The 143,338-nt window shown below is 47.9% G+C and overlaps 3 protein-coding genes, 1 long non-coding RNA gene and 1 pseudogene across 10 annotated transcripts; 3 read left to right on the top strand and 2 right to left on the bottom strand.

Moving 5' to 3' along the window:
* The first annotated feature begins 26,311 nt into the window (after nt 1–26,311).
* Gprc5c (G protein-coupled receptor, class C, group 5, member C) lies at nt 26,312–50,385 on the top strand. Of its 7 annotated transcripts, none has more exons than XM_087570895.1 (5): nt 26,312–26,498; nt 41,118–42,197; nt 44,694–44,788; nt 46,524–46,673; nt 48,319–50,383. In XM_087570895.1, exons 1-5 carry the CDS (start codon nt 26,441–26,443, stop codon nt 48,349–48,351), a joined length of 1,416 nt encoding a protein of 471 aa, XP_087427021.1. In that variant the 5' UTR covers nt 26,312–26,440; the 3' UTR covers nt 48,352–50,383.
* An 8,764-nt stretch (nt 50,386–59,149) lies between these two features.
* LOC148003172 (uncharacterized) lies at nt 59,150–69,298 on the bottom strand. Its single transcript, XR_015632250.1, has 3 exons — nt 68,690–69,298; nt 59,842–60,831; nt 59,150–59,645 (listed from the first exon to the last, which is right to left on the bottom strand). It is a non-coding gene; the product is annotated as an uncharacterized LOC148003172 (long non-coding RNA).
* A 2,159-nt stretch (nt 69,299–71,457) lies between these two features.
* Nucleotides 71,458–84,084, top strand: Cd300a (Cd300a molecule). Its single transcript, NM_001205348.1, is given in 7 exon segments — nt 71,458–71,836; nt 74,993–75,334; nt 76,224–76,344; nt 79,995–80,092; nt 81,915–81,952; nt 82,325–82,432; nt 83,666–84,084. Coding segments are annotated over 7 exon segments (936 nt in total). The 5' UTR covers nt 71,458–71,769; the 3' UTR covers nt 83,828–84,084.
* Nucleotides 84,085–106,222: 22,138 nt separating this feature from the next.
* Cd300lb (CD300 molecule-like family member b) lies at nt 106,223–116,635 on the bottom strand. The gene is given in 4 exon segments (NM_001167664.1): nt 106,223–106,417; nt 107,394–107,481; nt 110,484–110,813; nt 116,568–116,635. Coding segments are annotated over 4 exon segments (627 nt in total). The 5' UTR covers nt 116,608–116,635; the 3' UTR covers nt 106,223–106,248.
* A 9,992-nt stretch (nt 116,636–126,627) lies between these two features.
* Nucleotides 126,628–127,047, top strand: LOC148003173 (NADH dehydrogenase [ubiquinone] 1 beta subcomplex subunit 4 pseudogene; annotated as a pseudogene).
* The last annotated feature ends 16,291 nt before the right edge of the window (nt 127,048–143,338 follow it).

The raw sequence follows: 143,338 nt of genomic DNA on the forward strand, positions 1-143,338 counted from the left end.
CTGCCTTAGAAGGAAGGAGGGTCCAGTAGACGGCAGGACCAGGAGTGTCCTCTGAGGTCAGCATGCTTTAGTTCACCTTGAGCCTATTTCTGAGGGAGTGCAGTCTCTATGAGGTTTTGAGAGGGGGCGTTGTGATGGTTTGCATATGCTTGGCCCAGGGAATGGCACTATCAGAAGGTGTGGCCTTGTTGGAGGAAGTGTGTCACTGTGGGATGGGCTTGGAGACCCTCCTCCTAGCAGGATGCTCAGTCTGTTCCTGGCTTCCTTCGGGTGAAGATGTAGAACTCTCAGCTCCTCCTGCACCATGCCTGCCTGGATGCTGCCATGTTCCTGCCTTGATGACAATGGACTGAACCTCTGAACCTGTAAACCAGCCCCAACTAAATGTTGTCCTTTATAAAACTTGCACTGATCATGGTGTCTGTTCACAACAATAAAACTCTAACTGAGACAGGCGTGCAGAAGAAAGGGACAGTTCCCCTCTGTTCCCAGATAGCCCCTGTATATGGCATAGGCTGAGGCCGGGCCATCTGCGCCCCAGGTAGGTAGCTCTTCAGACAGAAAACAAAAGCCACTTTTGCTTTCAGGAACACCATCCTAGCTCTGGAGCAATGGTCCAGAGCTTAAGAGTGCTTGGTGTTCTCCCAGGGGACCTGGTTTGAGTCCCAACACTTACATGACAACTTATAATCATCGGAAACTTCGGTTCCAGGGCATTTGACCTCCTCTTCTGGCCTCCAGGAACACACAAGGCAAGCATTCCTACCTGCAGGCAAAACACTCAGACACAAAAAATAAACAAATCTTTATATAGGGTAGTTGTTTGTGTGGGCCTAATGTAACCACAGGAAGTCATTAGCAGCTGAGAATTAGCAGCCCTTCAGGAAGCCCTAAGCACAACAGAGATTCTGTACCTTAAGTGTGAACTTCTCAGAACCCTGTCTGATTACTTCAGCCCACAGTCAACATAGAAACAGGAACCTCAGTTCTCCCATCCCAAGGAACTAAATGTCAATGCCCAAGAGATCTTGAAAGGGGTCTAGGTCAAAGCTCAGCCAAACCGACACCTTGACCAACCCCTGGGGACACCCTAAGGATCCCGTGGAACCTGCTGAAGACTCAGATTCTTTTTTTCTTTCAAAGGCTTGTTATTAACATGTGTACATCTACACATACGGGACTTTGGGTGCCCTCAGCGTCCAGAAGAAGGTGTTGAATTTTCTGGAGTGACAGACCGTTGAGAACCACCAGATGTAGGTGCTGGGAATCAAACGGGTCCCCTCTGAAAGAACAACAAAGGCTCATAACTGCTAAGCCAGCTCTTTGCCTCCAGAAATCCTCAAGGAAAACAAATTCCTTTCTATTCCCGCAGGACTTTCTAGTTGAAGGTCCAGGCCCCTTTCTCCACACTCAGAAGGGGGCTGGGATACAGCTCAAAGATAAAGCTCTTGCTTAGTACCTGTGAGGCTCCATGCTCCAGGCTCCGACTCCCAGATAAACCCAAGGAAACAAAATTACAATCAGACCGCAACATATCTCAGCATGAGCTGCTTTTTCTTGGCCCCATGATGACATGTGGCAGAAATGGCTAACTATCTACCACAAGCCCCACTCTTCTCTGAGAGTCCTTACTAAAAGCAAAACTGCATTCCCAACGACCCTTGTCACTGGAGACAGTCACATGACAGGTTCCCATCAATAGACTCAGAGCAGAAGCAAGCACAGACACTCTGGGCCAAGGCCTTAGGAAGGAAGCATCTTCCTCCTAGCTCCTCTTTTGCCAGTTGTGGATGAAAAGATCCTGGGTCCCTCTGTCACAGTGGGGGGCGGGGTCATCACCTATCTGTTCTGTCATGGAAGAAAAACATTTAATTGAACTTGTATTTTATTTTTATGTGTTCGGGTGTTTTGTTAGCATGCACGTGCTTGGTACTCCCAGAGGTCAGGAGAGGACACTGGATCCCCTAGAACTGTAATGGGGTAGGTTTGGGAAACTGAACCCAGGTCCTCTAGAAGAACAGTCAGTGCTCTTACCTGCTGAGCCACCAGAAATAAGTTCTAAGGTACCTGAACTCTCAGTCCTCCATGGTCTCTCTCTCTCTCTCTCTCTCTCTCTCTCTCTCTCTCTCTCTCTCTCTCTCTCTCTGTCAAGATTTATTTATTTATTTATTTATTTATTTATTTATTTATTTATTATAAGTACACTCAGACACACCACGGGAAGACATCAGATCCCATTACAGATGGTTGGAAGCCACCATGTGGTTGCTGGGATTTGAACTCGGAACCTCTGGAAGAGCAGTCAGTGCTCTTAACCACTAAGCCATCTCTCCAGCCCGTGGTGGGCTCTTTAGGATTTTTCTTTAGCATGCCCTTCCTAAGACACATTTCCTCTGAGTGGCTTTCAACTACATCAAGCCACAGGAGATGCTGACAAAGCTCTCTCGGGATGCAAACCTCCAACCATCCCGGTTTTCGCTTCCCTCGCGGGTTCCATCCCCATCCTGGTTCACACCGTCTGCTTGCACTGAAGTCTGGCCCACTCAGCCAGTCTGGGCCACCATCCATCTGTTGTCGACGAGTGCCCGACTCCTCGCAAAATGCACATTTATTCCCCAAACATAGGGTTCTTTTTTTCAGCAGAGGCGGCGCGGCGATGTATTTGGGGAGGCAAACTGCTGTTCCGCACATAGCTGCTGGTTACTTTGGGAGGCAGCCAAGGATCTCTGAGCCTGAACTTCGGCTCCCCAAGCAAGAGCCCCCCAGAGGTTGGGGGCAGGGCTAGGGACGGCCGTGGTGTGTGGGAGGAGAGAAGAGAAGGTGACAGGTCTCTCAGAAAGCAATTAAGCCTTTCATGGGAACCCCAGGGGCCACTCAACTTTTTGTGCTTTTTCCCCCCAGGGAGTCGAGGGGGTGGCGGATCATCTCTGCCTGCAGTTCTAAGAAAAGTCTGCTTTAACTGTGGCTTTGGGAAGCTGGTTATAGAACGGAGCCCCACCCTGCCTGCTTCGCCGCTCCCTCCGTGGGGTACAGTGGGCCAAGCTTAGAATCGGGCCCCTTGCCACAGCGACTACCCATTCCTGGTGTCTGGCTGGCTCTGGACCTGACAGAGGGCTGGATTAACTGCCCCAGCTTCTCCGTAGAGTCAAATGCCCCAAGGGTTAGAAAGCGACGCGACCCATCCTTTAAGGGGCTCTGGCGGGCCTCTGCCTCGGCAATTTCCAGAGTAAATTTGCCGTTTGCTTGAGTCAGGAAATAACAGGCTACAGACTCCCCAGGGGCCCAGGAATGCAGCCACTGGCTCCTCCTGTCCTTTCTTGCTTTGGCAGGACTCAGCCAGATGTATGGGACAGCACGAGGGTGGAATTATGCGGGCCTGACTTGGGCTGCCCCACAGACACTGAGACCGGCTCAGAGAGCATCAGTGGATAACCAGGCTTCTCACAGGGCTGATCTGTTGTACAAAGATCTCCCCACACAGCTAGGGAGCACCTCTGTCTAACCCAGGCAACTCTGCATTCACCCTGCATAGCCTGCAGAACCGGACATGGAAAATGCATCTCCTTCGATTTCCAGGGAAGATGTTTCCTAAGTACCTCGACCTTTCATGGAGTCTCCTCGTCCTCCCCACCCATGGGCTTCTCCACCCATTCACACTGTTTTCTACCCTGCCCAGGGTATGGAATGATAAGGAATGCCAGAGTTGAAGATCTCCCCCAAACTGGTAACCTAAGTGGTTCCCAGCTTAGAAGTCGCCTGGCTCCAGGTCCCTTTTCCTCTTGGTAGTGACTCAGCAAGAAGCTCAGAGATGGAGACAAACATCTAGTCCTGCATCTTGAAGCCGGAGAAGGACATGTGGCCTCATGCTGTGTATAGGAGGTACTGGGGGGATGGAGGGACAAGCGCTAAAAAGATGTCTATTGTCATTCTGGGTCAAAGAAGTGCAAGACAACGTCATCTACGGCCCATTTTCCACAGAGAAGGTGGACAAGGACTTTTAAAAGGTTCAGCAACACATTCTGCTATTGATGACGGGGGAAGGATGCTCTCCCCTTTACTGGTGGATTGTGAACCAATTCAACTTCTGTGGGAAGCAGTTTGGCACAGTCCGCCCGATGTACACAGATTCTAGAATCGAGGTGTGGATTTCCGTGTGTGTTTGGGGACTGGGCTGGGTGGTGGCTTCTTACAAGAATGGTAAAGGTGGGCTATGTAATTCCACGAAGGAAGGCAATTGACAGACAATCAAAGGAATTAGAACTTCCAGTAGAACCAGGTTCTAGAAACTTGACGCAGGAGAGCAAACAAATGAGGTACTGGAGGAGAACCGGCTTTAGGTCCCAGGGGATGAATGAGATGAGACTCCTGCAGGGTCAAAGAAGAAGGACCCACATACTTGTCTGCCGGGAGTTGTAAGAATGTCTCTAGACGGGTACTCAAGAAACTGGCTGCATTGGTTTTTCAAGAGTCGGTATTTCCGTAACAGAGCAGATACTATTATAGCCTTAAAATGTTGAAATTGGCTGGAGAGATGGCTCAGCGGTTAAGAGCACGGACTGCTCTTCCAGAGGTCCCGAGTTCAATTCCCAGCAACCACGTGGTGGCTCACAACCATCTGTAATGGGATCTGATGCCCTCTTCTGGTGTGTCTGAAGAGAGTTACAGTGTACTCTATAAATAAAATAAATCTTTAAAAAATGCTTTCTTTTAAAAAAAAATGTTGAAATTGTAACCTGCAAGTTCCTCACCGAGGTTGGTCTCCACCACAATGTTTGTCAGAGCCACAGAGAAGTAGATTAAATGTTGAAAAACTAGTTTGATAGGCTGGGGAGAAGAGATGGCCCTGTAGGTAACGCACTTGCAGTACAAGTGTGGAGACCCTTGGACCCTCATAACTCAGCAGGCTCCTACTTGAGTGACTTTGGGCAAAGTGACTTAGGGAGCTGTGCTAGAGTCTGAATGTTATGGCTCCCCAAAGTCACACACTGAAACCTAAGCCCTGATGAGATAGTATTAAGAGGTAGAGTATTTGATTTATTTATTTTTATTTATGAGTACACTGTAGCTGTCTTCAGACACACCAGAAGAGGGCATCAGATCCCATTACAGATGGTTGGGAGCCACCATGTGGTTGCTGGGAATTGAACTCAGGACCTCTGGAAGAGCAGTCAGTGCTCTTAACCGCTGAGCCATCTCTCCAGCCACCATATTTTTTTTTTAACACAGGGTCTTATGTAATCAGGGCCTTGAACTCCAGACAGTCCTACAGCTACCCCCTGGGTGCCGGGATCAGAGGTATTCCCTCACCACCACTCTGGGCTTGAGACCTTCCTTGCACAGGGTCCCCAGCCAGCCCTGAGTGAGTAGAGAAGGAAAGAGGAATGTCAGAGTCTCGCCCTGCCTTTTCTCACCCCTATCTCAGCAACTTGAATACCCAAATATTTGTTTTGCCTGAAAGTTATACTCAAGTGGATATGGGTAACAGAGAGAAACAGGCTCAAAAGAAACAGGAACCTTCCTTCTTCTACTCCAGTAGCCAGGGTTGAACACCGAGCCCCAGGCTGTATTCCATACTTTGAAGGAGTGGGGCTGGGGCTGGATGGTAGAGCGAGCACCAGCTGTTCTTGCATAGGTCTGCTGTTCGGTCCCCAGCATCCACAGAACAGCTCACAACCATCTGTAACATTAGTTCCCGGGGACCCAGCGCCATCTTCTGGCCTTTGTGAGCACTTCATACATGTGGCACACACACACACACACACACACACACACACACACACACACACACACACACACACATACAGACAAAAACACCTATACAGGGGGCTGGAGAGATGGCTCAGTGGTTAAGAGCCCTGACTGCTCTTCCAGAGGTCCTGAGTTCAATTCCCAGCAACCATCATGGTGGCTCATAACCATCGGTAATGGGATCTGATGCCCTCTTCTGGTGCGTCTCAAACAGTGACAGTGTACTCACATATATTAAATAAACAAATTTAAAAAGAAAGAAAGAAGGGGTTGGGGATTTAGCTCAATGGTAGAGCGCTTGCCTAGGAAGCGCAAGGCCCTGGGTTCGGTCCCCAGCTCCGAAAAAAAGAACCAAAAAAAAAAAAAAAAAAGAAAGAAAGAAAGAAAGAAAGAAAGAAAGAAAGAATGAACATTTTGTTCTGTGTGTATGGTGTTTTGTGTGACAGTGTCAGGTCCCCTGGAGCTGGAGTTACAGTTGTGAGTTAGAAATGGCAATTTTTCTAGAAAAGTTTAGGAATGGCCATTCACCTGCTTCTGGTAGAGCAGGTTGTATTTTGCCCGAGGACCGTGAAAAATGCGAATTTGCTTTCTACTACATACTTGGTGTTGGTCCGTGTTCATAAAGAGGCTTGGACTAATAAACACTCTGCTAGTTTGCCATGCAAAGTTAGCATTTGGATTTTGACAGCAAGATTGGTGGCTGTCCTTTGCCGAGACCGGCAGGGTATCACTTAGTTGTTGGAAATACGCTTCTTTTCAAGTCTAGCAACTTGTCTAGAACTGCTTCTCCTGAAGACGCTGTGGAGTGAAACCTGTTTGCGATTGTCAGGTTAGAATGCAATGCCTTCAATTTCTCTGTTGAGAGGAGTCATTAAGAGGAAATAGGAACAGCTGGTTCTTTAGGGCTTGCTAGCGTCACCAGAGGTCCCACCAGAGGTCCCACCAGCTTTCTTACCCGAACTGAACCCAAAACCCTTGCCCCTTGCTACCAGTTCCTCGGTTTTGAGTCCGGGAAGACTCTTCAGCTCTGCCCAACCTTGCAAGCTGAGGACCCCCCTGGAGGTTGTCCCACTGTGTCAATGTAACAGACATAAAGTGGATTTGGTGGCACTTGCTTATAATCCCCCAATTTAGGAAGCTGAGGCAGGGGGATGGTGAGGTCAAGATTATCCTACAGATCAAGTTCAAGGCTGATCTGGGCTTTGTGAGATGCCCCTGAGAGAAGGTCTCTCTCTGGGTTTTGTACTTGTGGGGCCAGCTGATCCACTTGGGGAGATGCAAGTATTCCAGGATGGCCAATCTCGGGGACATCAGCAGCAGGCAAGGCTTGGGGTGACAGACTTGCTCCTGGTAGCTTATGCTTAGGTCTGGACAAAGAACCTGACTTCCTTGCGCCCTTTTGCTCTCTTACTGGTTGTTGGTGGTGAGGGTTTTTGTTTGTCTGTCTGGTTGGTCGGTTGGTTTTGGTTTATTTTTGCTTATAGACAGGACCTCAAACTTGTTCTATCAATATATTTTGATCCTTCTGCCTCCACTTAGTGTTTAGGTGTTCATGCAGCCCTGGGGACTCGGATCCCAGGGCTTCATGCATGCTAGGCAAGCAAGCACTTTGCACACAGAGCTGCAGCCTCGACCTCTTCTGCTTCCTTGCAAACCAGCCACTCTGTGCTCTGACCTGCTCATTGAGTTAATTATTGCCAGATGCAAATGATTAAGCAAAGGAAATTTCTGAAACAAGACTGCCCCAACCAGCGGTGTCCCTAACCTTCTAAAAGCTTCAACCCTTTATTGCAGTTCCTTGTATTATGGTGACTCCCCCCAACCATAAAATTATTTCATTGCTACTTCATAACTGTTATAAGTCGTAATGTAATTTTTTTCCCCTTCAAGATAGGGTTTATCTAGGTACAGTCCTAGCTGCCCCCGGACTCACTTCATAGACCAGGCTGGCCTCGAAGGCACAGAGCTCTGCTTGTCTCTGCCTCCTGAATGCTGGAATTAAAGGTGTGTACCACCAAGCCTGGTTATGAGTCTTAATGTAAATATCTAATATGCAGGGTATCTGATATGCAATCCCCAAAGGGGTCGGGACCCACAGGTTGAGAACTGCTGTCCCAAACGTAATGGGGAGTTCCAATAGGGAAGAAGACTGAGTTAGGGGCGCCGCTGCTTCTGCCGTTAATATGTTCTAATCGGGTTTCAAACTTTAAAACAGGTATGAATTCCTCTTATGATTTAAAAGTAGTGTAGGGCTAGGGGTGTACCTTCTGTGCCTTGTGGACTGGAGGCCCAGGGATCCATCCCCAATTCCGAAAGCAAAACATACCGGTCACCAATTTGTCAGTATTCCAGCCCTCTGAGCTCCCAGCCCTCTAAAGCTGTTCCTGACTCTTCTAAGCCCGCTTGGCTCGGGATTTATCCAACTGATTTCACAGCAGATTCCCCATGTCCTGGAAACCAGAGGGTAGCAGTGACCAGGGATGAGGACCTGGGTGGGAGGAGGAGCTGAAGCGCTCCAAGGGACTCCTTGTTGGAGAGAGGTAATGGCTCCTCTCTCCCTGCTCCTGGCCTCCCAGGTATGAGCATATGTTGTTTCCTGGCAAACTGGCCAGACCAGCCAGCAGGCCGGCCTTGTAGTGCCAGAGAGAGGGACTGGGCAGAACAGAGTACTCAGCACAGAACGCATTTTTAAAAATATATTAATAATCAATGGCTAGAGCAGTAACTCACGACGGTTCGGGGGGGTTGGGCGCCATGGCATCCTCCCCAGGAGCCAGCTGCAGTCGGGGTTCTGGGGACGTTGATGGCTCAGCAGGAGCTGCGGCCAGCCCGAGCCAGCAGCTTTCTGCACCCAAAGGCACAGCCAGAGCTGGCACACTTCACTGGGCAGAGAGGAGTGGGGCCTGGTGCCTAAGCACTTGTTTATTTGGTGATTGAAGCCAGAGGCAGGTAAGCTGGGTGCTCAGATTATCCTGTGAAGAGCGGGCCCTCCCCTTCCTCAGAACCCCTGCCAGCTCTGGAAAGCGGCAGGAGTCACGACCCACAGAGAACCTAGGACACCCCGGAAGCAAGGAAAGGGACCAAGTAAGGAGATCGCTGTTGCTCCTAAGCAGGCAATCCTGGCCAACGGTCCTTGACCAATAACAGGAGAGCGGAGAGCGGCCTCCTCCGTAGACCTTCCTCCTCTTCCTGTAGTGGGAAGAGAGGACTGGAGTGGGGGAGGGGAGCGACAGACAGCCGCTTCAACCAGGTCACACTAATACAGAGGAGATCTGGTTACAGCCGGGCTCAGTCTCAGGCGGGGCAATTCTGTGGGAAGGCTCTGCGCTCAGTTTGGGGCAGCGGTGGGAGGTAGGGAATTCCTGTGTGATGGTGCTGCCGGGAGGACAAGGGGGCACCTTGACTGCCCGAGTACTCAGTGGCAGGCTCAAGGCAGGGGTGAAGTCAGGGACACCTTGGCGGGCTCTAGTCCTGAATAAATCCTGACACCAAACCATCCTTTCCGGCGGACTGATTGTAAACAGGAATCTCTTACAGTCTTCTTTCTGCCCAGCAGAAGTCCATGCTAGAACCATGTGATGCAGAGGGCAGCCTGAAAGCCCGGCGAATGCCCTTATTCAACGTGGTCAAACTTTCTGTAAAGGGCCAGAGAGCGAGGATATTTAACTTCACAGTCATGTGATCTCCCTCCCTGCGTGTAATGTAGACCGGGAAAGCAGAGGGAGCCAATAGTCAGTAAATCCACAGGGCTGTGTGCTAAGAAAACTCTGTTAAGTTCAAATGGCCGGGGCTGGAGAGTTGGCTCCGCGGTTAAGAGTCCTTACTGGCTGCTCTTCCGGAAAAACCGGGTTCAATTCCCAGCACTCACATAGCGGCTTACAACCATCTGCCAGCCACTCCAGTTCCAGGGGATCCAACACAGACAGACAGACAGACAGACAGACAGACAGGCAAAATACCAATGCACATTAAATAAATAAAAAAAAAAAATCTTGGGCTGGAGAGATGGCTCAGTGGTTAAGAGTATTGACTGTTCTTCCAGAGGTCCTGAGTTCAAATCCCAGCAACCACATGGTGGCTCACAACCATCTGTAATGGTATCTGAAACCCTCTTCTGGTGTGTCTGAAGACAGCTACAGTGTACTTGAATATAGTAAATAAATAAATCTTTTTTAAAAAATCTTAAAAAAAAAATACCCATCCCTATGACCAACAGAATCACAAAAGCCAGGGACAGGATTTGCACTGGGCTGCACTGGGCTGCACTGGGCTGTGGGAGCCCAGAAGTTGAGAATATAATATCTCGAAAGCACAGACTACCTGATACAGAGGAACGCAGGGCTAACCTGTGGTTGTGGCTAGCATCTCCCACATACTAGGAAGGACCTTTTTTTTTTTTTTTTTTTTTTTTTTTTTTTTTTTTTTTTTTGTGGTGCTGGGAATCTTGAATCCAGGGCCTCATGCATGCTAGGCAATCATCCTACATTTGTTTTTAATTGAAATACTGCTTGGCTATTTAGTTCAGCCTGGACTCAACTCTATAACGATACACCTGCCTCAGCCTCTAGAGGGGCTGGAACTAAAGGCAAGGAATATAGGAATGCTGCCTCTGTCCTGCATCCATTTTGAGACAGGGCCTCACCCAGTAGCCCTGGCTGGGCTAGAAGTCACCATGTAGACCAGGCTGGCTCTAAACTCACAGAAATCTGCCTGCCTCTGCCTTCTGAGTGCTGGAATTAAAGGCGCTCGTACCCAGTGATATTGTCCATAAATATTTCTATTCGTTTATTTACTTCTTTGCTTTGCGCATGCATGCGGCAAACATGAGTTCGTGCAGGGCCACAGAGCATGTGCGGAGGTCAGAGGACAGCGTGCGGCCTGCAGTCGGTGCTCTTCTTTCATCGTGAGCGTCCTGGGGATTGAACTCTGATCTTCAGGCTTGGCAGCAAGTTTCTGTTCCCGGTGAACCATTTCTCTGGCCCCCCGCATTTCATTTTTTTTTCCCCAGAGCTGAGCACCGAACCCAGGGCCTTGCGCTTACTAGGCAAGTGCTCTACCACTGAGCTAAATCCCCAACCCCGGCCCCCGCATTTCATATAATACGCAGGGCCCTGCTATGAGGCAGGCAGCGGTCTTCGTTCTTACTTACAGAGGAGGACATTCAGGCTTGGGGAAGTGGCAAACACAGTTAGCAACAACCAAAGGGGAACCTCTAGTGCTGATCTAGAAGAATAGGGCAGAGTGAGGAACCTGGGCCCCTGCTGTAGACAATAGGCAAAATGGTAGCTTGCAGGGGCTGAGAGATCAGCTGTCTTTAAACCACTGTGTGCTCAGCTTGGGGAGGGGGTCCTGCTAGTCTCTCCTGGGTGGATTAGTAGGATGAATACCCAGAGGCTGTGTATAAAGTGTCACTCGGTGGTCCTCGCAGTGTTCGAAGGTTTGCCATTCCTTCTGGGAGATAAGGCCTTGTTATTTAGACCAGACTGCGGTAGTCTGAACCACCACACCCTTACTGGAATCTGGACCTTGATAAATGTAACTAAGTATCCAGATAAGATTCCAATGGAGAGATGATCTGCTCAGTGGTTAAGAGCACTCAGAGGTCCTGAGTTCAATTCCCAGCAACCACATGGTGGCTCACAACCATCTGTAATGGGATCCAATGCCCTCTTCTGGTGGGTCTGAAGACAGCAACAGTGTATTCGCATACATTAAATCAATCAATCAATCTTAAAAAAAAAAAAGATTTCGATGGACACTGGGTGTGGTGGTACACACCTATAATCCCAGCACCTGGGGGCTGAGGCCAGGTGAATCATGAGCTTGAGGCTAGCCTGCACCACACAGGGAAGACTTACCGGAAAAAAGAGTGGTTAGCCACAGAGCTTAGGCCTGCGCAGCTGTCAAACACCTCCATGGGGCTATCAACCTGGGACAACTTGGGCCCCGGGACTCTAACGCTCATTGCCTTGGGTAACCCAGCAGCCCTGAGTGACTCCAGGAAAAGGGATGTCCAGTGGTTTCTCAGTTTCAGGCAATGAAACTCGGCCTATTCCCACATCCTCCACCAAAGCCAGGGCTTCCTTGTTGCCATAACAACAGCTCTCTGATAAGCTGGCAGCTCAGGAGCCTTGGGGATGGACTGGGTGGTGCCTTGTCTCCGAAGGCTTCAGACTCTGCTTCCCTCTGGCTCTGATCCGTGGAGATAGGAAGTCCCTTCCGAAGCCTCCTTCAATGTGGACTGACGCGGGTGCCTTCCAGCAGAACGTGGCAGTGCCAACTCAAGGCACATCTGCATCTCCTTGAAGACTAACGACTTCTAGCTGTTCTTGTAGCTGGGACCTTGAGCTGCCATTTAGAAGTCTGGACTATGCTGTTGGGCAGAGGCCAGGGGGAGAAGTCCCAAGCTGGCATCTTGTCCATCCAAAGAAGTTGGGCCTTCGGATGACCGCAGCCCTACAAATACATAGGAGCCTAAGGAAGAACTGAGCCTGGCCAACTTGCACAACTGTCAGACAGAAGTAAATCAATGGGGCTGGAGTCTTAGCTCAGGTGCAGGTTATTTGCCTTGGATCGGATCCTCAGCATTAAAAAAACAAAAAACAAAACAAAACAAAACAAAACAAAAAACAAAACAAAAACAACAACAACAACAACAAAAACCCAGGCAGGCGTAGTGCTGAACACTTTGTAAAGCCAGCACTCAAGAGGCAGAGAGTATCAGGAGATCACGGTTATCTTCAACTAAATGTGGATCTGGAGGCCAAGCTGGGCTGCATAAGCATTTGTCTCACTAAATAACTAAGTATTATTGTTTAAAGGCAACTAAATCGGGGTCAGGGGCTGGGGTGGGGGTTTATTTATATTTCAATTGCGGGAACGATGGGGAAGATTTATTATCTATCTCTCTGCCATCCTTGCTCACTGATCTCTTGGGAGCAAGGAAGGAATGACATCATAGTCATGTGACTCCTTAGACATTTGACCCAGTATTGTTCTCCCTAGCTTTGTGGGCTAGCTGTGGCTACCTTGGAGAGTGGCTGGGTGGCCTTGCTCTTCCTGGGCTTCGAAGGAAGCTCATTGAAATGGACAAATATTTGTAAAGCAGCTAGCTACTCATGGCCCTCTGGGGAGTCGAAGAGGCTTACAATACTTTTTGTTTGAAGAGTATTAAACAGCTTTCAGGTACTTGTAACATGGCTCAGCTCCCTCCACCCGTGACAACCAGAACAGGGGAAAGGCAACAAAGTTGCTCTGTTACCAAGCAGGAAACCATATCACGGGCTCCACAGTCAAAGAATAGCAGGACCAGGTGGTGAGGGAACTGTTTTCGCAACATCCTAGGTATCCCCAAGCCATCCTGGAGAGCAGTTTGAGACCCGGTCAGGCCTGTTTTTTATCAGGTCGAAGGAACAGAGCAAGGAGACAAAAGCACAGATTTGGGCAGCAGTGAGTCCTGGCATCACATCCAGGACTCCAAAATGGCTCAGGGTTACTGAGCTCTTCCAGGCCTCGGTTTTCACATCTGCAAAGTGGAGGTCGTAATGGCTATTCCTGGTTGTCAACTTGACTGTATCTGGAATAAACTTCAATCCAGAATTGAAGGGCTCACCTGCGATCCAGATCTTGAGGCTGGGAGGCACAAGTTTCTGACCTGGATCACAGTGTGGAGATCTTGAGGCATAGTGGTCATGAAAAGCTTAGGCCCAGACGAAATAGTACAGGCCTTTAATTCCAGGAGACTGAGGCAAGAAGATCTCTGAGTTCAAGGTCAGCCTGGGATAAAACAGGTCCCAGATTCTAGCGTGGTGGTAAACACCTTTAATCTGGGTCATACCTTCTGCCGGAGACCTACATAAGGACAATAGAAGATAAAAGATTCACTCGCTCTTCTTACGAGGCTTGCATTTGCTTGCCAGCACATCTGTTGGAACCTACTTCTACAGAAGACCAGCTCAAACAACCAGCCTCGTGGGACTGAGCAACTACATTCTTGGACTTCCCATTCACTGCTGCCCCATTGTTGGGGAGTTGGACTAAGGACTGTCAGTCATCATAATAAATTCCCTCAATATAGAAAGACATTCCACATGTTCTCTGACTCTTAGAGAACCCTGACTAATACAGAGGTGAACTGTCAAGAGCTCTTGTGAGCCTGAGGGAAATGGCTGGCTCTGGAACTGGACTGACTGCATAGAAGAAGTGACCCTCTGCAAGGACAGAACTCACGCTGTCCATGGATCATGAAGCCGTGATCTGGAATGGGGTGGGGAGGTAGGGAGGGGACAACATGACCTAACCTGTGCTTCCCCAGCCCATTGGCACCAGAAGCTGCTCTCTGCTTCTGAATTTCCACACATAGCCAGGTAGGTAGGTGCTGCATTTGGAAAGGAGTTACTGAACACCAGAAACACGGGTCTGGCAGTGTGCCTTGGAAGGGAGCAGGAGCTCTGCTCGAGACAGAGCTTTTAGAAAACTAGTGGTTTCAGAAACACGTAGGGAGGCACGGGTCAGGGAGATGTTAGCCAGAACAGGTTACAGAGTAGGAACTATTATCCAAGGGTACCCTTTACTGTAGGATGATGTCCTGCAGCAAGGTGGGTCCAGCATAAGACGAAGCCTATCATTGGATGAGAAGGAAGGGTAGGCAGGGAAAAGTCTAGGAAGGAGAGAAGAGGAGGAGGAAAGGAAGATGGAGACAGAGGAGGAAGATGATTCCGATCCAGGTGGTCTAGGTCAATTTTTATCTTGTCTAGATGGGCGGTTTCTATCTTTATTAATTGGCAGTGGATTTATCCTGTGGATGTATTGTAGACTGGGAATTTACCATATAAATCTAATTGTTAAACTACAAGTTTCTAGAGCTTTGATTTTACCGGGCTATAGGGGAATGTGAGCAAAATTCCCAGCGGGCAGAGACACAACCTGTCTCAGTTCTGGAAGCCGTGCTAGGCTATAGAATGCCTGGGGCTAGCGTGGCATGGCGCCACGCTAGAACAGCCCAGGGAACTTGATGTGTGTGTCTGGTGTGGTAACAACCTGCCAAGGGGACAGTGTGTGAAAGTGGCTGGCAGAGGGACAGCCGGAGCTCACGGCTCCTGTCGATCTGCCTGCGCAGAATGGGAACATGTGGGAACCGGTTCTGCTGCTTTTTTTATTTTAACCGCAACACTTTCCTTAGAAATGGGGGCCATTAGAAAGGGTTGTCTAACATCTGTCGGGGTCTGGAAGTGTAGCTCAGCTGCCTAGCATGTAAGAAGCCCTTGGGTTGGAATCCTAGCATCACATAAAACAAAACAAAACAAAACAAACAAACAAACAAAAAACCTCGGGTGCTGAGCCTAAAGAGCTGGCTCGGTGGTTAAGAGCACTTGCTGCTCTTGCAGAGGACCCAAGTTTGGTACCCAGCACCCACATAGTGGCTCATAAAAACTGTAACTCAAGTTACTGTGGATCTGATGCCCTCTTCTGGATTCTGTGGGGACTGCATGCATATGGTGCGCATATACACGCAGGCAAACACACACACAAAGTCAAAATAAGTAAATCTTTTAAAAAAAGAAAGAAAGAAACCCTATTGGGTATAGTGGCACACACGTGAAGTACCAGAATTCAAGAGGTGGAGTCAGAGGGTACGGTGGCACACGCCTTTAATTCCAGCCCTCGGGAGGCAGAGTGAGTTACAGAGCAACCAGGGCTCCACAGAGAAACCCTGTGTTCAATAACCAAAAACCAAAAAAGGGGGAAAAGGAGTGGAGTAGAGGCAGTAAGATCAGAAGTTCGTTATCATTTTTGGCTGCATGTCAAGTTCAAGGCCAGCCTGGGCTACGTGAGGTCCCAGGTCCTGCTGGATATAGAGTCCTGAGAGCGAGAACAGGCCGAGAGCTGACTGCTCTTCCAAGGCCAAGAGGGGCTCTCCTGGATCAAATTTCATCACCAAAGCAGATCCAACGACAGGGAAGTTGCTGAGTCTCGGTTTGCAGGCCTGGTGAGGAAATGGCCCAGTGAGCAACTGTTTTGAAATGCAATCTGGTATTAGGGCGCAAGGGCTGTTGGGAGTAAATTTCTCCTGCTGAAAGGCCTCTGGCTGCTTTAGGGTATGCATAAAAGTGACCTTCAGCCAGCCTCAGGCCCGGGAGCCTCAGGCCTCCGTGGAAGAACTGTCCACATTCCATTCTCTTCTACATCTGAGGCTCCTGCCTGCCATTCAAGGGCAGGAAACAGTAAATGGCTGAGTGACTGATTGAGGCCAAGGTGGCAGGGTTTGGGCAGAGGCATGAAAAAAAGCTCAGCTGCAAATCACATTTGCCTCCAGGATCCCTAATAAAAACTGGATGCAAATAGCCTTGGGGTGTGCTCCCAGCTTTCCCATGACTCCTCCCAGCCAGGTATGCCTGGAAAATAGGAAGAAAGGTTACCGGGTATGGCTGTCCCTAAATTGTAATTAGGGAGTTAAATCAGTGGTTCTCAACCTTCCTAATGCTGCGACCCATTAATACAGTTCCTCACTTTGCAGTGCCTCCCCAACCATAAAGTTACTTCATTGCTTCTTCATAACTGTAATTTAACTACCGTTAGGAATCATAATGTAAATATCTGTGTTTTCTGATGGCCTTCTGAGACTCTGTGAAAGGTCTTTAGACTCCACCAAAGGGATTGAGACCCGCGGCTGGGGAACTGCTGGTGTAAACTGTCCCCAGCCCCTGGCGCCTGTCCATGGTGTGCATGTGGAGATCAGAGGATCATTTTGTGCAGTCAGTTCTGCATTTATGTCAGCTCTGGGGAATAAATTCAAGTTGTGAGGCTTTCAAAGCAATGCCCTTCCCCCCTGGTCCATGTCCCAAGCCAGGTAACAGCCTTTGATAACTAGAAAAAGGGTTTTATGAACATTTGCACTGACCCCCTGAACCCCACTCCTGCTTCCTGCCCTGCTCGTGAGTACGGGATGTGATGTCAGATGTCAGAAGGAAAAAAAAATGATAGGTGAATTCATGTCTCTCCGTACTCACGCGGTGTCAGAATTTATGAAATAAATTCAGAAACTATGTTACTTTCATTGGCTTCCATTGTTAAGGAGCTCCAGTTTGCCTAGATAGCTGGTCACTGGCAAAAAGTAGTTCTCTTATTCCAGTCTTAATTATTAACATTATATTAATTCTCATAAGCACAGTAATGATACTCATATATATAATGTGTGTGCATGCATAGGTGTGTGTGTGTATGTATGTATGTGTGTGTGTGTATGTGTGTGTGTGTGTATGTGTGTGTGTGTGTATGTGTGTGTGTGTGTGTGTGTGTGTATGTGTGTGTGTGTGTGTGTGTGTGTGTGTATTTGAGGATGCCAGTGGAGACCTTAGGAGGAGAGCATTAGATCCTCTGGAGCTGGAGTTACAGATGGTTCTGAGCCACCCAATATGGGTGCTGGAAACAGAACTCAGGTCCTCTGGAAGAGTAAGGCGTGCTCTTAACCACTAAGCCGTTTCCTCGGCCCTTAAGTTTTTTAAAATTAATTAATGAAAAATTTGGGACAGGGTCTCACTATGTATTCCCGGCTTTCCAAGAACTCTCTGCGTAGACCAAACTGGACTTAAACTTACAGACCGCCACCTGCCTCTGCCTCCCAAGAGCTGGAATTGAAGGCTTGCACAACTATGCCCAGCCTGGTATGGTTCTAACATGCCCACATGGGATGTAAGAACAGCTTGGCTCAACACAGGGCCCTATTGATTGGCTGTCAAGGCGCGTGCCCACCTGTTTCCTCACTGTGTTCCTCCCAGAGCTGCATGCCTAGTTGAAGATGACCTTCCCCAGTAGAGGAGGACCAGTTTGGGGTCAAGCTTACACAAGCAACTGCATCTTCCTGCTACAACATCTAAACACACTCTGAATAAGCCCATGCGTTCCCAATCTCCTCTGACAGGTCTGTAGAGAGAACCTTGTCTGTCTGTCTCACAGGTGGTAGCGTCTAGGTACTCAAATATGCAGCATCAACCCCACTTCTACATCTACACTAATGATGCTCTGTAAAATGAACTCACCTAGAGGAAAGCACTATATGGAGTCACGTAGCGAGTGGAGCACAGCTTGACCTCCTCCGCTCCCTTCTAGGGCCTTCCTACCGCAAACCACCAAGGCTTCTCACTTCTGGACTCTTCCCAGACAATTTTGGGGGTGACTGTGGTAAGAATTTTGGTTTCTTTAAAGACACAGAACTATTTTAAGAATTTGTTTTCGTTTTAATTCCAGGTGCGGGATATGGGGCTGCTTCAGATTGTCCACAGCAGCCAACTATGATTTTCTGTAGTTTTGCCAGCTGCAGATAGCTTTTGCAACTGTGCGACATTTGGAATTCTGGGGACTTTTCAGAGGGCACATAAATGCCAGAACCCTGAGAGAAGGGGCTGGCTGGTTGGCCAGTTTGTCAAGCAGTTGTATGTTGAGACTAAAAGAAGAAATTAGATTTTCTGATGGGTCAGATAAAACTTGCCCCAAGGAACGCCATGCTCCTAATCAGCGGGAAGCATTCTATCGATAGATATCATCATCTCCTTCCTCATCTGTACTTATTCTGCCCCCTACCAAGTTGAAAGGGCAGAGGAAGGCATGTGGAGAAGGGTAGAAGAAAAAGGAACCCACAAAGGAGCCGTAGTCAGGCTCTAGGTGAGTTTCTTATTTCTTCTAGAGACTCCTTTTCCCCACCAAAACTGTTTAATGAGATTGCCTTCCCTTCATACATATGTGTGTATGTTATATGTGTGTATATTTGTGTGTATGTGGGTGAGGGCATACTTGAACTCAGAGATGCTCCTGTCTCTGCCTCCCAGGAGCTAGGATTGAAGGCACGTAACACCACTGCTCAGTTTAAGATATATTTTAAAAATTATCCTTAATTATGTATGTGCCTGTGTGTGCTATGTGCACATGAGCGCCCTGCTCAAGGTGAGAACTGGGAAATGATCTTGTGTCCTCTGCAAGAGCAGTTTATGAGCCATCCATCCATTCTCAGAAGTCTATAGTCTTATTCACTTTGTAGACAAGGCTAGTCTTGAACCTTTGGGCACCCAGAGATCCATATGCCTATGCTTCTGGAGTGCTGGGACTAAAGTCATGTGCCACCACAGCAAGCCAAGGAAGGATGTTGTCTTGGGGTTTCATTGCTGTGAACAGACACCGTGACCAAGGAAACTCTTGTAAGGACACCATTTAATTGGGGCTGGCTTACGGGTTCAGAGGTTCAGTCCACTGTCATCATGGTGGGAGCATGGCAGTGTCCAGGCAGGGCTGGTGCAGGAGGAGCTGAGAGTTCTACACCTTCATCTGAGGGCCACTAGGAGAGGACTGGCTCCCTCATGGGTCTCATTGCCCACCCCCACAGTGACACACTTTCTCCAACAAGGCCACACCTCCTAATATTGCCACTCCCTGGGCCAAGCATATTTAAACCCCACAGATGTGTTTAACTGGGATGATGTCAGAGAACACTGGAGAGAACCTAGGGAAGGGTGAGAGGCAGGAGACCCAGCACACCAACTTTCTGTTCTTAAGAAAAGCTTTCAAAAAATGTTGATTTATCCGTTTGAGTGCATGCTCGGGCTAGGTGCATAGGTGGAGCTCAGTAGACAACTTTTGGGAATTGATCCAGGTCCTTGGCCTTGGCGAGCAACCAAGCACCTTTCTGTACCCACTGAGCCATCTCCTGGGACCAACTTCCTAATGTTTAATCATTACAGAGATAAAGAAAAGGCCTCCTTCTGGGGAGGAACAGACAAAAGTGGGCTTGGTGCTTAGGATCAGGTTGAGCGCGCACCCAGGCTCACACTCTGATGGATGGAAAGCTCACAGGGCTGACAGGGCTGGCAGAGAAACCCAAAGACCACACAACTTGCTCATCTGTAAAATGGGTGACGGCCCCTGCCTCTGGGGACCACTGTGGAGGCACGGGAGACACCGACCTAGGGAACCACCGCCTCTGGGAGTTCTGAGACCCCAAGTCGTCTTCTCATCCGCAATACTGTGAGAAAGAAGCTTCGCAAACGGAAGGAGCTGGGCCCCTCCTTGTGCAGCTTCAGAACGGATCGTGCTGCTTAACAGATTGCGCTGCTTGGCTGACTTCTCCCAGAAGGCCTCAGTTGGGAACCCCTCCTCCATTCCCCCTTCTGTTCATCTTCTGCTCATCTGCTGTAGCCCAAGGAGTGGCCAACCTGGCAGGACCCAGAGGCAGCATCTCGCTCCCTGTGTTTCGCCCGTCTTGCCTTCCTTTGCTCCCACATGCTGTCACCTATTCTTTACTTGATGTTATTCAAACAAACAAACAAACAAAAACATTTATTTACGTTTTACTATGTGTCTTAGTCAGGGTTTCTATTCCTGCACAAAACATAACCAAGAAGCAATTTGGGGAGGAAAGGGTTTATTCAGCTCACACTTCCACACTGCTGTTCATCACCAAAGGAAGTCAGGACTGGAGCTCAAGCAGGTCAGGAAGCAGGAGCTGATGCAGAGGCCATAGAGGGATGTTACTTATTGGCTTGCTTCCCCTGGCTTGCTCAGCTTGCTCTCTTATAGAACCCAAGACCACCAGCCCAGGGACGGTACCACCCACAATGGGCTGGGCCCTCCCACCCTTGATCACTAGTTGAGAAAATGCCTTACAGCTGGGTCTCATGGAGGCATTTCCTCCAGGGAGGCTCCTTTCTCTGTGATAACTCCAGCTTATGTCAAGTTGACACACAAAACCAGCCAGTATACTATGTATGAATGCCTGCCTGCCTGTGTGTATGCACATCATGTGTACACACCTGATGCTTGTGGCAGCCAGGTGAGATCATTAGAAGATCCTCTCGACTGAAGGCAACAGAAGGTCGTGAGCTGCCCTGTGGGTGCTGAGAACCGAACCTTGGACCTCTGTAAGAGCAGCCAGTGTTCTTAACCACCGAGCCACCTCTCCAGCCCTGACTTTATTTTTTAGATTGTTTTGTTTTAGACTGGGTTTCATTGAATAGTCCTGGCTGGTCTGGAACTCCCTTGTAGACCCAGCTGGCCTCGAACTCACAGAGATCTGTCCGTCTTTACTTATGGGTGCTGGGGGTTAATGGCATGTGCCACCATGCCCAGCCTTGACCTACTATTTCTTAAGGCCAGTGTGCACCTTTTGGGGGTGTGGATATCAAGCAGGCTCCCAGGGACTCGGTGGCCAAAAAGTGGCTCAGATCATGTGTTTCAAAGCAAATAACACAATCAGTTCTGAAGCTGTGTGCTTGTGTACCACCACCCCCGCCCCCGGAATAAATAAGTAAATATAAGAAGAATATTTAAAAAGCAAGGACCTGAGGTTGGGGATTTAGCTCAGTGGTAGAGCGCTTGCCTAGCAAGCGCAAAGCCCTGGGTTCGGTCCCCAGTTCCGGGAAAAAAAAAAAAAAAAGGTCCACTGGATTTAACCTGTAGGACTGCTTCAGAAGGCCCATGAATGGATTAATTTTGAAAAATAGGGCGGGTATGACAGACTAAGGGTAAAACTGGGGGGAAAGGGGAATGGGGAGGGGGAGGGCAGGGGAGGGGGAGAGAAAGACCATGGACCCGGTGAGCAACTGCAATAGAGAAAGCTGGCTGCTGAGCCAAGAGCTGAACGCAGGCCGCCCGCTCCTGCCAGGTCCCGTTTTTAGCAAGACCACAATTGCTTTTAGGACCCTCAGACCTGCCATCAGCGGTTCTGAGCTCCTATAATGTCTGAACTCTGCCTTATCATCAGCAGGGAGGAGACCAGCCTAGAAACCAAGGGAGCAGCAGTTTCACCGGCTGCCCAGCACCATCACACTCCCAGAATAGCGCGCGGGTTCCCGGCAGCCAGAGCTACACCGCAACTGGGCTTCCGGTGAAAGAGAAGCCCTGGAGCAGTGGGAACAGCTGGCCCTAGACGCAGCCCTGAAGCCAGCTGGCTGGCCCCTCCCTGCCTGGCCCAGCCTTGTCCTGCCCTGCCCTGCCCTGCTAGAAGCACCATCTTTGGGGAGTGCAGGCAAATGAGGCCTTCCTAGAGCCCCCAGGCTGTCCCCCACCACCAGACATCTGAGCCGGGTTCAGGTTCAAGAGGATTGGTGGCTTCGAATTCCAGATGGGGGCGTGGGCCGTGACTGGGACTTTTAAAAGTTTTTTGCTGGGGGTTGGGGATTTAGCTTAGTGGTAGAGCGCTTGCTATAGCAAGCGCAAGGCCCTGGGTTCGGTCCCCAGCTCCGAAAGAAAAAGAAAAAAAAAAGTTTTTTGCTAAGCTGGTGGTGAGAGGCTGAGACAGGAGGATTGCCACGAATGCGAGGCACGTCTGGACTATCGGGTGAAACCCTAGCCGACCAGCACCAATAACAACAAAATAAGGGCCTGTAGGTGTGGCTGAGCTGGCAGAGTGCTTGCTTAGCAAGCCTGGGGCCCTGGGTTCAGCCCCAAAGCACGGAATAAACCAGCTGTGGAGGAGCTCCCCGTAATCTCAACTCACAGGCAGCGGAGGCAGTAGGATCAGAAATTCAAGGTCGTCCTTGGCTACACAGCCAGTTCAAGGCCAGACTGGGTTACCTGAGACCTTGCTGTCTTAAAAACCAATCAAGCAAACACCGTAAATAAATAAGGCTCTGCTTTGTGCAGCCTGATGGCGGCGGCTGCAGAGGCTGGTGGACGGCCAAATGGCTGCAGGCTGTGTAGAGTTGAGGTGGCCACCGGGAACAAGGGCCACCAGCAGAAAATGGGAACAGGCTGTAGCTGGCTTCTGAAGGTGAACGGACAGCAGCTGGGCACACCCCGGGCTTGCTGGACAGGTGTGTTCTGCAGCCCTTGGTGGCCTCCTCAGGCCGTGAAGATCTTTCATCTACTAAACTCCCTTTGAAACTGTTAACGGAAGCCTCACTGTTAAGGCTATGCAGGAGTTAGGGTGCGGGGTACCATGCAATAGAGCAGAATCCAAAGGCTAAGAAAAGCGGTTATAACTCATGGCTGGTTTTCGCCTCCATGAATCTGTTTATAATGATATAAAACAGAGACAATAATATCTGTCTTATAGAATGCTTTCTACCTCTAATAACACCCAGCTTCTGAAATCCACTTATCATTTGGATAGCTACATGATTGTGAGCATCATTTGTGTCAAAGACAGGAACGGATTAATACTACACAGAGGAAAACTGTCACAGGTATTGTATTATCAACTAGGCTTCTTCTCCAAGCTCATCAGCCCTAGAGCCAGGGAGCCAGAGTCCTGGTTACTGGGTCCCGGTAGACTCCAAGTCCCTGCCCCCAATACTCATCCCTTTACAGAAGGTTGACAGCTTCTTACAGCCAATCAATCCAATCAATTCACCCGTAGTTAATGCCTCCGCTTAGATGTGTACCATTCTACGCCAGGGGCTGCTGGGAAGAAGAGCTTTGGAGTCTAGAATCCATTCCCAGCAGAGACTATCAGAGAACGGGGAGGCAAGATATCTATGCACAAGATATCGCTAACAATATAGTCAGGTGCAGGGAGAGATGAGGTTCAGGTACTTGAAGGGGGTCATCTCAAAAAACAACTTTAGAGTAAAGCAGGAGTAGTGGCCATGCCTGTAATCTCAGAACTCAGGAGACAGAGAAAGGCAGGAGAGTCAGGTGTTCAAGGTCGTCTTTGGTTACTTATAGAATGAGCGGCCAGCCAGGCTAAGCAAAACCCACAACCAACCAATCGAAGAAACAAACGGTAAATGATGGAAGATTCCTAGACACGTGTGCCTGCCCAGGAGGCGAACTCTGGTGTTACCAGCATTCCTGACAATTGAATCCCCAGGGCTTCAAGGCATGGGGGCGGGGCGGGGGCGGGGGCGGGCGGGAGCGGGCGGGGGCGTGGACGAACCGGGACCTTGTGGGAGGGCGGATAGTGCGCGGGATGGGGGGTGGGTGGGGGGAACAGAGATGGGGTCCCTGACAGGCTGAAAGGATGAGAGGAAGGGGAAGACATCCTAGATTGAGAACGGGGGGAGGGGGCGAGGGGGGTTGGTGGGAGCGCGCCCCAGGAAGTCCAGTGTGGGAGGCTGATTCAGGCCTCGCTGGCTGGAGTGGCGACTTCCTGTGGGGAAGAGAAAAGCTATCCCTCGAGCACAGGCCAGAGGGACAAAAGTGCAGATACAGGAATTTTGGATTTTGACTTAGTGGCCCTCGGAGCCATTATCAGCTAGGATCAGAGGCAGTGACTATCCCTCACTAGATGGGGCTCTGTGGGACTATAGCGAGGTTGTGAGCCGTGTGGTAGGTTTGGAGGGCTAGGGATCACCAAAAAATATGCCCTTGAAAGGTTCTCAGATTGAGGTGACAATAAGGTGGGGGAGCAGAACGCAGCATCGGGGGAGTGGGACACAGCCCGGCCACAGGCTACCATCTTGGTTTTTGGAAGAGCTGGGAAAGTCGATTGACTAGACTTGGATTTAGGATGCGCTAGGTCTATTGGAAGGAATGGCCAGACCCATATAAACATCTTAGAAAAACCTGTTCTTCTTTCCCTGGGGGTCGATTACTGCTGCTGAGCCACTGAGCTGTAGAGGGGCCAGTGGGAGGTTGACACGGGACAAGGGAGGCACAGGTTTCGTGGAAGGGTTCAGCGTCAGGTGACATTCCAGCAGGCTCTACCCAAAGCCTGCTTCCGGGTACAATTCCTGAGAGATTAGCCATGGGCAGCCAGCAGTGGGGAGTGAGTGGTTTTTAATTTCTTAGGATCCTGGCTTCTCGCTTCTTCGTAAAGTGGCTGCCATGGTAGGAACGCTCTCAAAATAACCCAGCTGTCTCAGTTCAGCAGGAAGCCCTGTGGGCTCAAGGGAAAAGGAGCCAACTGTATACTACACTGGGGGGGGGGGGAGTAGTGGTTAGTACAGAAACAAGGAGAGGTGAAATGCAAACTGTATACCAGTAGCTGTGGGGCACCCCCAGGCAACCCCCAGTTCCACCACACAGGGTTCCTGGCCCCACTCTCTCAGCAATGTGATGTGGTCTGCTTGCCTTTCTTTCCCTTCCTCCCCAATACCTTCTTTCTTCTTCCCTTCTTTCTTGGGGTGGGTGGATAAGGTCTCATGTAGCCCAGGCTAACCCACTATACACACACACACACACACACACACACACACACACACACACACACATATATGTGTGTGTGTGTGTGTATATATATATATATATATATATATATATATATATAGAGAGAGAGAGAGAGAGAGAGAGAGAGAGAGTGTGTGTCAAGGAAGTACACATGGTCCCTCTCCCTGTCCTTCTCCCTCTCTCTCTCCCCCTCTCCTTCTCTCTGGGATTACAGGATGCAACACCATACCGGACTTGGAAAGACTGTTTTTTTTTTTTTTTTTTTTTTATTCATTTATTATATATAAGTACACTGTAGCTGTCTTCAGATACACCAGAAGGGGGCATCGGATCTCTTTACAGATGGTTGTGAGCCACCACGTGGTTGCTGGGAATTGAACTCAGGACCTCTGGAAGAGCAGCCAGTGCTCTTAACCGCTGAGCCATCTCTCCAGCCCGGAAAGACTGTTTTTAATCCATCAGGACCCTTGCTGTCTAAGCCAGGGCTGACCTTCCCTGTCTCCCTTGTGTGATTCCACACATTGTGATCGGGGATCCCTGTGCCTGGCAGAAACTGCAGGTTCCTTCTTGGGAAGAGGTATGTAGTACATGGGCTGACTGTAACCAAAATGGGTTTCCAGGTTTCTACTCTGGGCTTCTAATAGGGAGCCCTGTCATTTGTGTTAGGCCAGGCTAATCTCCCCAGCAGGTAGAAGGGTTGCCTATTTCTCAGGAAGCTGTAAGGCTGCTGGAGCAGGACAGGTAAGGCACTACTTGTAAGGTGAGGGGGAAGGTCTGCAGTGGTTTGCATAGAATGGACGGTTCATAACCATCTGCTAAAAGTGCCTACTGTGTGTCGGGCTGTGTGTCAGATGCTAGGGCCGGAAAAGTCCTTGCTCTTTAATAAAGGTACTGTCTCATCGGGAAGACGATTTAGAAGGTTAATTAAAACGCCAGAATAAATGATAAATAAATGAATGGAGGGTGGGCTCTGGGTGAACGAGGCAACTCAGGAGGGTTCTCTCTTTTAAAAAGGAATTTCTAAGATTTATTTATTTGGTGTGTATAACCATTTCACCCACATGCATGCCTGGTCCCTGAGGAGGTCCGGGAGGCAGTTCTGCATGGGGGTGCTGGAGACTGAACCAGGGTCTTCTGCAAGAGCAACAAGTGCTCTTAAATGCTGAGCCATCTCTTGAGCCCTCTTAAGATAGTTCTTTCTCAGCCAGGTGTGGTGGTGCACGTCTTTAATCCCAGCACTTGGGAGGCAGAGGCGAGAGGCGAGAGGCAGAGAGAAATCTGAGTTCAAGGCCAGCTTGGACTCTACAGAGGGAGTTGCAGGACAGTCGGGGCTGTTACACAGGCAAACATTAAGATCGTTCTTTCTGGGGGAAATGAGGAAGGCTTCTGGAGGAAGGCTTCTGAGAGGCAGAGACATGGAGGCAGAGTGGAGTTTCTACTAGAGGTACAAAGCTTGAAGACAAAAGTCAGCACAAACCAGAGCTCAGCAGGGCACAGCCAGCAAGCCTTCCCTAGCGATGCTGAAACGAACGGGAACTGAAAGATTGCTGGAGAAGCAGCTTGATCCAGAGTGTGCTTCAGGACAATTACCTGCCTTATGGCTCAGAGGGCTGGACCATCAAAGGGGGAAGAAGAGTCTGGCCTCAGACCTGTCTGTAAGTGTGTAAGTGCCAGGCTTTTGTGTGTGTGTGTGTGTGTGTGTGTGTGTGTGTTTCTAAACATGTATTCTGGGGGTGCAGTTATCGGTCTCATTTTCCAAAACAGGAAAGTGAGGGGGTCAGAGGGATGAAATGAGTTGGCCTGTCACACAGCTATCGCAGGTGGCACTTCTAAGACTCCAGGACTGAGAGGCTCTGACACCTCAAAGATGGGCCAAGTGAATAAAGATGGAGTCGACCTACTCTTTGGCGGGAATTCAAGTGTGCAGAACGTGGGGAAGGTGAGGGAGGACAGAGCAGTGTACCTGCTAATCCTGCAACTCCAGGAAGGGGGCAGTTCCCGTAATGGGCCATTGCTGATGGTATTTTGGGGGAAAACAGAGCAGATATTGGGTTCAATCCTGGTGAGCAGCACCAGGGATCACAGATGTCCCTGCGGCTGGAGTCAGAAAGGGTCCACAGAACTTTCAGGCACTGTAGGTTACAAGCAGCAGCCCACAGCGAGGACTAACTCACCCAGGCCCCAACTCTTTCTCCCAAGACCTAAGCAGAGCACAGCAAGGGATCTCAGAGAAGCAGAGGTGGGAACCATCTGCCCAGAGGGACTTACTCTGTCCTTTGGAGGCAGATTTTGTTACAGAAGGGGGCCTGGGTGAACGGAGAAGAGCAAAGAGTTCTCAGACACTGACCTCATTCCTACTGCCAGCTGCCTCACAGGGCTAGCTGAGGCCAGGGTTCAGCCCCTGTCAGGTCAGTCCCTTTTAAATGACTCCCAGTGGGTGACCATGCACCAGATAGATACCCCTGCCTGGTGGGAAAGAGGGAGGAGACCTAGAGACCAAGGGAGCTGAAGTTTCACAGCTAAGAGTGCTGGTTTATGTGGTCTAGGGTGGTCTTGGGGTGACCTTGAGTCCCTGATCCTCCTGCCTCTACCTCCCAAGTGTTAGAGCTACAGGTGTGAGCGGTGAAGCGGGGTAAACCAGTCATAGTTTTGGAGACTGTAGGGAAGACAGGAAGAAAACTGAGGTGGTTCGCAGGGTCCTGCCACCAGTCTTAGACCCCCGCCCCCACCCCCACCCCTCTTAGCTGGCTTTTCACTGATGCCAAAAAGCCCTCAGCAGAGTTAGGTATCAGTCGCCTAGTTAATGAAAAGCAGGCAGAGGCTAGGACAACTTATTCCGCTCACTTAGGTCTAACCAGTCTGTTTGCCTTTCTAGCTAGCGTGGGCACTGCCTGCTCCATTCAAGCCTTGACACCTGAGCATTGGATCCCTAACCTTAGGTTGGGAGGTGGACTTAGGAATGGGAGCGGGTACCCCCGCAGCAGCCACCCACTGAAATAGTTCGAGCTTTGCCACATTCCCCAGACCTGACAGAAACTGCAAAGCACAGGACAGGATTCAGGGTTATAGAAAGCTTGGGCCCCACGGGCTCCCCCCCACTCCATCCCCCGCCCCCCGCCTTCCCTTAAGTAAACATTCCTCCTAGAGTCAGAAAAGAGCAGAGCAGTGTGCTAGGGGAGGAACCGGCCTAAGGTTTTATCGCTCCGGCAACTCCGGGTGATTCATTGAGTTTAGACTCCAGGTTGTCATAGACGGAGGTACGCAAACACAACGGCCAGCTGAGAAGGCACGGGTCACTAGCTCCCTGCCCTCCTCCACCTGGCTATCCCCTCGCCTGTGACCAGCTGCCTCCCCTCCCCCTCGCGGGCGCCCAGGATTGTGCAAACACGCCCTGCCGCCTGCCCTGCCACTGGCTGGCTCCGACCGCGCTCCTGGCGATCCCCCAGGCAACTGGGCGTCACGAGAACCCGCACCCTGAGACCCAACGCCCTGCCCTCCCCCGAGTCTCCAGGGCCCCTGTCAGGCCCAACAACCTCTCCCAAGCTCTTGCGACTTGTCCCCTCCGGGGATACAGCACAATCCGACCAGACCCACTCAGTGCTCCAAAGACAGCGCAACCCACTCCCGTGGGATCCCAGGTCCCCAGAGAAAGTGGCCGGAAAAAAAAATCTCTTGTTTACTGGGCCACAGAGGCCTCAGCTGGGATTCGCTTCCCTATTTCTGCGGTTTCTTTTCAGCAGATTCCTGGGGCTGGAGGAGAAAGGGTGGATTCACCCGGTAGGGATTGGGGGTGTGGTTCAAGGGAATCTGAATTCGCGGAAAGGTCTCTGGACTGCGGGAGAGGCCAGACTCGGAATCAGCAACAACGTGGCCAGGAGCGCACAGACCACAGGGATCACATTAAACACTGTACCTCGGGGAACAAAATTGAGAAGGCTAATTAGGACAGGTCACCACAGGGAACCGGAACATGGGGAGGGGAGGAGGGGAGCCCGCAATGTAAGAAACTCGGGCGTGGAGTAGTTAGGTCGACAAAGACACTGGCCAACAGTCGGCAGAGGTTCTGGACTCAGAACAGAGTTAGGGGCATGCACTGTGGCATTCCCTCGTGATCTTGGAGACTCCGCTCTCCGGGAAGGATCACGCACGAAAGAGGCGGACGCTCCGTGTGTGCTGTGTCCACGTGTGCAAGCTCGCGAGGCAAGGGGGCGCGGAAGCCGTGACAAAGACGAACTTTGTGTCTCGGTGTGTTCCTCGCTCCAGCCGGGAGCAGCGAACTGTGGTAGGGATGTGTCTCATGGGAAAGCCAGGACGAAAGTGACAAAGGTTGGGTGTCTGTTATGAGGAGACGCGCCAAGGTGGCCACCATGCGTCCGTGGGTGCGTGCGATCACTGAGGGATACAGCCTAGGGGTGTATGGGACTGCACCCGGAGCAGCTTTCGGGAGAGAAAGGCGAGTCCAGAAAGTGAGTACGCGCAAGTGTGCGCGCGCCCGCGTGTGGGGGCGTGGCAGTAAACAGCAACAACCCACTCGTCAGTTTGGCCAGAAACTCGAATCTCCCTTCTCAACCCAAAAGTGCACGGCGGCTGAGCCTGGAGGTGAGTCGGAGGGGGCAGGGCCGGCCGCGCTTTGTTACTGGTGAGGATTGCTAGTACCTGGAGCACTGCTGGCCCCGGAGGAGCGCCCCGAATGGAGGTGATGTCACGGTGATGTAGCCCGGCCCACCCTGGCCGAGAAAGGGGAGCACTGTGCCTGGGGAGGCGGGCGGGAGAGCGAGCCACTGAGCGCGCGCAGCTCAGTCGGGGGTCCGGGGGAGGCAGGCCCCGCACCTCTGCTCCGGCCTGGTCACCCCTCCCGCCGTAACGAGCTCTGGCCCTGCGCCCTGCCTTGAGTCCCTCCTACGCCCGCGGGCGCCCTGCCTGGGGCCGAAGTTGGCTCTATGCGGCGCGCTGGAGCGGGCTGGCTGCGCGTCCCAGGTAAGGGCTGCCTCCTCGGCCGGCGCTCCGCCCTTGCCATCGGCCTGCAGGAAGGGCTGGGTCCAGCTGTCTCGGAAAGGGACAGGGTCAAGGCCCCTGGTGAGAACCCAAGGGGCGGGCGACGATGCACCCACTCTGCAAGTTCGCAGAAAGTTTCCAAACCTGAGCCATCTGGGAACTTAATGGCTCGGGGAAGCCAGGTTGTGCGGCCGGAGGTGTACGGCCAGGGGTCTGAGTGCCCGAGAGATGTTGCTCTACCCACTCTAGCAGCAGGAGGACACGATCGCCTGTGACTGTAGGTTGGCGTCCTTGCCTTATTTCTTGCAGTGCCTGGGGAGGGCAGCTTTCTGTGACCAGAGGGATTAGGAACAGAGAGCCTGGCCCTCTGCTCTTTCGGTTCAGACTTTCAGGGGCGTGAGAGCGTAGACTCAGTAGCCCAGTTGGAATAGGGAGGCTCAGGATCTCTTCGCGGGAAGTTTGGAATTTCAGAGGCCTACGGCTCCTCTCCTTGTGGAAGCCTAGGTTCTGGCTCCCATCTCTTACCCACCCCTGGTTTTTCCAGAGCGCTTTCTGTTTCCACCTCGCGCCCACACGTTTACACTTACAAAGTTCTAAGTCACTTTAGACTTCACGATCTTGATCCCGAAGCACAGACACGAGAATATATAGAAGCGTGGCTTTGTGTTCCTGGAGAACCCCATCCCCCCAACAATGTCTGTTCTGTGGCTGGGAGAGAGTGCTGTTGGGGATGGGGGTGGGGCACATTCCAAAGCGGAGAGCAGACCCTTGATTGCGTGCTGGGGTATTTTGGTCTGGTGAAAGGGAGGACCGTAAACGGGCTGTGGCTCCTTCCGTGCATTAGCATCTCTCGAGGTCCGTTCTTACCGAGTTGGTTAACCAGCCCATTGCTCAGAGAGGGCCGAGACAATAGGACTTGTCCCGAGACTGAGAAAAAGAGGAAGTGGTGGATAAGAGGATGGAGGAAGGCTGTGGCCAAGTGTCCACCCGTCTTTCCTGGTCGGCTGCTGAGGGGACGCAGCTAGGGAGGAAGAAGGATGCTCTGTGGTGTCCCTGGCTGAGCCATTCCTGCATCAAATGGAGTTATGGGTAGCCATGGTCTTTGGCTTGAGTCAAGCTGTGTAGCCTTGATCCAACTAGATAACCTTCTTTCCCTCGGTGGGGTGTGTGTGTGTGTGTGTGTGTGTGTGTGTGTGTGTGTGTGTGTGTGTTCATGTGAATGCTGGTGGGAAAGATGAAGGGGATGCTCTTCTTCCCAAAAGGTGAGAAGGGGAAGGTCTGTTGCCTCACCTGTAACTGCATAAAACCGGCCAAGGCTGGTAGTCTCAGCCAACTGGCCTTCCCACGGCTCCTCTGCTCCCCCAGAAGACAGGAGGAGGGAGGGGATTTAGGAACTTGATTTCACTGACCTGAGTTGGGGGCTGGGTCAGCTTGACTCCGAGGAAAGGCTGATTAGAAATAGTTGTAGGACTGATTCTAGGGAGGTGAAGTAAAAAGCCTTTTTGCCCAGAAAATAATGGGAAGTAGAGTCTTGGCTGCAGGCTGTTAAGGCTTCTAGGGCAGGAGGCCCTGTCCCACTCCTGGCAAAGAGGGATACTGTATCCTGTGTTTGAAGGGTAGAAGATATTACAGAGGATACCAAGCCTCTTTTCAACCCCTCAAGATTTAGACCTTATAGGGGAGGTGGGTCACATGATCCAAAAGTTTAGGCCTCAAGAGCTTTAGTCTAGATGTTGGGGTGTGTGTTTGTGTGGGGGAGACTATCCACAGCAGGGGGCAGGTACACAGGGAGCTACTTAAGAGCCTTTAGGTAGAGCTTGTTGCTTGTTTTCCCTGTCCACCTTTTAGGTACCATCTTTTTTTTTTTAGATTTATTTATATATTTTATGTATATGAGTGCCCTGTAGCTGTCTTCAGACACACCAGAAGAGAGCATGGGATCCTATGACAGATGGTTGTGAGCCACCATGTGGGTGCTGAGAATTGAACTCAGGACCTCTGGAAGAGCAGTCAGTGCTCTTATCTCTCCAGCCCTTTAGCCACCATCTTAAAAGGTAGGTAGCAGGTAGCTAAAGAAAGACAGTTAAGAGCAGTGGCTGGTCTCGCAGAGCGCTGGGATTCAGTTCTCAGCACCCACGTGGTAGTTGATAACTGTTTAAAACTCCAGTTCTGGGGATGCCCTTTTCTGACCTCTTTGGGCACCAGACACATACAGACATGCAGGCAAACTCTTCGTACACATTTAAAAAAAAAAAAATCAAATGAATCTGGCTGAATATCTATCTACTCCAGGACTGAAGGATTGGTCCGAGCTCTTCTGTGATTTCTTCTCTTCATCGGTCTTCTTGTTGTTTCTGCTGGTTTTTTGGGAGCCAGGGTCTTATCATGTAGCTCTGACGGTGCTGGAACACACTATGTAGATAGGGCTGTCTGTGCTCCCTAGGTTTAAAGACATGACGCCTGGCTCTCTTCTACTGTCTTGCTCACCTCAGTGACCTCTGTCCTACACAGGGGAGAGAGTCCAGCTGAACTGTCCCAATTTTCCCGTCTTGACTGTCTCCACCCTCCCACCCCAGCACCACCACACACTTCTTTCTGTTTTCTTCAGAAGCAGACGAATGAGGCTTTTAAGGGTAGGAATGGTACATTTCCCAGGAACCCAGTTTTCCACACTGGTGGTTTGGTGACAGAGGTGAGATGTGAAGGAACAGGTCAAGGAGGAAGCTGCTCTCCTGTAGCAAAGGTAAGAGGAAATAGGACAGGATTGAACCATTCCCTAATCCTGGCCCCAGCGTCTGTGGGGATGCTGGGAACTTCACCTTCTCCCTTTTCCCTGGGGAGGGAAGCCAGGACCTTGTACTTGGACGTGCCCACAGTGTCCTACATCCCTATGACCTGGCTATTATCAGATGTGAACCTGTAGCAAGGCTTGTGACATCCTTTTCTCCTGTATCTCCCTAGTCTCCAGATCTGTGTGTGTGTTGAGGGAAGGGGGTTGCAGGACATGGTGGTGGCAAGAGTCTCTCAGATCCGACCATCATGGTGCTTCCTTCAGCCTTGGTCCTTACATGGGATGAATTTGGCTTCAATAAACAGATCGCTTTGTGCTTTTGTGAAAGCATAACCCTCTCAATGCCTCGGTCAGGTTCAGAACGGCTTGCAGCGGCTCCCCATCTCCTTGAACAAGGCCCTCGCTCCTTCCCACCACCTCTCACACAGGCGCCACCGCTTACACAGTTTTCTTGCTCAGAATTTGGGGGCCGGACTTGGGGTACTGACATCTATTATTATCATTTTCTAGCACAATTTATTTTTTTTATTAACTTACTACTACTAGCATTCTTTTTGTTTTGTATGTATGTATGTATTTATGTATGTATGTATGTATGTCCGGACACCGTATGTGTGCCTGTTTCCCAGGGAGACCAGAAGAGGATGTCATATTGTCCCCTAGAACTGGAATTACTAATGGTCGTGAGCTGCCATGTAGCTGCTGAGAATCAAACTCCGGAAGAACACCCAGTGTTCTTAACCCCTGAGCCGTCCCCCAGCATTAGCATTCTTGGTGCGTTTTTTTGATAAACACTGAATAAAACGCTTAATGTGGTGTTTTCAGATTGTATCCCGAGTCTTCCTGTATCTATCGCCACCTAGTTTTATTATTACTTCATTTATTTTTTGGCTTACTTTTTAGTTTTGAATGTGTGTGCAAGCACACATGGAGGCCAGGGGACAACTTCCAGGAGTCAGTTCCAGGTCCGGAGAATTAAACGAAGGTGGTCAGGCTAAGCCACAAGCACCTTTACCACTGAGCCATCTTGCCTGCCCGTTATTTTAATTTTTAGTAGGTTATCTCTAACCAGGTGTACTAGTCGTGAACGCCTTTAATACTAGCACCCAGGAGGCAGAGAAGAATCTCTGTAAGTTAGAGGCCAGCCTGGGCTACAGAGTGAGTTTCAGGGTAGCCAGGGCTACACAGGGAGATCCTGTGTTGAAAAATTCAGATTGTATTTATAATTATTTGACAATTTCATGCATGCAAACAGTGCATCTTCTGCAGGCACCTCTGGCGCATTCCTCTCCCTGCTTCATGTTCTTTCTCTCTTTTCCTTGTTAATCATCTACTAAGCCTGTTGGAACATTGATCTTGCTGGCTTGATCTTCTACTGGTAATAATGGCTGGAGTGAGTTCCTGGGTACAGTGGCCATTTCATGTCCAGAAGTCAGCCTTTCTCAGCATTCCTCATATCCTCTGGCTCTTGACATTCTAGAATGTTCCCTGAGTGGGCCTACCTTTTTTTTTTTTAAGATTTTATTTATTTTATGTATATGAGTACACCATCACTGTCTCCAGACACACCAGAAGAGGGCATCAGACCCATTTGCTGTGGTTGTGAGCCACCATGTGGTTGCTGGGAATTGAACTCGGACCTTTGGAAGAGCAATCAGTGCTCTCAACCGCTGAGCCGTCTCTCCAGCCCTCCACCTTAGTTTTTGAGACAGGATCTTTCCTGAACCTGGAGCTCATCAATTCAGCTAGACTGGCCGGCCAGCAAGCTCCAGCAATCCTTCTGTTTCTCCATCTCCAGAGCTGGGACTACAGGTGCATACTTTACGTGATGGTGGAGATCCACACTCAGGTCCTCACGCTTACACAGCAAGCTTACACTGACTGACGTATCTCTCCCTCATGCTAGATAGGTATACAAGTCACATCCCTAATTCCCAATAAAATACTTGAGACTAGGTCTTCTCTTGTCCCCTCTCTTCTCTCCCTCTTACTCTCTGTCTTCCTGGAGTACTTCTCATAAATAGGGCATTTATCTATCATTTTTTGTATACCTATCAATGTTAGCATCAGGCCAGCGACTGTATTTGACTATCTTTGTGTTTTCCAGAACTCTAAAAACACTTGGACCTTGTCTCCCGAGATACATAGTAAATACTGGCAGACTCAGAATAATTACCTATTCTTTATCCCTACCCATGTCCCAGTCCTGGATTGAACCCAGGCCTCTCACATAGGCTAGGTTAACGCTATACCGCCGGGTTATGTCCCAGGTCCCGATTGCTTTCACTAAACTACTGGCCCAGGGAGAATGGGGTGAGAAACCCTTCCAAGGGCCGATGCTTCTCGGTTGTTCTCAGGGTTCCATTCTAAATGTGTAGGTGCACCTTACGTTCTAACTGTTGTCTGTTCAATGAAACACTGGACGTTTAGGATCCTTGATCTTGTTACCGGTGAATTATTCTCCGGTGGCTGAGTATAACTCTTTCCCTGTTAATTCCGGTGGTCATTCTCTTCTCAGTACTTGTAAATACCGGTGACACTTTATTGTTTTACCAATATACAGTCTCGGTGCAGGGGAAGTGAACTTTCGAATTAGAAATGGAGGGCAACCAGCTCCTAAAATGGTGCTCTTAGGAAAGCAGCTACACACTTATTTAAGTGTGTTTATGATTTTAGGAGTTAAAGGTAGCTGCAGCTGAGGAAATAGAAGGCTTAAGCTACATGAATTTTTATTTTACTTATTTTTATGTGTGTGTCTGTGGGAGTTTATATACCGTGTAAGAACCGTGGAGACCAGACGCGGGCGTTAGACTAGGGTTACAGGTGATTGTGAGCTGCTGTGTGGCTGCTGGAAACCCAACCCAGGTCCTCAGTGAGAACAGAACATGCCCTTAACCACTGAACTAGCTAGCGCTCTAGTCCCCTGACCCTCGTTTTTTGAGACAGGATTTCTTGTGGCTCAGACTGATATCTGGTTTATTATGTAGCCAAGGATCTTCCTGCCCTACCCCCCAAGTGCAACAGGCGTGTGCAACCGTGATGGGCACTGAAATTTTTTCAAGGGGCCAAAGCTGGGATGGCTTAAAGTACTGTAATTCCAGCACTCTGGAGTTGAGGCAGGGGGATTGACACACATATTTGCAGCTGTTCCAGGCTATCACTTGGACTGGTTACTTTTCCAGAGGACCAGTTCTGTAACTTGAATTCCAGAGGCACTGACAGCCTCTTCTTTTTTTTTTTTTTTGGTTCTTTTTTTGGGAGCTGGGGACCGAACCCAGGGCCTTGCGCTTCCTAGACAAGCGCTCTACCACTGAGCTAAATCCCCAACCCCTATTAGGTTAATTTTATTTAAGTTTGTGCATTAGTTACTTTTTCCTGTTGTGACAAAGTAACCAACCAGAAGCTCACTTAAGGAAGGGTTGGTTTTGGCTCGAGGGGGCGGGGCTTGAGGCAGTTGGTTACATTGTATCTCCAGTCGCAGAGAGCAATGAGTGCTGTACTTGGCTCACTCTTTCCTTTCTCCTTGGAAACACCAGCCAAGGGAATGTCGCCACCCACATTTTGGGTGAGTCTTCAATTAACCTAGTCTAGATAAGCTCTCACAGCAATGTTCAGGCTTGTGTCGTTTCCTATGATTTCCTGACTTTTCATTTATCAGTTGCAGTTGGGAATTTTCTATCAAATGGATCTTGGCATTTTACCTACACAAAATTAGCCGGGAGTGGTGGCTTGAGCCTATAACCCTAGTATTTAGGATGGTTAAGGCAGGAGGATCGCTACAACTTTGAGGCCAGCCAACTCCGAATCATCATGTAGCTTAAGTAGCAAAGTCCTGCCTCAAGTTTAATAAAGAATAAATAAATAAATAAATAAATAAATAAATAGGCGTTGGAGGAGAAGGCATTTAGTAACATAGCGCCATGCCTTTGCTGGCCACTATTAGGCAGGAGAGATCTTTCTTTTATTTCTTTATTTTTTCCTCTTTTTCCTTTTCATGTATCAGTGGCTGGCCTGGAACTATCTATATAGATGAGGCTGCACTCAGACCCCCTTACCTCTTCCTCTCAACTGCTGGGACTAAAGGTGTGAGCCTCCATGCCTGCCAGCTACAACCAGTTTCTTGAACATGTAAGATGGCTTACAGAGTTTGGGGCTTTGTAATAGTCTCTTTTAGAGCCTTTAAACATTCTGTGTTAGATCTCTGTCTTTCCACGGCCAAGGCACCTTATAGAAGATAGAATTTATTGGTGTTTGCTTATAATTTCAGAGAGTTGGAGTCCATGATCCTGCATGGCAGTGGGCAGGCAGTGGGCAGTGGGCAGGCAGTGGGCAATGGGCAGGCAGGCAGTGGGCAGGCAGTGGGCAGTGGGCAGGCAGGCAGTGGGCAGGCAGTGGGCAGTGGGCAGGCAGTGGGCAATGGGCAGGCAGGCAGTGGGGAGTGGGCAGGCAGTGGGCAATGGGCAGGCAGGCAGGCAGGCAGGCGCTGGAGCAGTAGCTGAGAGCTTACTCCCTCATCTTCAAGGAGGAGGCAGAGAGATCTGACTGGGAATGCCTGGACTTTTGAAAACTTCAATCCCACCCTCAGTGACACACCTCCTTTAGCCTGACCACACTTCCTAATCTTTACCAGTTCCACCAAGAGGGAACAAACGTTTGCATATAGGTGCTTAAAGGGACCATTCTCATTCAAACCATTACGTTTCCAAGTAAATGTCGAGCTTTGAATGGAAAATTTGCGAAGTGTACCTTTTTTGGGGGATGGGTGGTGAGCGGGAAGCAGTGCTAAGGATGGAACCTAGAACGTTGTACAAGTGACAGGAAAGTGTCCCACTATTGAGCTTCTCCCTAGTCCCCCAGATTTGATCTTGAATTTCTCTTCACCCTTTACTTCACCCAGGGAAACTGTTCAGGGCAGCTAGCTTTCTTTCTCCTTTGGCACAAATCTGCAACATTCAGTATGGCTATGGTGATCAAGTGGGGTGATCTGTTACTTTTCTTCTGGTGTTAATAAAATAGGCCATTTCCTCCTTTTTACTCCAATGTCTTAACATCTTCCATTAGAGGCTAATCCCTTAGGGGTCTTGCTGTCTTTCTCCAGTTCTTTTTTTTTTTTTTTTTTTTTGGTTCTTTTTTTCGGAGCTGGGGACTGAACCTTTCTCCAGTTCTTGATGTGTGTGTGTGTGTGTGTGTTTGCTTTTGTTGTTAATTAGTTTGGTTTTTTGTTTTTTGTTTTTTTGTTTTCTGAAATGGTTTCTCTTTTTTGTTTTTTTCTGAAATGTGTACTCTTGGCTAGCCTGGAGCCACTCTGTGGACCAGGATGGCCTCAAACTCACAGATCCTCTGGTCTCTGGGATTAAAGGTGTGTACTACCATACCTGCTCTTGCTGTTTTTTGTTTTTAAAGAAACTTACTTTCATTTTGTGTGAGTCTTTTGCTTGCCTGTATGTCTGTGCACTGTAAGTATAACTGATGCTGGCAGAGGCCAGAAGAGATCAGATTCCCTGGAATGGAACTGCAGATCGATGTGAGCCACCGTGTAGGTGCTGGGAACCCAGCTGGGTACTATGAGCAGCTGTACTATTAACCTCCGAGCCATATCTACAGCCTGAATCTGCTTATGTTATTCTTTTCTTAAGATTTATTTATTTATTCTATATAAGTACACTGTTGCTGTCCTCAGACACACCAGAAGAGGGCATCGGATCCCATTACAACATGTGGTTGTTGGGAACTCAAGGACCTCTGGAAGAGCAGTCAGTGCTCTTAACCACTGAGCCATCTCTCCAGCCCTATCCTTTTCTTTAGTATTAAGGTAGACAATGAACTCTAGAGGCCGAAGAGGAAAGTTAGGAATAAAAGTGAAAAACCAAAACCAGTCTTGCTATCCTGTGCCTCTGATCTTAGCTTAGCGTACGGGAGACGGAGTCAGAGTCAGCCTGGGTCATGTAGTGAGTTCTGGGCCAGCCTGGACTACATAGCAAGACCCTGTCTTATGAGTAAACAAACAAATAAATAAACAAGAAAGGGGTACGTAAGCAGACTAAGGACAGCAAGTCAGGGAGCAGCAGCCTCTATAGTCTCTCCTTCATTTCCTGTCTCCAGGTTCCTGCCTTGGGTTCCTTTGAGGATGGATTGTAAGCCAAGTAAACCCGCTCCTCCTCAGGTTGCTTTTGGTCCTCATGTCTTTCAAAGCAACAGAAAGAACGGCTGAGAAACTAATCTTCAGTTATTTTTTCCCTAGCCGTAGGTTATTCCTGCTGTAGGTGCTAATTAAGTACTTGGGTTGACTGGAGGAACGCACGGCCTCGTGGCTGTATTAGTGAGGGTTCTCCGGAGAACAGGAGGTACAGAACGTATATATGGCTTGCAGGCTATGGTCCAGCTGGCCCAACAATGGCTGTCTACCAACAGAAGAGCCAAGGATCCAGTAGTAGTTCAGTCCTCGAGGCTGGATATCTCGCCAGGTCTTTAAGAAGTAGGCTCTAATGGACTCTCCCGTGCGAGTGAGGCAAGCAGGCAAAGAGAAAGCTTTCTTTTGTGTCCTTTCCGTAGGCTCCCAGTAGGAAGAGATGGCTCAGCGGTTAAGAGCCCTGACTGCTCTTCCAGAGGTCCTGAGTTCAAATCCCAGCAACCACATGGTGGCTCACAACCATCTGTAGTGGGATCTGGTGCCCTCTTCTGGTGTCTGAAAACAGCTACAGTGTATTCATATATAATAAATCTTAAAGAGAAAAAGACAGTAAGAATTAGAGAGAAGGGGTTGGGGATTTAGTTCAGTGGTAGAGCTCTTGCCTAGCAAGCGCAAGGCCCTGGGTTTGGTCCCCAGCTCCGAAAAAAAAGAAAAAAAAAAAAAGAATTAGAGAGAAAAGAAAAAGGTGGCTCGTCCCACTTCAAAGATTCCAATTAGAAGTGGAAAGTGAGTGTACCCACTTGATTTACTTAAGAAAAAAATTCCGGGGCTGGAGAGATGGCTCAGTGGTTAAGAGCACCGACTGCTCTTCCTGAGGTCCTGAGTTCAAATCCCAGCAATCACATGGTGGCTCACAGCCATCTGTAATGAGATCTGATGCCCTGTTCTGGTGTGTCTGAAGGCAGCTACAGTGTACTCATATACAATAAAATAAAATCTTTTAAAAAAATAAATTTATAAGATAACCCATTTATTTAAAAAAAAAAAAGAAAGAAAAAAATTCCACTTGGTGTGCTCGGGTTGGGTGACCTTCACCCTCTCAGAGATGGAATGGGGAGATGGGGGAGGAATTGTGAGAGGGGGTGACCAGGTTAGAATGTAAAGTGAATAAATAAAATTAAAAGAGGAGGAGGAGGAGGAAGGGGAGGAGGAGGAAGAAAAGGAAGAAAGGGAGGGGGGAGGAGGAAGATGAAGAAAATTTGCAGACTTTAGTTAATTCCAGATGTAGTCAGGCTGACCACCAAGAGTAACCATTACCATGACCTTCAACCTTTCTAGGACTTTGTTGACGGGCACCATAACTGACCTGAGCCCTGGAAGCCCCAAGGCAAAAAGGACGGTGCTGTGTAGTGGTGTGTTTGGCTTCTACAAGAGCTCAGAGAATATTTAAGTCCAGGTTTTGATGGCACTGAAAGTTCATTGTTATATTTCAAGGTTTATTTTTATTTTTATTGTATGTTATGGTTTATATGTGTTGTGCATGGATATACTACATGTACTATGCGTGTAGTGTGCTTGAGGACACTGGAGTCAGACCCCTGGCAATGGAAGTCACAGACTGCTGTGACTCATCATTTGTGTGCTGGGAGTCAAACGTGGGACCTCTGGAGGAACAGCCAGCGTTCCTAACCGCTCTCTCAGTCAGTTAGGACGTCTCTCCTTTCCTATGGTTAGGAATAGGGATGACAGCTGGTCGTGGTGGCTCATACCTTTAATCCCAGAACTTGGGAGGCAGAGGCAGGCAGATCTCTGTGATTTGCAGGTCAGCCTGGTCTACAGAATGAATTCCAAAGCAGCCAGGGCTGCTATTGTACAGGGAAACCTTGTTTCAAAAAAACAAAACAAGTACAGGAAAACAGGAGTAGGGATGAAAGATGGCCTCCTCTCCCTACTGAGATAAACTTTCATGACTTTTAGGTTAAGGATTCTGAAGAGCTGGAGGGGTGGCTCAGTGGTTAAGAACATTGTTAGTCTGCTAGAGGACCTATGTTCAATTCTTAGCACCCACATCATGGCTCACAACCGACTGTAACTCCAGTTTCAGGGATCCAACACCTCCTTCTGGCCTCCACAGTCACCAGGGACACGGATACTCAGACATACTTGCAACCGGAACACCCATACACATAAAATACAGTTTTTAAAATTAAGGATACATAAAATAAGGATTCTGACGCTTAGAAGAACATGTCTCCTGCTCAGTTCTTTTTCAGGATGGGGAAGGGGGATGCAGGGGATACTGTGCTCACTGATGTCTGACCTTGGAGGACTGATTTTGTCTGTTCTTCCTGTCTCCAGGGACCCAGCTGAAGCCTGGCCTAGGAGCCAGGATGGCCACCCATAAAACCTTGCTGATGTGCCTAGGACTGCCTCTCTTCTTCCCGGGAGCCTTGGCCCAGAATCATGCCCCACCTGGCTGTAGCCCAGACCTGGATCCCCTCTACTACAACCTTTGTGACCGCTCGGGGGCCTGGGGCATTGTCTTGGAGGCAGTGGCCGGGGCAGGCATCATCACGACCTTTGTGCTAACCATTATCCTTGTGGCTAGCCTCCCATTTGTGCAGGACACTAAGAAGCGGAGTCTCCTGGGGACCCAAGTGTTCTTCCTGCTGGGCACCCTGGGCCTCTTCTGCCTCGTGTTTGCCTGCGTGGTGAAGCCAGACTTCTCGACCTGTGCCTCTCGACGGTTCCTCTTTGGGGTCCTGTTTGCCATCTGCTTCTCCTGCCTGATAGCCCACACCCTCTCCCTCAACTTCCTAGCCCGGAAGAACCATGGGCCCCGAGGCTGGGTTATCTTCACTGTGGCTCTGCTTCTCACCCTTGTGGAGGTCATCATTAACACCGAGTGGTTGATTATCACCCTGGTACGGGGAGGCGGCCAGGTTAGCACCCCGGGCAATGGCAGCGCCGACTGGACCGTGACCTCTCCGTGTGCCATTGCCAACATGGACTTTGTCATGGCCCTCATTTACGTAATGCTGCTGCTGCTGGCGGCCTTCCTAGGAGCCTGGCCCACCTTGTGTGGCCGCTTTAAGCGCTGGCGGAAGCACGGGGTCTTTGTGTTGCTCACCACGGCCACCTCCATTGCCATCTGGGTGGTGTGGATTGTCATGTACACCTACGGCAATAAGCAGCACCATAGCCCCACCTGGGATGACCCCACACTGGCCATTGCGCTCGCTGCCAATGCCTGGACTTTTGTCTTCTTCTATGTCATCCCTGAGGTCTCCCAAGTGACCAAACCCAGCCCAGAACAGAGCTACCAGGGGGACATGTACCCGACCCGAGGGGTGGGCTACGAGACCATCCTGAAGGAGCAGACGGGCCAGAGCATGTTTGTGGAGAACAAGGCATTTTCTATGGATGAACCAGCCTCAGGTGCGGCAAGACGTTGTATATATCTTTGTGTGTGTGTGTGTGTGTGTGTGTGTGTGTGTGTGTGTGAGAGAGAGAGAGAGAGAGAGAGAGAGAGAGAGAGAGAGAGAGAGAAACAGACAGATAGACAGATCTCACAGAGCCTAGGCTGGTCTTGAACTCAGTATGTAGCTGAGGCTGGGTCTTGGAACTGATCCACTCTTAGTTTTTTTGTTTTTGTTTTTTTTTTTTGTCTTTTGTTTTGGGAAACAGGGTCTCTCTGTGTTTGGCTCTCAGTTGGCTGACCTAGAACCCAATCTGTTGACCGGAACTCACAGAGATCTGTGTGCCTCTGCCTCACAAGTGCTGACATTAAGGCACGCACCACCAACACCCAGTATTTCAGCTTTCTTTTCTTTTTTTTTTTAAAGATGTATTTATTTCATTTACGTGAATACACTGTTGCTGTCCTCAGACACACCAGAAGAGAGCATCAGATCCCATTACAGATGGTTGTGAGCCACTATGCAGTTGCTGGGATTTGAACTCAGGACCTCTGGAAGAGCAGTCAGTGCTCCTAACCGATGAGCCATCTCTCCAGCGCCCCCCCCCCCCCCCCGAGCTGGGGACCGAACCCAGGGCTTTGCGTTTACTAGGCAAGCGCTGCTCTACCACTGAGCTAAATACCCAACCCCCCCAGCTTTTGTTTTTTAAAATGACATTTATTTATTTATTTATTTATTTATTTATTTATTTATTTATTTAGTCAGTCTTCTCTTTCCTAACATGAGGGTTCTAGAGACTAGGCTTGGGTTGTCAGGCTTGGTGGCAGGTGCCCTTAATATGGCCGTGCCAACTTTTTTTTTAATTTACTTATTTTTTATTGGATATTTTTTATTTACATTTCAAATGTTATCCCCTTTCCGGGTTTCCCGTCCATAAACCCCCATCCCATCTCCTCTCCCCCTTCTTCTATGAGGGGGCTCCTTCACCCACCCACCCACCCACCCTGTGCCAACTTTTATCCCATGTCCTTTACTCTTGGCAGGGAGCCCTTTCTCTTTAAGAAAAATGTCTGCAATTTTCTGCTTTGAAACCCGTGTGTTTGGCAGTGGGAGAGTTCCCATGTAGCAGACCTGAGACCCCAGTTCAGTTTCCAGCACCACAGACAAAGCTCGCCATGGCCTATAGTGACCTCAGCAGCGTAGTCTTACTAGATGGAACGTTTATCGGAGACCTGGCGTGTGCGGGGCTCTGTGCTAAGACGGGGCAGCCCTCTCAGAACTGACCAGAGTTCTGCAGGACCCCAACTGTTTATGTTGATGAAGATGTGTTGGGGGGCATTAGACTCAGCCTGGTTATCCCACACTGGCTCTGGGGTCACTGACAGAAATTCAGTTAAGAGGCAATGGGCATGCTATCGTCAGATATCCTTGGGTCTTCTGTGCACACTGTGTGGCCCTCATACTTCTTGCTTTGTGGAAGGCGGTGACACATGCACAGTCTGTGATCTTGGAGATGACAGCTTTCCCCACATCGGGGTGGCTTCTGTCCCACAGAGACATTAAGACGTCATTAAGGAAGCCAGAAAGAAAGAGGACGAAGGCAGGTGCTGGGAGGTGTAGCAAACCCTGTCCCAACCCTTGCTCCTCCCTCTGTACTCCTTTGGCAGGACGGAGCGTTCTTGGTCTTTTTCTTCTCATGGAGTTATTACTTCTAGGCTTGTAAGCACTTTATTTATTTCATTTTCCACCCCCGCAGTGGAAAAATCAATACCATGGGCCGAGCACTTAGGCTGCAGGGTCCCTCAGCCCTGGAGGAGAGAGCTGAATTCTCTATCCCCGGCCTCATCAGGCTAGTTACCAGCTCTCGTCTAATACCCCAGTGGTGCCCAGCATGGGGAAACCCACACCAGTAGGTGCAGAGAGTTACAAATCTGTCTGGGTGCTTGCCAGGGGGCCCAGGTGGAGTGCCAAGGCTCCCTGGCTGGGCCTTGTGTGGCTGTACGGTGACACTGTAGCCACCCATGTTCTGGGAGGACATGGGCACAAAAAGCGATGGGGTTTCAGCTGTTTCCCCTTGCGCCTGGCAGTGGGTCTATGGTGGTAGAGATGAGAGCTGGAGGCTGGCCATTTTGGAAGGCAGCCCAAGGCCCATGTGCCTCTGGCCCTGAGGGTAGATAGGGATGTGAGGGTTGCTGACAGCATATTTTTCTGAGCTATGGGGGAGGGGGAGGGTGTGTGTGTGTGTGTGTGTGTGTGTGTGCGCGCGCGCGCGTGCGCGCGCCCATGTCTCCCAAGCAGGAAGCCATGCAGTACTTCTCTGTACATCTAAACAAAAGAACAGATGTGGGAAGGGGCACCAGGTCCACTGACTCACTTACAGGTCACCACTCCCCGGTCAGGACCCCAGGGCCCCATTTCCCTAAACCCAGAAGAGTTGCTTGGGCTGGGGGTGGGGCAAGAACAGACAGGAGATGAGTCCTGAAATCTTCAAATCTAAGCTTGTTTTTCTCTACAGCAAAGAGACCGGTGTCGCCTTACAGTGGCTACAATGGTCAGCTGCTGACCAGCGTGTACCAGCCCACCGAGATGGCCCTGATGCACAAAGGCCCGGTGAGTGGGCCCCTCAGGTTCCAGTGACCTGACTGAGAGAGCCGCAGAGCCCAGCCTCTGTTTTTGTTGTAGAGGCTGTGTAGACTGTGGCTGGGTTGAGGCATTAGGGTATGGTGAGCTTCTCCTGGGGGCATTAACCCTACCAAGCCAGGGCTCTAGCACAATGCAGTGGGATCTGTCCTGAATCACTGGCATCACCCACTGCCGGAGGCCCAGGCATGTGGCGCATACCTGTAATTCTAGCACTCAGGAGGCAGAAGCAGGAAGCTTGAGTTCAAGGGCTACAGCCTGCACCACCAGCCTGGGCCATATGATACCCCATTTCCATGCCTTGACCTTATACCTCCCCTGGGCTCTGGGAGCAGTACTCCATTAGCTAAGGGGGCTGTGGGAACAGGAAGGAGATGGAGTAGACTCCCGCTCCATATGTGGTCCTCCCCTCTGCTGGCAGTGGTTGCCAGAGAGGTCAGCGACCTGCCTTGGCAGGATTCTGGGAACAGGAAGCCAGGAGGTCAGCAGGGTGCTGTTCCCATCCGTTCCTTCCCCACCTCTCCTCTCCCGGGCTAGGAGCAGGGGATGGCTGGCCGGTGTGTCTGAGACTTCCAACCCCAGCTCTTTTTCTAGTGTGAAGCTGACCCCTGGAGCAGTTTCCATTCACACTGTGAGCTCTGTGGAGTGGGGGCCCGGCCTCCTCTCCCTGAGTTGGGAGGGAGTTGGGAGGGTGAGCTGAACTGGGCTGCTATTTCTGCTTCATTCTCACACCCCTGGCCCACAGACCGTCAGAGTGAGCTGTGATGGAGAACTTGCTGACACTGCAGACTGGGTCTGAGGTGGACGCAGTATTGTGACTTGCTGTTGGTGGGGGTGGGGGTGGGGAATCTGGACTTGGCGGGGTGGGGGTTGACATCACCTGGTGGCTTGGCTTCTATCTAGAAGGGAGTCCCAAGGCAGATCTACAGGGGACTTCAGGGCTTTCCCATCCCAGTAGTTAAACATCTGCCAGCCTATCTCAGGATGGGGCCCAGCTAGGGAGTGGGGATCAACTGGGGCTGGGGCTTTACAAACAGTCCTGACAATTTTGGTGCATTCCTGAGTTGAAGATCCCAGAACTAAGTATCCCAGACAGCCAGGGGTGGTTGGATGTTCTAGGAAGGGACATACCACCGCCAGCACCACCCTCCCCACCCCCACCCCTACCCCCATGATCCTGGGAGCTTCAGAGTTTTGGTGGTAACGTCTGTCATACATTGTGATAAGACAGGTGGGACCACCCCAGGGGTTCCTGTTCTTTCCAGGTAGAACATTTGGGGCCAGGTTTCTAGGCCAGATTTATATGAACCAGGACCTACCAGAAGGGTAGCAGGTATTATAGCGACAGTTTAGGGACTCAGGGAATAGACTTGGAGAAAGGGAGCTCCCGCGTAGTAGCAGTCAGGCAGCAGCACCTGAGGTTTTCACAAGAACCCAGGAGCAGGAACTCAGAGACAGGGTCTCCTGGGAAGCCCCGATGTGACCAGGGAGCTTCTTCCAAACCCAGAAGGCCCGTTCTCTATTTCTAGGGGTAGAGTCATCTGTTGCATTCTGCCAGCAGGGCCCTGGAGGAATGGGGGTGGAGGGGTCGAGAAGTGGGAGCTGGCAGGCCCAGCCCTGCAGGAAGCTGGGTATTTGTGCCTTTGCCCTGGCGGAACCTGGCTCCCAATACCCTGACTGTGAGACCGCCTGTTCTTCCTTCCAGTCTGAAGGTGCGTACGACGTCATCCTCCCACGGGCCACCGCCAACAGCCAGGTGATGGGCAGTGCCAACTCAACCCTGCGAGCTGAAGACATGTACATGGTCCAGAGCCACCAGGTGGCCACGCCAACGAAAGACGGCAAGATCTCTCAGGTCTTTAGAAATCCCTATGTCTGGGACTAAGGCAGCAGCTGTGGCCAGGAGGATGCGGGCCAATTTAGAGAGGGTCCTTGGGACCTGGTTCGGGTGAGGGACCACTAGGGACCCTATGTTCTGTGGCTCCCTTCCCTCCTTACTGGCTCAGGGTAGCTTATGCCTCAGGGTCAGATCCCCTGATCTGCCAATGTTTGGGTGTGTGTCCAGGAGGGCCCCTCTCACTCAGTATTTGTGGAGTCCAGGCGCTTGCCCTGTTTCATGCCAGGGCCACCTCTGGTGATCTAACTCTATCCAAATAGTGTTCTGCTTGGGATGGTGGCTGGTTCTATGCCTACACTCTCCAGTGACACCTACAAGCCTCCATGGAGCTCAGAGAGAATGCCTTGGGCTGGATCCCACTCCTCTGTGAGGAGCAAGGGTGCCTAATAAACACATTTCTGCTTTATTAACTCTTGCTTTGGGCTTGTGGTTTCTGACTGGGTTCTTACTTCCCATGACTCCTTCCTTTATCCAGTTCTTAGGGCTGATGCTCTTTGGGTTCCTGTGGTAAGGGGCTGGGGCCTCCTCAGGGCAGGGCTCTCTAGTGTGTCTGCCACCGACTATCTCAGAATGAGTATTTGGGCTCTTCAAGTCTGGGATGCAGCCCTACACCTGAAAGTGTTCCACCTGGGTCTCATCTTCCTCTGGCTATATTAAGAGACAGAATGGGGGAGGCAGACCCACCAGTGAGAGGTTCTAGGGTTAGGAGGGGGGATCCGTTCTTCTTGGCCTCTCCCACTTAGCACGGGAAGGTGAGGCAGGCTGCCATTCTGCTCCAGGTTCCGAGATCATGCTTCCCAGCCGGAGTAGGTTGGCTTGTAAGTGGGCCTGAACTGTTTATAATGACGGTTCACAAAGACAGGAGGTCGGGCCTGTCCTGGTTGGTTCAAGGGTCACAGCATCCATGTGCTTAAGATTTAGGGACCAGTGAAAGTCTCCCACAAACAGCTGGGGCTCATCTCTGTGGCCTATGGGGCTGGGGGTCTGGGTGTGGGGGAGGACAACATCAGGATAAGACAGTCTTTCCCTCCATTTCTAGAGCCAAAGTCTCAGAATGCTGTCACGTCAGGGTTATATGGGACTTTAAGGGTAGTTGTCCCAACCTCTTATAGTGAGCAAAGTGACCTAGTCTGGCCACAGAGCCTCTAGGTGGCTGGACCAAGACTGGCCAGACTGATATTCCCAGCTTTTGCCCTTGGCTCTCCCTGGGATAAGCCAGACTGGTGGCCTGGGCTCCGAGCTGCCTCTATTCCTTACGGATGGGACAATGTTCTAGTGCCAGGTCCAGGTTCTTTAAGGGGACATGAGAGCCTGCCCATCCCCGGCTTGGGAATGTTTGTCCCCGACTAGCCAGAAGCTATTTTCTGACACCAGTTGTAAGGGGAAAATAGCTTTTTGTTGTTGTTGTTGCCGTTGCTGTTGAAAGAGAGAAAAGGATTATTGGAAGAAGACTTCTCCCCAACTTCTATATTTAGATGGCATTGCTCCCTGAGGACTGACCGAGACTTTTTTTAAATTTAATTTTATTTTAGTATAATTCAGTACTTGGGCTATGAGCAGTAGACCCCTCCCTTTTGACTCTTGTTCTTTCTGGTTACTTTAGGATCAGTCCCCGAAAAATAAAACAAGATGGTAGATGCCCTCTTCCCTGGACCACACCTCATCCGGATCCCTCATTGCTCTGCATCCAGCTGAGCAGGGCCCAGCCGCTTCCCCATCTTTGTTGTCCTTGGAGCTGGGAGGGACCAGAGGCCACCAATTTGAAGCAGTGGACTGAGTGGGACCTTGGGATAGGCCTGAAGCATGTGACTGGTGCTCACATAGGGCCACATATCCCTTTGCCCATCCCAGCTTCCTGGTACCCAAGAAACTGCAGCTACCGGGAGTTGACTCCCATCTCCTGCCTTAGCACACCGCCCAGGTCACAGAGTCTGTGTCCCTATGTGGTTCTCCGGGTTATTGTCCCGCTGTGAACGTCAGTTGCGTGATGGACCCTCTTGGCCGTGTTAGTAACCTGTTGCCCCTTCCCCTACTTAGGGCCTGCTGTACCTTCTAGACTTCCAGAAGGTCACCGGCTAGGTTGGTCAGGCTGTTTCTCATGACCTGAGAGTCCCAGGTCTCAGCACCTTTGAACATGGACGGAGTCTCCTCTACCTTCAGTGGGTTGTGTCCCCTCACCAGGGCAGGACCAGTCTGCCTGTTCTGTTCTTCCCGCTGCCCATCATCATGGAGATGGCAGTAACATCTGTCCCACCTGGGGAAGCTTTTGTTGTCCAGCCCTGCCGCACAGAGAACCCACATAAGACTTGAAGAGCCGGTGGGCCACGGTGGTGCCAGGGCTTTGTACCATTTCTGTACCTCGGCTAATCCCCTCGCTGAATCTCCTCCAGTCTGCTTTTGGCTTCTGCGCCAGCTCCCAGGGTCGCTCCTGGGACAGGCGCAGATGTGGACGTCTCTGAATTACCTGGCTCTCACACATTCTGGAGGTACCTGCTTGGCTATCAGGACATAAGTGGTTGGGGTCTGGGAGTACCCTTAGGAGACAGTGGGTGGGAGTCAGGGCTGCATTCTCAGGGTGAGTTGAACCTTTCCTGCGTCCGACTGGTGGGATGGGTCCAGGACTTCAGGTTGCTTATGGAATGATGTCTACCTCAGCTTGGGCAGTGGACGCCCTTGGGACACCTAGACCTGCTCTACTGTTTTCATCATTAGAGGAGTGTCTTTGGCCTGAGGACGTGCGCCAGAGGGACCCGATGTCCACTCAGGTCAGAGAGGGCCATTTTCAGGCTTGCAAGCTGCTGACACCGGTGGCTGAGATGGTGTCATGGTACCGGACCCTGAAATTGAGATCTCCAGAGATCACCCTTCCTTCTACTCTTGGGTACCACACAGAGCCTCTTCTGGGGGCACCCCCTCCGTGTGCTAACCTGGCCCTTAGCCCAGCGCTGCTGAGCGTCAAGGTTGAGGTAAAGATGAGTGGCTTCCTCATGCTTAGTTCTCATGCTGTTCCCAGGCAGCCTGTGCCTTTGATCTTCGGGTGACAGGTTCTCACAGAGTAGGACTGTACCTGCAAATGTGACTCTTCCTGCCTTGAGCTCTTGCTGAGTGAGAATGCACAGCCTTCCACAAGGAAAGTGGGGCTCTCCATCGCACCTCACGCTGTTCTTGATCTAGAGCCCCAAGATCTGCCACAGTAAGCAAGGGACTATTTTGCTGTCTCAAGTGAGTCCTTTAGGACTCAGAAAGCTCCAGATCCCTAGGTGTGTCGCCTGTGGTGGGTGTGGCCATGTTTATAGTTCAAGTCCTGCCTACAGCTAAAGCTGAGGAGTGATGGGTTCCTGGAGGATACAGGCCTGCCAGGATTTGGGAGTGTCATGATTACCCTGCGTCTTCTAGTTCCTGTTCAGTGAAGAAGTACTTTTTTTTTTTTCTTTAAGGAGGGCTGGGGACCTCCCAATTAACAGCTCTGAATCTTACACAAGCCTTGAATGGGGAGACATCAAGTAGGTCCAGGCTTGATCTAAGCTTCTCATTTGCAGGCTACTATCCCTTAATAGATGTCACACCGACACTGTTAAATCCCGTAGTGGATGTAAAGCGAGGCTCAACCTTGTAACTGCTCAAAATTAAATGACTGCCCTTTCTTTGTGAGGGGGTTACTGCCTCTGTTCCTGTGTGTTTCTAAGTGATTGTGGAATGTCTGTTGGCCGGCCTGCCTGACCCTCTCCCCAACCCCCCATCTCTGCTAACAGCTGTTTGGTTGCAAGTAACCTCTCTCCGGTTAGAGACTTTAAGGGAGAAAACCAGGCCTCCAAAAGATGCTGAAAGATGTTCGAATTCTCGGCTGGGGACGGTGTTGCACACCTTTCTTTAATCAAGTACTTTGGAAGACAGGCAGGCAGATCTTTGTGAGTTCCAGGCTGGCCAGGAACTCACAAGTTAGAAGAAAAACAAACATTGAATTCTTAACCAGCCAAGCAGAGAGACAGACGGTTCCCACACAAGATGTAGGAGGGGTGTGGTGGGAAAGGGGACACCCTCAGATAGCTTACCCAGCTATGCCTGGCATGGTTGGGAGGCAGGGCACAGACCATTTCATCTTCACAAAATGCTTTGTTCACAGAAAGGCATGCTGGGCCAGAGATGAGCACAGCTGCCCCAGGCCTGGGGGCCCCGTCCTGGCCACACCCAGCTTGCTCTTGTGGCCCATTGTACTTGTTCGGCAGCAGCACTTCGGCTCCTCATGGAAGAAAGCAAGAAACAGAAGGGTTAGCCGGCTTGCCCGACTGTCACCACACAGACGCCAACCAACACTCTCACCAAGACCAGCACCCCCCCCCAGCTCTGCAGAGGGCACGCCAAGGTCGTGCTCAGGGGGCTGCTAAGCAGACTTCCTGTCTGCTGTCTCAGGGCTGGGTCCTTCAGGAAGCTGCAGCCCCGTTTACAGCAGCAGCATGAATTATTTAGCTCTCTGCACCAGCCAGAGAGCTCTGACCTCATCCTCCTTGGGCCCTGTGCGGCTCTGACCTCATCCTCCTAGAGGAAAGGTATCCGTTAATAGCCGGGAGTGGGGGGTGATGGGTCCCATTGGGGTGTTCGTAATGGGGCGCGGGTCTCTTTGAGACCAGCACTCTCAAAGAGATTCAGTGGGCCTTGTAGCAGGAAGTGTCCACGGAGTGAAGAGTTCTATAGCGTGTGTAGAGATCAAGGGGCAATTATGAGCTGTGGCCCTGTACAAACTCTTTTACCTTCCCCCAGTCGCATCTGTAAAACAGGAGTGACAACCTTTGGATACACAAAAGAGCACTCACACACAAAATCACACTCAAGCATAGCACTCAAGTGTGTCCTCCCTGCACTATCGGGCCTCTGGACTGGGCCATTTGCTGTCTGTCCTTGGACAGAGTGGTTGCCATAACTGGGTTGGTGCTTGGAGGTATAGGCTGGTATAGTTTGTCGGTTCTCTGATGTGTCAGGGGAAACATCTTGGTGGGTAGCCTAATTGTAGAGGAAATCCAAGTAGCCAGACTGGAGTGCAGGGACCAGACAACTGTCTCCCAAGTACCCATAGGGGCATCAAGAGGAATGACTGTAGTTCTTCTTTACAAGGAAAGACTGGCTCTGAAGAAGTTACGGAAGCTTCGACTGACTGTTCCAGAATGGCAGTCACTCTGGGCCACAGGGCACCCTCATGGCATGGGCTGCCTCTCTCTTGCTCTGTGTCAGAGTCGGGAAGACACAGCAGTCTGTGCCCGAGGTCTGCAGTAGAGCTAGCCAGATGAAAGGTCACTGCAGGGTTGTGCCTTCCACAGAGGAGCGCAGGGGGTTAGGAGGCCCCTCCTAGCCAGCTGTCTGCCCGCAGACTCGCCCAAGCCAGGGAGAGGGGGAGATGCTCCCTGGTGTGAACATAAAAAGAATTACCTTCCCAGGGCACTTGAGGGAGCAAGGGGTGGGGTCCTGGGAAGGTTCACACTGACCCCCAATCCGAAGGTTCAGAGAGGACCCTGCCAGAACTCCAGGGTTCTGGGCTCCAGCATCCTCTGCTTCCTTTTCCCACTTCAAATACCCCAACTCCCTCCTAGGCTCCTGGGGTGTGTGTTTTGGCCTGATGGGAGGTGGGCCTGGACATCTGGAGCTCAGCTGTCACTCTCCTTGTAGAGCTGCCTTCTCTCACCTATGCCTCACCCTGACACCCGCAATCAGATCCCCCTGAGTGCCTGCCAGACATCACTAGCTGCCCCTAGCTGTCTCTGTGCCTGCCCAGACCTGGGTGAGGATGGGGAGGGGGGATAGGTAGGAGTGTTGGGGTTGTTGGTAGCCCACAGTGCCCCTACCCTGCTCTGCTAGCCTCCCCTCTAGGGATCTGGTGTAGAAGTCTCTGTCCCATTCGTTCCACCAGCCCAGTATCATGTCTGTCTCAGCCTAGCTCAAGAAAGCAGGTCCCTGTCTTGGACCAGCCGGCCTGGAGAGGGAGCACCTCCGCTGTTTTGGTTGGGCTTCAGGTTCTCCTCAGCCTGGCGCTACTGATACTTGGGAACTCTGTGTGCTGGATGCTAAGTAGGACCGGGTATCGGATGCCAGGATCTCCACCAAGTCCCAGGTTGTGACAGTCAAAAATGCTTGGGGATTTGGCAAATGTTGGTTAGGATTGCCCAAACCCTTGGCCAATGTCGGGTTACAGGGGGCCTCAGCCAGCCTTACAGGGACCCTGGGAATCCACATAGTCCCAGATTTTGCTTTCTTTCTGGGCTGCTTCTCTGGGGAAGGGCAGCCTGGGAACCCCAATCTTAGCTACGGCACAGGCAACAAGTGATCAGCCTGGTTTGCTGAGTTGTCTTGGGCAAGAATGCCAGCCAGGGGAAAGTCTGTTTACTGTACACTGGATCAGGGTACCTGGGCCACCAGAAAGACCCACAGTCAGGGCCCAAGGTCAGAGGAGAGTCTGGGTAGCAGGTGCCCAGCTGTGGGTCACAGCAGGGGGCAGGCCACACTTGACTGAGCATAGCCCTCTGTCTTGTGACTCTCAGGGATAAATGGACCCAACACACACACACACACACACACACACACACACACACACACACACACACACATACATACACACACACACACACACAGACTTGTAGCCCAGACAGATTCCTTCCCAGCCCTTGCCCCAGATCCCTATAGGAGAGGCTTGCCGAGCAGGGATGGGGGCAGGATGCTATTGGTTCAGAGCTCTACCCCACATGCAAAGAACTTTTCAGGAGAAACCAATCTCAGACTTAAAGCAGAAGGTTTTAGTAGACCACTTATACCAACATCCCCAAATTCAGGGGCCCTTATTTACATACAAGGACTCTGGGTAATAAAGTTCACGGTCACATGTGTGAGGGTGGGGCTTCCAGGCCGAGGAGGGAGAGACTTTTACTGCCTTGCTGTTTCTCTACCCACACTTTCCTTTCCCCTTTCTTTCTCTATTTCCATTGTGAAAATTAACCATGCATTTGATTTCCTAATTCACTGCAGTGCCAGGGGTAGGGGGTGGGGTGGGTGTGGATGTGGGTGTGGGTGTGGGTGGAGGGATGGGCAGAATGCAAGGAAGAGTAAGGGGGTTTGGAGGGGAACAAGGGCATAAGCCCCGCCCACCCCAGTGCTAAGTTACCAGTTTTGAAAAGTTTTTATTATTATTATTATTATTATTATTATTATTATTATTATTATTTATGTGCGTATGTACCTGCTTGTGTATGAGTACGTACACGTGCACGCAGTGCCCCTGAAGGCCAGAGGCTTTGGATTCCCAGGAACTGAACTGAGATCAGAGGGAGGGGGAAATGACTGGCCCAGGGGTTAAAAGCACTGGCCGCTCCTGCAGAGGATAAAGATGGGGATGGGCCGCTGCTGTCTCAAAGATAAGGAAAGAGGAGGCTGGCTGAAGAGGTGACTCAGCAGTTAAGACTGCTCTCCTAAGGGTCTGGGTCTTAGTTACTCCAGCACCAGGTGACCCGACACCAGATCACCTCGTCTTTGCAAGTTCTGGTACATGCACGTGCCACACACACACACGCACACACACACACACACACACACACACACACACACACACACACACCTTTAAAAAAAAAACAGCTGAATGACAGAAAGCCTTTTGGTTCTTTTTTTTTTTTTTTTTTTGGAGCTGGGGACCGAACCCAGGGCCTTGCGCTTCCTAGGTAAGCGCTCTACCACTGAGCTAAATCCCCAGCCCCGACAGAAAGCCTTTATTTACAAAGGGGATCATCTTTGGGAGTGGGGCACGGGGTTCCGTTGTGGGTTAAAAAAGGGCCAGATACCCTAAGGCTATACGCTGCCCCCTCCAGACACATCCCATGTAGGTATACCCTGGATTGTTTGTTTGTTTTTGAGACAGGGTTTTATGCATCCCAAGCTGGCCTGGGGCTCATCGGGTAGCCCAGATGCAAGGATGACCTCAAAACTTCTGGTCTTTTGGCTTCCATCTCCCGAGCGCTGGGATTAGCAGTGTGTATGGACATTCCCCGCGTGTGTGGTGTCCAGGGTGGAAGCCAGGGTGTTGTGCACGCTAGGCAAGCAGTCTACAGTTAAGCTACAACCCCCAGCCCCACCTCTGGAGTTTCAAGAGATCTCTAGAAGACCTCCAGGGGACAGAGATCAAGTAGGGCAAAGGTGCAGGGGTGGGGTCTAGTACCTCTGGGTCACTTGCCTGTCACTCTTCGGTGTCAGGTAGACGGAAAGCCATAGTCGGTGACTCACCGGGTCACTGGGATCTGGGCTCTGATTTTAGCAGCAATTTTCACCTTTTAAGGGAATCTTTCCCCCCTTGTACTGGCTGGTTTTGTGTCAACTTGACACAAGCTGGAGTTATCACAGAAAAAGGAGCCTCCCTGGAGGAAATGCCTCCATGAGACCCAGCTGTAAGGCAACTAGTGGTCGAGGGGGAAGAACCCAGCCCATTGTGGGTGGTGCAGTCCCTGGGCTGGTGGTCCTGGATTCTATAAGAAAGCAAGCTGAGCAAGCCAGGGGAAGCAAGCCAGTAAGTAACATCCTTCCATGGCCTCTGCATCAGCTCCTGCTTCCTGACTGCTTGAGTTCCAGTCCTGACTTCCTTTGGTGATGAAGAACAATGTAGAAGTGTAGGCTGAATAAACCCTTTCCTCCCCAACTTGCTTCTTGGTCATGGTGTTTGTGCAGGAATAGAAGCTCTAAGACAACCCCTGTCTTTGTTTACATGTTTCCTACTACGCCACAGTCTCCCAGAAAGGAGCAATTGTTGTATTTTTATCTCTACGATCCTGATCCTGTCTTTGGACTCAGAGCCTGGCATAACAGGGGAAGCCATGAAATATTTGTTAAACAAATGAACAAGGCCTGGGTATCAAGTGCCACCTGGTGGAGACACCCAGTTTGGTGACATCTCAGATTTAGGCTAGACCAGTGAACCTGCAGGGATGTGTCCTGGTAATGCTGACGTCCAAGTGTGGGGTCAGATAGTCAAGAGAGAGAGTGAGGTTAAGGAGGGGGCTCTGCCCACTTAGAACAGGTAAAATGAGGCATCCACTGTGATCCACTGCACATACCTCTGTAAACGTGTAGGGGGGCGGTGGGGGGGGAGGAGGTGAGTTATGCACTGAAGGTATGGAGGGGGTTAGGGAGATGGCCCAGTTGGTAAAGTGCTCACTAAGCAAGTGTGAAAGCCCAGGCTCCATCCCTAAAACCCACATAAAAATGTAGGCACGGTAGCCCATCCGTGGTGGCCCAAGCCTTTAAGCTCAGGATTTGAGAGGCAAAAGCAGGCAGATCTCTATGAGTTCGAGGCCAAACTGGCCTACAGATGGGGTTCCAGGACAGCCAAGGCTACACAGAGAAACCCTGTCTCAAACAAACTAACCTACAGAGATAATCTCTTAGGCCCTATGTGAGAGCACTCACCTGTCAGTAAAGAGCCAATTGCTGAGGAGGGAAATCGGAGGCAGAAGTCCCGGTAGGAAGGAAGGATTCTGGGCTAGAAGCTTGTGGGAGGATTCACCCTGAGGACCCTAAGGAGGGCAGGTGTGTGGAATCTGAGACAAGGTAACTGGCCATGTGCCTAACACAGAATGGGCTAAGTGGGTTATTCAGTTATGAGCTAGTTAGAGAACAGGTAAAGCATTGGCCAAGGTATTTGTAAGTATATAAGAAGTCTCAGGGGCGTTATTTCAGGGAACAAAGTGGACAGGCGGAAAATCCTGAGATTACAGATGGCAAAACCCACTATGACACACACACACACACACACACACACACACACACACACACACACACACACACAAATAGCTGGGCATGGGAGGCAGAGGCAGGAGAATTCCTGGGACTCTCTGGCGAGGCATCTAATCTAAGTGGTGAGTCTCAGTTTCTGTAGAGAGGGAGAGAGAGGCTGACTCTGCTCTTCTGAAGAAGAAGAAGAGGAGGAGGAGGAGGAGATTATTGACCCCTGGCCTCCACCTGGACACACACACCAGTGCACATGCACCTGCATACACATACATGTGCATTCACACGTTCACATGCATATGGCCATATATACTTGTACGTAGCACACGTACTAAAGAGTTATACACGAAGGATAATAAAGGAGATGGCAATAACCACAAACTCTTCTGGACTAATGGTTACTATAGATTGATAGCCTTTTATAAAAGATTTATTTCATGTGAATACACTGTAGGTGTCTTCAGACACACCAGAAGAGGGCATCGGATCTCATTACAGAGGGGTTGTGGGCCACCACGTGGTTGCTGGGATTTGAACTCAGGACCTCTGGAAGAGCAGTCAGTGCTCTTAACCACTGAGCCATCTCTCCAGCCTATTATTATTATTATTATTATTATTATTATTATTATTATTATTATTATTGGAGGAAAAGCTAAGGCTCAGAGAAGTTAGTGACTCAGCCAAGGTCACACATCTTATTCAAAACGAGGTGGGATTCAAAACCTAGACTATGCTGGGTTGGTGGTGCGGGTCTTTAATCCCAGCGCTCAGGAGGAAAAGTCAGGTGCATCTATGTGTGTGTGAGACCGGCCTGGTCTACAAATTAAGTTCCAGACTAGGCAGGAATATGTAGTGAGACCTTTGTTTGGACAAACAAAAACCAAAACCCTAGGCTATGCCTTCTGTCCCTTTTCACTTTGCTGGTTTATTCGTTTTTTAGAACTAGCCTCCTGGCCCTGTTGGTAGTTCCAAGGTGTAGCTGGTACATCGGGTCTCACAACCTCAGCCTTTTTTGTCATGTGAAATCCTCCCTGTAGGGGCCCCTGCCTTCTGTGGAGAGAATTTTGGTGATCTTGTAGTGAAAGGGATCCCTGTATTAGAACTAAGAACTGAGTTCGAGGAGTCCCACCTGAAACTCCACTTACTCTTCACAGCCCCACCCACCCCGCCCACACCACAAGACCCCGCCCACACCTGCAGGCCCTGCCCCTAATGGCTATTAGGTTAGAGACTCCAGGAGCAGTTCCTAAGGTTATTTGTGTTGGGACTGGCACAAGCATAGGTGGTTTTCCTACTTTATCCCTCTCCCTCCCCCTCCCCCTCTCCCTTTCTCCTTCATTTTTTAGGTTTATTATTATGTGCATTGCTGTTTTGCCTGCACGTATGTATATCTAGGTGAGGGTGTCAGATCCTGTAAAAATGGAGTTACAGACAGTAGTGAGCTGCCGTGTAGGTGCTATGAATGGAACCCAGGTACTTTGGAAGAATAGCTACTGCTCCTAACAGCGGAGCCATCTCTCCAGTCCCCAAAACACATTCTTTGATTTGACTTTTTTTTTTTTTCAGAACTGAGGACCCAACTCAGGGCCTTGCACTTGCTAGGCAAGTGCTCTACCACTGAGCTAAATCCCCCCTCCTCTGTCCCAAAGAACCCCAAATTCTTAAGGAGTGAGTGTTCCTATAAGCTGGGGTCCTTAGGGTGTTAGGCATTGGACCCAGAACCCAGTTTATAGGGAAAGACCAAATCAAGTCTTGCCGGTGGGGGGTGGGGTGGGGAGGCAGGGCAGTGTGACCCACTTCCTTCACTTGCCTTCTCAGGCCCCCTGGGCAGATGAGCAGGTGTCCTCTGTGCTGTACCTGCTGCCCAACCCCTCCTTCCGAAGTAGTCCAGCAGGCAAGACAGCCCAATGATCTGCTCACCCCAGAGGGCTGAATCCGGCATCAGGTGGGTCTCAGAGACACTGGTCCTGATGAGGACCTGAGTAGGCTTGGTTTCACGGGTTGCTAGGCAGGGACCTGAGAGACCCCAGATTTCTCTCAGTGTCACTCAGAGAGACCTCAGTGCCCTCTGGCTACCTCCTGGCTGGCCTGTAATACGCCTCTCACGTCTCCTTCCTTAATTGCCTCTGAGGAGGACTCAGGTCCTCTTCCCAGTGTTTGATGCCTCCTGGGATCAGGCGGGAGGTTGGGGTGGAGTATGTCAGAGGCATCAGTGCTATACCCCTGAATACATCCAGCAGTTCCCATACAAAAGTCTCTGCGTTCTCAGGAGTGACCAGCAGATGGCGACAAGGACCGCTTGTGTCTCTCTGGGATCTCACCTAGGTCCAAGAAAAGCCCCTTTCCTTCACCTTCCCTTCCCTTCCCTTTTCCCTTCTCTTTCCTTCCCCCTTCCCTCGCCTCCCCTCCTCTCCTCTTCCCCTCTCCTCCCATCCCTTTCCTCCCTTCCCTTCTCAACCCTCTGATCCTCTCCCCTCCCCCCTTCCCCATCCCACCTCTCAGCCAGGGTCTCTCACTATTTAGCTCTCAGTATGTAGATCAGGTTGTCCTTGAACTCATGAGATCTACCTGTCTCTGCCTCCCCCAGTGCTGTGTGCGATCTAAGGCCTGCTTCCCCACATCTGGCAGAAGCCTCCTTTTTCTTTTTTTCTTTTTTTCCTTTTTTCCTTTTTGCTTTTTCTTTTATTCCTTCCTTCCTTCCCTTTATCCTCTTCTTCCTCTTCCTCCTCCTCCCCCTCCCCCTCTTTCTCTTCTCTTTGTTTGTGTTTTGAAAGATGTTTTCTTTGGCTGTCTTGGAACTCACTCTAGACCAAGCTGGCTTCAAACTCATGGAGATCCACCTGCCTCTGCCTCCAAGTGTTGAACTAAAGGCACACACCACTATCACCCAGCAGAAACCTCTTTTCTATTGAGCTGTGGCCCATATGGGCTCCACAACCAGTAGTCACATCCTGAATTAATTGCCACAGGTTCTGGTTCCCTTGGGAATCACATGGCTGTACTGGCTGGTCTTGTGTCAACTTGACACAAGCTGCAGTTATCACAGAGAAAGTGACTCCATGAGACCCAGCTGTAAAGCATTTTCTCAATTAGTGATCAAATGGGGAGGCCCCAGCCCATTGTGGGTGGTGCCATCCCTGGGCTGGTGGTCCTGGGTTCTATAAGAAAGCAAGCTGAGGGCTGGAGAGATGGCTCAGCGGCTAAGAGCACTGCCTGCTCCTCTAGAGGTCCTGAGTTCAAATCCCAGCAACCACATGGTGGCTCATAACCATCTGTAATGGGATCCGATATCCCTTTCTGATGTGTCTGAAGACAGTGACAGTGTATGCACATACATGAAATAAATAAAATCTTTAAAAAAAAAAAAAAAGAAAGCAAGCTGAGCAAGCCAGTAAGAAACATCCCTCCATGGCCTCTGCATCAGCTCCTGCTTCCTGACCTGCTTGAGTTCCAGTCCTGACTTCCTTTGGTGATGAACAGAAATGTGGAAGTGTAAGCTGAATAAACCCTTTCCTCCCCAACTTGCTTCTTGGTCATGACGTTTTGTGCAGGAACAGAAACTCTGACTAAGACATGTGGGAACAGATAGATCTCCCCAGGTAGTACTCACTCTATCATTTGTCTGTTTCTGGGTTTGGCCATCTGGTCTACCCCAGTCTCATTATGTTCAGGCTCAGTTCCTGTCCACTCTCCTCCTCTTCCCTGAGTCTTTAGGTCCCCACCTGGGATGGTGTTGTACCATGTAATCCTCTGCATATAACAGCGGCCATCTTCACAGCAGCCGTGACTGTTGTAGAGACTCTCCAAAGGAGGTAGTTAGCCAGCTGAGCTGGAGAGTACTTTTAGTGCCTGTGTTTGGGAAGCAGAGGCAGATGGATCTTTGAGTTTAGGGTCAATTTGATCTACATGGTGAGTTCCAGGCTGGCCAGGGCTACCTAGTGAGACAATGTCTTAAAAAAAACGAATAAAATAAGATTTAAAAAATGAACTATTAATGGCTGATGTTTCCTTATAGAAATTATGTGTGTGTGTGTGTGTGTGTGTGTGTGTGTGTGTGTGTGTGTGTAGGTCATTGGCCTTCATTTTTCATTTCCAGCCATTTGGATTTAATTCTTCCCTAATTGCATTTGGCCTGGTGGTCTCTAGAGTGTGCAGACACTGGAAGTCTAACTGAAGCAGGCAGGGGGCAGGCAGCCATGGGAAAGTCCTTTATGCTGGGAAGATCCCTTCCAGTGATGTGACTTTTTGGGGTCACAGAGGCTCCTATAAGTGACCTCTCAGCATCTCCAAGTTGGGCTTCGGTGGACTTGTGCTTCCATTGGTTGCTGGTGATCTTTACGGAGTTTGTCTCTGCCAGGGAAGTGTCCTGGAAACAGAGAGAAATGAGCCAGATGGAGGCAGACAGGCAGCAAGGGTTAGAGCCGGAAGGAGTTGGTCTCAGAGGGAAACAACCAGGCCAGCCCCAGTCAGTACTTGCCTGGGTTCCACTGAGAAGCAGCCCTTCAAGGCGGGCTGCTCTGCCTCCTGACTGGAGAATAAAGAGTCCACTGGTTCTTTCCTCGAGTTTTTTTTTTTTTTTTTTGTTTGTTTGTTTGTTTTTCAGAGCTGGGGACCGAACCCAGCACCTTGGGCTTGCTAGGCAAGCGCTCTACCACTGAGCTAAATCCCCAACCCTCCTCGAGGATTTTAATGGCTTTGGTACCTGGCTTATCCAGTTTTGTGAGAAGTACAGAAGTCCTTGTGCTCACAGATAAGTCCTAGGGGAACAAAGAATGTTAAACACACAGGGTTGACTTTTCAAAGGGAGGCATGTGTAATCTTTTTCCCGCCCAGAAGGCTGGGGCAGATGTGGTTAATAACCTTGCTACTTTTGAAGAAAGAAGTACCACACCATATCCTCTTCTTATCGAAAGCTTGTCAATCTATGGCGCCTGTCTTTATTGAAGGTGTCTGATGGAGTCAATCTAGGGAACCCATCTTTATGGAAAATGTCACATGGACTTTTCAGAGAGTTCATTGTAGCCACATCTTCCTTTATAGTACACACAGGATTGAATCAATTACCACCAGGAAAATAGTCATCATATTGTGCTGTACTTAAATATGCCTAAAGCAGACTACTTGGGATTAGACTTCTGAAGCTTGAACCAACACTAAGTCATGTCACACCTAACTACTTTTGTACTTCCTGTGGATCATTACTCTGTTGGCCATGGTGGTGGTTGTGGTGGGGTGCGCGCACGCGCGCGCACGCACACACACACACACACACACACACACACACACACACACACACACTCTGCACATCTCTGTTTCTTCCCACTCTGCAGACAGGAAAGTAACTCTCTTTGGAAACTATTCACTACTGGTCAGGGTAGGAAGGTTTCCCAAGAGGACAGCAACCTCAGAAAAGAGGAGAGCAGGATTCAGCCAGTTCAGGGAGGGCTGGGGAGTGCGTTTCTTACTTTACTTAGTTTTAAAATGTTTAGCCACGGGGTTGGAGGTGCAGCTAGGTTGGGAGAGTACTTACCCCCCATACACAAAGCTCTGTGTTGGAAGCCTAGCACCTCATAAAGCTGGACGTGGTAGTGCGCACCTAATCCCAGCACTCAGGGTGGAGGCAGGAAGATCAGAAGTTCAAGGTCGGGTTGGGGATTTAGCTCAGTGGTAGAGCGCTTGCCTAGGAAGCATAAGGCCCTGGGTTCGGTCCCCAGCTCCCGGAAAAAAAAAAAAAAGAAGTTCAAGGTCACTGATCCTTCCTGATGCCAACCAGATCAGGGGCAAGGGCTGACATGAGAGTTTGCCTTTGTCTGGTGTCGTCCCTCAGGTGAGGAAGAAGGAAGAAGTAGCTGTGGCTGCCATGATGCTGAGGCTGTGGGATGTGATAGTCATTTCCTGTGAGGTTTTCTATTTTCTGAGCCCAGGCCTCAACTACCCAGGACCGTCTCCCCACTGTGCTGCTCGGACAGCAGCTTAGGTACTGCCTGCTGCTTTCTTCCAGCCAGTCTCCCATGCTCTGTGTGGTTCATTTTCCGGGGAGTCTTGACAGGGGAATTTGAGTTAATTCGATAGAAATGAAAATTTGCAAGTTAGTCATCGGTCCCTCTGAGTTTGAGATAAACATAGGTGTATGGCTGGCTTCAAACTTCCTGTCTCAGCCTCCTGTGCTTTAGGTTTACTGGTATTTGCTATCACACCCCTCTGGTTTCCTTTGTTCTGCTCTCCAAAGACTCATGAAGTTGACAGAGTGAGGAGTAGAGCTTCTATTTTGCCTATGAGAAATCTGAGTAAGGTCCCCCTTTCCCCCTCACACAGACACAGCTCTCAACTCCACCCTTCTCTTCCCTTCAAAGATGCCCCATTGTCACAGTTGGAGGACCTACCCAGGGCAGGTGGTCCCCTCTGGCTTCTTGCCTTCAACCCATCCTATGGAGGGTGTCCTGACAACTATTCATGACTCAGAAGAGAAGTGAGGTCAGTGCTGGGTGCGGCCATTCTTTCAGGTACTGCTATCTTTGTGCATCCTAGGTTATGTGCATGTAAGGGGGGTTGATCAGTGGCTGGAGGCTGCCATCACCCTATTTCCAGGTGCACAGTGTCAGGAGCCATAATGGGAGAAGCTAATAACTAGCAGGTGATCATCCTGAGATGGCCAGCCTCGGATTGTTATATAATTTGCGACTGGTTCGTCCTTATTAAGCAAGGCTGTAAGGGATTCATTTTAGGAAAGATTCCTGCTATTAAAATGCTTTTCCTGTTGTTACTATTAGACATTAGACATCATTAAGTAACAGCACACCACTTTGGAGCAGATCTCTGCAGATCTACGAAGATGTGCTGTCTCATAGTGATGCTCTGTAGACAATTAGATGACTTCTTACTCTTAATGATGATCCTATAAGAATTCCTAAAATGATAAGTGATTATTAAGCTCTTTTATAGTGGGGCTGCTATTAAGTCTTTTTCTGTTAGTCAAATCTGCAATGAGAACTCTGCCAGTCTCCCAAGTGTCACCAGTTAATCGCTCTTAGAAGGTAACCAGACTTTCTCCAGAGGTAACCAGAGCACACTCCAAGAGGTTGTAAAACAATTAACCAAAGGTCATAAAAAGGGAACTAACAACTTATCATAGGTGTTAGGACAGAGGATAAAATATTGACTGGGTTTATCTATACAAAACTTCACCAATAACTTTGTTATGGTTTTCAACCTTCAGTGAACTGATAGAGCTGAGACAGGTGATGGATGTTTACCCAGATAATTACTCCTAATGGATATGCATGTAAACATTCTCTGTTGTGAACTTCTATTTCAACTTATGATTTGATTTTTAGCGTGAACTTGTGATGAACTTTGTAACATGTGACCATGTATTCTGAAAGATGTTTAAGTGCTGAGGACAAAGAAAAGAGTCAGGACTGAGCTGAGGAGAACCGAGCTGAGAGAGGAGCTGAGCCGAGAAGTTTTTAGACAGAACTGAACTCAAAAAGAACTTATTAGAAGTATAGGCTTAGCATTGGGAGAAAAGGCGTTGAGAGTAAGAGCATTATTGGGACATCAGAGCAGGAAGAGAAAGCAAGATTAGAAGGAGAATGCAGAGTGGAATAACTTCGAGACTTTAGGTAACATAAAATACTAAGAGAGCAATGTGCAGAATGCAGAGGGAAAGAAGAAGAAACTGCAGAGAACAGAAGGAGCACCCAGGCTTCTCCTTACTATGGGACAGAACAGGTCCTTTCTTAATAACAAGGCAGATTAATCTTATTAAACGAACAAGCTTTTTTTTTTTTCTTACAAACTTGGGTTTAATTCATTTAGCATTAAAAGGTTAGAAGCTATTTCTTTCTCTATGCAATAAAGATTGGAGTTCACTTTTCATCCAGAATGAGTGAGTTCTTTCTGCACCGGTGCTTGGTCTTTTGCTCCATATGCATATGTAAGTATGGATGTGTATGTAAGTGTGTAATTGTGAGAACGCATGCATGTGTGTGTAAGAATGTAATTGTGAGAATGCATGTAACCTGAGCCCAAGTGGTTTGAGAGAAAATGTATTAATACATATTCACGAATCTGTATATGAACTTATATAAGTTTATGCATTTTTGCCTATGTAAAAGTTTTTCCTTCTGCAAGCGCTATTCACTTCTCTTAGTTCAATAGAAGTGTATTGCTCCAAACTTCCCCCTAGCCTGACAAGCAAGAGGCATAGGGACAAAAGGGAAAAGGCTCCAGCAATTAATCCTCTACTTTTTCTCTTGCTGTTTTAGAATGAGGTGCTACGTGCCAGAGACTGCAGTTTCTGGTCTCAGAGGACACAGAAGGCCGGTCAGTTACAGTACCAGAGCATAGTGATCTAGACATAGATAAGTAAATCAGCTATAGTAACATAGTAACTTAGACTTCGATAAGCAAACTTATTATTATACAGCAACCCTAAGTTTCTTATAAAACAAAGCCCTGCCTTCCTCCAACACTCTCCCCCCCCTTGGCTGCCTCAAGAAGAACCAACAAGAAAGAAGATCCCCACTGGGGCTGGCCCCAGGCAGCACAGACCACTTAACTCTAGACCTGTGAGGAGCAAAGTGATGTTGGTGAAGTGGACAGCCTCCAGGACTTATCTGGTGACTTCTTGTATGGACGCCCTATGCCCTCACACTAAGAGCCAATTCAATCTCTCCTTGAGTTGCTTTTGTCAGAGAGAGAGAGAGAGAGAGAGAGAGAGAGAGAGAGAGAGAACACTATCCCTTAAGGATTTGGCAGCCAAGATTAATTCCCCAGAGATAGGCAGGGCAGTAGGACAAGAAAATGCCCAGAGGTCTAAAAGGGGCAGGCCAGGTCAGGTGGTTGTAGAATGGCCTTGGCCTCTGAAGGAAAACCAAAAATTCCCAGACTTCAGGCTGTCCCCAATGGAGCCCCCTTTTACCTGCTTGTCATGTGTAGCCTGTATTTTTGCCTCTATAGTGTATGTCCTAAGTGGTGTACACTGGGATCAAAGCAGAAGCACTTGGGCATTGGGGTGTAGAAGGAAGTCTGCTTCTTCTGCTTTTCTTAGGTTCTCACATGGTCACAGAGCTTTTCTTCCTACAATGGGAATTATAACCACACAGACCTGCTTCCTGTTTCCCAATGCTTGCTTGGGGCCCAGCCTCTGACTTTCGCTGGAACAGTCAGAGGCTCAAAGCCATCCCTTAAATCCTTGGATATATGCAAAGAAAGGCTGGTTTACTTTAGAGAGAGATGGGTGGGAGAGCGCCCTATCCCAGATAGACAGAACACCAACAGACCCCCCAAAAGAATTCTATCAAGTCCAGCATGGTGAACCAGTGAATATATTGTGGTCACTTACAGAGGTATGGGTGGCTCAAAGATGTGAGAACATGGGGAAGTTCTACTGGGTAACTTCCAGGCAACTATACCACTGAGGAGTCCCACCCAGAAAACAGATCACACAAGAAATGTAGCCCTGGACAATGGCAAAACTTAAAACAGTCACACCAGGGAAAGACCCAGAGAAGTATTTGTCTTATATAACTGAGGAGGAATGGTAGGTGAAGGCTCATGAGCCTGCCTGTCCCTCTGTGAAGGAACTCTGGTTGAGGGGCTTGGGCAGGTATGTTACAGTTGCTAATTCAAGATGGCAGCCACACTCAGCCTTGAGAAACAGCAACACAGGAATACCTTCACCCATCTTTTCTGGAGGGCTTCCAATATCCAGGAGTCAGTGGCCCCAATCCATCACCCCAGTATTCTTCCCAAATGGCACCCACCTCTCTTCTATTCTGAGAAGAGGCTCTGAGCAAGATGAGAGGACTGACTCCCTAAGGAAGGAAGGGCTTAGCCCTGTGGTCGTGAGTTGTTCTTCCAACATCTTGTCCAGCGATAGGGGTTTGTGGAGGAGTGTTGATTCTTCAGCACCTCAATGTCCTGTGGTGATTTTCCATCATTCTATGTCTGCCTTTGTGCCTTTGGGCTCCTGGTCAGGGTTGTTTGATGGGACAGAAGTGCTGGTGATGGGCTTGGACCAACTTCTCTTTGCAGTGGTTCAAGGTTTCTCTCTGTTCTAAGGAAAATAGCTTCCTGGGCATGACTGGCATTGTGTGCTCCTCCACACTGGATCTAACGTTCTTTCCTGTTGCCTTTTAACTAAAAGCAGAGGTGCTTCGGCTTGGGAAGAGTCTAGGGCAGTAAGTGGCAGTCATGCTCACGTGGTCTCACAATCGACATACATAATTCATGCCTACAGATGGGCTGCTGTAGCTGACATAAGGCCCAGGTTCTATGTGTATGCAGGTGTTCATAACTGTGTTCATGTGTGTGAAGGCCAGAGGAGGACGTTCAGGTCTTCCTCTGTTGCTGTGCATGCTCTCCCCTTGAAACAGTGTCTCTCACTGAACCTGGAACTCAACAGTTTTGACAAGACAGTTGGCCACCAAGCCCCAGCAGTTCTCGGCACTGGCGTTCGAGATGCCTGTTTTGGGAAACAAGACCCCACCCCACCCCCAGCCCTGTAATAAATTAAAGTGACTAGTGAAAGTGAAGTGGTTTTTAACATTCTACAGAAAGGGATGCCGGCATAGAGAGAAGGCAAAGACGGCTGGCACACTGATCTGACGCACGATGGCGGTTTCTTCCTTCCTTTTTTCTCTTTCCTTTTGGTTGTTTTGAGTCAGGGTTTTTCTGTGTCCCCCTCATCCCTGGCTGTCCTGGAACTTGCTCTGTAAACCAGGCTGGCCTGGAATTTGGAGATTCACCTGCCTCTGCCTCCTAAAGGTGTGCGCCACGCCCTCCCAGCTGAGACAGTGGTTTCTAAAGTCCCCAGTTGTGAGGCATCCCAGTCCACTTTCCCATAGGCTGGTACTTTAGACAGTTACAATTGCCACACTCTAGTACCACAGCTCCCTTCCCAGGCTCCCCGCTCTTTTGGTACAGGACGTGAAGTCTTATCTAATGAATATCTGGCGATGTGAGACTGCCTCCTTTTCTAATTCTGGACTTGTTCCTGTGACAACTTCCCTTCCCTCAGAGTTCTGAGACTGGCAGGCTAGGGGAAAGAGGAGCCTAGCTTCACTAGCTTACCAGTGGCTTGTCCATGAGCCCTGGGCATGCCTCATTCTGAGAGTGGACCATCAAGATTTTTTTCTTACAGTGTTACCATGTCCAGAGTTTTACATGGGTGCTAGGGCACCTTCTCCTTTGAGGAGGGGGAGCTCCCTCTAGGTATCACCTCCCCTTCTATTCCCTCCTTGAGTCTGGATCTTATGTAGCTTGGGCTAGCCTCAGACTCTCTAGTAGTCAAGGATGCCCTTGAATACTTGATCCTCCTGCCTGGACCTTCTAGGGCTGGGACTATGGGTTTGTACTATCACATACAAGTTTACAAACTATGGACGTTGCTCAGTGTCACCCAGAAGCAAGCAAACCAGCTCCATGAGCGACTTGTCTCCTTATTCTCCATCTAGCCTGGGTGTTCAAGCCCACAGCAGTGCCTTTTACATCATAGGGGATAAAAAAAATCACATTTCTGTGAATCTTACAGTGAGCAGGCTATGTAAAGCACAAAATATGACTCCTCTCTTTTTAGAATTACTTTTTAAATATTTATTTTTACATATATGAGTACACTGTAGCTGTCTTCAGACACGCCAGAAGAGGGCATCAGATCCCATTACAGATGGTTGTGAGGCACCATGTGGCTGCTGGGAATTGAACTCAGGACCTTGAGAGGAGCAGTCAGTGCCCTTAACCCCTGAGCCATCCCTCCAGCCCCATATGACTCCTCTCTTAAGTGTTCATGTTCAGTACAAGATTAACAGTCAAAGTGCTCTTGTCAGCTTCAGATGTCAACTAGACACACCCCACAGTCTTCATCTGTGAGGGAGTCACAGTTGGAGATGGCTCAGATACGGCAGGCAGACGGCCATGTCGGTGAGGAATTATCTTGGTTTTGATTGATGTGGGAGGGTCTGTTCCTTTGTCAGTGGTACCATCCGTGGGTGGGTGTGGTTTTGGGCTGTAAGAGCTAGCTAGCTGAATGTGTCTGGGAACAAGAGAGTAAGCAGTGTTTTTCCATGGTTTCTGCTTTATCTCCTACCCTGACTTCCCTCAGAGATGGATTGTGACCTGGAAGTGCAAGCTAAAGGAAACAAACCAGAACAGAGCAACAAAATAACCATCGGAACTCCCTCACCACAGACATGGCAGCTTCTATAGCCCCTGCTACTTACCTGGGAGGAAGAGGAAGAGCAGAGCAGAGAACTGCCACATGGTGTGGTCCCCTCTCCTGTCCTTGGAGGTGACAGATGCCAGCACCTGGCAAGGACTTGAAGCTCAGCTTGAGTTTCCTTTAGGTCTCTCTCATCCACCTCTCTCATTAACTTCCTTCACAGAACATCTCAATTTTGCACACAGGAAGAAAGATGATGTCAGTCTTTGAGAAGACCAAGCCACAGCATGGGAGGTCCAGCCAGGTGAACAGGGACGACCTCTACTGAATGGATGCAATGCTAGACAAAATGTGAAAAGCAGGTGGGATTCACAAGGAGAGATGCCTACAGACAAAAAAGATGGAATCCAGCAAACCCCTCACCCAGGAGGTTACTGAGTTGCAGAGGATTATGGGAGAGGACAGCAACCAAAGACAGGGTGGCTGCAGTAGCAAGGGAGCACAAGGCAGCCCAGGGCAAGCCCATGGCAGTAGCCTAGGTGAAGCCCAGGATGGCAAAGGGTGTTGCTAAGGCTCAGCCTGGGGCAGCACTGCTAGAGACCTCAGAGCAAGGATTTCTCTGGTCAGGGGCATCTAGTACAGTGGCTACTCGGGCCACAGGCATTTGCTCAGAGCAAGAGGGAGGATATGGCTTTAAGTTGAGGTTTCCTGTAGTTCAAGCTGGCCTTGAACTTCTGATCTTCCTTTTTCCAGCATCAAATGCTGTGGTTAAAGGCATTCCCCAGCCTGCTCGGTTTTATGAGAATCTGGACAGTGAATGCAAGGTTTTACAAATGCTAGGCAAGCTCTCCACCCACCTATTTGAATCCACAAACCCTTGCTCTGTTCCTGGAAGGCAGAGTTTTGCTGTCCAGTCCAGGCTGGTTTCAAGCTCTCCCCCTCCATTGTCAGCCTCCCAGGTTGTGGGAATCTGCAGTTGGCTTAAATCCAGAGGAACAATTGCAAGTGTAGATAGATGTAGGTATGCTGTATCTCTGGTATCAAAGTTTTTATGGGAGAGAGTTTAGAAACACACACACACACACACACACACACACACACACACACAAATGTTTATTATTTCATTTTTTGAGATAGGGTCACATTACGTAGCTCTGATTATCCACCATGTAGACCGGGCTGGCCTCGCAGAAATCCTCCTGCCTCTGTCTCCCAAGTGCTGGGATTAAAGGCGTGTGCCACCATGTCCAGCTTAATATTTTTGGTTGTTTGTTTTTAATTTTAGAAGTATGATGTAGCTTTAATGAGAATGACCCCCATAGGCTCATAGATTTGAATACTTGGTCACCAGGAAGTGGCACTATTTGAAACGATTTGGAGGTGTGGCCTCATTGAAGGAAACTGTCTTGGGGGTGGGCTTTGCGGTTTCAAAAGGCCAAGCCAATCCTGGCCAGTGTCTCTCTTCCTGCTGCCTGATGACCTGGATATAGAACTCCCAGCTACTTCTCCACCACCATGTCTGTCTGCAGGCCCACCATGTTTCCCCATCATGACGACAATGGACTAAACCTGTGACACTGTAAGCCAGCCCCACTTAAACGCCTTTGTAAAATAAGAGTTGCTGTGGCCCTAGTGTCTCTTCACAGCCATGGGACACAGACAAAGGTAAATATCTAGAACTCTAAGTTTCCTACTGATCTTTAGTTGACCTATGATGTCATCCCTGTCACAGGGTGGTGTGTTTTGTTGTTAAAACAGACTCTCTCCAGACTTCTGGGCTCAAGCAATGCTCCTGCCCCAGCCTCCGGAGTAGTTGGATAATAGGGCTGTGCCCCTGTACCTGACCATCAGAGAAATTTCCTCAGGATCACCAAGCTCTGTCTTCCACCCGTCTAGCGCCGTAACTAGCAAGTGTCTTCGAGGGGACAATTGTAACAAGAGGAGGAATCCATGAAATGCTCAGGAGGATCTGGAAGGGCTGGGCTCATCATTGTCACAGGGCTGCCCGTGGGTTTATAACTACTTGTCGGCGCCTGTGCCGCCAGTGTGTGAATATCGGGCATAGGTCTGTGGGATTGAAAGAAAACACGTACATGGGTCACCCGTTTTCAGCGAGTGCCGCCAAGGCTTTACTGAGATCTCCTTATATACCCGAGGCAAAAGCTGTGGAAAACAACAAGGCAGGTGAAAATCCCCAACCAGGAAAATGGGAAAAGTCTGTGTGGTGAAAGTTCCAACCCAATCAGGGGCATAAACAACTTCTTAACAACAAGCAGGAAGGCTTGGTGGGGAGGAAGGGTGCCATGGAAAATCCCAGCCCCAAATCAGGGGCTAAGAGCAGCTGCCAAGGGTGTGAACAATTTCTTGCTATAGCAGGCTAAAAGGCTCAGCGAGTGGGGAGGGAAACACCAAGGTAGGGCCCAACAACTACTATTATATGATAACTATCTAGTTAGCATAATATAATAACAAGCTATCAGGTGGCCTGTTTTACACTAAGATCAGAGTTTCCTGGACTTTTGTGCCATTCTGTATGAGCTGGAAGGGTTCACAGGACCCTCGTGAACGTTTGGTGTCTCTGTGGAAAAGAGAAAGACTTCTGGGTCCTTGCTCAGGTTCAGTGGGGCTACACAATAAAGATGGTCACAACTTAGAGAGCCCCTGGTCGAATGGAAGACACATTCCCAATACCAGGAACCCTTCATGAACTTTTGGGGGTCCAGTCCTAGAGCTCCCAGGAAGGCTTTTCCTTCACAGTGGGCACCAGCTAGGCAGGGCCAGCAGGTCTGAAAGCGTCCTCTCCACAAAGCTTCCTACCCACAAGGAAATGAGAAGTGACTTGACGCCAATCAGAATGAAGCCTGGCCCTGCACCCTGCAGGGGTCATTAGGCTGTGATAGCAGCCTGGCGGTCATGAGATCCGTGCCTCACACCGGCTTCCTCAGCTCGCCTGGGCTCCTTCCGAGGGTTTCAGTTTCTCTGTAGCTCCAGGAACAGAACTAAGAAAAGTCAGAATCAAAACAGCTAGACACAAAGAAAAGCAGAAGTGGGCATCTCAGAGACTGGCCGGGCCCTCCTGCTGGGCTGAACCGCGGAGTGTCCAGCTGTGGCCTGCCTGCCGGTGACCCATGTGTGGGAGAAATGACCCAGCTGGCCTCAGCTGTGTGGCTGCCCACGCTGTTGCTGCTGCTGCTTTTCTGGGTTCCAGGTAAGGAGGCGTCTGCTGAAGGACGGGGGTGTCTTCCTGGAACGCTGGGGGCCTTCAGGGAGATGCTGCGCGAGGCACAGGAACCAGGATTCCTCTGTGCACAGCACAGAGTGTGGCAGCTGCCCCTTCATGTTAGATGCATGACCAAGGGGGGAAGGTACCAGGATCTTGCTCTGCATCCAGCTATCAGAACAAAGAACAAGTCACACAACTTGGGGCTGGTGGCTGCCCAGGAGGGGTGCCCAGAGGAATTTTGGATGGTTTAGAATAAAAAGCAGGAGGTCAGAAAGTCAGGGCAGTGGTACCAGTGTGAGTGGACAGTGGCCGGGTTGAGAGGCCCTGAGAGGCACGTGCTGGTGCTTATGTGTGTGAAGAAATTTAATCATTCTTCCTCCCTCCTTCCCTCCCTTCCTTCCTTCCTTCCTTCCTTCCTTCCTTCCTTCCATTCATCTTTCTCTCTTCTCTTCTCTTCTCTTCTCTTCTCTTCTCTTCTCTTCTCTTCTCTTTCTTGCTTCCTTCCTTCCTTTGTTTTGTTTTGTTTTTTCAAGACAAGGTTTCTCTGTGTAGCCCTGTCTCTCCTGGAACTCACTTTGTATACTAGACTGGCCTGGAACTCAGAAATCTGCCTGTCCCTGTCTCCCAAGTGCTGGGATTAAAAGATGTGCACCACCATGTGCAGCTAGTCTTTTTTTTTTTTTTTTTCCATTTTCTTTTTGGGATAGGGTCTCTCTGATTAGCCTTGGATCTCACTATGTGGACTAGGGTGTCCTTGAACTCAGAGACTGCCTTTCATGGCCTCCAGAATGCTGGGATTAAAGGTGTGCACCACCACATCCCACAAACTTCTTTTTTTTTTTTTTTTTTTTTTTGGTTCATTTTTTCGGAGCTGGGGACCGAACCCAGGGTCTTGCGCTTCCTAGGTAAGCGCTCTACCACTGAGCTAAATCCCCAGCCCCACAAACTTCTTTTTTATTGTTTGAAAAATCTCACTGTATGTGAACAATGTTGTCTGACCATATCTGATCTCCCTCTGACTTCCCTCAAGTCCATTCGACACATCTCCCTCCAGCTTTGTATTATTTGTATTTCTAAAAAAATAACCATGGAATTATTAGCATTATCTCTCTGCACATGGGTGTGGGGTCATCCACTGGGGCAACCTGCCAATAGCCACACCCCCAAAGGGAAACAATTTCTAATCCCAGTACTCTGGAGGCAGAGGCAGGCAGATCTAGGTAAGTTTAAGGCCTGCCTGTTCTACGTAGTCAGTTTCAGACCAGCCAGGGTTACGTAGAAAAACAATTTGCTTCAAGATAAATAAATAAATGAAGAAAGGAAGAAAGGAAGAAAGGAAGAAAGAAAGAAAGCCAACCACTGGTCTCATCTTGGTTTACACACTTTTTTTTTTCTAAAGATTTATTTATTTCATGTATATGAGTACAATGACACTGTCTTCAGACACACCAGAAGAGGGCATCCAATTCCCATTACAGATGGTTGTGAGCCACCATGTGGTTGCCAGGAACTAAACTCAGGACCTCTGGAAGAGCAGTCAGTGCTCTTAACCACTAAGCCATCTCTCCAACCTGGTTTACACACTTTTATTTATAGAGGTTTGTAAAAAAAATTATCATGGCTATTTTTCTCTTTATTTGTTTGGGTTTTCTCCCCCCCCCCCCACCCCCTGCTTGGGGTTTAAGGGAATTTGAAAGTGCCATGCTAAGGGAAGAGGTGGAAAGTTAGAAAGCCAGCCATCTGCTGGGGGGTGGGGAACCATCCTTGCAAGCCAGAAAAGGCACGGGAGGGCTGGGAACTGGTGTTTACTTATTAAGCACGTCAGGACTCAGGAGATGGCTTAGCGGAGAAAGTGGGCACCTGAGTTTGGATTCCAAGCACCTACTTGAAAATTGTATTTGATATACCTGTGTATCCCCAGAGCTGGGGGTGCAGAGATGAATGGGGGTGCACAAATGAGTGGGACTCGATGCTCCTTCTAGTCTCTGTAGACACCGTGCCCCCATGCACACACTTGCACACAAACACATAGACACATAATTAAAATAAAATCAGCGAGAGGCAACTCAGTGTTAAGTGCACTCACTGCTCTTCCAGATGACCTGGGTTTGGTTTTCATAACCAACATGGTGGTTCGCAACTGTAGAATTGTTGCTATATTAATATTGATTCATAAAATGAGTACAGCAGCAGTTATTCCTTAACCTCTGCTAGTTCTCCAGTAACCACACAGAGAGACCGAGATTTATTAAAATTGCCCTGAGTCAAACACTGAGCAAGCATTACTCCATTCTAAACCTCCAAGCTGGTCAGGTTTCCTCCCAGACAATGTTCCCGTGTTACTTGAGTTTTTGTCCTTTCTTGATCCAACTCTCCTCTCCTGATGTTTTCTCTACCTTCCTTGTGACTCCCTTTCACTTCCTCCCAGAATGGGAAGTCCCGCCTTATTCTCTCCAAAGCTCTGTATTGGCTTGTTGGCTTTTATTGGCAGGGCAGAGAACAAATGAGGAGCAATGTTTATATAAACTCGAGACAAGAGCTTCCAAGAAGCTCTTTTCAGACATAGCAATGCTGTGTCTGGATTGAAACAAGATATAAGGGCACAGAAACCTGCATTTGAATAAAAGCATGCCTACCCACAACTACCTATAACTCTAGTTTCAGGGCTTTTCACACTGTCTTCTGGCCTCCATGGGCTCCTGCATGTATGTGTGGTGCATATTAACTCATGCAGGTACACACAAACACACAAATATAATAAACCTTAAAGAAAAACCTTAAAAAAAAAACCCCAGAACCTCAAAATCAGCAAGATAAACCTAGGTTTAGAGAGTAAATTCTCCCGTTTTCCTGCCCTTCCCATTAACTCCTCTTCCTGGTCACAGGGTCATAAGGGCATTGAGGGAGCTGGGCATACAGCCGGCCACCTCTTCTGTTCTGTGGGGGAGGGGGGAGGGGTGTGTGGCTATTCTTGAAGCTCCTGAGATGCCCAAAGCTGAGTTTGAAAACATGGACTTGGAGGATCAAGTTTGAAGGAAGGAGCAGGGCAGAAGGGGTGGTGAAGGGATGGAGGGTGGAGCTTTTGGATGCCTTCCTCCTCATCCAGCTGTGAGGTGCAGAACGGAGGTTTGTGTTTTCCAGGCTGTGTCCCTCTTCGTGGCCCCAGAAGTGTGACAGGCACTGTGGGGGAGTCCCTGAGCGTGACTTGTCATTATGAGGAGGAATTCAAGATGAATAAGAAATACTGGTGCAGATGGTCATTTATTCTACGTTGCAAAGATATTGTCAAGACCGGAGGCTCAGAAGCTAGGAATGGCCGAGTGTCCATCAGGGACCATCCAGACAACCTGACCTTCACAGTGACCTTGCAGAGCCTCACCCTGGAGGATGCAGGCACCTACATGTGTGCGGTGGATATACGCCCCTTGGGGATAGATAAGTCCTTCAAGGTTGAATTGTCTGTGGTCCCAGGTAACATCCCAGGTAAGTTCCTGTAATGAGCTCCAGGACAGTTGCAAGCGGCAGGAATTTCCAGGCAGGAATCAGCTCAGAGCCTGGGAGTATGTTAAGTGTGATGAGGGGCAGTCAGGGACAGAGCAACAGCCAAGGAGGCATCCTGGAGTAACTACTTCCTGTGAGGAGGAATGTGCTGGTCTGTCAGGGGACAGGAGGCAGAAAGGCAGAGTGTCGCCAGAACAGAGTTCTCTATCCTGTGGAGCTGAACCATGAAAACCAGACAGAGTTCATGGGTGTGTTGGGGGATGAGCAGAGGTCAGTAGGGGACAGTGCTGTGTTCAGAGGAAGCTTTTACTAGTGACACACACAACTGTCTCTGGCAGCATGTGGCTGAGGCTGAAGGGGAGCAGAGCTGGTATTTGGTTTTGCCTCAGGTGGGTTGGGGGGCGGCAGCTGTGTCGCACATGCAAATGATCAGCTGATTTAGGATCCTCCCACCCAATCCTTCCTTTGGTGTGATAGCTATTCAAAAGCAACCCATTGGCAGCTGATTAGGGTACTGTATTAGCACTCAGGAGGTAGAGGCAGGAGGATTACAACAAGTTCAAGACAGCTAGGGCTGTAAACTCCATATCAAGACCCTGTCTCAAAAAGTAAAGAAAAAAAGGAAGAAAGGAAGAAGAAACAGGGAAGGAGGGAAGGGAGGAAGAAAGGAAGAGAGGGAGGGAGGAAGGGAGGGAGGGAAGAAGGAAGGAATGGAGGAAGGGAGAGAGGAAGGGAGGAAGGAAGGAAGGAAGGGGAAGAAGGAAGGGAAGGAAAGAGGGAGGGAGGAAGGAAGAGGAGGGAGGGAGGAAGGAAGGAGGAATCCCTTAGAAACTAGCAGAATCAGATGAGACTAACTAGGTCTTATCTATAGTTTCATCTCCAGGAACAACACGAGAGACAACTGTGGTGCCCACCAGCTTCTCTACCAAGGGTCCCACCCAAGGATCCATCCCAGAGGGGCACCATGAACATTATGAGCCCCAGGGCTTGAGGTGAGGATCACTCAGAGGTGATCACCCCAGTTTTGCTGTCTCCTTAGGAGAAGGGCTGCCAGAAGCCTGAGGGCTTGGGGTAAGGCACCTTGGTTCCTGACTTGAAGGTGAAGCTTGGGGTTGGAGATTTAGCTCAGTGGTAGAGCGCTTGCCTAGGAAGCACAAGGCCCTGGGTTCGGTCCCCAGCTCCGAAAAAAAGAACCAAAAAAAAAAAAAAAAAGTAATTAAAAAAAAAAAAAAGGTGAAACTTAAGTAGGCATCATGGTCACGTGCTCATGTCATACCCCGATGGCCAGAACCTCTTAGACCCTGGGCTGTAGTCCAGGTAAGAAGGTCATAGGCCACTGACCACTCTGGGCCTGCCTATGCTGAAGGTAGGGTGAGTTCAGGCTTAGGAGGACCCAGGGAGTGGGGGGAGGAGAGCAGATTAAAAAGGGTTGGTGACATCCTTGTAGGCATGGCTCGGTGTTTCACAGAACACTCTTTTGTACCCCGTGAAGATCTTCATGTCACCACACGCCATAGTTATTTTTTTCTGTGGCTGCGATAAAAAAAAAACCAAACAAAAAACAAAAAACAAAACACCATGGCCAAGGCAACTTAAAATAGAAAGCGTTTATTTGGGGCTCACGGTTTCAGAGAGTTAGAGTCCATGACCGTCATGGTGGGGACATGGTAACAGACAGGCAAGCATGTCTCCGGAGCAGTAGCCGGGAGCTTACCTCCTTGTGAGACACAGCCACGAGACAGAGAGAGCTAACTGGGAATGTTGTGGGCTTCTGGGACTTCAAAGCACCCCTACCGCCCCTCCCCCCTCCCACCATTGATGCACTTCCTCCATCAAGGCCACACCTCTTAATCCTCTCCAAGTAGTTCCACCAACCGGGGACCAAGTATTCAAATGAATGAGCCTATGGGGGCCAATCTGATCCAAATCATCCTACCATGCTATTTTTCAGATGAATAAACTTGTAGCAGTAAATGTTAATCAATAGCAAGATGGTTCCAGGCACCACACCACGCTACCTCCTGCTACTCTCTGTCCTTGGTGGTCTCTCTGCCTCCATGGCTAGCCCCATGGCGGGTCGCTGGCACATGCAGAGACAGCCTATCATGTAGCTCTCTGCTCTGGACTCTGCTTACATTCCCAGCGTCCGCCCCAACAAAAATCAAAAGTCTAGAAGCTTGTAATTTATCAGTCAGATTAATATCAGTAAGTTCTCACTCCACAAAACGTCCACATGAAAAACTCAGAGCCAGTCGCTATTGATATAAACGGCCCACCTAGAGAAGACAAATTGTCCTGTAATGATCCATCCCTTACCTGTGGCTATTTAAAGCCACACGGGTCCAGGTCATCCTTCTCCTCCTCCATCTTCTCTTCTTTTCCTTCTTCTCCTATCTCTCCCACCTTTCGAAAACATTGCCCCGCCTTTCTTTTTCACTGCCCAATCACAGGTCTTGCCTTATCTGTGCCTGCCCTCACCTGCATATAGACCTCAATCCACATAAACTAGAGCTCAGAGCTAAGCATGCTGCCTCGGCTGTCATGGTGCTCGTGTAGAGATGAAGGGCTGGGCTCAGGGTCACATGACTCCACATTCTAGAAACTGGGGACACAGCAGCTCCACAGAGAATCTGAAAATGTCTGCAGACTCTCCCAAGAAAACTGCATGCGGTTGCCCGCGATTTCCAGGGCTCAGACTTTCTGCACTGACCCCACGGATGCTGCAAATGGATCCTGGAACCAACTGGAGTTAGCATGGATCCTATAGGTTAAAGGCTCTGGCCACTTGCTCTCCTCGCTTTTAGCTAGAAACGTTGAGGCTCCCATGACCCCCTTGAGTTCAGGAATTCACTGGCGTTATTGCGGACGAAAATGGTTTTATCATAAACGATAAAGATCATGAGGAGACCGCTGAAGACACAGCAAGGCAGACTGGGAGACTCCCAAGCAGAGCCTCGGAACTCTCTTATCTCCGCAGGCTCAGCATGCATCGCCCTCTCTTGTGTGTCTCCACCAAGAGTTCCTCCGAGCTCCTTCCCAGGGATTTTGCTGGGGTCTCATGAAGTAGGCACCATGGGCTGTATCTCAGGTGTGTGGATGAGCTGATCTCCATCCCCTCCCCTCCCTGGAGGTTGGGCAGTTAGGGCCCCTGTCACATCTCTGACCCCACATTGGTTCCTGGTGAGGAGCCCCATTCTGTCACCTCACCTCTTAGCTATGTACAGGCTTTTGACATCGTAACACAGCACTGCTATGTATAAAGTTCACACCCAAGAGCCATGCAATCAAGGTACAAAAATATCAGGAAAACAGAACAAAACAAACAAAACCTAAAGAGCGAAACCCCAACCGCTCCGGACACCTCACCGTATTTTAAGTAAATTTACAATTTGGTGTTGGGTAACTACGCAGGGCCAAATGCATGAGCTCCACAGACTGAGGCCTGGATACTCCTCCATGTACCAGTTTTATGGTATCCGCAAACAACAAAGATGTTCCTATTACCAAATTCCCCAGCATTGGGCAGGGATGTCCAACCTTTGGAGATCGAGACATGATGTCGTGGTCTACAAATGTGTTGTCCACATTCAAAGCTATCCTGGGCCGCACATGGCCTCTCTCCTAGGATCCAGGGTCCAAGGCCTGTCCTCTCCTCCCTGTCCCACACCTGGAAACCTCCCTATAAGTTTTCTGCCAACCAAGAGCCACGGTGCAAGACAAGGCAAGATGCTTTCAGAGGTTCACTTGCAGACAATCACGGCAGGCAGGGCCCTGCTTTGTTGGGGCTGAAAGCTTGTGTGCAGTCTGTGTGTGTGTGCATGTATCTGGGTATGTATGTATCTATGTATGTGTATGTATCTGTGTGTATCTATGTATGTGCATGTATCTGTGTGCATGAGTGTGTGTGTGTGTGTGTGTGTGTGAGAGAGAGAGAGAGATTTAGATACAAAAGTCATTATGCTGTTGACCTTTATAAAAGTTTTTTTAAAAGATTTCTTTTATGCATATGAGTACACTGTCACTGTCTTCAGACACCAGAAGAGGAATATCTGATCTGATTGTGAGCCAACATGTGGTTGCTGGGATTTGAACTCAGGACCTCTGGAAGAGCCGCCAGTGCTTTTAACCGCTGGGCCACCTCTCCAGGACCTAAAAATAAATAAACAAACAAACAAATAAATAAATAAATAAATAAATAAATAAATAAATAAATTTTATATAATGTCTGACTACATAGCCTTGGCTAGGTTGGAGCTCCCTGTGTAGACCAGGCTGGCTTTGAACTCACAAAGATCCACCTACCTCTGCTTCCTAACCACTAGAATTAAAGTCATGGATCAGCACTGCCAGCTTTATAAAGTTTTAAAGATTATTATTGTATGTGAGCAAGTGTTCCTATGTACACAACGTTCTAGGAGTCAGGTCTCTCCTTTCTCTGTGGGTTCTGGGGTTTGAACCTATGACCTCTCAGGCTTGCATGCGAACTCCTATCCACAAAGTCATCTCACAGATTCCTTTTTAAAAGAACATTCGACTTTATGTATTTGCTTTGAAAGGCAGGGCCTGGTGATATACTCAGGGGCTGTGTAGAGGCCCTGGGTTCGATTCCCAGCACTGAATAAACTATTCTCTCCCTGTAAAGTCTCCCAATGCTGCTGTCCGTGTTAGCTCTCTTGCTGTTGCTGTTGGTGGGGACCTCTCTGCTGGCCTGGAGGATGTTCCAGAAGCGGTCAGTCAAAGGTGAGTTAGTCCCCTACTATGTCCTCCTGTCCCTGCTCCAGGGTAGGTGGATTCTGGCCACAGTCTTCCACCTTCCTGCTCTGTCCCCAGTTCTCAGAACAGGCACATTAAGCACACACAAGCCAGGTGACCCTAGATGGCGGGCTCCAGAAGTGTCCCTGGGCATAGTGATTACAGACTTTTAGAGGTAGCTCTCTAGAAGCCTTTCTCCTGGGGCCTGAGTGGCTGCTCCTTGGAGCTGTGTTATCTTTGGTTAAAACCTTCCATGGCTTCTCACACTCTCAAGAGACTGCAGGGCTGTTAGGCCTCCAGAGTGTGTGTCCAGCCTGCCTTGCCCCTTCCCACGTCTTGTGACTTTTGGTCACATGGAAGGAACCTTAGGCTCCCTTCCCCGCCCCCTCCCACCACACTCTATCCTCTTGACCTTTTGCTCCCACACTAACCACATGGGACTTCCCCAACTTGAACAACCCCAGTTCTGTGAGTCCTAGCACATTCCTTGGGTGCCCTTTCACCTAGAAACACTGTGGCCCTACACTTCGTTTTTAAGAAAGATATGAGGTGGGTTGATTCATCTAATCCCAGCGCTTGGGAAACAAAGGTAACAGGATTGCAGGGTTCAAGGGCACACAGCACTATCTACATAGGGAAGACTTCATCTCATAGAACAAAACAAACCAGCTGGTAGAGATGCACACCTTTAATTTCAGCACTGGAGAGGCAGAATCAGGGGGATCTCTTTGGGTTTGAGGCCAGCCTGGTCTAATACAGAGTGAGTTCCAGGACACCCAGGGCTACACAGAGAAACCCCGTCTTGAAAAAAACAAACAGATCAAACCAAAACAGCACATGGTAAGTCAAAATCCTACCACCGAGAGCTGGGCAGAGGTGGTGCACACATTTTAATTTTAATTTGGGAGGCAGAGGCAGGCGAATCTCTGTGAGTTCAAGGCCAGCCTGGCCTACATAGTGAGTTCAGGATAGCCAGGGCTGTTACCTAGAGAAAGCCTGTCTTGAAAACAAAGACAAAAAAACAAAAGGAAATCACCCAGAAAGTAAGCCACTGTGGTAGAGGCGTGCGAGTTCCTTCTGGCCTTTTACTATGCCTATGTGATTTCTTTAAAATAATTTTCCATGTTCTAATTATTTATATATGCGTGTGTTGTACGTGTGTGTGTGTGTGTGTGTGTGTGCATGTATGTGGAAAGCCCTTGGAGGTCAGAAGGGAGCATCAGACCTCTTGGAGCTGGAATTATAGGCAGTCGGATGATCAATGTGGGTGCTGGGAACCAAACTCGGGTCCCCTGGAAGGGCAACTACTGCTCTTAACCTCTGAGCCGTCTCTCCGGCCCTTTATGTGTTTTCCTAAAGATCTTGCTTCCTAACCAGGCAAAGTTGGGTTGTCCTTGTACTCTCTGCACTTGGGAGGCTGAAGCAGGAGGATTAGGGGAGAGTTTAAGAGCACACTGGGGGGTTGGGGATTTAGCTCAGTGGTAGAGCGCTTGCCTAGTAAGTGCAAGGCCCTGGGTTCGGTTCTCAGTGCTGGGAGGGGGGGGGGAGAAAGAGCACGCTGGACAGCATAGCAAGACCCTGCCTCAAAAACAAAACAAAACAAAACAAAAGAACGAAAACTTCATTCCATTTAAACCTGTAATTTTGCACTTAACATATTATATATAGCATTTCCACTAATGTTGAAGGTTCTAGAAATCCCAGACCTATGGCTGAAGTCTCCAGGGAAAGCCTTTCTCAGAGCAGCAACCCCCCTCCCCTGCCTTCATTAGTCTGCAGCTTCACCTCCTCCTTCTCTTCCTGCCTCTAGCTGATAAGCACCCAGAGATGTCCCAGAACCTCAGACAGGTAAGGGAGTTATTGGCAGGAGGAGAGCCAGGGTGACTGGGTAAGACGAGGCCTGTGGGGGAGCTCCTGGGCTGGTAGATGGGAGCAGTCTATCTCAGGGAGATGGAACTGTCCCAGAACAGGAAGACCAGCACCTGGAGATCTAGTCACCAACTCTCGTCCCAAGTTCTGCCCAATGTGTTCCCCTCTGGCCAGGACAATGGACCTTGAGGAAGGGAGGGTCCTTGAGAGAACAGGGAGAAGGTGGGGGAAGAGTGGGATGCCTTTATGACCCCCAGAGTGTAGTGTGGGGGGATATATTCAGAGAAGGAGTGCAGTGGGGAGGGTCAGGAGGGAGGGACTCCACAGATGACACTTCTTGACCTTCTGCAGGCCGAGGAGCAGAGTGAATCCCAGTATGTCAATCTGCAGCTGCACACGTTGCCCCTGAGGGAAGAGCCGGTGCCACCAAGTCAGGTGGAGGTGGAATACAGCACACTGGTGAGTTGGGGAGCCTGGCTCCCTTGGCGTGAGGATCCTGGCCATGAAAGGGTACCTCGTAGGGATGGGGATGGGCAGCAGGGGGATGGGCTGCTGGCTCAGGCAGCTATACAGAAGATGGGGCAGGTGGAGACTCAGCGAGAGTCAAGACCCTTAGAAGAGCCATGCATCATTGTAGCTAGGAGTAGGAAGTAGGACTATTAGGAGTGGCCAGTATCTATGGTCCTGACAGTCAATACATCAAAACTAGTAATTTTGCCTTGTGTCGGTCCCCTCTCCCCCCATCTTTTTGGTATCAATTCTGCTTTAGAGGTGAATCCAAGACCCACCATTTTACACGGAGGGTTAATCAGAAGCTGAGAAAGATACAAGCAAAGGCTTTCTGAGAAGACTCCCCCCCTCCCCCCGGCTCAGAGCCTTCTGAACCCTTATTTGATGCCCCAAGGGATGCCATAGTTTGGTGACAGGAGATAGGGGACGTACACTGCTGAAAAAGTGACTCATCTGAGTGAGCCCACTCTGACTCCATTCGACCATGGCTTCTGATCCTGCGTCATGGGGGATGACTAGAGGTTCTGTCCCACATCCATTTGGGATGACCCGAAGCTATGACTTCCCTTCACTTGTGCCAGTGTCTTAAAAAAAAAAAAAGACTCCTTTATTTGTATTTCATGTGCATTGGTGTTTTGTCTGTGTATAAGTCTGTGTGAGGGCATCAGATCCCCTGGAAATGAGCTACAGACAGTTGTGAGCTGCCATGTGGGTGCTGGGAATTGAACACCCGTCCTCTGGGAGAGCACCTAATGCTCTTAACTGTTGGGCCATCTCTCCAGCCCTATATCTGTCTTTTGAGGGTGGGTTGTGGGCAGGAAACCCAGTGTCCTCATTTTAAGCAACTGTCTGTCTATAGTTAAAGGGTGCCTAGCCTTGCATGGGGAAGGCCCAGTCCTCTATCATGTGACATGCCCTCCTGTCTTCCCAGCTATGGGACCAGCAACAACCTGGCATCACCTGGTAGCTAACGATTGCAAACTTTCTTTCCCCCTTGGGACAAATCAGCCTGTGACATTAGAAGTGTTCTACCATTGTGGCCACTTATGCTGGCCATGATATACCCAGCATGGGGACTTCCACGGTGGCTTGACCAGGTGGAGCAGTGAGTCTACTTCTGGGCGGATGAGGGCTGGGATATGTGCTCTTGTCTTGGCCTGAATCTGGGGTCTCTCTTTACAGGCATTACCTCAGGAAGAGCTCCATTATACATCCGTGGTATTCGACTCTCAGAGGCAGAATTCTCATGCCAATGGGGATCCCCCTTGTCAATCTCCGGACCAAAAAACAGAGTACAGTGAGATCCGGAAGCCCAGAGAAGGTCTCTCTGACCCTCACCCGTGACTCCTTGTCATCTGATCCCTTCAATGGTGACCACCAGGTCCCCGAGCTCCCTGCTGGCTGCTGCCTTCAATGTCGTGAGCCTCCCTGGCTTCACTAAAGATGAGCAGGAGCCAGGGCTCTGTGGGTACAGAGTCTCATCCCTGTGGCTCTCTCCTCTTAGCCTGCATTTCGTTCTGCCCCTGGTTGTGGAAGATGTAGATGCTACTCCTTTGGGGCTCTGGGAAGTGACATGGTTCATATAGAATGGCACTTGTGTTAGTCTTGTAGTGTCAGTGTCTGTGGTCACTGGGAAAGTGGAGAACCATCAAGGACCTATGAGACTACACAGAAAGGGGAGTCATGGAGGCTCTAACCATCAGCTCCCCCATCTCACAGAGAAAGAAATCTATGTTCTGAGGACAGGAGCCTGAACCATGCTGCCAAGGTCAGGGGCAAATTCCTCTGGACTCATTTTTATTTTTTGGTTTTTCGAGACAGGGTCTCTCTGTGTAGCTTTGGCTATCCTGGGATTCACTCTGTAGACCAGAAAGGCCTCAAACTCGCAGAGCTCTGCCTGCCTCTGTCTCTCGAGTGCTGGGACTAAAGGTGTGTGACACAGCATCTGGCTTCTCTGGACTCTTAGGTAAAAGATGAAATAAAGTTTATAATATCTTTTTAAAGGGAGAAGAAATGGTTTAAATGATGCCTGTTACATACCTGTAGCCCCATATGAAAGCCCAGCTTTGAAGCCAGAGGATTCTTTGGGGTACAAGGGGTTGGGAAGGACGCGCCAGCACTGGGTTGGAGAGCATAAGTTGTAACTGGTGTTCCCCATGGAACACTTAAGAGTATTTTCTTACCAGGGTGATTTTAAACTTGAATCCAAAGGTGACTGTGTTTCCAGGCTGTGGTAGCCACCAACGGCTTGAAAGCTGTATCTGCCCAAGTGATTTTTCTTATAACTCTTAACACTGTGCCAGAAGCAACTCCAAGAGGAACTTGTCCCCACAGAGTGGTAGGATAATGGCTATTGATGATTTCTTTGAAAATTTTTTTAAAGACAGAATTCTTGCTGGGTGGTGGTGGCAATCTTTGATCCCAGCTCTTGGGAGGCAGAGGAAGGCAGGTCTTTGTGAGTTTGAGACCAGCTTGGTCTAGAGAATGAGTTCCTGGACAGCCAGGGCTACACAGAGAAACCTGACTCAACAAAACAAACAAACAAAAGAAAGAAAGAACGAAAGGAAGAAAGAAAGAAAGAAAGGCAGGATTCTTAATAGCCCAGGCTAGCATTTGAACTTGCTATGTAGTCAAGGATGACTTTTTAGTCAATGTTTTATTGCTGTGAAGAGACACCATGATCAAGGCAACTCTGACAGCTGGGGCTGGCTTACATTTCAGAGGTTTAGTCCATTATCATCAAAGCAGGAAGGGCATCCTGCATGAGTTTCTTCTCCAGCCTGAATTCTTTAGATTTCAGCTGTACCCCACCCTCCACATGTGCTTGTGGTATGCACAGCCATGACTCATCCCTCCTTGTACTTATGTTCTGAAACATAAAAGGGGAAACACACACATACACAGATGGATATCTTTCTTCTTATACACAAAGCCAGGTTCTATGGTGAGGGAAGTGTGTCAGGGGCTGTAGGGACGACGGGTACAGCTCACAGAGCACCCTGGCCTGCTCTCAGCTCTGTCTCAGGTCCCAGCCCCAAACCTATCAATGGATCTTTCCACTTGAAAGAGCAGTGGGCACTGGATCATGCAGATGGGATTTAAGAGTCTTAAGGGGTGGGGGTGGGGATGCTGTGGCTGAAAATAGAGTGCTGGGCCTACCAACCCTCAGGTACAAAGATTTAGTTGGGTGAGTAAACTAGACTGCCAACTGGCAGGGATGGGTAGGGAAAGGAGAGCCCTGCTTCCTGGTGTGAGTCACTTACTGTGGGGTGATCCACATGCCAAGAGCTCAGCCAGAGGCGGTTTTCTCCTTCTATGGACAGGTCTCTTCCTTCACTTTTTCTCCTCTCCTGTTTCCTCTCCCTGCTGCCTGGGGCAGATCATCCCAAGGGCAGCTTTCATTCATTCCTTCATTCCTTCCTTCATTCTCCCATCATTCCTTTATTTGCCCATCCATTCACCTTTCCACTCATTCATTCACCCACCCATCCATCCATTCATCTATCTATCCATCTACCCACCAATCCATCCACCCACCCATTCACCCACCCACCCATCTATCCATCCATCCATCCATTTATCCATCCATCCATCCATCCGCCCACCCATTCATCCATCCATCCATCCATCCACCTACCCATCCATCCATCCATCCACCCATCCACCCACCTACCCATCCATCCATCCATCCATCCATCCATCCATCCATCCATTTATCCACCCACACATTCATCCATCCATCCATCCATCCACCTACCCATCCATCCACCCATCCACCCACCCATCCATCCATCCATCCATCCATCCATCCATCCATCTACCTACCTACCCATCCATCCATCCATCTACCTACCCATCCATCCACCCACCCATCCATCCATCCATCCATCCACCCATCCATCCACCCACCTACCCATCCATCCATCCATCCACCCATCTATCCATACATCTATCCACTCAATATTTCATCTACTTCCTGTAGAGCATTCAGGGACCTGCTTCACAACAGGCAGAAGGCTGGGCACAGGGAAGCATAGGACAAAACCCCTGCCCTATATAGACTTCTGGGTTTATAGGGGTATAGATATGCCTCTCTCCACTCACTTCTCTGCTTTAGGACTGTGGGCAGGGAGGAGGACCTCTTCAGAGGCAGTCCTCAGTAAGCGGATGTAACAGCTTCCTGTTGACGAACTGAAAAGCTGGATGCTCCACATTTATGTTAGAGACTGGCCATCAGGGCCGGGGAGGAGGCTCAGTGGGTATAAGTACTCGAGACACAAGTGCAAGGGTCTGAGTTTGATCCCCAGAACCCACGTAAAAAGCTGGATGTGTGGTTTGCTCAGTGGGTGAAATGCTTACCATACAAGTCTGGCGACCTGAGTTTGGTGCCTGGAGCTCATGGAAAGGTGGAGGGAGAGGCCTGAGTACTTAGAGTTGTCCTCTGACCTCCACACCATGGCGCATGACTCCCCCACCCACCCCCTACAGATAATCATTTAAATTAAAAAAAAATAATGTAATCATTGGACCTGGTTCTTCCTCCGAGCCCCATGCTCCCAGAAATGAGGCTCGGACTCAAAAGATATTTACAAATACCTTGGTCATATAGCTAGACTCTTCCCTGACTAGACATAACTTAAAATATCTCATTTATTCTAGCCTACATTCTGCTACACATGTGGCTGGTTACCTGTGCTCAGGCATCAGGCATCTGTCTCCTTCTGTCTTCCCAGGCAAATCTTCCCGCACCTGGCTCTATCCCACAGTTCTTTGTCCCTCCCAGATGTTCCACCTCCTATTTCCTTCCTAAGCCATAGGCCGCATAGCCTTGTTAATTGACAAGTGACACATCCATACATTACACAAGATATTCTCTCTACAAATGGAAAAGTAGGACATGTAGCGAGAGAACCTGTAATCCCAGCCCTGCTTCAGCAAGGTGGAAGGTGGAAACAGGTCCCTGAAGCCTGGAGGCCAGCCAGCCTGGTGCTGGAGTGAGTATCCAAGAGATCATGTCCCGAGTAAGGTGAAAGGTGTGGACTGAGACATCAGATTGCCTTCCAACCATAACACATGTGCCTGCATGCACACACACACATGCACACAAAATGGCCATCAGGGTTGACTGCCCTGATGGATGAAAAGCTAAGGTGATGGATTTCATGCCGTCCTTAGCCTGTGCTTAGAGTGAAGGGGGAGAAAGAGTCAAGTGGGATGGCCTGTACCCAGCATCCCCATGGGGGAACATTTTCTCCATCAAGAATAGGCAACCTCGGGCTGGAGAGATGGCTCAGGGGTTAAGAGCACCGACTGCTCTTCTAGAGGTCCTGAGTTCAAATCCCAGCCACCACATGGTGGCTCACAACCATCTATCATGAGATCTGATGCCCTCTTCTGGTGTGTCTGAAGACAGCTACAGAGAACTTATATGTAATAAATAAATATTAAAAAGAATAGGCAGCCTTGTCCAGCCAGTCAAGGATCTCAGTGGTGCCATGTTGTGAGCATTTCCTGGGGAGATGTGAACATCTAGTGGCCCAGATGGGGCTCAACCCAAAGAAACAATTGTATTCTAGTCTGGCTTGGTGAGGAGCATGGGTGAAGGGCTACTTACAGGATCCTGGCTGACCCCCTCCAAACAGTTGTACCAGTGAAAGTCCTGCTCCCTTATAGGTGCAGGTTTCCCTCAAATCTCTACGCATGGAGTTTCCCTACTTCAGCTCCCTTTCCACCTCCTATGCACTCCAGCACCCCCTCACCTACAGGTGGGACAGAATTTCATGCTAGGGGCATGAAGGGAGCATGCAGGGGGGATTGGTTGTTCGAAAGTCTCATAGGTGTGGCAGTTACGTATGCTGTGCCTTCAAGGTGGTGGCGGCCATGTCCAGGGCTCTCCAACATCTCTGGGGAGCACGTGTGTGTGTGTGTGTGTGCGTGCGCGCGCGCGCGCGCGCACGCACGCACGCAAGAATTTGTCAGATCAAAATGGAGTCACTTATGTCGAACCCTTACAGAAGTCATTGTCTTAGTCTACTCTGCCTTGCTTCTTGACCTTTTGACTAAGATCAAGTGCAAAATACTGGAGACTGGGAAATTTTTTAGGAGAAAGAGGTTTATTTAATTTAGGGTTTTGGAGTCTGGGAGGGTCACGTTAGGAGGCTGTAATGGGTAAGAACCTTCTTGATGACGGGGGCTCTGCAGGTCTACAGGCAGGATGGGCTCCAAACAGGGCAAGAGATGCAAAGCAGACGCTGAGAAGAATTTTAAACAGATACATTTCATCTCTAAATTAATTATGTTTGCTTGTGTATGTGAGTGCACACGTGAGTGTGCCCACATACCAAGGTGTGTCAAGGTGTGCATGGAGCGATCCAAGGACAAGTTGGTAGGAGTCAGTTCTCTCCTACCAAGAAAGTTTCGGGGATTGAACTAGTATTCTCAGGCTTGGCAGCAAGTGCCTATAGCCTCTGAGCCATCTCATCGGCCCAGTGGGCTTTTCTTTTCTTCCCTTCTCCTTTTCCTCCGCCTCCTCCTTCTCTAAAATGACACGGTTTCTTTGTGTAGCCTTGGCTATAGTGGAACTCACTCTGTAGACCCCAAAACTCTGCCTGCTTTTGCTTCCTGAATGCTGAGATTAAAAGCGTGTGCCACCGTACCCTGCTCCCAACAAGCCTATTCCTGAGATAACACGTCAACCCAGTAACCTATGTCCTAATCCCCATCCTTTCTCTGAGAAGTCCTGGTAAGGTATTGACAGTGTAGCAGAAGCCAGGGGCCTGGAACCAGACCAATGACTCGTTGCAATGAGCATTTGCAAAAGTGTGGTCAAAATGGTATTCTGTGTGACACATAGCAACACACTACAGCTTCCACAAGAGGTTTCTTTTTTTTCTTTTTCTTTTGAGGGGGAGGTTGTAAGGGTAGAGGGAGGGTATGAAGACACAGGGATTCGGGTGTATGATGTGAAATTCACAAAGAATCAATAAAAAGATATATATACATATATATGTATATATATGGCAGTCTGAACAGAAGAAGAAGAGGAAGAAGAGAAGAGAAAGGAGGAGGAGGAAGAGGAGGAAGAGGAGAAAAGGAGGAGGAGGAAGAAGAAGAGGAGGAGGAGGAGGAGGAAAAGTCGTTCAGATAACTGAACCCAGAGCCTCAAGGATGCTAACCAGGCACCCTACCACTCAGCCATGTCCTAGTTCTAACCCTCTCTTTACTGTTTTGTTAAGAGACTGGAGTCTTATTAAATTGCCCAGGTTGACCTTATACTCAATATGTAACTCAGGCAGGCCTTGAACTTGCTATTCTCCTGCCTCCGTTTCACCTGGGCCTACTGCACTACAAGTGTTAAACATTCAGTATCTGTTCTGATGCAATCATCAAAGTAGAGACATTCACGAAAGGCGTAGACGCCCGTGATGACAGTAACTGTCACCAAAGGCTGAGCAAACCACAGCACACAAGTCATGATGACCTTGCACAAAGAACCCTTGCAGCACAGCATCAGCCCAGAAGCTGTCTGTCCAGCCTTGCACCAACTCCACCTTAATACTGACCTTTGCAGCCCAGGACCATTGCTTCAACATGGTTTTACAACCTCCCGGACCTTCCTGTTAACCCTCACCTTTCTTGACTCTCTTGCCCTGTGGCACCTCGCGTCCCCTATGGCACATGTACTCCATGTTGCAATCTCACTGTACCCCATAAGCTCTTTTCTCACCTGCTCAGTGTAGCTCGACACAGTATCCCCCCAGAGGGAGGGTGTGCTGAGTATTATGTCAGTTCCACACAAGCCAGATCGTTTGGGAAGAGGGAACTTAGATTGAGAAAATGCTCCCGCCCGACTGGTCTGTGGGCAGGCCTGTGTTCATTTCCTTGATTGATGACTGATGTGGGGGGGGGGGGGGTCCGTTCGCAGTGGGTGGTGCCATCCCTGAGCTATGGTCCTGGGTTCTATAACAAAGCAGGCTGAGCCACCCAGAGAAGCAAGCTAGTAAGTTAGCACTTCTCTACGGCCTCTGCATCAGCTCCGGCCTCAGGCTCCTGCCCTGAGTTCCCTCTGCGACTTCCCTCAGTGATGGTTTGTGGTGAGGGAGTGTACGTGAAATAAACCCTCCCCACGTTGCTTTTGGTCATGGTGTTTTATCACAGCAAGGGGAACCCTGAGACAGAGGGGGTTTGGAGTATTCCTATTCATCCAGGTTATCGGCCAACTGGGTCCTTGTCCCAATCCCCAGAACCTATGATATATTTTAGTTAAAAGATACTTTCCTTCGGTGATGGCATGTGGACTTTGAGTGAGACTCTGCGTGTGGGTAAAATGAGTCCGAATTATCAAGGTATTTTCAATTGTGTGCAAGAGTGTGAAGAGAGTCTGTGGTAGCTGTTAACCAGGGCGGAGAAGGATGAAGGAGCTGGATAGCTCTGAAGATGGACGTTCGGACCACAAGCCAGGGAGTTCAGGGGATCGCTGGCAACGGGAAAAGGTAAGTGAGGGACTCCCCCTAGAGGCTGCAGGAGGAACAGCACATCAACGCCTTGATTTAAGAATTTCGATCCAGAGATGTAAGGTGGTAAATTTGTGTTGCTTTAAGACACTATAACCCCCCCCCCCCCAAAAAAAGACACTATAACCCACGGAATGGTTTTGGTTTCTTTATCAAAAATCAAGTGCCCATAAGTGTGTGGGTTTATTTCTGGGTCTTCAATTCCATTGATCAACGTGTCTGTCTCCGTACCAATACCATGGAGTTCTTATCACTATTGCTCTGTAATACAGCTTGAAATCAGGGATGGTGATTTCCCCCAGAAGTTCTTTTATTGTTGAGAATTGTTTTTGGTTTTGTTTTTTTTTAATCTTGGGTTTTTAACTTTTCCATATGAAGTTGAGAACTGCTCTTTCAAGGTCTGTAAAAGATGTGTTGGAATTTTGATGGGGATTGCATTGAATCTGTAGGTTGCTTTCGGTAAGATGGCCATTTTTGCTAGGTTAATCCTACCTATCCATGAGTATAGACCCTTAGGGGCTCTCAGAGACTGAACCATCAACCAAAGAACATACACAGGCTGGGCCTAGGCCTCCCCACACATATATAGCAGATATGCACTTCGGTCTTGATGTGGGTCCTGAACAACTAGAGCCGGTGGTAGGGGGCGGGGGCTTTGGGGGTGGGCTAACCCAAAAACTGTTGCCTCTGTGTGGGATATGTTCTTCTAGCTGGGCTGCCTTGTCTGGCCTTGGGGGGAGAGGATGTGCTTAGCCTTACAGAGACTTGATGTGCCAGGGTGGGGGATACCCACCTGCTCAGAGAAGGGGAGGGGATGAGAAGAAGGATTGTTGGAAGGGATGATGGGGAGGGGGCAATGAGCTGGCTGTAAAGTGAATAAGTAAAAAATAAATAAAGAAAAGACACTGACCGGTGACTGCAACTACAAGCCATGAGCTTGAGAAGATTGGCTGCGGGTCAATGAGCCCAGCTAGAGATGGGGTCCCATGGGCAGTGGGGCCAGGGGCAGCCCCTGAACAAAGCGGGGTAGAAATGGCCCCAGGGAGGGCTTGGTTCACTACTGAGGAGACAAGTCCTCAGAAAGAAGCCAAGTCTCCTCAAGGCCTGTGTATTGAAGGCTTGGCTGCCAGTCTGTAGAATGCCTACCTCCCAATGCCATCACAGTGGCAATTAAATTCAACCCGAGACCAGCTGTGGTGGCTCACGCCAGTGATCCGAGGCAGAAGGACCACAGAGGGTCTGAGGTTATTCTGGGCTACAAAGTGAATTGCAGGGCAGCTGGGCTATGGAGTGAGACCTTGTCTCTGAAAACAAACTAAACAATATAAACAATTTTAAAGCGAGTCCGAGAGAGGACATTCAAAGCACAGGAAGATTCAGTGCTATGTCACTCAACAGTGGGGACAGGTTCTGAGAAACGAGTTTGTGGACAGTTTACCATTGTGTGAGTGATTAAACAAGCCTGTGGGCTAGACTAACCTGTTACACACCTGCGCGCACACACACACACACACACACACACACCTGCACACACACATATACACACACACCTGCACACACACACAAACACCACACACATACACACACACCTGCACACACACACACACACACACACTCACACACGCACATGCACACAGAGACAAAGACAGAGAGTCACCCAGAGAGAGACACAGAGAGATGGAGGGGGAGAGGGAGAGGGAGAGGGAGAGGGAGAGGGAGAGGGAGAGGGAGAGGGAGAGGGAGAGGGAGAGGGAGAGGGAACACACAAGCACATAATGCTCCTAGGGCCACTATGAACAAGACAACGTGAGATTAGATTAAGCACAAGAGAAAGTAATGCATAAAAAACATGATGGGGCCAGTGAGGAGGCTCAGCTTACTTGCTGTGTAAGTGCGTTGACCCGAGATTGATCCCCAGAACCATGTGGATATAGGAGAGAACTGGCATTGTAAAGTAAACCTCTGACCTCCACATGTATGCTGTGGCATGCGTGTGCCCCTCATGGCACACGCGCGCACACACACACACACTCTTACACACTCACATTCACACTCATACACTCATATACAGTCACACTCTCTTTCACACACTCATACACAGTCACATCCACTCACACTCACACACATACACACACTTACATATACACTCACACAACTCTCACAACTCTCACACACTCACACTCACACGCTCACATTCACGCTCATATACACACTCAAACACACTCACACACACTCACATTCACACTCATATACACACTCAAACATACTCACACTCATATACACGTGATAAACTAGGACTGTAAAAGACTGCTATATAACTATTTTACAGAAAACCTTAGTAAATAGAGAGATTACCTTTAATTTAAAACATATTTATATATGCATAAGTGTACACACATATATGTATATATTTAAGGAAGTGTCTCACATAGCCCAGGTTAGCCTCAAACTTGCTATGTAGCTAAGGATAACCTTGACCTTTTGCCTCTACATGACCCACCATGACCAGATTTATTGTTTTTCAGTGTTGGAACCAAACCTATGGCTTGGAACATGCAAGGTAAACAAATTATCAACAGGGGCACTTCTCCAATCCCACATGCTATAGTTTTATACTCCTGGCAAGGCTGTAGATGTGTTCATACCACACTATACACCCACAAGTGATGGTTTCTGCGACAATGTTAGGCAGCTCTGACGTCACAAGGGAATAATTGTCATCTCTTGACATTCTTTGAGGTCTAACATCACATATATGGTCTGTCATTGACTAGATGTGGTTCTGTGGCTTGTGAATCTACCAGGCCATTTTGCACATATTCACGTAGATGTGGTCCTCATGTTCATGTTTCCCCAGCCATGTGGATGTCAGTCTTCCCCTCCCCAGAACCCCTTCCAGCCCCTTAGTGTTTTCATACCACAAAAGTCTCAGATATTATTTTACATTCTCATGTAAGAGCCACAGCACCATCCCATAATATTCCACAGCATGACTATGCTTGGTAAGCGTTCTACCACTACACTACATGCCCATCCCTTACTTTAAATTCTTAGCTAAATTCAGGAATCCATGAACCAGGCTCAGTGGTGGGTAAGACTACTGGAGGAGCAGCTGCAAAGTCATCTATACACCCCCCATCCTTAAAAAAATCAATTAATTAACTAATTAATTAATTATGCTTACCAATGGAATGTATTTTAAGTTAGTCCTCAACCGTCAGTTCAGAAGATTAGCGAAGGATGGCTGACTCCAAAGTTTTAAACCACAACCTCAAGGCAGGATAGCAAGTTCAAGGTCAGCCTAGAGTATATAAATAGACTTTGTCCAATGGGAGGAAGGAAGGAAGGAAGGAAGAAAGAAGAAAGGAAGGAAGAAGGAAGGAAGGAAGGAAGGAAGAAGGAAATGGCCTGAGGAACACATTGCTTTGTTTTTTTTTGTTTTTTGTTTTTGTTTTTGACATTGCTCTCACTGGGTATGATGGTTTGTACATGCTCAGCCCAAGGAGTGGTACTTTTATAAGGTGTGGCCCTGTTGGAATAGGTGTGGCCTTGTTGGAGTAGGCATGACATTGTGGGCGTGGGATTTAAGACCCTCATTCTAGTTGCCTGGAAGTATTGTGCTAACAGCCTTCAGATGAAGATGTGGAACTCTCAGCATCTCTTGCCTCATGCCTGACTGGACACTGCCATAATCCCACCTTGATGATAATGGACTGAACCTCTGAACCTATAAGCCAGCCTCAATTAAATGCTGTCCTTTATAAGGGTTGCCCTGGGGGCCAGAGAGATGGCTCAGTGGTTAAGAGCACTGATTGCTCTTCCAGAGGTCCTGAATTCAAATTCCAGAAGCCATCTGTAATGAGGTCTGATGCCTTCTGCTGTGTCTTAGGAGTTGCCTTGATCATGGTGTCTGTTCACAGCAGTAAAACCCTAAGACACTGGACCACCCTCAGCATTGGTTTGTGGAGCTGATTCTACCTTGGACCAAAACTGAGAGATTGGACAGCCATATGTCTCCACCCTGTGGCCATGGCTAGAACCACACATGTCTTGCTCTAGCTGTCCAGCCAGGACAGAGAATTTCACATTTTCTGCATCCTGTGACTGAGGGGGAAGAGCTTGAATTAAGGGGAAGAACCAAAAACCCTCGCCTGGCACTCCACTCCCTTGCCCTTCCCTTGATGTGGAAAGCGAACCCAAAACACCCTGATCAAGCGTTTCTTTTGCTGCGCTCAGTTTTCTAGTCCTGATTCTTGAAGTTTTGCATGGGTTGCAGCCTGCCCAAGGGGAAGGGTAGCCACTGTCCCTGTGGTGGGTACATAAAACTGGGGGACAGACTGATAGAGAGTGAGGCAAGAAGACACACAAATATTTTATTTTTTAAAAGATATTTATTTAATGTACATGAGTACACAGTAGCTGTCTTCAGATACACCAAAATCCATTACAGATGGTTGTGAGCCACCATGTGGTTGCTGGGATTTGAACTCAGAACCTCTGGAAGAGCAGTCAGTACTCTTAGCCACTGAGCCATCTCTCAAGCCCCCTTATTTTATTTTATTTTTTTGATACAGGATTTTGTGTACCCCAGGATGGCCTCAAACTTTCCAGGTAGCAAAGGATGGCTTTGAACTCCTGATCCTCCAACCTCCACCTTTCAAGTGCTGGGATTAAAGGTGTGTGTGTGCTGTCATACCCAGTTTTAATTGGTGCTGGGGATAGAAGCCAGGGCTTCCTACATACTAAGGAAGAATTCTATTATTCAAGGCTGTCTGCAATACAATGTATTGTATTCTAGGCCTGAAATACAATGCCCAGTACCCCAGCAATGGTCCTTGTCACACACAATGCCCAGTGTCCCAGCAGTGGTCCTTGTCATCCAGATTCTCTTCTAGACCTGGACTCATTCATGTGCAGCTTCCTTGCTGCCTGCCCAAGGCTCTCACCAGCTTCCTTTGAATTAGACCCTACAAATCTGGACCACCAGCCTCACAACATACTTCTGAAGACCAAGCAACTATCAAACCCAGAATTCTCACCTGCCTGGGCAGGGAAGCGATGTGTGGGAATGGCAGAATCCGTGGACACAGCTCAGTGGAGCCACCAAGAGGAATCATTGACCCCAAAAGACCCTATTTATATGAATTACTCTCCCTCCCTCTTTCCTTCCACCCATCCCTTCCTGCTTCCCACCAATACATAGGTATTTAGTTTTAAATGGAGACAAAGTCTCAAAGGGGCCCGGAGATGAGCTATGCATGGAGGCAGGGTGAAATATGTCCAATAGCAGGGATAAAGAGAGCTAGGTGCTGGGCATGGTGGCCCATGCTTGGGATCAGGAGCTCAATCTTATTCTTGGCTACACGCTGAGCTGAGGAGGCAGTGAACAGAGGGGACAGGTCTCCTGCTGAGGTAGAGGTGAGCAGGCATCATGGTGGCTTCCTGACAGTAACTCTCACATGGTGAAGAGAGTCATATTAAGAGGAAGCGAGCCCAGTGACTGAAGGAAAGACGTGAGGGTCGGATGTCCACGGAGGAGGAGTGTGCATGACCCTCAGAAGACAGAAAGCCGGAGGTGGTGAGAACAGCTGAGGAGGCGTGAACCTGTGAGGTCCAGTTGAACCTCTTCTAGGACCTCTTGAGCGAGACTCATGGAGGTGGTAATCGATGTGATGGCAAGAGGAGTTTAATTCCGACATGTTGGGGTCCTCCCACTGCGAGGGGAGATGATTCTGAGCAGATTTTAACAGGGGATTATAGACCATGCAAACAATTTTGGCAGAATTCAAACAAGTGGGGGCAGAACCTGCACAACGGTAACTAGGCAGGGCACTGTGCACATTTGGTGGAGTGAAACAACTTTCAGATTGGACTCAGTGTACCATTCAAGACTTTCCTAAGTGGGGAAGGGTGTTGGTTGGAAGCCACAGGTAGTTTTGTGTGACAGTTTGGCTTGCAGCTGTTGCAAAGGAACTTAGCCAGGAACTAAACCAGGTTTTTTTCTTCCTGGAATGGAGGTGTCCTTGTGCTCAGAGGTTGTGGTGGGAATTTTCCCACTGGCCCTAGATTGGCCTCCCAACAACTCTGGCTCTTTCAAACTTGCTTGGATTTTTTTATTTTGTAAACAGTTTTGAAGGCGCGGGAATGTATTTTTAAGGCCGAGGATTCTTGAGGAATAGTTATTGTAGAAAAATTGGAAGAAGGAGCTAGAGGCATAGCGCGGCGGCGAAGAGCACCCTCACCGAGGCTCACAGCCGTCTGTAGCTCCAGTCCCAGAGGCGCTGGCACCCTCTTCTGCCCTCTGTGGGTGCTGCCCAGTGTGGTGGGCAGACATTCACGCAGACAGTCACACACATAAAATAAGGTAGACGTAAGTAAGCTTCAGCGCTTGAAAGTAATTAAGAAAAGCTGAGTCATGCCCTACTTAAAGAAAAGCTAAGTCACGCCCCGACTCCGCCAGACCAAATCGCCACTCTTAGACTTTTTGAAACTTTATCTCTACGCTGTCGACTTATTTATAGTTAGCTATAATCCACAAAGACTCACTCCCGTGGGCCCGCCTCCCCCACACTTTGGAAATCGAGCCGGGAGGATTGCTGCAAGTTTGGGGCCAGCCAGGCCTGAAGAGTGAGGCCCGTTCTCAACAAACAAACAAACAAACAGACAAACAAACAAACAATAAGCAAACATCTTAGCGTGTCCTTTTTTTTTTTTTTTGGTTCTTTTTTTTTTCGGAGCTGGGGACCGAACCCAGGGCCTTGCGCTTCCTAGGTAAGTGCTCTACCACTGAGCTAAATCCCCAGCCCCAGCGTGTCCTTTTCTTGAGCTCCCATCCTCCTATTCATGACTTTGTTTCCCACCATTCCTTACTTCCTGTATTTGGAGTTTGTTTATCAACCATCCGCAAGACCCCAGATGGTGCCGTAACCCTGGGGATGGGGAAGTGGGGAACAGTAAACAAGCTTCCTACACCCCGGCTTCCTCTTCTTCCTCCCACTGCTTGTCCCCAACAACGAAATTCTGGTGGTGGCTACCAAGCCGATTGCTCACGTGCTTCTGTAGAAATGAACTATTAAAAGCCTTGGAGCCTCCGAGTTGCCTCTGTGTGTGTGTGTGTGTGTGTGTGTGTGTGTGTGTGTGTGTGTGTGTGTGTGTATGTGTGTGTTTAGGTGTGTAGGGAACACTTTGAGTGGGGTCCTCTTGCCCCATAGTTGCTCCGTGGGATGAACTGAAACGATATTCACTGCTCTTGGGTGTCCTGCGGTGTCTCTGTGAGTCCAAGTTGGATGGAGGACAATGTTGATTTCTGTTACCCTGGCAAGTCTATATGTTGGGAATTTTCCAGCACTAGTTGGTGTGGGAAGTAGACAGTGGCACGCTAGTGACTCATAACAGGGACACATCAGCAAATGAGTCTTTGGAAGACACATCAGAATGTCCTCTCTCCTACATAACTGAGGGACATTCTATGATGCGTGACATCTTGCTGCACCTCTGATGACCCAGATAAATGGCCTAATGACTGATGGATAAGACTAATGTCCAAAGGGCTGGAGTGATGGCTCAGTGGTTAAGAGCACCGGCTACGCTTGCAGAGGACCTTGGTTCAATTCCCAGCACTCACAGCTGTCACTTCAGGTTCAGGGATCTGATGTCCTGTTCTGACCTATGTGGGCCCCAGGCACGTACATAGTACACATACAGACGTGCAGGCAAAACAGCCACATGCATAAAACAAAGATATAGAATTAAAAAGAGTTATTTCTAAGGTGGAGGCCCAGTCAAACAGCTTTGTCAGGGGGTCACACTGGGTGCCACAGCCGTGCTCAGGGACCTCTTGACAGGGACTTTAAACTGTGACTGGTAGGGTTTCTGCTACTCCCTTCTAACCCTGTGCCAGCAGCACTCTTTTTTTTTTCCTTTTTTTTTGGAGCTGGGACCGAACCCAGGGCCTTGCGGTTGCTAGGCAAGCGCTCTACCACTGAGCCAAATCCCCAACCCCTACAGCACTCTTGTTTTACTTTGACTAATGCCATCTGAGGATACCGTATCCTCCCCAGTCAGAGAGGGGACCCGAGTTAACACTGGGGAGATAGCTGTTCCCCGATGAATGGATTTAAGGGAGAAATTGGCAGCCAAATAACGCCTCAATATTTCTTTTTCCTTCCTTCCTCCTGTTAGTTAGTTATTGATGGATTATTGATATATTGGCAGGAATATGGTTATTTGGTTTGTCAGAAGCATCTGGAAAGCGATGGTTATTTAGCCTCCAGCTGTGAGGAGTCAGTGTCCTCACAGAACCTTTTGTTCAAGAGAGAAACATTACCTTGTCCTGGAGGAGACTGAGCTGAGAGGCCCAGGAAAGGTCAAATTTCCAAGGCTGCATCCCTCAGAGAACTCACAGTCTCTCTCTCTCTCTCTCTCTCTCTCTCTCTCTCTTTCTCTCTCTCTCTCTCTCTCTCTCTCTCTCACACACACACACACACACACACACACACACACACACACATGAAAGCCATCTGCAAACTATCAGGTCTATGCAGGAGAGGGATGCTTTGGTGTGAACCCTGGGCTCTCAGGATGAGAGAGCCAAGGGCTGCTGCATCCACACAGACTAAGGGGCAGTGTGTGAGAAGTCCAAGAGCAGAGCTGGGTTCTAGAAAAGCTTGTCCAGGAGCCTCCTGCCCGGCTGCCACACCCAGACAGAGTTGGCAGAGGGTTACACCCCAGCTGCCAGGTGCTTCCAATCATCCTGATCACTGGTTGGCTTAAAGGTGACCCTATGAGTCTGACCCAGTCTGAGGGCCTGGTGGAAAGTTCTAGAAGAGATGGCTCATTTCTCCCTTGGAATTCGTTGGGGCTGAGTGTGATGACTGTGTGCAATACTTCCTGGAGACTAGGAGGAGCCAGTGTTAGGACGAAGATAATGGTGGCGACAGGCGGAGAACAGGAAGGAACTTGCATCAGCCCACCCACAGAGGCCCAAGTGGACTAGCTTCAAGTCCTGCAGAGTTAACAGTGAGAACGCAGAGGAAGCGGTGGCTACCCTGAGCCAAATGCTCGTACCAGGAGGCTCTTCATGGAGGGGAATCTTAATGTGGTAGATTTGAAATCACCTACCTAGGAGCAAAGTAGGGACGTGAGCAAAATGAGAATGGTTAAAAGTACAACTGGGGGGCTGCAGAGATGGTTCAGTGATTACGAGTGTTAGCTGCTCTTTCAGAGGACCTGGGTTCAGTTCCCAGCCCTCTTACGGCAACTCAGAACTATCTGTAATTCCAGTTCCAGGGGATAGGGTGCCCACATTTTGCTTCTGTAGCACCAGGCATGCATGAGGCACATGTTTATGTGTATGTGTATGTGTATGTGTATGTGTATGTGTATGTGTATGTGTATGTGTATGTATATATGCAGACAAAACACTCATGCACACAAAATAAGGGGTGATTATTAAAATATAGTTTACCTTATTGCTGAGAGCATTATGTAATGCAATTACAGGCCACAGAAGAATGAAGCTGGAAGCTTCTCCTTAGAAGCTAATAGTGTAGGAAAGTGCTATGTAGGCTACAGGGAGACTTACCCAGTGGTAAGGCCAGTGGTCTCATCAAATTGTGAACCCTGAGCATTACACATTAACCTATCAGGCAAGACAGACTCCTTGGTGCAATAGCAGCACTGCTGTTTTGAGAGTAACCGGTGGGGTCTGAGAATCACCACATAAACCACTCAGACACCGATCTCAGCCAAATAGGGATGGCTTATTGAACACCGCACCCCATGAGGGATCGATCAGGGATGCAGCCCAGATTTGGGAGGTGAACTGTGTCCTTGACCTGGACTGCATCCTTGAGTTAAGATCCTACAGGGCCTCTAAGGCCCAAATTCACAAACATCTGTGCCAAGTTATTCCACCAATCAGGATTTAGGGATGGTAGTTTTATTAGAAACATGCCTTTGTTGTAGTATATTTATCTTGATCCCATTAGTTGGGGTAGTAAACTTTGGCCCAGGGGTCTAGCCTCATCTAACATTCACGTCTTAACTTGCCAACCAACCAGGATGTCAGTTACCCAAGCACGTCTCTTCCTGCCAAGGAGGAAGTCAGGTCCCAGGGAGGACTTGGGATCAAAATGGAAGTCTTATTCCAAATAGCTTCTTATATTGGTGCAGGTGTCTTTTATGGTGGGATCCATCCAGGGGCAGCTTATGAAAGCAAAGACCGTAAAAGCTCATACGCAGGTGCAGGAAGTGCTGCCTGGTGGTTGGTTTAGGTCCACGGTAATCATGGCCAACTATAAAAAGCAGTTCTAATTGACTTCTATTGAGATTGGTTTCCAAGAACACCCAAGCAGGACTTCTTAGTAACAGCAGAAACAACGTATGAGAAAGTTTCCTTGTGACATTAGTAACAGCGCAAAATGGCAGGCCAGACAGACAACACAGACAGACAACAGTTACGTAAGCCTTAACATTTCACCAATAGCCAACCCCTATCTTCTTGAATTTGAGGCCCACTACCCAGGAAGGAGTGAAAGCCCCATACTGTACACTTGATCAGAAGCACTCTGATATTTTGCCAAATAGACACAGAGTCAAACTGCTTTCTAAATCTTTGTGTTTATATAGAGAGACTAGTGATGCTCTTTGGCCTTGGTCAGAGAAGAAGAGACTTATACCTTGTCAATGTGCGGAGAATGAGAGACTGTGGGTGCTCATCCGTAAACAGCACATCTGCGTCACCCCCTCCAAGGCCCAGGGAACACTGAAGAGGAATGGCTGTAAAGAGTACAAGATTTGAAGGATGGGGTATGTCTTAGTTAGGGTTTGACTGCTGTGAACAGACACCATGACCAAGGGAACTCTTATAAAGTACAACCTTTAACTGGGGCTGGCCTACAGGTTCAAAGGTTCAGTTCACTATCTTTATGTTGGGAAGCATGTCCGCATCCAGGCATGGTGCTGGAGGAGCTGAGAGTTCTGTATCTTGCTCCAAAAGTAAAAAGGAGAAGACTGGCTTCTAGGCAGCTAGGATGAGGGTCTTAAAACCCATACCCACAGAGACATACCCATTTCAACAAGGCCACACCCACTCCAACAAAGTCACACCTACTCCAACAAGGTCACACCCACTCCAACAAAGCCACACCCACTCCAACAAGGTCACACCCACTCCAACAAAGCCACACCCACTCCAACAAGGTCACACCCACTCCAGCAAGACCACACCTACAAATAGTGCCTCTCCCTGGGTCAAGCATATTCAAACCACCACAAAAGAGGAATACTGTCCTCTGGACATGACATAGCTGTTGCAATCATGATCACAGAGCAGCTGTGACCACTTGCACAAGGACCCCCCCCAACCCTCCCCCCCTAAAATCCCCAAAAGACTTGAAAGTAGAAGTAGCAAGGTTGAATTGAGAATGGAGAGGGCAACGGGTCTAGATGTGATAGGAGAGGGCAGCAGGTCTGGATGTGATTGTACACTGTACACATGTATAAAATTGTCAAAAAGAATTTAAAATATAACTGGAAAACAGGTTGGAATGTAGTTTAGTTGGTAGAGTGCTTTGTCTGGGTTGAATCCCTGGCACCACATAAAACTGTACACAAAGGCACACACTTATATCTCATCAGTTTTGAGGTGGAGGCAGGAAGATCTGGAGTTCAAGGTCGTCCTCAGTTACATAGCAAATTCAAGGCCAGCTTGGGGTATGTGAGAGTCTGGCATAAACAAAAACAAACAAACAAACAAACATTCCACAAAAGTAAGAGGAAGGATGTTTATTCACTTAACAAAAACAATGTCAGTTTGGCATGTGACAGGCTGTGAATGTGCTTTAATCTTCTCATAGAAGGTGAAATCCTCTACCTACCTCTTGCAGCCAGCTTGTTTCAAGTCATGTTTCCACTGCCATAAATTAGCCATCATTTCATATTTAGACAAAAGAGCAACACCCCTTTAAAATTTTTAATGATTTGTTTTTATTTTACATGCATTTGGTATTTTGCCTGCATTTATGTCTGTACAAGGAGGTCAGATGTCCTGGAATGGAGTTACAGATCGTTACAAGCTGCTGTGTGGATGCTGGGAATTGAACCTGGGTCCTCTGGAAGAGGCCAATGATCTTAACCACTGTTGCATCTTTCCAACCTCTGAGCAATACTCCTTTTTATTTTCCCTACATTTTTACTGGTTCTTTGTGAGTTTCACATCATGTACCCCAGTCCCACTGATCTCCCCATCCCCTTGTGTCACAATGTGTGCCACAGCATATCCCTCTGTCCACATATCTTTATGTGTAAATGTTCATTGCAATGAGTCATTGATTTGGTTCGAGGTCTCTGGCTTCTGTGACGTCATCAATATCGGATCCTCACTGGGACTCCTCCTGGTTATCCTGTTGTTGCTTTGTGTCATGGAGATCTTGTAGCTTTGGATCAGCTGAACTGGTCCTTTCACATGCCCCAACAGTTCACAGATGATGTAGATTTTGGGGTAGGTCAACTCAGAGCCCTGGACCTGGGTGGTAGTTAAGCAGAATATTCTGCCAGCTCTCCCTTATCTGAGCTGCCAGGGCAAGCTCTCCAGCAATGTTCTGGCTAGGCCACCCAGTGTTACCATTGGTAGCAGGCAGGGTCAGCTCTCTCACTCTCCTGCCCTCTTGGCTGGCTCACCCACACCCACAACACCAGAGCCAGCTCTACTGTGTTGCCCAGGTAAGGTGCAGGGCCCTCTCTCCCCAGTACTGCAGCTGGTGAGGGGCAGGAACAGCTTTTATGACCCTGGGGTCATTGAGCAATACTCTTAATAGAGTATAAATAATAGTAACAGAGTGGGAGAGAATGTTAAAAAGAATATATTTGAGGAGAGAGTATATCTAGAATATATAGAAAAACAATCTGACTAAAAAGCAGGCAAAAGGGAGTGGAAGTGACAGCTCGCCAGTTAATTAACACCCACTGTTCTTGCAGAGGAACCAAGTTGGATTCTCAGCACACACATCAGGTGACTCACTGCCATCTGTCGCTTCAGTCCCAGGGGATCTGATCCCCTCTTATGATCCCGACAAGCAGAGCACTCATGGGCACATAATTAAAGAACACAAATTAAAGTTAAGAAAGAACTTGTTTTTAATGGGCAAAGGACTTGAACAACAAGGAGGTAGCAAGATGCCTGACATCTCGAATTATCAGGGAAATAATATAAATTAAAACACCTGGAGAATGGCTGTAGCAGAAAATAAGCAGACAGAAAACAATTAATGTAGATGAAGGATGAGGAGAAATTGGAATGCTTACATCCTGTCAGTGGGAATATAAAACAATGTAGTGATTGCAGGAAAGAATACAGAGACCAGTCCAAAAAATTACAATGAGGATTGCCATGTGACCCAGCAATACTCTTGGGTATACGTGTTAATTACTTGTCTTGCTGCTTGACAAAACACCTGAGAAAAACAACTGAAGGAAGGAAGGAAGGAAGAAAGGAAGGAAGGAAGGAAGAAAAGAAGGTTGGTTTATGTTGGCTCACAGTTGGAAGGGGTACAGTCCATCATGTTATAGATGGCATGGCAGCAGGAGTGGGTTTATCTGTAGCACCAGGCTAGCCACACTTCGTTCTCAGGAAGGAAAGAGAGATGGACCAATGGGTGCTTGGGGTTTGCTTTATCTCTTTCCTCCTTTTTATTCAATCTTAGATCCCACGCTACGGGATAGTGAGTGTCCACATTCCGGGTGGGTCATCCCTCCTCAGTTAAACTTCTTCGGAAGCGCCTTCACAGAGAGGCTTAGAGGTGTGTCTCCCAGGTGATTCTAAATCCAGCAAAATCAACAACCATGATTAACCATCACAACCATATGCATGTCAATGGGAAACCGATACGCTCATGCTCATTGTAACATTTTCCACAAAGGCCAAGAATAAAAACAACCAGAACGCCTGTGAGTGAATGAGTGGAGGAAGAAAGTGTGGTATATCCATACAGCGGGATGCTATTCAGCATCTAACATAAAGGAATTCTGTCATCTGCTAGAAGGTGGATGGTTCTTGGGGACGTGACTGATGCTAACTAAGATAAATAAATCCCAGAATGACAAAAACCCCGTGACTCCACTCAGGTGCATTAGTAAAACTCCCAAGGGAAAAAAAATTAGATGGTGGTAGTCAGGGCCTGGTGAAGTGTGTGTGCTTGGGTTGCTCAGTAGGCTTAGAGTCTGAGTCTTGCAAGATGGGAGTGTTGTAGAGATACGACGTCTTTGCAATGTGCGTGTCAGCTCTGTGCTGTGCAACAGACACCTCGATAGAGGCAGAGTTCATGTTACGTTTCTCCCCCACCAACTACAGTTAAAGACAGAAGTACCCTATGGTAAGAGGACCATTCTTGCGACCTCTACCTTCCTGGCTGGTGCTCTCGGTAGTTACTCTATGAGCTACCCTTGCCCTTGACTTCCTCTGCGGTGCAGATGTATGCAGTGCAGACCACAGGGAGGATCCAGGTGGGAAGATGGCTCTCTCTGTCTCTTGAGCTCTCTGCTGCTCTCTCCTGTCTGACCTTTGCTTAAAGCCAGCATGTCGTGAGTCTGTGTAGTCCAAAGATCTGTTTAAGGCTGTGCAGCCTTCTGCCCCTGGCCCTGGAAGATCTGTTTGCCTTCTGCTCCTGGCACTGGAGCAAAACACACCTGCTGGGAAACACACCCACAGCTCCTGTGGCTAAGTCATGGATTCCCCGGTTCTCCACATTCCAGACCCTAGGCCTCTCAGAGAGGCTTTCCTCCTCACCTCTCCTCAGAAGTGCATGCTGGGGTGGCCTCAGTGTCCAGCACATGGAGAATGGACACCTGCTCTGCTCTCACAGAGTTTTCTATGACAGAGTCATAGGACAGATGACCTAGCCACCCCACTGGTCCCTTCTGCTTCTCTGTGCTTCTGTCTCAGGCTCTGCACAAGCTTTTCTAGCAGAGCACACGCAGCTGTCTTGCTGCAGCTTGGGCTGTGTTCCATCCGTTGTCACCCTGGACTGACCATGGTGGGTAGATGGGGCTGATGAGGATTTAAAGGGAGAGTGAGGTGCTCATCATGCGGGTGTGATGATACCTCAGGAGGGGCCTGACTGTGGTCCCATGCTTTGAAGAGTGCAGATCACACCTCAGTCACCACCCACCGAGGATTTAAGGATGTTTCTTCCCTGTCCATGCTCTCTTTTGAAATGAGAGTTCAGAGAGGGAAGGCTCTGCTTATCCATCGGTCTAAGGAGAAATGTCTTTAGCCAGAGGTACGGAGTCTAAATTGCTACAGAGAGTGTGTCTCCACTCTTCCTCAGGGACCTTCTGAGTCGACTGCTTCAGCCAGAGGACAACACCAGCCAAGATGAGCAAGACAGGCACCTTCACAAACACCAGGAGCATGTAATGGGTCCTGTGACAAAGACACAGCCATTAGGGCCTCATGCCCCCAGCCCCATTATGTCCCATCCCCCAAGACGTGACAGTCAATAGCTAGCTCAACATAGCCTGAAACTGAAGGCCTGCATCCTACTTGGAAGATCCCCCCAGGGACCTTCTCCAAGGTCTACCCAACCAGGAAGGCTCTAAAGTGACTTCAGATGGTCTCAACAGGGGCTGTCCCCTTGTCCTAATTTTGTCTTCTGGGGCTCTCCTTTCCCATTATATCCCTCAACCAAGCAGAGACCTGAAACTTTCCAATCTGGGTTGTGTTGGCTTACTCTGCCCTCAACACTGGCTCCAGGTTAGCAAATCATTGCCCCTGCCCTGTTCTTCACATGATGACACGGGAACCTTGTCTCCCTCTTGGCAGCCACGATGCTGCCAGGGCTTTTTTTGACCATTTGGCTAGGTAGTGGTAGACAGCTCTGTAGATCGGTTTCCTGGTGGGGCTGGAATGGGGACCACAGTGGGTGGGAAGGGCCAGGGACAGAGGTGGTCTTGGTACCTTGAGTCCTGACTATGACAATTATTGACTCCTAGTGATAGAACATAGGTAGGAGTCTCCAGGCTTGGCATCCCCATAGGAGGAACCCATGTAGAGGAGTGCCTTAGGGTTTTACTTCTGTGAACAGACACCATGACCTAGGCAACTCTTATAAGGACAACATTTAATTGGGGCTGGGTTACAGGTTCAAGTTTCATTCCATTATCATCAAGGCAGGAGCATGGCAGCATCTAGGCAGACATGGTTTAACCAGAGCTTCTACATCTTCATCTGAAGGCTGTTGGTGGAAGACTACTTCCAGGCAGCTAGGAGTAGGGTCTTAAAGACCATGCCCACAGTGATACACCCACTCCAACAAGGCCACATCTCCAAATTAGTGCCACTCCCTGGGCTAAGCATATACAAACCATCACAAGGAAGGAGAGAAGACCTCAGGACTCACCTCTTCTGCAAGTCAGAAGACGCCATGTCTGCCCTGCTGTCCACGGTGGGCCAGGAAAGTTGCTTAGAAGTCGACATGGTAGCTTTACCTAGTAGACATAAACAAAGATGTCCATAGGTTATGAAACAGATTGGGGGATAGTTCATGCATGGCTCACAAAGGCATCCCAATCCAACCAGCCTTCACCAGGTGTCTTAGTCAGGGCTCCTATTACAGTGAAGCACCATGACCCAAACACGTTGGGAGGACTTTATTTGGCTTACTCTTCAATGTCCATCACTGAAGGAAGCCAGGACAGGAACTCAAACAGGGCAGGAGACTAGAGGCAGGAGTTGATGCAGAGGCCATGGAGGCGTGCTGCTTACTGGCTTGCTCCCTGTGGCTTCCTCAGCCTGCTTTCTTATAGAACCCAGGACTACCAGCCCAGGGATGACACCACCCACAATGGGCTGGGCCCTCTCCTATCAACCACAAATTAAGAAAATGCTCTACAGGTTTGCCTGTAGCCCAGTCTTCTAGGGACATTTTTCTTAATTGAGGTTGCATCTCCAGTGAGTCTAACTTGTGTCAAGTTGACTTAAAACTGTCCAGCACACCAGCATATCTGTCTTCTCTGGATTAGGAAGCTTGGTCTCTTCGATACAGTCTGTTGGCTGCTATTCAGCTGTCTGACTCCCTATAATTTATCTCCTCCGTCCTTGTTATTAATAGGAGATATGACAGTGAGATATAGACTGTAGTTTATTCTGGAGGAGGAGACATATCACAGTCTCTTTCCACTTGCTTTGAAGGCAAGAATCTGTTCCCTTCTATTAGATAGTACCCAAGTATTAGCTAGTACCCCAGTAAGGCTCAAGGCGATCTCAGAAACAAGTGTTTAGTGGGATGAATGACAAAGGACTCCTGGAGGTCAGCGAGCAAGAACGCACAATGCTAGTTAAATCATGAATGACTATGAGGAGGGAAGTGTCACCATGAGGAAGTTGTGGGGTGTCTTGTAGTGGGTGGCTGGATCATGGATTCCTGAGAACATCTCTGGTTTACAGCTGTCCTTTGAGCTAGTTCTTGACCCAGCAAACCGTTCCCTCAAAGGTTCTAGGTTTTAATCATGCTTGGAAACTGAGCAGAACTCTGGATAATTCCAGTCCTAACAGTTCTCCGAACAGCCACAATCACCATACGAGATGGTGTCCCCTCAGACACTCAAAGTTCTCCATGAGGTAATTCTTTGGCCACTTTGTCTTTTGCCTGCATATCTTAATCAACCCACTTCTTGCCCCCACAGATCTTCTCAGCTTCCCCTCAGTGGTAGTCTTAGGGAAGTCTTATTGGGGTGACTTTTTCTGAGCCTCACTCCCCCCAGAAGGCAACTTTGTGTCGTTCACAGGTTTCAGACCTACCTACCATCTCTGCTGCCTTTTCAGGAGCCAGAGTGGCTGCTGGGTTGAGGAAGGTCTGCGTATGGCTAGTTGGCTGGAAGTGGGGTAGGCTGCTTCTTAGGCACCAATAGAATGAATGTCCTGGAGTCCCTCACTGAGGCTGAGGCAGAGAGAAGCCAGAAGAATCAGGGAAGTCTCTGAGTCTGATTTAATAGCTTTCTCTTTGAAGCATCCACTAAACAAATCGTGGGCTTCTTTATCCTATGCCTTTTCTTCTGCAGTCAGAGAATGCAGAAGTGGTCACTTAGAAAGGTCAGGCCCCCCAAAGTGGCCAGACTCACTGTGGTTTGGATAGGCCTGGGCTTCAACCCTGGGAACCCTCTCTCAGATGCCTTAACTTGCCCCCCCCTCCCTTGTGACAACGGGCCTGGGGTACAAGTTTTGGAAGACTAGAAACTTCTCAGACTGATGTGCTGGGGACGTCTTCAAGCATCTGAGACCTACTCAAGCCTCCAGTGGAAGAATGTGAGGTTTCAGAGCTGTGTATCTCCAGGACAGCAGGGCTGGGCCATGGGTTCCACAGGGAGATGTCTAAGCCCTGGCTCCACACCAACATCTGCCAGTCAGGACACACGTCAGTGGGATTCCTTGGAGAGACCTCAGGGGCTGACATCGGTAAAGGTGTTGGGCTGCTATCCTTCCTTACTTCTGCAATTGCCCTGTTCCATCTGTCTGTGTGTCTCCCTTCCTTCCTTCCTTTCTCCCTCTCTCTCTTTCTTTCTGTCACTGCCCTGTTTCATCTGTCTTTCTTCCTTTCCTTCCTTCCTTTCTCTCTCTTTCTTTCTCCCTCCCTTTCTTTCTGTCACTGTCCTGTTTCATGTGTCTTCCTTACTTCCCTTCTTTCTCTCTTTCTCTTTCTCTCGTCCTTCCTTTTCTTTTTTTCTGTCTGTCTTTCTTTCTCCCCTTCCTTCCTTCCTCTCCCTCCTCCCTCCCTTCCTTGCTTTCTTCCTTACTTTCTATCTTTCTTTCTCTTCCTTCTTTCCTTCCTTCCTCCCTCCCTCCTTCCCTCCCTCTCTCTCTCTTTCTGTCACTGCCCTGTTTCTTCTTTCTTTCTTTCTTTCTTTCTTTCTTTCTTTCTTTCCTTCCTTCCTTCCTTTCTCTCTCTTTCTTCCTCCCTCCCTTTCTTACTGTCACCGTCCTGTTTCATGTGTCTTCCTTACTTCCCTTCTTTCTCTTTCTCTCGTCCTTCCTTTTCTTTTTTTCTGTCTGTCTTTCTTTCTCCCCTTCCTTCCTTCCTCTCCCTCTCTCTCCCTTCCTTGCTTTCTTCCTTACTTTCTATCTTTCTTTCTCTTCCTTCTTTCCTTCCTCCCTCCCTCCCTCCTTCCCTCCCTCTCTCTCTTTCTGTCACTGCCCTGTTTCTTCTTTCTTTCTTTCTTTCTTTCTTTCTTTCTTTCTTTCTTTCCTTCCTTCCTTCCTTTCTCTCTCTTTCTTCCTCCCTCCCTTTCTTACTGTCACCGTCCTGTTTCATGTGTCTTCCTTACTTCCCTTCTTTCTCTCTTTCTCTTTCTTCCTCTTCCTTCCTTCTTTTCTTTCTTTCTTTCTGTCTGTCTTTCTTTCTCCCCTTCCTCCCTTCCTTCCTCTCCCTCCCTTCCTTGCTTTCTTTTATTCTTCCTGTCTGTCTGTCTAGTAGTACCCATGGGAAAGTACTTACCTGAATAAACAATCACTTTAACTCTGGTCCCACGGTCAGTTCCAAATTTTTCGATACCGCACCAGTAAGTGTCCGTGTCGTTTTGCTTAAGCATCTCCATGGTAACCTGGAACGAGTTGTTTTTCTGATTGTCCCTGATGGACAACCGGCCACTCTTCATTTCTTTCTCTGATCCCGTGGTTCGGATGAGGATCCTGCAAGTGCTCCAGTGTGCTCCTCGACACCACCACTTCCTGTTGGTTTGCCATCTTGAGCTGTAGTGACATTGCACAGTCACCGATCCCTGCTCTGGACCCCTCACCAATTCTGGGCCTTGGATGGAGAGGCACCCTGGAAAACAGAATGTCTGTTAGGGCATGGCTTCTCCTCCTCTGAGCCAAGCCAGTGTCCAAAGGATTAGATAAAGGTCCTGGCCACCCCAGCCGCTCTGCCCCACTTGAATCCTTACACCCATTTTCTCTGAGGGCCAGTCTGCTATTAACCCCTGCATGCCTGTACCCTGGCCTCTCCAGACTATCTTCCCAGGCCTCCTGTATCATGTGACACTTCTGATTTCCTGTCCCATTTTTCATGTTCTCTTGCCACCGTTCTTGACTGGATGGCCTCCTCCTCTGACTATTCCACTCTGTGACCTTCCCCCTTCAGATCTTAGAGTAATTAGTGGTACACTGGTAAATGTTTAACAAACTATCTAGATTTAAAAAATGTTTTGTTTAGCGACATCTGCAAATCTCTGTGGTGTCAATGTCCCCATTGTGACCGACGTCAGGCTAACAATGAACATGGAGCAGAGAGGAGACTTCGCAAACCGATGCTTGTGAGCCACTGTGAGCCGGTCCTACAGGCATCTGGGGAAATCCAGGACTTGAGTTACTTTCCTCCTGGCTGTCACAAAAAACCTGACAGGCCACTTGAGGAAGGAAGCTGCTTTTTGTTTTGTTTTATTTTAAATTTTGATTCATGACGTAAGGAATGCATCCATCACGACAGGGATGATGAGGTGGCTGGCCACATTGCATCTGCTACCAGGAAGCAGAGACAAAGGTTCAGCTTGCTTTCTCAATGAAAATATTCAGTCCAGACTCCCAGTCCATGGTATGGCGCTACCCACATTCAGGGTCATTTTCCCTCCTCACTTACGTCTGTGGAAATATCTTCACAGGTATTCCCAGATGTGTGTCTCCTTAGTGACTCTAAATCCAGTCAATGTGACCAGGAAGCCTCATGCCCAGGACCCTCTCGCTAGCCTTCTTGCCTCCACAGAGGGAATGTCCCATGTCTATGGTTCTAATTATTGCGACATTTGTAACCCAAACGTTCCCCTTGGTTCTAGATCACCATTCCGAACATCCACCATATATCACCACCTCTTCCACAGAGCCCACTTTGCTGCTTTCTCTCAACAGCAGTCAGAAAAACCAGAGCCAGAAATGGGTTGGAGAGTGTACGGACTGGGTATCCTGCTGGTCTGTGGAGAGACTCAGTAAAATTGACTAAACACAGATACATTCTTTCCTTATAGTAACTTGTTCTCACACCTGGATGCAGACAAAGAGGCTGAGAGCTGAGGTGGGGGCCTTTCTTGACCATCTCTCAGCCTTGTGCTTTGGCCTCTGTGAATGGGGTAGGTTTGCACAGGTCCTCCCCGCCCCCCAACCCCTTTAACCCTTTAGACATCCTCCTTAGAGCTAATTTAGTTTTGTTTGAGGTCTGCATCTGTGGCTGATAGAATAACCTTTCTTCACAGACTGTTAACCCCCCCCTCTCCCTCTCTCTCTCTCTTGCGTTCTTTCTCTTTCTTTTTGACCTTAGCCTGGCAGGCTAGGGAGACTGTGAATACACCCACGAAAGGCAGAAGCAGACCTTGATAGGCCTTATTGGCCTGAGCAGAAACATCTGCCTTCACTGCAGCTGTGAGCTTTGACCCGAGCTAACAAGCTGCAGACTTGATGTGCCAGAATTAACGAGCTGCAAAGATATGGAAACTTATGGGATTTACTGCTGTGCTGTTGCTACCCCCATGTTACTGTTCTGGGGGATGGGTTTTGTGGTCTTTCCTTTATACACACTGTGCTGACAATTAAATTTTGAGCCTTGATCAGAACACTGTCTTGGCCCCATGTTTCTCTTGTCGTCCCCCTTTTCATTTCCAGCCCTCCTTTCAGGTGAGCCCTGCTTGATCTTAAGCTGCTGGATGGCTACCCTTCCTTCCTTGCTTGTTCTCTCTCTCTCTCTCTCTCTCTCTCTCTCTCTCTCTCTCTCTCTCTCTAAGACAAGGTCTCACTATGTAGTTCCGACTAGTCTAAGACTCACTACATAGACCAGGATGGCCTCTAATTCACAGAAATCTTCCTGTCTCTGCCTACCAAGTGCTGGCTGTTGAGGTCTAACACCCAACCTCTTACTATGTGGCCTCACACAGAAAGAGAGAGAGATGGATACACGAATTTGCAGAAACTTGCAAACCTGAGTTCAATCCCCACAATCCATGTGTGTGGAAAGAGAAAATCGACCCCATAAAGTTGCCCTCTGACCTCCGCACAAGCTCTGTAGTGCAAGCGGCAACACCAAAGAAAATAGCAGAAAAGACCCTTCGATGTGCATAGCCCTGTCTGCAGTTTTTAAAAGAAAAAAAGGATAAAGGCGTTTGCAGGTGTGACAAGGGCTACCGAGATAAGATTGACCTGGGTTATTCTATGAATCCTGATGTTGAAATTGGCGTAGGTTTGAAGGCATTCTGCTGCTGACCTGGAGGAGGAGGAGAGGCCATGCAGGGGTAACAGACATGCAGGGGCTTTTGGATGAATCCAGGAAACGGATTGTTCTCCAGAGCTCCAGAAGGAACGCAACCTTGACTTTGGTCAGTGAGACCATTCTGGTCTCTTGATCTTGGAACAGTAAGGTAAAAGTTGTGCTGTTCTGGGGCACTGAACTTTTGGTCCCTTGCAATAGCAACCACAGGAGATGCAACCTTAAAAGCACCAAGCGCACTCCACTCTTTTTTTTTTCTTTTAAAGATTTATTTATTTTATGTATGTGAGTACACTGTCGCTGTCTTCAGACACACCAGAAGAGGGCATCAGATCCCATTACAGATGGTCGTGAGCCACCATGTGGTTGCTGGGATTTGAACTCAGGACCTCTGGAAGAGCAATGAGCACTCTTAACCGCTGAGCCATCTCTCCAGCCCCAGCGCGCTCCACTCTTTGCCTTTTTTTTTCTTTTTCTTTTTTTTTTCCGGAGCTGGGGACCGAACCCAGGGCCTTGTGCTTGCTAGGCAAGTGCTCTACCACTGAGCCAAATCCCCAACCCGCGCGCTCCACTCTTAATTGGAGATTTAACATCTACACCAGCCTCCCCTTGGCAAATGCTCAGTGATCCGTTCAGCCAACTCTACTCTGGAGATGCCGACCCAAATCACTTTCTTTATCTCTCTGCCGCCACAGTGCAAGGGACATCACGACCGAGCGGAGAGAGCGTGGGCTTTGCAGGCAGATAGCGGTGCCTACCACGGCGTGGTTGAGAAACCCTGGGTACGTTACTTAACTTTCCGAGCCTCACTTCCCTCTTTGCGCAGCTGCCACACTACAGTACTGGCTGTTAAAACCGCATGCGAAGCATCTAATGCTGGGCGCTGGGGGCTGTTTGGCCAGATATGGCCTTCATCAGGTACCTGGATTATGGCAGGAACTGTCATGAAAGCCCAGTGAAGCTCAGATAGCTGCTCGGACTGGACTGAGCCTGTCTCCTCAGCTGCACCGCAATGTCAGCTACTCCCCTGCCCAGAGTGACTTAAAAAAAGCCTCATCTCTGGCATGCGTATCTTATTGCAAACTGGTTTTGGCTTCTCATTAGTGGCATAGCTTGCTCCTGCATAGCCACTTGTGGTTTTCTCTTTCCCTAACCCCCTAAGGCTGTGGACTTAGTCCTGCCTGGAGAGCCCTTGTCTTGGTCACCCCACCTCCTCCAAGCCAGGCTTCTACCCGGTGCTGTATCCTCTTCTTGGAGCTGCTTCCTTACTGTGGGCCTCCTGGCCTCTCATCTGGAGCCTGAGTACACACATGCACACACATACACACACTTATTCCAGTTCTAGGATTAATACGGACAGTGGAGCATGGGGCATTAGCCTCAGTGCAGATGTAACAGTAAACATCTGGAAAACTCAAAGACCATTCATAGGGAATTAGGCTGAGAAGTCCCGATATAGCAATAGCATAAAAAAGTAAAGAGCAATGTCCAAACAATGACAGGAAAGATGTCCAAAGCATATTATGACTACATTACTTTTTAAAAATTTGCCTAACAAAGTGGGTATAGTGGGATATGCCTTTAATCCCAGAATTAGGGAGGCAGAGGCAGGAGGATCTCTAGGAGTTTGAAGCCAGCCTGGTCTACATAGTGAGTTCCAGGCTAATCAGGGCTATACAATAAGATCCTGTCTCCAAAAAAAAAAAAAAAAAAAAAAAAAAAAAAAAAAAAAAAGGAGGGTGAGTGGCTAGAGAGAGAGTTGGGTTAAGAGCACTGGCTGCTCTACCCGAGGACTCTGTTCGCTTCCCAGCTCCAAGATGGTAATTTGCAACCATCCTTAACTCCAGTTCCAGGGGATCCAGTAACCTCTTTCTAGACACCAGGCACACACATGCTATGTGCACTTACATACGTGCAGGCAGGACACCCATACATAGAATAAAACAAACATTGAAGTCCCTTTTGTGAACAGTCTCAGATTGTGGCATCTTCAGAGTGTGAACATGCCGTGGGCGCTGGCTGCCCGCTGTCAAAATGGGGGAAAGTGGTGCTGGTCCTGGCTAGACGCTACTCAGCGTCATGAAGAACACTGTCAACGTGAAGACCGCCCTTACAGCCATGCCCTGGTGGCTGGCATTGACCGCCATCCCCAAAAAGTGACAGCTGCCATGGGCAAGGAGAAGAGTTCCAAGGTCAAGTCCTTTGTGAAAGTTTACAACGACAGTCACCCCACACCCAGTCTGTGATATATCCTCTGGGACTCTGCATATCCTCTCGGATAAAACTGCTGCCAACAAGGATGTCTTCAGAGACTCGGCTCTGAAACACGAGGGCAGGGGAGGGCAAGGCCAGTGTAGGGAGCAAAGCAAAGACAGAGAAGAAAACGGTTTTCCAGAAGCTTCGCTTTTTTGGGTGTGCTTTTGTTTCCATCGTTAAAAAACTTAAAAAAAAAACCCCACAAACAAAACAAAAACAAAACAGACCCCCCAAACCACAAACAATGCCCCCGCCCCCCTCAAAAACAAACAAGACAAAACGAGTCCAACGAACCAACCAACCAGAGTGCAAATGTGAGCAAGTGGATGATCCCGGATGTATGGACAGAGTGTGTAGGTGTACGGACTGTATGTAGGCGTGCTGCCTTTGAGTATACTAGTGAGTGTTGCTGTGCATGTGTGTAAATCTGGAAGCCATGGCATAGCTCACTCCTGGCCTGCTCCGCCTCTAGGAAAGCCCGGTGTGGAGGTTTAGAGAGCAGGCAGCTGGGGGCCTGCATCTCAGATGCAAGTGCAGTGACGGAGGCACCCACAATTGTCCTTCATTTTACCTTTTGTATTTGCAAACTCACACTTAGCCAGTGCCCCCTCAGTGACCTGTCCACTGAGTGCACCCTTCCCATGTGTGCCAGCCGCTCTAAGCCTATAACCTTCCCCCCAAGCCATGCCCTCTCCCTGGAGTGCACGGTCTGCTTGCTGCAAGGGCTGTAAATATCTGCTTCCTTCTGGGGCAGGCAAGGAGAAGGCTCAGAAGGCCTTTCAGTAGCTCTCTCAATAGTTCTTTCCCCTGAGCACTTCTTTCTTGTGCTTCTTCCTGCACATCTCCCCCACCAGAGCATCTGGAGTCTCCTCTAACGGCGGTCATCTCCATTTATTTCCCCTCACGTTCCCAGGTCCCGACCCACTCCTGGCACAGCGTAGAACCCCGGGTCCTTTTGCTGAATGAGGCTACAGAGCCACCCCACATTTCCCTGAAGGTGGCAGCTTCAGGGACGGAGCCCTCTGTCTGCCACTCTACACCCGCTGTCCCAAGCCCCCAGGTTCTAGCTGAACATACCTGGGAAACTGAGAAGCAGCAGAGCAGGGGACAGCCACATGGTCCTGCCTTCCCACTCTGCACCTCTTGCTGTACAGCCAGCAGCAAATCCAAAATCTCAGCAGGATAACCAAAGCCCCGGAGATCCCAGCTGACTTGCTCTGTTTGTCCAGGTTGCCTCTGGGTGTCTTACTCATATGCTTCCTTTTATAGCGTGGGTGTTTCCTGCTGTTGGTTACTCAGCACAAGAGGCATCAGTTAATGCCAGAGCCGGGTCACTCAGTAGAAATGAGGAGGCCAGGGAACCGTGCAGGGCAAGCAGAGGAAAAGGGGGGAAGCCCATAGACCAGTTGTGGGGATGTCTGGACAATCTGGTCTTGGGTTAAGGGGTAGAGCACTCTGGATATTGGATCCAGATGTGTTCTGTGCTATAAATGATGGGCCCAGCAGCTGAGAGAGTCTCAGCTCAAGTGTTAGTGGGCTATGCTCAGCACACCTGGCATTGAATATTTAATCCCCAGTTGATGGTGCTCCTTGGGTAGGTCTAGAGGATATGGCCTTGCTGGAGGAAGTAAGTCACTTTGAGGTTTCAAAGCCTCATGCCATTCCAAGTACGCTCTCTGTGCTCCCTACTTGTGTTCCAAGAGATGAGCTCTCACCTGGTCTGCTGCCTGCTGTCATGATTTCCTACCATGATTGACTTTAATCCCAAGGAATAAAAGCCCAAATCGATCATCTCTTCTATAAATTACCTTGGTATGATTTTTTTTACAAAATATTTTTATTGATTATTTCTTGATCACATCATAAACCCTGATCAAGCTTACTTCCCAGTCCTCCCAGGTCCTCCCTTCACTCTTCTGACCGCCTCTGCAAAATAAAGAAGGAAGAGGAGGAGGAGGGGGAGAAGGAGGGGGAGGAGTAGGGGTAGAAGGAGGAGTGGCAGGAGGAGGAGGGGGAGAAGGAGGGGGAAGAAGAGGGAGAGGAGGAGGAGGGGGAGGAGAAGAAGGGGGATGTTCCGCTCGACCTCTCGCCAGCAAGAATACACGGGAACACACGACTCCTTCTGTAGCCAAAATGCTTATTATTTATTAATAATAGAGGGCGGCGGCAGGGTGCCAGCATGGCATGGCTTATATACACCCTAGCGTGGCGCATCCACACCTGATTGGTCGCTTACCCGTGATCTCATTAGGCACACCCCGGAGTGGGCAAAGACCTGGCACGAAGGCACTCTTGCACATGCGTACACAGTTAACTTCCTGAAAGGAAGTCGGCTGGCGCAGCGGAGGCCAGCGCCATCTTGTAATGGCGAAACTATCTTGGCCTTCCACGTGGGGCGCAGTGGAAGCCAGCACCATCTTGTGGTGGCGAATGTTATTGCGGCCCTCTACATCTCCCCCTTATTATTTTATTAATTAATAACAATAAATTATTGTCTAGGCTGGTCTAGGTCCCTGCAGTTACGTCCATCTGCTGTGGCTCCTGTCTTAGGTCGTTCCTCTATGTCACAGCCTTATCGAAGGGTAACCCTATCGCCACCGGGCCCCGTGTACTGTGCCTGAGGAAAGTTGCCCGTCTCTGGATACCACAGTGCTGTGTGACAGTAACTGTTAATGACCTAGGGCGAACTCTAAAAAGAGGCCAGCCAGAAGATGAGTTAGTGGGGAAATCATGATCACCCTATCGCGTGCAATGAGGAAAACTCAGCGATGTGGAAGGGCTGATCAAAGAATCATTGAGTCTCTCTCATCCCAGTGTAATGGATCCACAGATCCATGGGGTGCAAGAGCAGAGAACTCAGATACCAACTAATTTTTGAAGATAGATAACCAACTTTCAGGGTAGGCCCCTTGTTCAATGGCCACAAGTGCTTGAGTGATAACGGCCTTGTCACATTTCTGTTGAGATCTGAGTTTGCAAACCAACCATAGCATGAACACTAATCCACAGCATAGGGCTGCACCAAACAGAGCCACTCCCGATAAGTAGTGGGCACCTCATCTGGTTCACCTCAGCTGTTACCACCAAGGGCCGTAGTCAAGCCGCTCCTATAATAGAATTTAGAATTCCTAATTGTTAGCAACTACTCCAGAAAGTTCACCCACGGTGCTTGTCCAACAATAGATTGGGGGAGGGTAACTCCAGACACTGTAGACACAATGGCTATAGCAGTAAATGGCTGCTACAATAGCAGCGAAAGTAACAAGGTCTTTCCCAGGACAGTTCAGGATCAGCCATTCTTTTCTGGAACAACCAGCAGGCAAGGGAACCATGTCTGAGATCTGTACAACCAGGACAGAGTTCCCCAGTCCACAGCAGCTTCACACAGGTGGCATGAAGCTATAGTCTGCAAAACGACACCAGTTAAGGTAGCAAGAGTCACCAGGGGAATGAGGGGGGCAGCAACGGCTGGAGTCCAGTCTTCTCCAGAAAGCAGCAGTGCACAGAGGGTCAGAGAGCAGGCCACAGTGGAACGGGACACACGCAGCGGTAACACTGACTGCAGCAACGCCAAAATCTCTGTGATGACAAAAGATGAGGGGGAATCTTCCACCTTCCTCTCAGGGCAGAGGAATGACTCCAGGGACCCGAACCAGGAGAGCTGAATCTTTATGCAACCAGGATCAGCAAGTCTCACCAGCCACTCAGGCAGCTGGCACACTCTTGTAGCATCCTGTAGAAAAAACACAAACATTCCCTCTTCCCCATATAAAATATCTGGACAGGATCATGTCAATATGTGAATCTTTCTATTTCACCTAGGCAGAAGTATGCCTAGTTGTAGGGTGCCATAAACTTTGGCATCCAAATTTTAAAATTGAAATAAAAGGAGCATTATTTAGCATACAGGGATAACTCCCCCTTTTTATTTATTAAGATATAGTAAAGATATTATTTATTAGGGTAAGTCCTCGAGGATTAAATTGAGGACACTGAGCACTTGTATTTATAAATTGACTTGTATACCAAATTATTGTCTCTAGCATTATTGTTTTGGATATATATTGAATGAGATTTTTTGACTAATTGTTCCTATGTAAGGCCTATAATCTGTCTGGTATCATTGTCCTCCCTTGTTAAGGAGTCTAGGCAATCTAGTTTGAGTTCTTAAATGGTCTATTAAGGAACAGTACTTAGTGCTCTTAACCACTAAGCCATTTCTCTAGCACCTCACAAACTTTATTTACCTAAACATAAGCATTAATTAGAAATGTCAAAACCTGTAAATATTGTCTAGATTCAGTTGTACTAGAAATCTCTGAGCTGGCAGGGTGAGGCTGGGAATTGAAAGTAAGCAAATGGAGTCTTCCTCTTTTCATATCAACTCCATTAAAAAACGCCATTTTAAAGAGCTGGGTCTATGGTTTTATTTAGTTGTCTGAGCCAGAGCACTGAAAGGACAGTGAGTTGTCAGACAATTCATACTGAAATCACTCATTGGTTTTAAGTAGAAAACCTGTCTCTAATAAAGCATTAAGTAATTGAAATCAATTGTAAACCACAAGCCACACATTGGCTATCAGTATGTGAATTGAAAGCTTGATTTAAAAACAGTGGCTAAACCACGAAATTTAATAATCTGTGTTGAAGCAATAGAAACTCAAGAGAATAAACAAGTGATCCAAACATACATGTAGCCTTTTCATTAGATGAACCACCTATAAATACAGTAAGCACATTTCCTATGGGTTGTATGCACAAATATACAGGAAGTACAAAAGCATGTAAAGAGTAAAATTATCAATTTTGCCTGAAAAATTTGTATATGTAATAGGCCAAATATCAGTATTTTGTAATAACCAATTTGATTGCTGTTTGGAATAAGGTATGTTTTACCAGGTTTTTTTTTTTTTTAATACTTCTATGACTCTAGCCTACAATTCTGTATTAACACAACTGAAGCTTTATCTCCAATGTGGATAACAAAGACCTAAGTCCTCTGGCAAGGTGAGGTACTTAGCCAATTAACATATCTTTAGAAGCTTAAAATTAGTTTTAAATATTCTTTTCTGGAGTAGTGTAACAGCTACTCCCCAAATATTAAAGCTCATTTTGAGAGGAAAGGTTTGTAGTAAAAATTTCTATATACACTGAAAGATTTAAAGTTCTAACTTCTTACATTGAAGAAGCAACAAAATTACATAATATAAGGCTATTAGCTATTCTTTTTTTTTAAAGATTTATTCATTTATTATATATAAGTACACTGTAGCTGTCTTCATATACATCAGAAGAGGGCATCAGATCTCTTTACAAATGGTTGTGAGCCACCATGTGGTTGCTGGGAATTGAACTCAGGACCTCTGGAAGAGTAGTCAGGTGCTCTTAACCGCTGAGCCATCTCTCCAGCCCGCTATTAGCCATTCTTATTGATATCACTTTATGGGCTCTCTAAAATTATAAGCAAGCTCACGAAATGAAAACTCAAAATCAATCCTCTAAATCTATCTTGAAATGGCAGTTGGAGTAAACAAACTGGCTATAGTGCTCTCACAAGTTCTAAAACCTCATTAATCCTTTGTAAATCCTGTAACAATCTCTACCTGTTTGATTTTTCTTAATTACAAATAAGTTTGAATTAGTCAATGTAACACTGGCAATCCTTAATCACAATCCTTCAGTTCTCCTTGTAACACCAGAGCACAGCCACAATTTTGGAAAGTCACCAGAGTTCTGAGTACTGACTAGGCAGCTGTTCTTGGGGCAGTAGAATTAGCATCAAAATATAGGGGCTGGGGATTTAGCTCAGTGGTAGAGCGCTTACCTAGGAAGCGCAAGGCCCTGGGTTCGATCCCCAGCTCCGAAAAAAAGAACCAAAAAAAAAAATATAGATAACTTCAGGGCAAACCACAACTTTGGAAAGCAAAACTTAACCTCCAACAAACGATCTAGTCTCTAAAATCCAGTCTCCAATCTATCCTTCATGTTACAAAGTTTGACTGCCAATTCCTACATATGAATGCACGATGGTGCGGTCTCTAATACCTCAACAAAGAGACATTGTCCTAAATTCTTTTAGAAGCCTGGTTTCTAGAATAAGAGTTCCATAAAAATATTATCTCAATTTAGACCTGTTTCCCTAGGTTGGCTCATGCCACATGTTGTCTAAATTACCAGCTTTATGTCAACTTTCTGTTACCAATATTATACCTTTTAAACCATATTCAATAACTTAAAAGCCAACAATCCATGACCAAGGCAAGTAGAGCATATTTATACATTTAAAACCAATGAGAAACAAAATTGAAGTGGCTACACATATCTTTAATATTTAGACCAAACACCATTTTTACCTTTTTAGCTATGATTTTAAGAGAAGCACCTTGTCACCTGTTGAGTCAAATAATAAGTCAGGGATTTTTCTAAGAGAAACAGCTATCAGCTCTTGTACCAAAGAAGCTGAGGAGCTGCTGGCGCCTTTAAGATCAGCTCGTGTAGACGCTTAGCCCCTGGGCAGCTTCTCCAGCTGACCTAGACTCTGGGCTACAGGTGTAGGGCTCTAAGGACTGGTTTTTATTCATTTGTTCCTTTTTTGAAATGAGTTAAACCAAATCAAGATGTGAACGACCAGCAGATAAAGTTTTTACCATTTTTTCTTTTGAACATGAAACATAAAACATTTAAGTAACAAGAAAAAAAAACCACAGACATAAACTGACATACAGGGACAGCTTGGTGCACCAAGGACAGACAATAGACAAAGAGGGAAAAAACCAGATGGTGTCAGCAGAGAGGTAGGATTTTCCCTTTCCCACCACTTCCATGGTGACTATCCACTCGAGTGGAGTTGATATGGACGATGGATTGTCTCAGTTCCTGGACTAGTCCATCAATGTGTTGAAACCAAATTCCTGTAAGATACTGAGATATATTACGGGATATCTGAGCAGCACGACTGACATTGACAAATGGTATGGAAGTGAAACACAGTCCTGAATATTTTTACTCACAACCCAATTACATTAACTCCATCAAGCTGTGCATAGGCATTGAGATGTCCTTTTGTTTGATTCTCCTGAATAAATTTTCAGGCGTTCTACCTCTATCAAGTCTGATCAGTATGACTCTGTGAAGCTTCCAGAGCCTAATCACACCTTTTACAAGCACAAAGACAAAATTTTTCTCCCAAAATACTGTGTTCCTTTTATCTCCTCCCTTTTTCTCTCCCGGGGCGTTTTTCCCCAATCTCTCGCCTCCGCAGATCTGAAGTCGTTGGAGGGGACTGTCTGCTTATTGTCTTTTTTCCTTGAGCTCTTTAATTTTTTACCCAACCCTGTTTCTGACATGCCGCCTTGTCCTTCCCCCAGCGCTCTCTGCTTTGCTATTATAGCTGGGCGGCTCCCATGCGACCTCTGACGCTGTCTGGCAGTAGCTAGAAACTCAAAGGCCAATAGAGAAAGCCCGAGGGCTGCCAAAACGATAATAAAAACTTCCGCCGCATCTAGCAGGGGAGTGAAGTGGAACAAATCAAGATGCATGTCTCTCAGGGCTTTACCTTTTAAACACTACAGTTCTGGATTCCTTCCGCAGGCGGAAGACCCCCTCTTGGCGCCTGGCGATGGCGTGGTGTCCTGGGTTCTCGGCACCAAATGTCCCGTGCGACCTCTCGCCAGCAAGAATACGCGGGAACACATAAATCCTTCTGTAGCCAAAATGCTTATTACTTATTAATAATAGAGGGCGGCGGCAGGGTGCCAGCATGGCATGGCTTATATACACCCTAGCGTGGCGCATCCACACCTGATTGGTCGCTTACCCATGATCTCATTAGGCACACCCCGGAGTGGGCAAAGACCTGGCACGAAGGCACTCTTGCACATGCGTACACAGTTAACTTCCTGAAAGGAAGTCAGCTGGCGCAGTGGAAGCCAGTGCCATCTTGTGGTGGCGAATGTTATTGCGGCCCTCTACAGGGGAGAGAAGGAGGAGGGGGAGGAAGAGGAAGAGAAAGAGGGGAAGAGGAGAAGAAAGACAGGAAGGAAAGAAGGAAGGAAGGAAGGAAGGAAGGAAGGAAACAAGTCCAATTTGTGTCATTCTCATGCTCACTGGAGCACGGTCAAACTCCCAGTGGCTAGCCCCTTAAAGAAAATTGAGTCCTTCCCCGTCTGCACCCCATACAGAAGCCATCAGTTGTGGAGAGCTACATGTCAGCATCCTCATCACAATTTTTTTTTTTTTGGTTCTTTTTTTTGGAGCTGGGGACCGAACCCAGGGCCTTGCGCTTCCTAGGTAAGCGCTCTACCACTGAGCTAAATCCCCAGCCCCCCTCATCACAATTTTTAAGAGTTCTTTTCCTGTCTAGGCTGTTACTTTTTTGGGAGGTTGGGAGGTAGGAGTTGTCACAGAACCTTTTTTTTAAAATTTTTTATCTATTTAATGTATATGAGTACACTGTCACTGTCTTCAGACGCACCAGAGGAGGGCATGGGATATCATTACAGATGGTTGTGAGCCACTATGTGGTTGCTGGGAATTGAACTCAGGACCTCTGGAAGAGCAGTCGGTGCTTTTAACCACTGAGCCATCTCTCCAGCCCCCCACAGAACCTTTCTATGCCACCCTTTCTCAGCTGTGAGTCTGCAGCCATTGATAACCCCTGAAAGAATAGCTTCCTTGCCCTTCACAGTCAGTGGGAGCATGGATCAGGGACTTCCACATGGCTTCTGGCAACAGCATGGACCACAGACATGTGCATGGTTTCCAGTGGCAGTACGGACTACAGACATCAACACGACCCTCTGCCACAGCATGGGGTATGAACACCATTACAGCCCTGTCAGTTGCACAGGTCAAGGACATCAACATGGCTGCAGGTGTTTGCATGGCCCATGGACATCAACATGGCCTCAGGTAACAGCACAGATCATAGACCACCTATATCAACACAGACTTCAGCAGGATCATGGACCTAGTCATGGTCTTTAGCAGTGGCAGGCCCATGGACACTGTTGTGTTTCAGACCTGGGACGAACAGTTGAGGTACACAGTTAATATACCAAAGTGGAACTGGGCTCCAAGTTCTTTTAGCACCCCCCAGTCTCTATCTGTTACACGGCATGGCCAACATACCCCACCTTCTATGTGAACCTTCTATCCCAAGGGCTGGACTTCCCCTCCCCAGAAGCCCTTCCCGATATAATCTAGACATTTTGGTCTCTCTCCTTGCTCTCCCTCTCTCTTGGCATTTCCTCTCTCCCTGCATGCACACTCTTTCTCTTTCTCTGCTCCTCTGTCTCCCTCCCCATGGTGACTTCCTTCGCCTCATTCCTTGGGACTAGTGAATCCCCCTGAGTGTTGTACCCAATAAACCTGCCTTCATACTTTAATTTGGCTCATTTCATCGGCAGAGAATAACATCATCTGGTGGCAAGAAGTTGAGCCCCCAGTCCCAACTGCGAATGTGGAGTTGATCCTTTCCTTCATCTTTCTCTCCACCTGATAAGATCAGTTCTGGATTCTGTTGGGCCCTACCTTGGGGTATTTCTCTTCCCCCTTGCTGAGCCTTTCAGCTTGCTGTTAAGAAGTTGTTTATGCCCCTGTTTTGGTGCTGGGACTTTCCATGATGCAGATTTTTCCTGTTTTCCTGGTTGGGGATTTTCACTTGCTTTATTATTTTTCCATGGCTTTTGCCTCTTGTATATAAGGAGATCTCAGTAAAGCCTGGACGTCATTCTCTTAAGATGAATGACCCGAGTGTGTGTTTCTTCTTCTTCTTCTTCTTCTTCTTCTTCTTCTTCTTCTTCTTCTTCTTCTTTTTTTTTTGGTTCTTTTTTTCGGAGCTGGGGACCGAACCCAGGGCCTTGCGCTTCCTAGGCAAGCGCTCTACCACTGAGCTAAATCCCCAACCCCGTGTGTTTCTTCTTAAATCTTGTAGGCCTACACCTGGTTCTCAGTGTCCTGACAACACAGGCATCATCAAATGGAGGTCCCATTGATTGGGAAAGAAAGGACAACCTGACGAGATTGTCCCAGGAAGCCGGCTGGTGAAGAAGGAGGGACACATTGGGGAAAATGGGCCAGGAAAGGCCCCAGTAAACAGGATACAGAAGGACCACGGGAATTGAAACCATGTGCAAAGAAAAATAAAGATTTGGACTAACAGTGAGTAAACCTTGTAAAAAGGAACAAGGTAATAATGATAAAATGTTTTTGTGTATGTGTTCTTTTAGAGTTATGCTAAAATCTAGAGAAGCAAAGTCAATTCTCATAGATGCTTTTAGCCTTTGGACCCTGACTAGAGACAGTTTACACCCTAGACAAGAGAGAGAATGGGTTTGAGAAAAACCGCCCTCCTGGACTCTCCACAGATGCTTTGGCAAAAGAAGGAAAATGAGTTTAAGCTTTTTAAGAGCCCTCCTAGGGACAGAAGGAGGGTGGGAGATGTCTTGCCTCCTTGTTGGCTCCTATTGGAGAAGTTCTCATTTCTGGTTCTGGGTCCTTTAGGTAGGATATCTGGGTCCCTTTTGTGGTGTGCCATCTAGTTCTTTCCCTCTATGTCTGTTGTCTGTCCTTGGTGCACCAAGCTGTTCATGTATGTCAATTTATGTCTGGGTTTTGCTTCTCATTGCTTGAATATTTTGGGTTTCATGTTTAAAAGAAAAAATGGTTAAAACTTTAAATGCTGGTTGATTCATCCCTTGATTTAGTTTTAACTCCTTAAAGGAAAGGAACAAATAAATAAAAAGCAGTTTCAATTGGCTTTTGGAGCCCTGCACCTATAGCTAGGAGCCTTGGTTCCCTGGAGAAGCTCCCCAGGGTGCTGGCTAAATGTTTACACTAGCTGATTCTAAAGGTACCAGGAGCTTCACAGCTTCTATGGTAATGGAGCTGATGGCTGTTTCTCTTAGAAAAATCTCCGACTATGATTATTGAATTCAACAGGTAACAAGGTGCTTCTCTTAAAATTACAGCTAGGAAAAGTAAAAGTGGTGATTGATCTAAATATTAAAGATATGTTTAGCCATTTCATTTTTTGTTTCTGATTGGTTTTAAATATATAATATGCTATACACGTCTTGGTTATAGGTTACTGGCTTTTAAGTTATTGGGTATGGTTAAAAATTTGTGGGGAGCAAAGATGTCGTTTTCCAAGTATAAGTCTGCGCCCCTGGCCACTCTCCCCAGTACCCTTGACCCTGCCGAGTATGACGTGTCTCCAGAGACCCGAAAGGCACAGGTCGAGTGCATGAGCATAAGGGCCCAGCTTAAACGGGTGTATCTGCTTCAGTACAATGACCCCAAATGCCAAACGCACATCGAGGATCCTGCCTTGATTCTTTGGACCTATGCAAGATCAGCAAATGTTTATCCTAATTTCAGACCCACTCCCAAGAACTCACTTTAGGAGCGGTGGCAGGTTTAGGGCCTCTCATCTTCTGGTATTATGTTATCAAAACAGACAGGAACAAAAAGGAAAGACTTATCCAGGAACGAAAACTGGACAGAAAATTTAGCATCTCCTACTAAGTTCGGCAAGGATGCCTCTGTTCTTGCATCAGTAAATCTCCTATTAATTAATCACTGAAAAAAATTCGTAACATTTGTAGCATACAGTTGGCTTAAAACTGATAATTCGGATGGAGTCATTCTAGACAATATATGGTATGAGCCAACCCAGGGAAACAGGTCTAAATTGGGATATTTTAATAAAATTCTTATCATAGAAAGTAGACTTATAAAAGAATTCAGGGCAATGTCTCTTTGTTGAGGTATTAGAGCCTGCACCATTGTTAGTTCATATGCAAGAATTGGCAGTCAAACTTTAAAGCATGAGGAGTGGACTTGGTTTTTTGGAGAGACTGAATTTTGGAGAATAGATGATTTGTTGGATGTTGAGTTTTGCTTTCCAAAGTTATGGTTATGCTCTGGTGTTACAAGGGAAACTTAAAGATTGTGGTTAATGATTGCCAGTGTTACATTGGCTACACTTTACAGTTCGATCACACTCAGGCTCAAGATTCTAACTCACACATATTTATAATTAAGAAAAAATCAAACAGGTAGAGATTGTTACAGGATTTATGAAGGGTTGATGAGGCTATGGAACTTATAAGAGCATTACAGCCTGTTTGCTCACTCCAACTGCTATTTCAAGAAATACATATAGAATTATTATAGATTTAAAAGATTGTTTTTATGCTGTTTTTTTACATCCTGGTGATTGTGAAAGATTTTCATTTAGTGAGCTTTCTTATAATTTTGGACAGCCCATGAAGTGATTGGAAAGCCCATTGGAAAGTTTTGCCTCAAGGAATCACTTATGGCCCTACATTATGTAAAATTTTTTTGTCACTGCTTCAGTACAAGAAGTTAAGACTTTGAATCTTTCATTGTATATTATTCATTATGTAGACATTTTAATTTCACTACAAGCCTTTACTTTTACAATGTGCTTTAAACTTTGGGGAGAAGCTGCTGCTCCAGAAAAGATTCAATATTCCTTTTCAATATTTGAGACATTGGTTATATCCTAAACAAACTGTGGCACAGAAAATTCAAGATGGTTTACTTTAAATTATTTTTAAAAGCTTCCAAGATATGTTAATTGGCTAAGACCTCACATCAAGTTTGCCACAGGAGGACTTAAGCCTTTTTTTTTTGATATCCCCAAGAGAGATGCAAATTCTATTCCCCTAGACCATTAACTGAGGAGTGACTGAATAGCTTTACAGAAAGTAAAGAGAGATAGACGTACAGAATTGTAAGATTGAGTCATGGAGATCTTCCTGGTTGCTGCCGCCGTGGAGAGCTCGTAGGCAGCACCCCACAAGCAAACTTGAGCCTCGGGACCACAGGTAAGACTAACTTTTCTGCTGCAAGAGACCTGCCTGGTGAACTCAGGACACACAGAGGCAAAATTCCTCTAGGACTGGGCACTTCCGCTATTTTTTTTTTTTTTGGTTCTTTTTTTCGGAGCTGGGGACTGAACCCAGGGCCTTGCGCTTCCTAGGTAAGCGCTCTACCACTGAGCTAAATCCCCAGCCCCTCTTCCGCTATTTACCAGGAGTCCCAAACCTGCGGATCTCGGCCCGCAGCAGCTCTGTGCTCCCAAACCCCGTGGAAGAGAGACCTCACCGCCTGGTCAGGTGGGCACTCCTGAGGCTGCAGAGCGGAAGAGACCACCAACACTGCCCACCCCTGCCCACATCCCTGGCCCAAGAGGAAACTGTATACGGCCTCTGGGTTCCCGTAGAGGAGGGCCCAGGAGCAGCAGGACCGCTGCGCCTGAGACACCGCCATAACCTGAAGGGTCCTACCGGATAAACAGTTCTCTGCACCCAAATCCCGTGGATGGGAGAGCTAAACCTTCAGAGAGGCAGACACGCCTGGGAAACTAGAAGAGACTGCACTCTGCACACATCTCTGACGCCAGAGGAAAACAACCCACGAGCAAACTTGAGCCTCGGGACCACAGGTAAGACCAACTTTTCTGCTGCAAGTGACCTGCCTGGTGAACTCCAGACACAGGCCCACAGGAACAGCCGAAGACCTGTAGATAGGAAAAACTACACGTCCGAGAGCAGAACACTCTGTCCCCATAACTGGCTGAAAGAAAACAGGAAAACAGGTCTACAGCACTCCTGACACACAGGCTTATAGGACAGTCTAGCCACTGTCAGAAACAGCAGAACAAAGTAACACTAGAGATAATCTGATGGCGAGAGGCAAGCGCAGGAACCCAAGCAACAGAAACCAAGACTACATGGCATCATCGGAGCCCAGTTCTCCCACCAAAGCAAACACGGAATAGCCAAACACACCAGAAAAGCAAGATCTAGTTTCAAAATCATATTTGATCATGATGCTGGAGGACTTCAAGAAAGACGTGAAGAACTCCCTTAGAGAACAAGTAGAAGCCTACAGACAGGAATCGCAAAAATCCCTGAAAGAATTCCAGGAAAACACAATCAAACAGTTGAAGGAATTAAAAATGGAAATAGAAGCAATCAAGAAAGAACACATGGAAACAACCCTGGATATAGAAAACCAAAAGAAGAGACAAGGAGCCGTAGATACAAGCTTCACCAACAGAATACAAGAGATAGAAGAGAGAAACTCAGGAGCAGAAGATTCCATAGAAATCATTGACTCAACTGTCAAAGATAATGTAAAGCGGAAAAAGCTACTGGTCCAAAACATACAGGAAACCCAGGACTCAATGAGAAGATCAAACCTAAGGATAATAGGTATAGAAGAGAGTGAAGACTCCCAGCTCAAAGGACCAGTAAATATCTTCAACAAAATCATAGAAGAAAACTTCCCTAACCTAAAAAAAGAGATACCCATAGGCATACAAGAAGCCTACAGAACTCCAAATAGATTGGACAAGAAAAGAAACACCTCCCGTCACATAATAGTCAAAACACCAAAATGCACAAAATAAAGAAAGAATATTAAAAGCAGTAAGGGAAAAAGGTCAAGTAACATATAAAGGAAGACCTATCAGAATCACACCAGACTTTTCGCCAGAGACTATGAAAGCCAGAAGATCCTGGACAGATGTCATACAGACCCTAAGAGAACACAAATGCCAGCCCAGGTTACTGTATCCTGCAAAACTCTCAATTAACATAGATGGAGAAACCAAGATATTCCATGACAAAACCAAATTTACACAATATCTTTCTACAAATCCAGCGCTACAAAGGATAATAAATGGTAAAGCCCAACATAAGGAGGCAAGCTACACCCTAGAAGAAGCAAGAAACTAATCGTCTTGGCAACAAAACAAAGAGAAGAAAAGCACACAAACATAACCTCATATCCAAATATGAATATAACAGGAAGCAATAATCACTATTCCTTAATATCTCTCAACATCAATGGCCTCAACTCCCCAATGAAAAGACATAGATTAACAAACTGGATACGCAACGAGGACCCTGAATTCTGCTGCCTACAGGAAACACACCTCAGAGACAAAGACAGACACTACCTCAGAGTGAAAGGCTGGAAAACAACTTTCCAAGCAAATGGTCAGAAGAAGCAAGCTGGAGTAGCCATTCTAATATCAAATAAAATCAATTTTCAACTAAAATTCATCAAAAAAGATAAGGAAGGACACTTCATATTCATCAAAGGAAAAATCCACCAAGATGAACTCTCAATCCTAAATATCTATGCCCCAAATACAAGGGCACCTACATATGTAAAAGAAACCTTACTAAAGCTCAAAACACACATTGCACCTCACACAATAATAGTAGGAGATTTCAACACCCCACTCTCATCAATGGACAGATCATGGAAACAGAAATTAAACAGAGACGTAGACAGACTAAGAGAAGTCATGAGCCAAATGGACTTAACAGATATTTATAGAACATTCTATCCTAAAGCAAAAGGATATACCTTCTTCTCAGCTCCTCATGGTACTTTCTCCAAAATTGACCATATAATTGGTCAAAAAACGGGCCTCAACAGGTACAGAAAGATAGAAATAATCGCATGTGTGCTATCGGACCACCATGGCCTAAAGCTGGTCTTCAATAACAATAAGGGAAGAATGCCCACATATACGTGGAAATTGAACAATGCTCTACTCAATGATAACCTGGTCAAGGAAGAAATAAAGAAAGAAATTAAAGACTTTTTAGAATTTAATGAAAATGAAGGTACAACATACCCAAACTTATGGGACACAATGAAAGCTGTGCTAAGAGGAAAACTCATAACGCTGAGTGCCTGCAGAAAGAAACAGGAGAGAGCATATGTCATCAGCTTGATAGCACACCTAAAAGCTCTAGAACAAAAAGAAGCAAATAGACCCAGGAGGAGTAGAAGGCAGGAAATAATCAAACTCAGAGCTGAAATCAACCAAGTAGAAACAAAAAGGACCATAGAAAGGATCAACAGAACCAAAAGTTGGTTCTTTGAGAAAATCAACAAGATAGATAAACCCTTAGCCAGACTAACGAGAGGACACAGAGAGTGTGTCCAAATTAACAAAATCAGAAATGAAAAGGGAGACATAACTACAGATTCAGAGGAAATTAAAAAAATCATCAGATCTTACTATAAAAGCCTATATTCAACAAAACTTGAAAATCTGCAGGAAATGGACAATTTCCTAGACAGATACCAGGTACCGAAGTTAGATCAGGAACAGATAAACCAGTTAAACAACCCCATAACTCCTAAGGAAATAGAAGCAGTCATTAAAGGTCTCCCAACCAAAAAAAGCCCAGGTGCAGACGGGTTTAGTGCAGGATTCTATCAGACCTTCATAGAAGACCTCATACCAATACTATCCAAACTATTCCACAAAATTGAAACAGATGGAGCACTACCGAATTCCTTCTCTGAAGCCACAATTACTCTTTTTTTTTTTTTGAACACACATTTTGTTGTTTATTTTTAAATCTTTAATTTTGTGGGGTTTCCTTTGTCATTTACTTTAGAATTTGGTTTCCATGGCTGTGTTTGTTTATTTATTTATATTTATTTATTTATTTATTTATTTATTGAGGCAGGGTATCATTTTTCAGATCCAGCTGGTCTGAAACTTCTTTTTTTTCTTTTTTCTTTTCTTTTTTTTCTTTTTTTTTTTTTTGGAGCTGGGGACCGAACTAGGCAAGCGCTCTACCACTGAGCTAAATCCCCAACCCGGTCCGAAACTTCTTATGTAGACCAGGCTTCCCTTGAAGTTGTAGATCTCTGTTTCTGCCTCTGCCTCTGGCTCCTGAGTTCTGGAATTAAAGGCTTGTACCAATTCGCTCAACCCGCACAGTCATTCATTAGTTATATAAGCATTAATTCATAGTCTCAATGTTAATCCCAGAGATGGGAGGAGAAAGACCACCAACCCAAATCACCAAATTAATTAAAGCCAGGTTTTTAAAAATTCCTGTCTATGGGCTGCCTCCCACCTAGGTGGGGGCTTTGAGGTCTGCTTTGGATGTGAGGAAGAGAAGGCTTTTATATCTCAGCCATTGGTCAGAGATTTCCAAATGAAAGGTTTGGTGGGAAAAAAAGAGGCGGGGTTATAGGGGCAGAGGAGAAGCCCAACAAGCTGGTTTCTCCTGAAACAAAGGCATGCTTGCAAGGTGGGCAAAACAAGGCAGACATGGCAACACAACAAGTGTTGTCATAGGTGGTGGTCATACAACCTTTCGAAACAAAGGTAGAGTCGCAAGATGATTTTAAACCACATTTTGAAACAAAGGCATAATTTGCTCTTCCTGGGACAGGCGGTACAGAGCCATTTTTCCTTAAGATTGCGGGCACAATTACTCTTATACCTAAACCACACAAAGACCCAACAAAGAAAGAGAACTTCAGACCAATTTCCCTTATGAATATCGACGCAAAAATACTCAATAAAATTCTGGCAAACCGAATCCAAGAGCACATCAAAACAATCATCCACCATGATCAAGTAGGCTTCATCCCAGGCATGCAGGGATGGTTTAATATACGGAAAACCATCAACGTGATCCATTATATAAACAAACTGAAAGAACAAAACCACATGATCATTTCATTAGATGCTGAGAAAGCATTTGACAAAATTCAACACCCCTTCATGATAAAAGTCCTGGAAAGAATAGGAATTCAAGGCCCATACCTAAACGTAGTAAAAGCCATATACAGCAAACCAGTTGCTAACATTAAACTAAATGGAGAGAAACTTGAAGCAATCCCACTAAAATCAGGGACTAGACAAGGCTGCCCACTCTTTCCCTACTTATTCAATATAGTTCTTGAAGTTCTAGCCAGAGCAATCAGACAACAAAAGGAGGTCAAGGGGATACAGATTGGAAAAGAAGAAGTCAAAATATCACCATTTGCAGATGATATGATAGTATATTTAAGTGATCCCAAAAGTTCCACCAGAGAACTACTAAAGCTGATAAACAACTTCAGCAAAGTGGCTGGGTATAAAATTAACTCAAATAAATCAGTAGCCTTCCTCTACACAAAAGAGAAACAAGCCGAGAAAGAAATTAGGGAAACCACACCCTTCATAATAGACCCAAATAATATAAAGTACCTCGGTGTGACTTTAACCAAGCATGTAAAAGATTTGTACAATAAGAACTTCAAGACTCTGAAGAAAGAAATTGAAGAAGACCTCAGAAGATGGAAAGATCTCCCATGCTCATGGATTGGCAGGATTAATATAGTAAAAATGGCCATTTTACCAAAAGCGATCTACAAATTCAATGCAATCCCCATCAAAATACCAATCCAATTCTTCAAAGAGTTAGACAGAACAATTTGCAAATTCATCTGGAACAACAAAAAACCCAGGATAGCTAAAACTATCCTCAACAATAAAAGGACTTCAGGGGGAATCACTATCCCTGAACTCAAGCAGTATTACAGAGCAATAGTGATAAAAACTGCATGGTATTGGTACAGAGACAGACAGATAGACCAATGGAATAGAATTGAAGACCCAGAAATGAACCCACACACCTATGGTCACTTGATTTTTGACAAAGGAGCCAAAACCATCAAATGGAAAAACGATAGCCTTTTCAGCAAATGGTGCTGGTTCAACTGGAGGTCAACATGTAGAAGAATGCAGATCGATCCATGCTTATCACCCTGTACAAAGCTTAAGTCCAAGTGGATCAAGGACCTCCACATCAAACCAGATACACTCAAACTAAGAAGAAAAACTAGGGCAGCATCTGGAACACATGGGCACTGGAAAAAATTTCCTGAACAAAACACCAATGGCTTATGCTCTAAGATCAAGAATCGAGAAATGGGATCTCATAAAACTGCAAAGCTTCTGTAAGGCAAAGGACACTGTGGTTAGGACAAAACGGCAACCAACAGATTGGGAAAAGATCTTTACCAATCCTACAACAGATAGAGGCCTTATATCCAAAATATACAAAGAACTCAAGAAGTTAGACCCCAGGGAGACAAATATCCCTATTAAAAAATGGGGTTCAGAACTAAACAAAGAATTCACAGCTGAGGAATGCCGAATGGCTGAGAAACACCTAAAGAAATGTTCAACATCTTTAGTCATAAGGGAAATGCAAATCAAAACACCCCTGAGATTTCACCTCACACCAGTGAGAATGGCTAAGATCAAAAACTCAGGTGACAGCAGATGCTGGCGAGGATGCAGAGAAAGAGGAACACTCCTCCATTGTTGGTGGGATTGCAGACTGGTACAACCATTCTGGAAATCAGTCTGGAGGATCCTCAGAAAATTGGACATTGAACTGCCTGAGGATCCAGCTACACCTCTCTTGGGCATATACCCAAAAGATGCCCCAACATATAAAAAAGACACGTGCTCCACTATGTTCATTGCAGCCTTATTTATAATAGCCAGGAGCTGGAAAGAACCCAGATTCCCTTCAACAGAGGAATGGATACAGAAAATGTGGTACATCTACACAATGGAATATTACTCAGCTATCAAAAACAACGACTTTATGAAATTCGTAGGCAAATGGTTGGAACTGGAAAATATCATCCTGAGTGAGCTAACCCAATCACAGAAAGACATACATGGTATGCACTCATTGATAAGTAGCTATTAGCCCAAATGCTTGAATTACCCTAGATGCCTAGAACAAATGAAACTCAAGACGGATGATCAAAATGTGAATGCTTCACTCCTTCTTTAAAAGGGGAACAAGAATACCCTTGGCAGGGAAGAGAGAGGCAAAGATTAAAACAGAGACTGAAGGAACACCCATTCAGAGCCTGCCCCACATGTGGCCCATACATATACAGCCACCCAATTAGACAAGATGGATGAAGCAAAGAAGTGCAGACCGACAGGAGCCGGATGTAGATCGCTCCTGAGAGACACAGCCAGAATACAGCAAACACAGAGGCGAATGCCAGCAGCAAACCACTGAACTGAGAATAGGACCCCCGTTGAAGGAATCAGAGAAAGAACTGGAAGAGCTTGAAGGGGCTCAAGACCCCATATGTACAACAATGCCAAGCAACCAGAGCTTCCAGGGACTAAGCCACTACCTAAAGACTATACATGGACTGACCCTGGACTCTGACCTCATAGGTAGCAATGAATATCCTAGTAAGAGCACCAGTTGAAGGGGAAGCCCTGGGTCCTGCTAAGACTGAACCCCCAGTGAACTAGATTGTTGGGGGGAGGGCGGCAATGGGGAGAGGATGTGGAGGGGAACACCCATAAAGAAGGGGAGGGGGAAGGGGGATGTTTGCCCGGAAACCGGGAAAGGGAATAACACTTGAAATGTATATAAGAAATACTCAAGTTAATAAAAAAAAAAGGATTGAGTTATGGAAGTATTTTAGAAAAAGAACCTGATTGTTGCGCCAATTTATGCTTCCTAGTAATTTTTGAAAGTCATTTAATGTTTTTTTTTTTTTTTTTTTTTGGTTCTTTTTTTTCGGAGCTGGGGACCGAACCCAGGGCCTTGTGCTTCCTAGGTAAGCGCTCTACCACTGAGCTAAATCCCCAGCCCTCATTTAATGTTTTTAAATGATCTTTCTGTAATTCTATTTTCTGAGGGGAAATACTATGAGGAGTGATTTTAGTTCCTAAATATTCCCCTATTTGGCCCATTTGAACCTTTTCAGGTGCTATGAACAATTGATTGTTTTCAAGCACCTTAACTACTTTTGCATAGGCTGCTTTTAAGGTGCCACAATCTTTATCGGAAAGCAAAATATAACCTTAGCCAGATTGGTGGGGCTTTTAGGATCAAAGGCACTCTCCATGTTCTCCTGAATAAATTTTTCAGGCAGTCTACCTCTATCAAATCTGATCAGTATGACTCTGTGAGGTTTCCAGAGCCTAATCACACTTTTTAAAAGCACAAAGACAAAATCTTTCTCCCAAAATACTGTGTTCCTTTTTTCTCCTTTTCTTTTCTTTTTTTTCTTTCGAGACCTTTTCTCCCTCGGACATACTTTCTTGTTGCTCTGCAAGGACCCTCTGACCTGTCCTAATGGCTCTAACAGCTTCCCACACAAAGAAAAAAATAAACAAAATTACAAGACTTACCCACAAAGGATCCATTGGAAACAACATTGCTGTAGTTTACAAACCTTTCCGCCTCTATACCAAGGCTTTCATCATCTCTGCTTACCTCCAGAGAACCTTATCGTCCCTTATCCGGGAACTTTACCGATGTCGCCGTCCTGAATCTGAAAAGTTCTGGATCCACGAGAATATCCTCGGGTCCCCGTACAAGGCCACCAGTTGTCGCGCCCACCTTGTCCAGCAAGGAAGACGCAACACCGTCGGATCCTTCTTAACAGCCTTTATTGCAGGACCACCTCATTTGCTGATATGGGGACCTCGAGCGGCAAAAGCGCTCGCCTTATATACACAAACAGGCTGGGGCTATGCTAATTGTCTTTCAGGGATTGGTGAAGCATGAATCACCCCACTATCACCCCACTATCACCCCACTATCACCCCTGCTACTTGTCCTCCAGGGATTGGCGGAGAATGAATCACCTCACTAGCATAGTACCGCCCCCTCATTAGCATATTACCGGCCAACTGACACCAGGCGCAAAAACTGCACATGCGCAGTACCGTTGTTCACCACTGGAGGGTGCCCTACACCTGATGAAACATACCTTATTCCAAACAGCAATTAAATTGGTTATCTAATGAAAAGACAACACATGTAATTGGATCATATGTTTATTCTCTTGACTTTCCCCCTGCTTCAGCACAGATTATTGAATTACATGCTGTGGCCGCTGTTTTTAAAATGCTAAAAAAAATCAAGCTTTCAATCCATATACTGATAGCCAATGTATAGCTTATGGTTTGCAATTAATTAAAATTTTTCCTTTTTTAGATACTGTTAACCCTTGAATTTTACAACTATTTATGCTAATACAACTGATTTAAGAGAAGTGTACTGTTCCTTTATAAGCCATTTAAGAATTCAGACTGGATTGCCTGGACCCCTTAGTGAAGGCAAAGTCACAATAGATTTATATACCAGGCAGGTTTTGGGTCTTGTGTAGGAACAATTAGACAATCTCATTCTTTAAGCTTCGTGAAGAATCCCCCGATTCTGATGCCAGTAGGAATACATAGCACAGCATGGCCTGCTGTTATTACAAGAAACTGCACAACAGGTAAAGCAGCAGCTTGCATAAAGGTAGAACGAATAATTCTTAACCTTACTTTTCATCTTAAAGGATAGTCTATGTTTTGTTAAGATTTTTAATAAAGCCTCATTAAACGGCTCCTCCTTCTTTCATTCATGTTTACTTTTTAGTAATGTTTCCATAGCTGATTTTAGTATTAATGTTACCAATGCTAGTGTTATAGGATTGAGAGATATTTTGTACCCCATTAGTCTTGTTAGAAATGATAGTTATCTGCCTCCTAGACCAGCACATAGGTCTACATTTTAGCCCAATTAAGGAGAGTAAAATTTTTCTGAAGTCTGCCTGTGCCATGCATGTTGGTACCTCTTTTCTTTTTTAGTTTGGAATGGGATTGAGGCAGTGTCAAGAGAGGAGATTCTCAATTCCAGGTCCTCTCTACTGATCAGTTGCGGAGAACAGGAAGATTTTGCATTGTTTGTTCGGGTTCCTGGTGTGATCTCCATGCCTCTGGAGGATGAAGAATGATTCCCAGTGGTACTCTACAGGCATAAAAGAGACTCTGGCATTACTGCAGCAGTCATTTGCTGCCATTGTCATTTCAGCCACTGCGGCTGCAGTGGCAGGTGTGGCCATATCTCAATTGGCAGCTGTCATTGGAACTACAGATACGTTGTCTTGGAGAGGTCACCACAGCATTGACTGTGCAGAATAGTGTTAATACTCAGATTCAGTTGGACATTCTTATTTATTTATTTTTTAAAATAAGAGCATTACAGATGGTTGTGAACCACCATGTGGTTGCTGGGATTTGAACTCAGGACCTCTGGAAGAGCAGTCAGTGCTCTTAACCACTGAGTCATCTCTCCAGCCCCCGGTTGGACATTCTTTTTTTTTTTTAAAGATTTATTTATTTATTACATATAAGTACACTGTAGCTGTCTTCAGATACACCAGAAGAGGGCATCGGATCTCTTTTTTACAGATGGTTGTGAGTCACTATGTGGTTGCTGGTAATTGAACTCAGGACCTCTGGAAGAGTAGTCGGGTGCTCTTAACTGCTGAGCCATCTTTCCAGCCCAAACTAAAGTCTCTCTCTCTCTCTCTCTCTCTCTCTCTCTCTCTCTCTCTCTCTCTCTCTCTCTCTTTTTCCCGGAGCTGGGGACCGAACCCAGGGCCTTGTGCTTCCTAGGCAAGCACTCTATCACTGAGCTAAATCCCCAGCCCAGTTGCATATTCTTAATCTCAACCAACAAATTGGTCTCCTACATGAACAATTAGATTTACTTTGGGACCATGGAATTATAACTTTGTAAATTATACTAATCAGTTGATAGTTGCTATTCAAAAGATTAATGAAACCCGAGTAACACCTCTTCCTGGGGATAGTCTCTTCGAAGCTCTTAAATATGCTGGATATCTCGTTAAAGAATGGTCAGAATCCATCGTTCTGGGATTGCTTGCTTTTAGCAGCTGCCCTTGGGCTATTTTGCTGTGCCGTTTCAAATACCAACAGGTCCAGTCTCAGGCTGAAACCAAACAGGTTTGGTTTTCATTGGCCGGGAATAATCCATCGGCCCAAATTAGGCTCAGTTTGTAGGACAAGTAGTTAGCCAAAGACAGGCAACCTTCTGGGACCATACTCATCTAAGACAGAAGCCCTGAGGACTGGCAGGGTATTCAGAGACAGGTAAGAGTGCTGGAACCCCAGATTGTTTCTAAGACAGGTGCTACTTAAAAAAATAAAAGAGGGGGAATTGTTGGGCCCTACCTTGGGGTGTTTCCCTTCCCCCTTGCTGAGCCTTTCAGCCCACTATGGAAAGAAGTTGCTTACGTCCTGTTTTGAGTCTGGGACTTTCCATGATGAATATTTTTCCTGTTTTCCTGGTTGGGGATTTTCACCTGCTTTATTATTTTTCCACGGCTTTTGCCTCTGGTATATAAGGAGATCTCAGTAAAGCCCGGACAGCATTCTCTTAAGATGAATGACCCGAATGTGTGTTTCTTCTTAAATCTTGCAGACCTACACCTAGTTCTCAGGCGTCGTCAGGACTCCATGGGTAACCACCTCCCAGCAGCCTTGCAGCACTGTGTGCTCCTTCCAGGTCTGCAGTCCCCTGGGATCCCCTGCCAAGAGCCAGCTGTCCAGGGCAAGCCTGTCTGTTCCAGAGCAAAAGTCTTTGTTTCATGGGAAGTCTTCAGATTAAAAAATGTTAAACCTGAGGCTTCTCACCCCACTACACACACACACACACACACACACACACACACACACACACACACACACACACTGTATGACTCCAGGCTTATGTGCAGCTTATGTGCAGAATGCTGCACAGTTGAGCCTTCGGGTTCCAAGAAAGGCTGGACATCGTTGGGTCTAAATAACCTTGATTGCCAGACACCATCAGGTTTTATCCAAATTGTGTTTGTCTCAGATCTTGCATAGACTTCAGTCTGAACTCCGTGTGTTTAGTTGTTTTTTTTCTTTCCTTTCTTTTTTTAAGAAACCAGTCTTTTGCACCCACTTCAAGAGTGACTGGGCACATAGTGGTTCCAGGTGTCACCTATCCCCACCATCTCCATCCCTGTCTATGCAGTGGTGACAGTAATGGTGGCAATGACAGAACAGCCTTGGTCCTTTAAATCATTTGTTGCACCCACTTAACTACACCTGGGCCAACAGGAGGTGGGAGAGAGACAATATATACAACACATGGCTGGTTACCATCTTGACTAATGGAGAAATAAGGCGGAGTCATAACTTCACCACCATCTTGATTAAGGGCAGCCACATGACTGGGAGCCATCTTTGTTTTGAGAAAGTCATAGCTTCACCACTGTATTAAACAAGGATTGCCAAATGCACTCAGTACCTCACTGACAGTTAAATCTAACTACTCTGTTAAGCTTTAGCCATTGGGATAAACCAAGTCATAAAGAAAACTACAATGGTCTATATAATGATGAAATATTGTAGGATCAGCAAAATTACCAGTCTCTCTGTGAACTGCACCTATGATTAAAATTTTTATTTTAACATTAGAAGAGCTTCAATGGAAAAATTGTGTTTTAAGGCTCAAACCTAACAGGATTGGCTTTATTTAACTTCTTGTATGTGTCTTCAAGGTCAAGTCTTGGATGAATAACTAGAAACAAGCCAAGTTTATCTATTCAACTGTACTGTACATAGACAGATGGCACTGGTGGGACTTCAGAGACCTGGTGAATATATCATTTAATGTGCTTAAACTTACCTTGACAGAGATTTCCAAATCCTAACAGTGACTCTCCCAAGGTCCCCACAGAAGATAGATGGGGCAGCAATGACTTCACCTGTATTGTGGAAATGCTAACCACTGGGAATAACTGTCCCTAATGTCTCACTGACTGTCAGGACTCTGCACAAACTATGGACATTCAGGACACTGGAAAACTGATGCCTTACTTTGCCTAGACAAAGATAGGATAAGCTTATCAGGTTCCTGATTCACAGAAAAGCTTATTCTGAAAACTGATGCTTTCCTGGGGCCTGTTTCCTCAACTAAGCTACCAACATCACATGAGCCTAATGGGTTGGTTGTCTAGGTAATGGGTAGGTACCTGCCATTCTAATTAATACATAGGCTGTTTAGATTATTCTTCTCAGGTCCCTGATGGGTTTGAAGACAAGATTAATGAAACAATCCACTTTCTACTATTTCCTTTGTCTAAAGGAACTCACTTTACAGTGATTGCTCCCAGTAACCAATCACCTGTGTCTCCTGGTGAATAATTGGATGGGAAAAAGTGTGATGTTTATGTAAAGTCTGAGGATACAAAAACTTAAGTTGTGAGGGTCTAAGAAAGTGTTTGAGGGTCTAAGAAAGTAGTAGAGGACTTAAAAAATGTAAATAGTGATAAGAAACTGATTAAAGGTAAATAGAAAGAATCAAAGGTGCTTCAGATTTCTTTTTCCTGTCCACAGCACCAGCTTCCTCAGAGGGCATGGCCTTTGTGCCTGCACATGCGCCTGCGCCTACTCTCTGAGACATGGCAGCGAAGGGTACAGGTTCGTCTTTCTCTGTTCAGCTCGCAATCTTTCTCCACAATATCGCAACCCCATTTTTAAAAGGCGCTTTCCCATAAGACCTGCCTTTATTTTCCCCTTAGTCATTCCAGAGCTATTGCGGGTACTGCAGTCTCTGTTTTTGCAGCTGCTTCATGGGTCTCCCAGGCTCCTCGGAGTTCCAGCGGCCCCAGCCATCTTTGTTTTCTGTTGGGATGGTGTTTTTTCACAGCATAGAACACTAATATGCCACATAAAGAAAGAATTGGAAAGAAACCAAATTTTATTATGATTGAAATATTTACATATAAAAATGAAAAATTTAAGATTTTAGAAAAGTTGTTAAATACATGCACATGTGCACATGCACACACATGCACATGCACACACATGTACAAATACATGCATGCACATACACATACACACATGCACACACATAAATATACATATATACATGCACACACATACATGCATACATACACACACATGCATGCACATACACACATGCACACACATACACACACATGCACACATACACTCACATATACCCACATATACACATACACACACACACACACACACACACACACACATAACCCACTCCACAGACACAAGGAGGTGGATACATGTGGGCCTACATCCTCCATCCTTCTGTCAGTCAAGCTAAGTCTGGCATCCTCCTCTGGCTTCTGAATGTGTGGAATGGCTGTGCATCTGCAAACAAATGTACACACACACATACATACATACCACACACATACACACACCACACATACCACACATGTAACACACACCATACACATACACACCACATACATGCACACACAAAACCCACCTCACACACACATAAACACACACATAGCACATGACCAAACTCTCTCTCTCTCTCTCTCTCTCTCTCTCTCTCTCACACACACACACACACACACACACACACACACACACACACACACACACAGACACACGCACACACACACACACCTCCATCCCCAAAATACCATTTAATGATAATCTTTTACTTTTTGTGTGTTACTGGAATCAAACCCAGTGTTCTCTGCATGGTAGACAGGCATGCTGCCATTGAGCCACAGCTCCAGTCTAAGGACGCCATTTAAAGTAAAAATAAGGGGCTGGAGGGACGGTTCAGTGGTTAAGAGCATTTGCTTCTTCTTCCAGAAGGCCCAAGTTCTAGTCCCAGCACACACATGAGGTAGCACAGAAATCACCTGTAGATCTAGGGATTTCTGAAGCTCTGATCTCACACACACATACCATTAAAAGAAAAAAATAAAATGGAGGTTTAAGCAATAAATATGTAGTTAAATAAATATAAGGAGGTGGAGACGTGGCTTATGGGTAAGAGTCACCTCTGACCTTCATGAAGAAATGCATTCACATGTACATACCAACACACAGTCACACACACAGTCCCACACACACAGTCACACACACACACAGTCAGACACACATATAGAAATTAAAAATAAAAGACAGGGACTGGAGAGACAACTCAGAGGACCCCAGTTTGCCTCCAAATAACCACAGGAAATGGCTTAGCATCCCCTGTGACTTTAGCTATGGGAGATCTGTCACTTTATTCCATTAGCCATGGGCACTGAACTCACCCCTGCATGTGTATGTGTGACACACACACACTCGCATACGCACTGAGACATATACAAATAAAATAAAACAAATGTTT

This window comes from Rattus norvegicus, chromosome 10 (assembly GCF_021556685.1).
Source record: "Rattus norvegicus strain SHRSP/BbbUtx chromosome 10, alternate assembly SHRSP_T2T, whole genome shotgun sequence".
NCBI lineage: Eukaryota > Metazoa > Chordata > Mammalia > Rodentia > Muridae > Rattus > Rattus norvegicus.

Bases quoted from the DNA above. Each gene is read 5' to 3' on its own strand.
- Gprc5c (XM_087570895.1), top strand. From the start codon at position 26,441: ATGGCTCAGAGGGCTGGACCATCAAAGGGGGAAGAAGAGTCTGGCCTC. The intron at 26,499-41,117 runs GTAAGTGTGTAA...TCCTGTCTCCAG, and splicing joins GTCTGGCCTCAGACCTGTCT to GGACCCAGCTGAAGCCTGGC. The intron at 44,789-46,523 runs GTGAGTGGGCCC...TCTTCCTTCCAG, and splicing joins CCCTGATGCACAAAGGCCCG to TCTGAAGGTGCGTACGACGT.